The following is a 144,179-nucleotide window of genomic DNA, read 5'->3' as shown; positions in this document are numbered from 1 at the left end:
TATCACTCAATAATCTGTAGCACTTTCTGGGAGTTTTGTCTTTAATATAGACAATAGTATGAACAAATTTAGAACAAAAATATTTTGGAATATTCTTTTCAACCACCATCAATGCCCATGTAACTTCTATAGTATGCTTATCTTTCTTTTTGCGATCCCATTTTGTTGTGGGATTCCATTGAAATGGCCTATGAGCTAGCATGAGCATGAAGGATGGCTAGTACTTGCAAGAGGAGAGCATGTTGTTGCACTAGAACGCTTGTGTGAGATTCCTATGTAGAGTAAAGCTCTAAGCCATCAAGTTAGGGTAGGAAATCTTGGCACAATTATATGAGATCAAAGAGGCCAAAAAATTATTATTCATAATTTTCTCCACTCATTTGATACATAAACATATGCAATACAACCAAACACTTTCAAATGTGACACATCGGGTTTCTTGCATGTCAATCATTCTTTAAGGGTTATCCCATGAATTGCAATTGTGGGAGTTCTGTCCATAATATAGACAATACTATGAATAACTTTAGAACAAAAATGTTTTGGCATATTCTTTTCAACCATTAATGCCCATGCAACTTTTGCAGTATGCTTACCTTTTCTTTTTGAGATCCCATTTTATTATGGGATATACTTGCAAGCAAACTATCTCTTTATCCCATGAGACCTCAAGAAGTCACTGATCTCATTAGAGAGATATTCTCCCCCTCCATTTGGCCTCAAGAACTTTTCAAGCTTGTTTCTATTTTAACATCCTTGAAAGTTTTGAAGTGGTCAAATACATCACTCTTTTTCTTCATGAAATACACATAGAGCTTTCTTGAATAATCATTAATAAACATGACAAAATATTTGCATACTAAGAGATATGTTTTTTGTAGGCTCCCAAACATCTCTATGCACAACATCAAGTATATTCTTATTCACATGTCTGTCATGTGAAAAAGGTTGTCTTGCTTGCTTACCAAACTAACATGCTCCACACACTTTATGAAATTATGTAACTCTAAAAGTAGACAACCTTGTAACTAACCCTTTGGATTGCATTAATTTCAGCCTCTAAACATTTGTATGTCCAATTTGTTTGTGCCATATTTCAATGTTTACAACAACTACTCCCTTTTTTTTAGCATACATACAACATTCATAGCAAGAATTCCAAAATCTAAAGTGAACATGTGGTCAACTCTGGTTCCTTTTGCGACCAACCTACACTTATCATAAAACACTTCCACAAGTAGCCTTTTACATTAAATTAAACCTACAGCCCTTGCTTTACCATTTGGCCAACATACACTAAATTCTTTGTAATTGATGGAGATGTAATACATTTGATAGACTCTTTGTTTGACCATCATGCAAGGACGAGGAAACTTGTCTAATGTGTGAAATTGGGTGGCATGAATCATCACCCATCTGCACATAACTTAGACTTTGTATATAGTGCATTTCTCCAAACCATTGAGCATGGCTAGTCATATGATTAGATGTGCTTGAATCAACATATCATACATAATCATGTGTCCCCTTTCTTATAACAACATTCACCATATGCTGGATAACACACAAATGCTCATTTTATCTTCATTCTATCATGAAGACAATGCATAATCTCATTGCTATAATTTACCACTATGGATATCTTCCTTCTTAGCATAACATTGGGCTACAATATGACATGTTTTGCCACAATAATAACAAAAAATACCAGAATGGCTAGAATCTGTGTTCTGCCATCTACCTCTTTCTCTAGAGCTCCCCTTGTCTCTAAAATTTCCATGGCATCCTGAAACTTGCATTTCATCGAATTGCTGATTTAACCTATTTTACTGGTTATCACCAGCATGTTCCATACCATGGCCTCTTGAAAAGGATTTGCCATGTACCCTTCCTGAACTTGAGTAAAATACTTGGACTTGTTTACCTTCTTCTTTCATATGATTCACCCTATATTTAGTCTCTTTAGTGATCATGAGAGATAATAACTCATCAAAAATTGAAAATAACTTTTGTACATATACAAAAGTGACAAATGATTTTCAAGCCTTCTCATCATTGAGACCACCCAAAGTAGATGAAACCAAATCATCATCATTGGGCATTGCATCAATAGCTGCTAAGGTATATACAATGCTTCTCACTTTTAAAACATGCTTATTATAGATATCTTTAATTTCTTCAAAGTATTCGACTCTTGCTTGAGTTGAATCTTTCGTGCCTTTGTGTTTCTTAAAAACATATTCTCAAAGATTGTCTACGCTACATGTGAAATTTTTGAATTTTTGATATGTCCCAGCATAGTATTATCAATGACTGCATATATCCAATACATCACCTTTTTGTCTTTTGCATTCCATTCTTTCTACATCTTTAAATATTTTACAATCATATGATTACTTAGTTTGGCTCCTTTTCTTCACATGAAACAAACTCATATATGTATTTTTCAATAACAAAGTTCATTACATGGAACTTCCATGAAAGATAGTTGTTTTTGTCAAACTTCCCAATGATGGGGTTTCCATTGTTCTCTACCATTATCACAAATTGATACAAAACTGCAAGCAAATCTTCTACAACCTTTCATAACAAGTGCACACAAATATACCAAACATCATTTTTCACAAACTGCTCAATAAAACATATAATCTACAACTTCTTTGTAGAGATAGAACTTCGATTTGCTTCCTAGCAAATACATGAGAACTTACAAATTCCAAACCTGTAACATGTGCATCCACATTCAATCAACACACCAAAATTGGAATATAGTTTGAAACTAATGTCGCAACTTTGCTAGTCTAAAATGGAACCCAAAATGGTATTAGATGGCCAAAAAAGCATATAAGGCCTAAAGAGCTTATCTGCAAAACATATAGTGCTCTGTTTGCACACAAAATCTCACAACAATCTGAGATTTTCACTCTACCTTGCTTTCAATGCCTCCATAGACACTATCCAAGAGAAAGAGCGGAAGAATGGAAGAGCTTCTTACCCATTACTTCCTTGCTCAAATCCTTACTTCTTCTCCTTCACTTTAACCTTCAAAACTAGCCTTTCTAAGTGGCATAGCTCTGATATCATGTCAAGAATCGTGTGGTGGAAGGACTTGCTTGAGATGCTACACCAAAAATACACCATGCACACAAGAGGACAAACATAAGAAGAGCGATGGAGGCCAAAACACTTTTCTTTTTCTTCTTCTTTCTCACACAATACAATGTATACAAAGTATAGATAAGATATAACATAAAGGAAAGTGGCCTATTAAGTCAAACAATACATAACCTACTATATAATCGAGTACACTAGAACTACAAACTCATGACTGTTATTACTCTATATAGAGAGCAATACAACAACATACTTGGATTTCTAAATTCATTCCAAATGTTTGTGGTCAAATCACCTCCCTAAGTATGTTGGTAGAAACAACGAATTAAGTAAGTGGCTAGGAGGATAGAATATGTGTAAACACACTTTAAGAAGGATGTAATGTGAGATGCTTGCTAGACATGAGCATGAAATCAGCAAAAAGAGTGTGCCATGTTCTTGAAATGCTCAAGGATATCACATCTAGATCAATCCACCTCATCACAATCCATTTGCACCATTACAATCTATTTGCACCATTAATGTAAGATCTCCAAGGCTCACATTCTCTCTCACAGAATACAGAATTCATAGTCTTTTGCCTAAACCAAAAGATTTATATAGAAAGAGAAAAGAGAGAGGCTTCTCTTGTCATTGATTTTAGCTTAAAATGAATTCTATTTTGAGTTCAGTTTCCTCAAGCACGTCTTCTCCCAAAAAAACCAATTGTTCTTAACTCCTCTATTTTCACCCAAAAGCTTAATTCAAATCTTGTTGTTCACTTCCAATTTCTTTTCCCTTCTCCCATTATTTCATTACATCAAATGCAGTTTTCTTCTCCATTCCTTGCGAGGTAAGCCTACTCCACCCCTAGGGTTGAATTAATGTGCCTAGAATTGTAAAGTGATTGATTTTTAATGTGAATATAGTTGAGCAACTAGTTTTCCTCGATTTCAATGTTAGGATTTTTTAAAAAAAATGTGTAAGTTGTTTTGTATATCAATTGTAGGAACTAAATTTGATTAATTATATTTGCATTTAACATGTAAATGTCAAAATGTGCTAATAATTCACACTTCATCATCGAGAATACTTATTTAATATCTTTCACACATGTATTTAGTTATTTTGAAAGTATCATTATTCATGTCAACTACACAATGGAACCATGCATCCTTCATAAGAGAATTTGAGATATCCTCATCTCAAGAGAAAAAATGGATATTACTTCAGAAAAGATGCCTTGACTCTCCAAATGGCATCTTCTTTAGGATAATCATTTTATTTTACAAGGTATTTTCTAAGGATTGCGATTCCTCATTGTCTCAAAGATCCTTTTGGATGGTATTCCAAGAATTCTTGAGCAAACATTACTATTTGTTTATCATTAAGTACATGCTCAAGATTAGGTACGTAAGGCTTAAGTAGAGTTACGTGGAATAGATTGGCTACTTTGACATGGAACTATACTTTTAGTTTGTAGGGTTTTTAAATCTTCATAAGGTCTACAGTTCCTTAGACTAAGTTACTTGCATTTTCTTAAGGATGGTGAGCTCTTTTTAGGTCTCACCCTTAGGACAACCATATCACATTCCTCAAAAGTACATATTGTTTTATGGAAATTTGTGTAGGATTTCTACCAATCTTGGAGAGCTTTGATATTGTGTAAAATAGCTTGAATATATTGGTCCATGTCTTCTAGCATAGCTTTGGATACTTCCATCTTAAAAGTGGGATCTGAGAAGTTCAATGGTCCACGAAACTCTTGTCCATGTATTTCTTGAAGTGAGAACATTTTGATTGTCTACCACTACAAATAGGCCACCATCTTGGTTTGTGGCATGGTAAGATCTTAGAATGTCTTCAATTATTTGATCCACCCTCTCAATTTGGCCATTAGTTTGCAAGCGATAGGTAGCTTGAAGGACAATTGGATTCTAATGTCTTGGAATGAACAACTCCAAAATTTCAATGTGAACTTGGAGTCTCTATGACTAACTATAGTGTTTGGTAGGATTGTAAAGTCCAAATATCTCTTTGATAAAGAGTTTTATAATATCAAATGATTTATAACTTGCCTTGACTAGAATGAATCGAGTGACTTTGCTGAATCTATTTACCACTACCTTGATAGAGTCGTATCCTCTAGTAACTGTGGATAAGCTGACCACAATATCCATGCTTATAGATTCCCTCTTCATCTACAAAATATCCAAGGTTTGAAGTTCCCCTAACACCTTGATCCTTTCTAGCTTGACTCTTTGGTACCTTAATGCATTGGGTACATACCACAATATATCTCTTTTTAGTATTGGCTAGTGATAGCTCTTGGAAACTGTATTAAGAGTTTTTCTATATTCCAAATGTCCAATAATTGGGCTATCATAGGCTTCGCATAAGATGTTGGCCTTGACTTCTTGTCCTTTCAAAATGCAAAGGCCAGTTTTGGTAATAGAGACACCTATTACTTGTGTGGCAACCCTTTGCCTTGGCTCATTCATTGTTATAAGTTCTACATTGAAGTACCTTGATCCTTATGGAGAATGGATTAGTGTATAAACTCTAAGATAGGGTTATCCAATATGGAGGTAGTTCTTAAGCTTCACACATCTGCAATGCTATTAAGAAATGAAATTCAACTTGAGGCATCTACAATTTCATTATACTTTTCTAGTTGCTACGTGCTATAGCATAGTTGGACTCATAAGGTTTAAACTTTCCCCTCCATTCTTGTACAAATATTCCTCCAATTGCAAGTCCTTTTACATCAATGATAATCATGTTGGGAGGATGCATGAAGTCAAAAAGTTTTAGTAATGGGAAAATAGTTAGAGCCTTCTTGAGTTTTTCAAAGCTTTCTTGGTGTTCGAGTATTCATATGATTGGAATGTCTTTCTTCCAAATATTGGTCAAAGGTGTTGCAATGAAGGAGTGGTCCTTGATGAAGACTGAATACCCTCCTAGATTTCCTTGACTATCTTAAGCACTAGCCAATCTAGGAATTCCTCTACCACTTAATGTCTACCAATATTTTGTTTGCAAAGAAAATGTTTCCCAAATATTTAATCTTGTTCATAAAAAATATGCACTTTCTCTTCTTAGCATAGAGTTGGTTCTCACATAGGGTCTACAATGCACTCCATAGATTAGCTAGAAATTTGAAGTATACTAGTACATCATCGAAGAATACCAACTCAAAGTCATCTAGATATGGCTAAAGGCTGTCTTACATCGCTAAGCTAAATATACTAGAACATTGGTCAATTTGAAGGAATGATAAAAAATTTATAATGTCCATGTCTAGTATATGAAGACAATATTTGGAATATCTTAGTTCTTGAGTCAAAAACAATATTTGGAATATCTTATTCCTTGATTTAGATTTGGTAATATCCAAAATTTAAGTCTATCATTGAAAAGATTTTATCTCCATATAATCAATCTAGGAGCCTATTAATCTTGGGTATGGAATACTTATTCTTGAACCATAGTCCTCTCAAGTCAACACAAAGCTTGAGGGATCCATCTTTGATTTTTGGAAAAGGATAGGTGCATGCTAAGGTGAATTGCTTGAATGGATGAATCCTTTGCTCAATCAATTGCCTCAATTGTTCCTTAAGCTCAATGGTTTTAGGTATGAATAACTTGTGCATTCATTTGAATACTAGTTCAACTCTAGGAATCAATTCTATTATACAGTCAACATCTCAATTTGGTAAAAACTATGTTAATTATTTTGGAAATACATCTTTGAAGTCATTGATCCACAAAGATAATGTACATCCCTTGATCTTCACAACTTTGTTTAGCTAGATCACATAGAATGGTTGTTCCTTTCTCAACTTTTTTGGTTATCTAGGGTGAAGTTCTCCCAACTTTCCCATGGGTCTTTATGGTGTTCCATCATGGACTTAAGCTCCATGTAGTCGAGATCTAGGAGTCTATTGATATCGAGTATGGGATACTTATTATCGACCCATACTTAGTCCTCTCAAGTCAATACAAAGCTTGAGGGATCCATCTTTAATTTTTGAAAAAGGACAAGTGCATGCCAATGTGAATTGCTTGAATGGGTGAATCCTTTGCTCGATCGATTGCCTCAATTTTCCCTTAAGCTCAAAGGCTTTAGCTATGAATAACTTGTATAGTCATTTGAATACTAGTTCAAGTCTAGAAATCAATTCTATTTTATGGTCAACCTCTCAATTTGGTAAAACTTGTGTTGATTCTTTTGGAAAGATATCTTTGAAGTCATTGATCCATAAAGATTGAAAGGTGAGAAGGATCAAAGCTTGCACGCGAGCTATGGCGGGAGAGCAAGAGCAAGAAAGAGAGAGACAAGAAATGGGAACTCCAACAGTCACAATGTGTGACCGGGCCTTCCTTTATTCAAACTGTCACTAAAAGAATAAAGAATAAAGTGATGTGACGGGCGCCCGCCACCTGCAGTGTGCAGTGGCGGATACTGTCAGTGTAGTAATACACGGGGTGGCACGGCGGAGGCGCCTTTACCCCCAACAACCTCCCACTTAAAGGCAAATCTGCCCTAGTGAGAGAGAAAAGAAAAAAGAAAAGACAGTACAAATGTACATAGGTACAAGGGATGAGGAAAGGTGACATCTCATCCAACGCCCATCAAACTCCTGAGGAAGGCAAAGCGCTCAGTAGTGAGGCTCTTCGTGAGTAGATCTGCAGGATTCTCGTCAGTGGAGATCTTGACAAGGTCAACAGACTTGTCCTTCACGACACCACGTATGAAGTGATACCTCACCTCAATGTGTTTTGTCTTCGCATGGAAGACCAGATTCTTAGCCAACTGAATGGCACTCATAGAATCTGAATGCAGTGTAGGTGTAGCATCAATTCCAAGGTCAGCAACTAGACGGCCTAACCATATGGCCTCCTTGCAAGCCTCAGTGGCTGCAACATACTCAGCCTCAGTGGCAGACAAAGCCGTACACTTCTGAACCCTGGACATCCAAGAGACAGCCCCTCCAGCATAGGTGAATACATAGCCAGAAGTGGACTTCCTACTATCTGCATGTCCTGCATAATCGGAGTCAGTGTACCCCACGACCCCTGTATCCTGGCTGCTATAGCAAATACACATATCTGATGTGCCCTTCAGGTACCTCATGATACCCTTCACGGCATCCCAATGTCTGCTGCCAGGTGTAGCCATATAGCGTGCCACAACACCAACTGCATGCGCAATATCTGGACGAGTGGCTATCATGGCATACATCAAACTGCCCACGGCTGAAGCATAAGGGATCTTGGCCATCTCGGCCCTCTGCTCATCTGTCTGCGGACAATCGGCCTGTGATACCTTCACATAAGAAGGTAATGGACAGCCAATAGGCTTTACGTCCTGCATGCGGAAGCGCTCAAGGACTTTATGAATGTACTCCTGCTGTGAGAGATACAAAAGCCCCTGATGCCTATCGCGCTTAATGCGCATCCCAAGTATGTGTGAGACCTGTCCCAAATCCTTCATCTCAAAGCTCTTCTTCAGCTGAGATTTAAGAGCATCTAGCTCATCATGAGCTTTCCCTACTATCAGCATATCATCAACATAGAGTACCAAGATAAGCAAACTGCCATCACGGGCTTTCTTCGTGTAAAGACACGGATCCATAGCACTCCTGCTGTAGCCCTGTGATTGCATAAAGGCATCAAACTTATGATACCATTCCCTAGGCGCCTGCTTCAAGCCATACAAGCTCTTCTTCAACTTGCACACTAGGTGCTCCCTGAAAGGTTCTGCAAAGCCCTTAGGCTGATCCATATAGATCTCATCATGCAAGTCCCCATGTAGAAAAGCCGTCTTGACATCCATCTGATATAGATCTAAGTCAAGCTGTGCAACCAAAGCCAAGACTAAGCGCAGGGTGGTCATCTTAACCACAAGAGAGAAGACCTCATCAAAGTCCACACCATGTTCCTGCTTAAAACCCTTTGCTACCAATCTAGCCTTGTATGCCGGCTTGGGGTGTCCAGGGGTACTTTTCAGCTTGTACACCCACTTGAATGGCAAAGCCTTCTTGCCCTTAGGCAAGGCAACCAAATCCCAAGTCTCATTCTTATGCAGGGAGTCTATCTCAGACTGCATAGCCCTCTCCCAGGAGTGACTGTCACCCCTGCGCATAGCCTCATCATAAGTGAAAGGCTCTCCTGCATCTGTAACCAAAACATAATGCATAGAGGGTTGAAATCTGTCAGGTGGACGTCTGTCTCTAGCAGACCGTCTCACCGTAGGCTCTGCTGCTTGTCCAACTGCCTGCCCAACACCCTGGCCCTGTGGAGGAACTGCTGCAGGCTGTACTACTGGCTGTGCTGGAGCTCTAGGCTCCTCCTGAAAGATCACTCTGCGGATCTCAACCACCTTCTCAAGCTGCCTGTGCATCTTGTCTTCATGGAAGACGACATCATGGCTGCGTACTATTTTCCGCGCCTGCGGATCCCATAGGCGATAGCCCATCTCTCCTGACTCACCATAGCCAAGGAATATGCATTTAATGCTCTTTGGATCCAATTTACTCCTCTTGTCCTTGGGCACATGGCAGAATGCCTCACATCCAAAGACACGGAGATGCCCATAAGAGGGTGGCTTACCAGCCCAAACTTCCTCTGCAACCTGGAAATCCAATCCACTAGAAGGCGATCGGTTTATGACATGCACTGCCGTACTAACTGCCTCAGCCCAAAAACTCTGGGGTAGGCCTGCATGGCTAAGCATAGAGCGCACACGCTCCTGAATAGTCATGTTCATGCGCTCAGCCAAACCATTCTGGGGTGGGGTGTAAGGGGCGGTCAACTGACGCTTAATACCCCTGTCATCACAAAACTGCTCAAAAGCATGCGAGACATATTCTCCCCCATTATCTGTCCTAAGGCATTTCAGCCTATACCCAGTCTGGTTCTCAACAAGAGCAAGCCATCTCTGAAAAACTGCCAAGACATCGGACTTCTGCTTTATGGGATAAGCCCACACTTTCCTAGAAAAATCATCAATGAAGGTAACGAAGTACTTCGCGCTACCCATAGACATGCAAGGCATAGGCCCACAAACATCGGAATGCACCAATGCCAAGGGCTCACTCATGCGTGGCCTACCCAATTTCTTATGCGTAGACCTATTCTGCTTACCATAAAGACAATGATCACACGAGTCAAAACGTGCATAGTCCAAAGGCGGAAGATACTGCAAACCAGATAACATTTTCATTCCTTTCAAAGACATATGCCCCAAACAGGCATGCCAAAGTGATACATGTGGGATAGAGCCCACTGCCAAAACATGGTCTACAGAAGACCCAGATACAACAAGAGGATAGAGGCTGCCAGCCTTGGCGCCTCTAGCAAGCACAAGTCTGCCTTTGGTGATCTTCCAGGCAGAATCCCCAAAACAGACATGAAACCCTGCATCATCCAACTGTCCTGCAGACATAAGACTGCGCGTAAGCGCAGGTACATGACGTACATCCCTAAGCAAAAAATGAACTGCCAGTGGAAAACTGCAACTGAATATCACCCATGCCCACAATGTCAAGAGACCTGTCGTCTCCAAGTCTGACTGAACCAGATATAGTGCGGTAAGAGTGGAACCACTCACGGTAAGGCGTCACATGGAAGGACACACCTGAATCCAATAACCAGCATTGTGCATACATACTAGATGTCTCAGTCAAGTGTGAAGCATCAGAAGAACTAGCTGCAAGTATAAACTCGTCACCACCATCGGACTCCTCAGTCTGCGTGACATTAATTTCCTCAATCTTGACGCTGGACTTCGTAGATACTATGTTGCGATCAGAGGACTTCTCCTGCACTTTATCTTTCCCCTTATCCTTGCGCTTCTCATTGCGCAACTCATGACACTGCGGTCTGATATGGCCCTTTTTCCCACAATGATGACAAGTGACATTTGCATTGCGCCCACGCGACTTACTACGCGACTTGCCACGAGATTTAGACCGACCCTTCTGCAAGTCACGGCCTCGGCCATTACCACGGTCATACCTGTCATTCCTGCCTCTAACTGTCAAAGCATGACTACCACGAGAGGCATCCAAGTTTTCGCGATTCACCTCTTCCTGAAGAAGAGCACTCTCAACATCTGCCAATTTTAGAGTAGCACTAGAGGCACAAAGAGCAGTACGGAAAACATCCCATGACTCATTCAGAGTCCCAAGCAAGAAAAGAGGAGTTACTTCCTCTCCAAAGGTGATATCCTGCGAAGTCAGGTTCTTCAGTATAGCATGGAACTAGCTCAAGTGAGGAGACATAGTCGCATTATCCTTCATGCGCAGATCCATAAGCTGCTTCAACCAGTACATCTGACTCGCCAGACTTTTCTTATCATAAAGATTCTTGATCTTATTCCATAGATCCCATGCACTCTGTGCTTCCTCAAATACATTATAATGTACCTGTTCAGTGAGAGACAATACAATCGTGGACTTGCATAGCTCATCAAGTTCAAGCCAGTCGTCATTGTCCATAGTTTCAGGCTGCTCCCCACTCAACCGAAGTGGCTTAATCTGAGATTTCTGCACCAAGACCTGCCAAATTTGACTCTTCCAATAAGAGTAGTTGGTACCATCCAACTTTGTAATGTTAAAGATGGCACTATCATGCGAAGATGACGCCATTATGCAGGCTGGAAATGCCCAAACAGCCCAAAACTGCTTGCTATTTTACTACAGAAACTGCCCAAAAATGACCAAAACGGGGTCCAAAGGGCGAGCAAAGTATGCCAAAATTTGCTGCCCACTTAGTACTAGGTGCGGTACACCAAATCATGATATTTCAACATGAAAAGTACACCTCAGTCCACCAATAACTGCTTGCTGTAATAAATTGCAGGTATGCAGTCTAGAGAGCAAACTGTCCCAAAATAGGATCCAATGTCAAGCAAACAATGCTAGGTCCAAAGCTGGCATGAAACAGACATAAGCAAGGCCAATGACAGTGAAAAGAACATGAGCTCAACACCGAAGCATATCAAAATAACATCTGCCAGTGAAAGGAACACCCCCAGACGCTCTAGGCATAGTGTTCCTGTAACTGCCAAAACCTGACACAAATAGGTGTCTGCTAAAAAAGAAAGATCCAAATATGAGACTTAGCTCATAAGCATCCTGTGAACCAAGAGTACATCAATGCATATCCATAAAGATCGGAGTATGATCCCAAAGTCTCAATGCGTATGTAGCTGCTCAAGACATAAACTGCTCCAAATACATGTAAGTGCTCCAATAGCATGCAACTGTCAAAGGTCAAGCAAGCATGTAAAATGCTCCCACTGGCACAAAAGGCGTACAAAGCAAGCTCAGAAGCTCAAACAACCCAAGAGAAAGCACCAGTGATAAGTGACCCTGTCAATGCATCAAGCGCATCCAAGAGAGCATGACATACATGAAGCACCGGTCGTATTAACCATGAAGCAATACATAAGCCCAAATAAGCTCTCGGTCAACTCAATGACATCCAAATAGCAACCAAGATCAATGATCAAGTAAGCCGGGAATGCTCAAATACATCCAAATCCAAGCTCCAAATGTCGGTATGGCATACACGAACCAAATAGCATATGTCACGAACCAAAGCATGTAATGCAAAAGCCTAACTGTCAAGCAGAGACATGAGGCATAGGCAATCCACGAGCATGCCAAGTTGGTCCAAATGCCAGTGAAGACGGAGCTAATGCGAAGCTCAAAAGCATCCCATAATCTCATACATATGCTCCAAGCCGTCCCCAAATGTCAGAGACATCATGCCAAAGCTCAAAGCATACATCCGGTATTGGTAGGTAAGTGCCAAAGCATGTAAAGTACCTTCAGCCCACTGTTATTCCAGCATGTATTTACTGTTCTAAACAGTAGATTTCAGCCCCGAATTCAAGCCAAAATCATGGTCAAACCAAACGCATACATCCCCAATACATCCGGATAGGAAGTAGACCGCATACGGGCATCAAATAAGGTAACCAGAGTAGAGTATAAGCATCAAATGCCAATGCCAAGTGTGGCTGCCCTGTTTCCAGCACTGTATAATAGTAAATAACAGTCCCAAATCAGCCAATATTTCAGGCCAAAATCATGGCATAATCATGTGCATACATTCCCAAGGCACTAGGCATCATGTAGACCGCATACGGGCATCAAATAGCACAACCGGAATGGAGTATAAGCAACAAATGCTAATGCCCATGGTGCTGCCCTGTTTTCAGCCTGTTATGACAGTTTATAACAGTCCCAAATCTGAAGAGATCAGCCCCGAATGATCAAGACCAATGCCCAAAGCTTGAATGACATCAAACATGAAGTCTATAGCCCTCTTGATCAAGGTAGAGAGCAAGAAGCAATGGCCAAGTGTGGAGTTGAAGTAGATGAGTGCTCACAGCCTGGAAAAAAATGATGCAATCTGCCCTGTTGGTGCTGAACTTGCTGTTGCTCCACATGGGCGGAAAAGGGGGTAATGGGGGGCTCAAGAAGGGCCTATCAAAGGCCTATGACAAGCCTCTTTGAGCCTTGATAGGTGTAAGGCACAATATGAGGGGAATAAGCTTCAAGGGTTTGAAGCCATGGCTGCCCTTGCTGTTTGCAACCTGTAGACTGAAATAAAACCCTGAAAGAATGATCAAATACCTCAGTATCAATGCCTTGAAGGTGCCTCAATAGGCCGGGAAGGTGCTCGGGAAGCCAGGGAGTGACTGGAGCTCGGGGAGATCGGATATGGCTGTCGGGATGCAGATCCAATGCGTGAAGGGAGTTGATGCAAAGGTAGAGAAGCACCGAGTCGAGCTCGAGCAAGAGAATGCCAAGCTCTGATACCAGTTGAAAGGTGAGAAGGATCGAAGCTTGCACGCGAGCTATGGCGGGAGAGCAAGAGCAAGAAAGAGAGAGACAAGAAATGGGAACTCCAACAGTCACAATGTGTGACCGGGCCTTCCTTTATTCAAACTGTCACTAAAAGAATAAAGAATAAAGTGATGTGACGGGCGCCTGCCACCTGCAGTGTGCAGTGGCGGATACTGTCAGTGTAGTAATACACGGGGCGGCACGGCGGAGGTGCCTTTACCCCCAACAAAGATAATGTACCTTCCTTGATCTTCTCAACATGTTTTAGCTAGGTCATATAGAATGGTTGTTCCTTCTCAACTCTTTTCGAAGTTGACTTACCTTGGTTAGCTAGGCTCAAGTTTTCCCAACTTTCCCACGAGTCTTTATAGTGTTCGAAGTTCTAGAAGATAACTTCCTCTTTAGCATACACGATTTGAGCTTTATTCTTCTTGAGCTAGTCCATGCCTAAGATGCAATCATAGCAAACTAGTGATAAATTTCAAAATTTTGGCTTTAGAATTTAAGATGTCTAATTTGAATTAAACTTTTCTCATTATTTTAGTAGAGGTAATTTCCTTCTTAGTAGCCAACTCTATGATAATTTTTTTGTTTCCTTAGAATCTAGGTGCAACCTTTTAATACCTATCTTTCATACAAGAAAAGAATGCGTACTTCTAAAATCAATCAAGAATTTGAACAAAATACTCAAATAAAATGCTAGAATTTGGATAATCAAATATTGATAGCCCACTCTTTACCTCTCAACAATTGTAGGTGTGCCCAAAGACAATTCATGGTCAAGAATAGATCCACTAATCTTAGCTAGATAGTGTCCAATCTTGATAGTCCAATAATTATTAGGGATCATAGGGTCTCTCCTCTTCAAATGTAGTGCAATCATACTCTCAATTTTGGCATATGAAACTGCATAGCTACTAGGCCATGTTGGTCTTGAGCCTCATTTGTGTACAATCTACCACTAGCTTGCAGAACCATACTCCATGTAAAGATACTCAAGGTTAGTGTGATTATAGTGGAATATAGTGTTGCTCACTGACTTGAAATATCATATACATCCATGGCATAGGTATACCATACCTCTGGTGTACTAATGGGGTGGAATGCTCTTTCTCTTAAAGCATCTTCTTCTTGCTTTTGATGTCTTGTCCCAAAGAGAGCTCATGCAATCCTTTCTCAACCTTTCTAAATAGTTATACTCTTCTATATTAGGCACCATATGGGCTTCTTCGTCTGCTCATGTTGTGATGTGTAATTTCTTAGTGTAATTTGTTTTCCATGATGTGGAATCCATCACCAAACCAACTATTTTTGTGGAATTGAGTAGCATACAAACCCCTTCTAGCTAGGTTTCATGCATATAGGTTACCCCACATGATAGTTTATTATATTATACACGGCTCTATTGTTCCAAGAATTCTACAACCACTAAGATAGACCATTAGAATTAACTAATCCATGTGCACTACCCAAGATAAGGGTCTCCCATGCTCAATTCTCTCAGATATATGTATTTTCTCATATCATGCCCTAGGTGCCTATTTCAAACCATAGAGGGCCTTTTGCAATTGTCACATTCTTCCCTCTAAGCCTTTCTGAGTGAAGGCAAGAGGTTGATCACCATAAATCTCCTCACAAAGCTCACTACTCAAAAAATCTTACTTCACATCCAACTAATGCACATGCCAATTAATATGCACAACTAAAGCAAGTAACATTACAAATGATGATCATACATGAAGTAGGTGCAAATATCTGGTCATAGTCAATCCCATGCTATTGGGCATACCCTTTGGCAATAAGATGTGCTTTGTAGCAATCAAATCTACCATTAGATCTATGTTTTAGTTTATAACCCACTTTGTGGTTATGGCATGTTTGCTAGGATGCAGGCTACATAACTCCCATGTGCCATTTTTATATATAGAATCCAACTATGATTGCGACAAGAGCTTATGCAACAAGATGAGAGTTAGCATGTCTAGTGAATGTGCCCAAGTTTTATATTGTAAAGAAACATACTATTTATGGTACTATAAAGTATCTAACAACCATCTAAGAGCATGCTTTGCTTTTTGAATGGCAACCCTTTCATGATGAATAATATCATTAGCAATATCCTAATCAATGGATTGACTATTAGGCTATTGATTTTCAAGAAATAATGGTTGATTTTCCTAATGTATCTCCTCAACAAGTCGAAAATGACCATTTTTAGATGCATCATGTTGTAACAAAGGCGGTAAGGTATCAAACATGTCCATTGGTTCAGGCTGACTTTTGCAGTCAATGAAGGCTAACTTGCATTTTCAACAAATATCAAATCTCTACTTACAAAAACTTTGTTCATAGAGGGCTCATGCAAGTAATACCCTTTGATTTCTGCATTGTAACCAATGAAAATGCGTTTGATAACTTTATCATGAAGCTTATGTTTCCAATGGATGTGCTAGACAATCCAAGATACACATGTGAGTCACAACCGACTTACAACCATGCCAAGCCTTTATTGAGGTATAAGGCATAGTACACAATCGTAGAATGCCTCTTCCAACCATAAATGTATTGAATTCACGTGACATGTATCTACTAACAACAATTTAAGAACATGTTTTTCTTTCTGAATGGCAAACCTTTCATGGTGAACAATATGATTAGAAATATCCGGATCAATGGGTTGAATTTTAGGCTATTGATTTCCAAGAAATAATGGTTGATTTTCCTAATGTATCTCCTCAACAAGTCGCAAATGACCATTTTTAGTGTATCATGTTGAAACAACGGTGGTAAGGTATCAAATATGTCCATTGGTCCAAGCTAACTTTTGCAGTCAATGAAGGCTAACCTACATTTTCAACAAATTTACTTACAAAAACTTTGTTCACAGAGGGCTCATACAATTGATAGCCTTTGCTTTCTACATTGTAACCAATGAAAATGTGTTTGATAACTTTATCATGAAGCTTATGTTTCCAATGGATGTGCTAAACAATCCAAGATACACATGAGAGTCACAATCGACTTACAGCCATGCCAAGCCTCATAAGGTATGTAATCACTCAAAGCTTTTATGGGGTTATGATTTAGCATATATGATACACACATGACATCATCAATCCAAAGTTTTGGGGATAACTTATCGCATGTAAGCATACGTTGTGTGATTGTTTTATCTTTCAACCATTTAGTTTTATTGAGGTCTAAGACATAGTACACAAATGCAGAATGCTTCTTCCAACCATAAATGTATTGAATTCACATGACATGTATCTAACAACAATCTAAGAATATGTTTTGATTTCTAAATGGCAACCCTTTCATGATGAACAATATCATTAGCAATATCCTGATCAATGGGTTGAATTTTAGGCTATTGATTTTCAAGAAATAATGATTGATTCTCCCAATGTATCTTCTCAACAAGTTGCAAATGACCATTTTTGGGTGTATCATGTTGTAACAAAGGCGGTAAGGTATCAAATATGTCCATTGGTCTAGGCTGACTTTTGCAGTCAATGAAGGCTAACCTACCTTTTCAACAAATATCAAATCTCTACTTACAAAAACTTTGTTCATAGAGGGTATGCAAGTGATACCTTTTGCTTTCTGCATTGTAACCAATGAAGAAAATGTGTTTGATAACTTTATCATGAAGCTTATGTCTCAAATGGATGTGCTAGATAATCCAAGATACACGTGAGTCACAATCGACTTACAGCCATGCCAAGCCTCATAAGGTATACAATCACTCATGTGAGTCATCGGCTCACACCCATGCTAAGCCTCATAAGGTATGTAATCACTCAAAGCTTTTATGGGGCTACGATTTAGCATATATGGTACACACATGACAACATCAAGCCAAAGTTCTGGGGATAACTTATCCCATGTAAGCATATGTCATGTGATGTTCATAAGAGTCATGTTTTCTCTTTCAACCATTTAGTTTTATTGAGGTTTAAGACAGTACACTAACGTAGAATGCCTCTTCCAACCATAAATGTATTGAATTCATGTGACATGTATCCTCTCTCTCTCTCTCTCTCTCTCTCTCTCTCTCTCTCTCTCTCTCTCTGCTTGATCAATATAGAGAATACCAACTCAACCGCTATAATGTTTAGCCATGGCCAAGAAAGCTCTAAAGCAAGCAAATATCTATGATTTTTGCCTCAATACATAGACCCCAACAATGGCATGTCATGTCATCAGTGAATATCACAAAATATAAGTACAACTCGATGGATTTGACGTGCATGGGGTCCACAAACATCACTATGCACAAGCTGTAATTTCCCATCAGTATGCATAGATCCATTTTATGAGAATGAAACATGGTGCATTTTGCCAAGAATACAATTCTCACATACATTTTGAGTAGGTGCCTTTAGAAGAGAAGATGGAGCACCATATTTTTACTTCTCACACAAAGTAAACAACTATAGTTGAGATAATCAAATTGAGCATGCCACAACTCAATCTTGTCAATAATAGTGGTATCAACATGGTCCTGCACCCTCTAATGGTCTCCTCTCATATATATTAAGCTAACATAGATCATTATATGATGTGCCAGTGACAAAGACCTCCCCATCACCACAGTCATTAAGACTACATTAATCCATAGGGAATTTGACTACAAAATCAACACATGAAATGGCTAAAACTAAAAGCAAGTTCTTCTTTATGTAGATATATATAAGACTGAACATGTAGAGTAACATGTCTGTTGCATGAGTGCAATCAAAGCATGTGCTTGGGCATTTCTCCCATGCCAAATCAACTAATGTACAATGGGAGATGCAACAAGAGTTGCAACGAAATGTAATAATGGATGAATTGGATGAGCCTGCAACATTCTCTACAACAAGGCCTACACATCTAATGTTGGAACCAAATACAATATCCCAAAGTTGTTTTCTAACCAAACATGATTTATTATGTATGTCCACATTGGATAATTTGTCGTTCAATTTGTCTGATTAGCCACACATTTAGCAAGTCATTTAAAGCTAATGTTGTGTACATAACTAAATTTTTACAACAATGGGCCAATATATACTTGAAGAAACAACAATATAGAAAAGCAAGAAAAAGCTTGGGAAAGTTACAAATTTTCATATAAATGACATTGTGGAAGAAGAATTTACAACCAAATAGACTATAATGTCCCCAAATATTGATGAAGATAATAGAATTATCTTGATTTTAATGAATTAGGAAAAAAATTGTAAAGGCTCCAATTTTTTTGTTAAAATTCCATGAAAGTTGAGCTCAAATGTGAAAAGCCGAAATTTGCAATGTGAAATCGGACAATCTTCAACTTTGGGTGTAAAATCCCCAAAATGTCATAAAATATGATGGTTTTGCTGAGAAAGCCCCAAATTTTGGATCAATCCGAGAGTAAACTTTTTATACAATTTTTTAAACAGTATATCTTGCACAGACATCCAACAAGGGCTTATGTGACTCCAAGGCTAATTAATATCTATTAATAGTAGCTGTTTGTGTTGGCTACAAATCCATAAAGAGCTAGTATTATATTTTAAGAGAAATATGTATAGCTCCCTTCTAGGAATACAAAACAACATAAGTCTCTTAGACCATTAATTAGCAACCATAACGACTTAAAAGACTAGCAACTACCTTGAAGGAATGAATTCCTTTTAGGTTTCCCATCAAAATACTTACTTCCTTGACATAACCCTCAAACCATCTAGCAGATAAACCATAAGACATGAAAGTTCTTCCAAAGAGGGAATCATTCCTTGCCTTGCATATGGCTCTAAGAAACACAACTCTAAATACATTCCAAATTCTGACATGTTCCTCATTCAGTCTACCCTTGTCTTCGAAAAGGAAAGGACAATAGACATACTTGCCTTTTCTAGTTGGGATCTAAGATTGACCAGGCAAGCATCACCTCAATACGTTCCTAGAGCAAAAGTATGGATGTCTCCTCCTTTTGTTTGCAAAGCAAACACATGGGGGAGGAGTCCTTAAGCTTCATCAACCTTTATTTTAGCGATAAAATCCTAAAGAGAAATCTCCACAGTAGTAAATTCAATTTGGGACTAGGCATCCCCTTCCACACTATTGTCACTCTACTCTACTAGGTTTTCCTAGAGTTGTTTACAAAGGTGGAGCACCAGAGGCCGCCAACTTTTCAATCCACATCATGGGTTTAGACTAAAAACCTTCTCTCTTCTTGAGCTTAGTCAAAGGTTTCCCCTTCTTTAAGTGACAAAAGCAAAGGGGGTCCTCAGTGTTTTAACAACAAAGATTACTTTCTTCTACCTAATCTAATATCCATTAGATCATCACCGTCTCCTCCCCATTTAGTCTAAATATACTGGCCACTCCAATTGTTTTGAGGTTGAGCATTTCCTCCTTCCATAGATCAATCCATCTGCAAATCCCTTTTTTCCAACCAACATGCCTTGGCCATGTTTGGGCTAGTGTTCAAAGGACCTAACCCCTCCTTGAAAGCAAGAGGAGTTGGCCAAATTGTTAGGCATAAGGAGTCTCCTTTGGCACCCATCATTCCCCACACCCTCGTCTCCTCCCCATTTAGTTTGAATATTCTGGCCACTCCAATTGTTTCAAGGTTGAACACTTCCTCCTTCCATAGATCAATCCATCTGCAAATCCCTTTTTTCCAACATGCCTTGGCCATGTTTGGGCTAGCGTTCAAAGGACCAACCCCTCCTTGAAAGCAAGAGGAGTTAGTCAATTTGTTAGGCATAAGGAGTCTCCTTTGGCACTCATCCTTCCCCACACCGCCCCCTTGGACGACCAACTTTCAATCATTTACCAGTGCTTGTGCGGTTGAAGTAGTCGGTATTCTGATATTTCCTACAGTTAAAAATAGCTTCTCCCACCATGCAAGTCGACGCAATTGAGCAACATCCACAGGAGCAATCTTCATCCAATACTATAGAATCTGAGCCCACAATTGGCCCCCCTTCAATCTCACGAGACAGGAGTAATTCAGCCTACTTACTTTTTGATGAAGAGGTTTCAAGCGAAGACCTCCCTTCTCTTTCATGGTGGTAACTTGTAGCTAGGAGATTCCATGTCATGTCTCTTTAGAGAAATTCGAGGATGCAAGTCTCGTCTACATCTGCAAGGTACCTCCCAAAGAGGAGATTGCAAAGGCCCACTCTTCACAATCTAGCACTTCTTCTCCTACCTCCTTGGATTGTGGATAGTGAAGCCATACATTACTTGACCCCCATCTAGGGCATTTTTCTCACTTGATTCTCTATAGCTAGGCATGTTCGGTTTGGGAATAACTCCTTGGTCAAGACTTAGTCTCATTCGTGCCAATTTTGCTACTAATCGAGAACTAGATCTTGCTGCGCTGGACGATGTCTACTATGTCTCCTAGCTTGGGGTGAACTACTTGTCCATTTAATAACTTTGCCAACTAGGGTAAGCAGTCTTCTTTACAACAACCGAGCTTGCTCATACAAGACATTGGGAAGCTCAAGTGGGTGAAAAGTGAGGTCCACAAAGCCACATCAATTGTCACCTTCTTCATGATAAAAGTAGAGGTGCTTGCAATGTATCGTGAGCATAGCATACTCTAGTTGAAGAAGCCTTCTGCAACTTACTTTGCTTACAAACAGTGGTGTCCACTCTATGGAATGAGTGGGATAAGCATGAGACAAAGGACGCCATAATGAGGGGTCCACCATAGGTGTGTTGTTCACTTCTTTGAAACACATTGGTGGAGATACGTGCTTGCGTGACACTCACACACACAATTTGCACATATTCTAGAGATAGTAGAGAGGAGATGGTCATGGATACATAAGCCCATTCATGGTTTTGCAACATTGGTATATCCGACCTATAAGTTGCCGACGATCATGAATGATGGAGAGCTCCATTTGGACTAGCTTTCTTATTTGATACGTGTGGTCCCTGAGGATAACCAAAATGCAATGCTAGAGAAGCTAGGATACTATGCAAATCAAAGAGGACATGTGGTTTTGCTTCTCCCACTATTTGGAGGAGGGAGTCACTTGTGAAGCCTCTATTTTGGTGACAAACTTTGAATACACTCTAGAGACCCTTCAACCCTTAGCCATGAGAATCCTTGCTCAAGATTACTCTTCGAGTGCATGTGAGAGAAATTGAAATACTTATTCTCTCATTCACACAAAGATTCACAATCGGCTTAGCACACGACAGTTAGAGTAGTTATTCTATTGACGTACTAACTTACGCATGATGAGAGCTATAAGGAGCATGGGTAGTCCAAAGTAAGTAAACCATAAAATTGAAAATTTGTTGTTTTAAACTTTAAAGTTCATACTTTGCAATTTAGACTTTAGCATTTATAATCTTATGTGCATTGTGCAAGTTGATACATTCAAGTTGATGGGTGATACTCTTCAAAGTGTACATCAAGAGGTGGATGAGAAGGAGATAATCTTTGTAAAGCTCTATAGAGACCTTATAGCAACAAATAATCGTAACACTCACAATCAACGTCTCCTGGGCGACTTCGAGTAGGTGATAGTAAAGGCATAGTCATTTGATGCCCTCTGACATCAAGGAGGGGTGGTTCCAATGGCTTGCAAACATGTAAGACGGGGCTCTAATAGCTCACATCTCGTGCCTTGCGACATCCCCCTTGGCTACACAACTGACACCTAGGGAGCCATCATTTGATAATGATGGTAATCTTATCAGTGAGGATGAGTATAAGTGTCTCATCATCCAATGCCAAGGAGTCATCTTCATACTCTTGATGAGCACTCAAATGGTTTTGATGATAATGATAATGATGATGATAGTGATACCTCATCATAGATTCATAGGTCTCTCTCTTTTTTGTAACTACTATCATTGTATCTACATGCCACTATGATGCATCATCCATGGACCATGTATATACTAGACTCTTGTTGTATCATATATTGCATGCAATCCATGCAAACTTGATAACCATCCTCATGTATTCATCTTATTTTGTAATGATGTAGCTATTTCCACTTTAAATGTATTGAGTGTTCTATCATTTACTGATTTATATTAAATCATGTTAAAATGTTGTTTGGTACTAATATCATACCATACCTTATAAAATCATAAGGTACCATTTAGTATCGTATTTTATCATACCATACCGTATCGTACCTTTCGTATCCGACAACTATGAAGTTTTCAAAATGCTTATTTTGGCAAAAATTCCTCATCATACATATGTCCTAGGCAGCTCATTGCTTCCTCACTGAAATCATGCTGGGATTAGAGGCCAAACTCTAGAGCATTTGAAGAGATTGTATCCCAAACCTGAAGCTCATCCAACAATTCTTGTGCTTTTGCAAGTGCTCCACAATTTTGGCATACATTTGAACCAGGGAAGTGCCAATATAAATGTTGCTTTTAAGCAACTCTGTTTTCAAAGTCTTGGCATGCATCATGCTACCCCTATGCAGGTTCTTCTGTCTGCCACAAGCCTGTATCACAAGCATCCAATCTTTTTGCACCTTCCTTACATCACATAGCTCTCCAAATTTCATTCTCAAATGTACAAAATCCAAAGTGGATCCATCCATTAGAGCTGCCTTGCATGCTTGGGCCTAAAGTCCAGGGACCTAGATTGTCACACAATGTTTGAAAGTGCTCATCTCTAATGAATCAACGTTGTACAAAATTTGTGCAAAACTATAACACATTGTGCTTATATTCTTGTTGTTTTGATTGTCCCAGCATTTTTTTTTTGCAAGTAAAATGTGGCTGATTATATTACTCAAAAAATTGATTACAACAGAGTGCTCATGCTCAATAGACTAGCTGGAGCTGATGTAGAGTCATAAGTACATTATGTATACAAGCCTCTCAAGGTGGTTTGAGGAGGATGGAAGCAAAAAGCCATGGAGAAGGGTGGGGGGGGGAGGGGGGGGTATCGCCATCTGGGGTTGCTTGTCTGCATCACGAAAAACAGGTCCTAGCCGCCCCAAGTACGCATGAAGTGACAATGGAGCTCTTAACAAGCCTTGGACTCGCTCTGCACCAACTCCCAACAGTCGCGGAGGGAGTGGATGATGGAGGTCAAGAGCTCTGCTAAGGTCACATGTACTAGAAGTCCCCCTCCGCAAAAGCCTCCTGACATCGCGCCTTCCAAATATGCCATCTAGTAAGACTCCCTATGATCTCCCATAGCTCAGAGTGGTCTACTATGGGCTTGAGTACTTGGCGGATGGGTAGAGCCTTCAAATCGACCACTATGCATGATCTTGCCTCGATGATGAATATCGTGTCCTGCATCCCGGCCTCATATAGAAGGTGACGGCCTTGGCTGACTGCCTGCCAATAGAAAGCTTCCCATGAGATACATCCAAGGTTGGGCGCTATACAACGAAGGATGCGACACACTCCTCTCCACGCAAGCTGCGCCACCTCGCAAGACCAAAGGTAGTGCTTTGGGGTTTCCAGGGGCTGCTGTGTGCAACACTTACGATCTCACTCTTGCATCTGGGGACAAGCCAACTTCCCACCGCCAAGCCTCCATGTGCCACCAGCTATAAGAAATACAATACCCTCCTCAGCCTCTGGCTATCCCATAGGTGGTGCCAGAACGTCCGTCGGAACAACTCCATGATGCTGTGCTCCGTCCACTGCTTGTTATGTGACGGCGCCCAATCCATATCCTCCTGCATCAGTATGTGTTTGCCAATCCTGGTAGTGTACTCTAGGAACTGCAATGGCTTCTTGGCGACTGCAGTGACCGGCCATAGCCACTCTCTTAGATCCCACTCCAACTCATCAAGTGGCCTCCCCTCCCAGATCCAAAGGTGCCACTCCCTGAGCTCCTTCCAAAAAACATAGGGATCTAGTCACCATGTCTTCCCTTGAAGGCCCACCACCGAAATCCTCCTCCACAATAGGGCAGCTATCCCCTCATCTTGCTGCCCTCTGTCAAGGTCTAGACGCCCCCCCTCCTGAATGGCGAAGAAAGTCCCTTACGGGATGCCGCCCACTCTACCTGCCACCTGTAGGGAGATGCCTGTTGGTGAGAACCTAGCGGTCCAAACCTCCCCATGCTCTATCGACTCTCGTATTGGGGGAGCAAGCCACTCCAAAAGTATTGCTGCGTCTATCTCCCTTCTCAACTCCACTCCTCTCTGGCAGCCTGATACTCGTTGCAACACCTCCTCTTCCGCCATCCTGTACACCTCACGCCATATCCTGATGGTACGAGCTGCACTGGCCTCCCAACCAGCCCACTGGATGTGGGGACGCTCGCCAATCTGTGCCCCATCCCCATCTTTAACCTGGGGGTTCCAGATCACTAGCTGATGGTCTATCTCATCTTGGCATCCTGGGGGGCTCTGGATTAGGGCCTTAAGTAAGCCCTGGCACACGCGAAGTAAGTTGCGTAGGAAAGGTGATCTGGGAAAATTGATCTAGGCTGACGTGAAGGTCCATCTTAGGGATGGCCTCCACTCACCACCAAGCCTCAGTCTACAATCATGAAGACCCTCCTACAATCCAAGAGTAGTATGGCCAGTCTTTGCCCACTATGCTGAGCCCACTCTGTCGCCTTAAAGAAGGTGAATACATTGTCCAAGATGCTCCTATCCTGGACAAAGCCTGTCGGTGTGTCATGGATGATGTCTGGAAGGACGAGGCGTAGTCGCCTACCAATCATCTTTGCCAGTGCCTTATCCACTGACAAAAGTGTGATCGGTCTCTATTGGGAAAGCTCCAACCAATCTTCCCCTTTGGAAAAAAGATTGATAAGGCCTACCGAAAGACTCCATGGCATCTGTCCTGAAGTGAAAATCTCCTGGAAAGCCATCAATTGGGGGTCCTTCACCACTTCCTAGTAGGTAGCGAAGAAGGCCTTAGAGAGGCCATCCTCTCCCATGCATTCCTGCCCGTCCTGTGTATGGAAAGTCTCCTCTAGTTTCTTCTCTGTGAAGGGGGCTAGGAGAGAGCATTCCATCTCTAAGATGAGGAACAAGATGTGATCCCAGACCTATTGTGTACATCGTTGCCCTCAAGCTAAGGCTGTCTCCTACTGGAATAGACTGACTATAGTAGTCGGTGGCAATCTCCATCACCTTGTCTAGACTAGAACAAGTCCTTCCATACTGATCTCGAAGGCTACATATCTGCTCTCTTGAGGAGCGAGGATGGTGCACCTAGAAAAACTCCTTGCACATCGTATTTCCCTTCCGCGCCTAGAAAGTTGCTAAGATGCGGAAAGAGAACTCTGAGTGCTCGTTCTCTAGGCCAACAATGGCTACTCACGCACGCACCTCTTGTGCGTGGAGAGTGGGATCCCCTGGTGCCTCCTGTAATAATCTTTGTGTGGCTGCAAGGTCCCGCCGAAGTGCTCTCTCACCTTTCTCTCTAATAATGTGTGAAGTCCTTGAAAGTTAAATTCCTAATAAGAGAAACTCATTAGGAGAGAAATAGTTGAAAAAGGGGTGTAATGAAAAAGGTTACTTTTGTAACCCATAGAGCAATACAAAACCCAAACCCTCTCCATTTCTAGACTAACCACTAGCTAATCAAAGTGTTCTCCAAGAAAATTTGAATGATAAATGGAAGCTTTAGTTAGAAAAATTTCCCTTAAACTACTTATGAATCATGTTTAAAAGAAATTCTCCCCCTTAACGGTCCCTCTTGCCCCACTCCTTGGCCCAAACCTGCTCTATCAATCTCGTCACCTCCCCCCTCCTATAGATCGAGTCAAGGATCCAATAGGCTCGTGTGTCTAGGACAGAGACTGGAGGATCTAGTATCAGGAGAATTGAGCAATGATCGGACAACGTGGTGCCTACCAACTACCCAATTTGGTGTCCACGAGAGCCACCCCATTCTCCCACATAAAACCTGTCCAACCGCTCCGGTAGGACTCCACCTAGCCGCCTGTATCCCCAAGAGAATTCTAGCAACCTCTCCCTCCTGTGGAAGGCAAGGTCTCTCCAAGCATCACGTGCTCCTACTGCCAGTAGAAAGACCTCATGCCTCCTGCTCCTCCCCAGTCATGCTGCCTTGGCCCCGAAATGCGTACAATCTGTTGCTTGATGCCCAAAGTCGTGGCAGCGCAGGCATTGCCTTGGTTGCCTAGTCACAATGACCTGCTGCCTAAAGGAGTGACCCCTAGTCTCAATCTCCAAGAACTTCGGTATACTTTTTGTGTCAATCTCCAAGAACTTTGGTATACTTTTTGTGTCTTTCATGACCACTCGTATCTTTGGGACTCCTGTAGCTATCATTGTATCTGCGAAGGAAGCATAAAGAACTATGCCAAAGAACCAACCAAAGTCCACTGCCTTAGTTGCCTAGTCACAATGACCTGCTGCCTAAAGGAGTGACCCCCAGTCTCAATCTCCAAGAACTTTGGTATACTTTTTGTGTCTTTCATGACCACTCGTACCTTTGAGACTCCTGCAGCTATCACTGCATCCGCGAAGGAAGCATAAAGAACTATGCCAAAGAACCAACCAAAGTCCTCCACTAACTGGCAGTACTCTACTGCCAATCTGGGGAAAAGTGGGTGTCTAAGAAAACTATTGTGGAGCGCAAAAGACTCCACTGTGAAGCCGCTATACCAAGGAACCATGTAGATGACTCCCTTCGTGGAGGCATAGGGCGAGCTCTCCACTAACTCACGGGCTGCATCCGTAGAGCCGAGTCGAACCATGAAGATCCCTCGGCCCACGAGGACTACCTCCCTGATCTACGTTGTGCCAATGCGCAGCGTGGAGTGGAGCCAATCCCGCAACTGGGCCCTCGATGGGGAGTGTCCAATGACCTGACCAAAGATCGTTGTTTCTTTCAGCTCCAACTCTGTGGCCCGGACGGCCGAGAGCTATTCCTAAAAAAAGATGATGCACAAGGTGTTTGACTGGGGAGCACTCTTGGAGTGCAACGGCGTCTGACCAGAGGTTTTCATCGCGCGTCCCTGCTCAGGACCTACCACTCACTCTGTTGCCCTATCAAAGGTGGGGGGGATGCTGCTGCAGGGGAAGGGAGCAATAGGAGGGGAGGAGGGCCCGGGGGAGCTGGCAGAAGGTGGGAAAGCAGCGCTCCCCAAGGAGAGGGAGTCGGTGGGGGGAGCAGATTGAGTAGATGCGGGGGAGGAGGTGGTGGGCAATCAGTGCGGGGGAGTAGACGGGGCAAAGGCGGGGAGTAGACAGAGCAGAGGCGGCGGCCAGTCAGTACGGGGGAGAGAGCGGGGGAGTAGATGGGGCAAAGGCGGGGGACCACGAACAATAGGCGGGGGGGTGGGGGGGGGGGGGGTGGGGAGGGCAAGAACGATGGCAGGCGGAGCAGTAGCAGCATATGCGACGGCAGGAGCGTTCAATTGACCTGATTGTCCCAGCATTGCAAGGGATCTCTCTTAAGTGCTCCTTCCACAAGAAGTCTAGGTATCTGAAGTCTATATAATGCCATTCACGTGAATATATTCCAGAAAATTCAGGTAATAGAAGAGAAAAGCCAATGAATTAGTATGCTGGAGAAGGCTGGCTGCATCCTTCATCAACACTCTTTCTCTATTTTTCCCAATGCGTGTGGCCAATATTTATATTCCCTGGAATATCATTTGAGGCTAATGTAGAAATGCAGTTGGATATAAAGTGAAGTAGAGACTTCCTCTACCCAATACTTAATAGTCCATGTTGCAAGCATGCAACATGGCATTCCTCCAAACACCCTTCTCTCTGCTAAACTCTGCAAACTTTTTGTTGCAAAGCTTCTCACCTTCTTGATCCATTTTACTCTCAATCTCAACCAAAGGATGCCCACTCAACAAACTTTGCCTATTGTTTCCAGCTGTGAAATGAGAATATTAGAACATGTGTATTGGCAACCTCGGTAATGATGCAGTCACAGACGTCATGGGGACAGTTTAGTTTTGGAAAGGACATGAGATGTTGTTTAACACACAGATTGCAAGCTACAGCTATGGTGTCTAGCAGACCCTAAAAAGACACAGTTTATCGATAAAAAAATCAAACTTATTGCAATAGCCAGGCATACCTTCTTGTGTGCGAGATCGCTTAGGTCTGCAGGGAAGACAGTATTGTGGGATGTCAGGAGCTGACAGTAGACAAGGATCACGGGCCGTTTCCTCATTCTCTTGTCACTGTGTGATCCCACAAGGCTGGTGAGGAAGTTGACACATGATGTTGTGTTGCACTCCTTCCATGGTCATCAAGACAAGCATAGCATGCCCTCAAGTAATGTTTTGAACTAAAAGCATCCAACCACAGGTGAAATAAAAACAGGAAATAAAAAACAACCAAAAAAGAGAAAAAACTTGCACCACCAGTAGCTGATATTGATTAGGCATAAATTTTGCATTTCAAGAACCACCTGGAGCCCCCAACCGTCACCTAAGCATGCTCTAACTGGCAAGGCAGATGAACTTTCATAGGCTTAAAATCAAGTGCAAACTCTTGAATAGTTAGTGTAATCATTTTTTGTATCCTGGCAACAAGAACTTTTTATGCACAGGAGCCTCGTAAGCTTTAATTAAAGACCCATTTAAAAAGCTTGTATGATATAAATTAGATTCTTAAAAGTATGGGAAGTTCCAAGTTGGTGTGGCCTCGTAGAATTTTTCTCTAGTTCTATTTTACAGAAAAAATTTACAGATAATAGATGGATCATGGATTGCACAAAATCTGGTTAATTATCAAATACCTAAGGCTGGGAATCATGTCTTTAGAGAAGCTACACTCTCAATGTTTGGCGGCTTAATTGTGTTGCATGTACAGTATCGAAGCATAGACACGTTTTTCTACAAAAGTCTCCCTTGTCTCTTTAACATTGCATTACAATTTACAAGACCCTTCACTTGAACATGGATGAATACTGTTCAAATCACCACGTAACTGTTGATTTTACAGTTACAAATGTATCAGACTTGTATAGAGAGAATGATAAGGTGTAGGTTTTTTCCATCCCAAATATAATTGTGTCAAATTCCCTGAATATCTAGTACAAGGGCTAAACATGAGTTTCCTCTTTTTTTATTTCAGATCCGTCCCACAGACTGGTTATCAGCAAGGAGCTTGAAACCAGCATTTCATCAGCCTTGAACTATTTATTAGCCTTGATATATAGTCTCATATACATGGTGTATGCTTATTGGAGTATCTTTTGAAACAGGTCTCTCAGTTGACCAAAGCTCCAGATTACAACTACTTGGGCCCCAGCATATGAAGCACTGCTCCACTTCCTCCAATTTAAACCTATTGACTAATGATACGTTGTCGCACTCATCCACAAGCCTCCATTCACCTGACAAAAACATGTATAAGGAAAGCATTACATGGGAGAATAACCTACAAAATTCATGAATCTTGTACCACTTTCTCACATAATAATGCACAGCCTGATCTACTTAAGACTCTCTCTAGACTTGATTGGTCCCCAGAATTTAGGCAACAGACCAACAGAAAAAGTTGTAGGGACCATAAGATATGCTATTCTCCATGGTTTCAATGTTCCATTCCAAACCTACAACTTACATCTCTCATCATGGAATATAGTATATCTAGTCACACAGATTTAATTCGAAAATCATTTCTTTTGTCAGATATCTTTGACATAAGCATCACAGGAGACCAAGAAGCTCTATTTGTAATGGTTTGGCTCTGACAGAGTGTTGTCCTTATGGTTCATGTTTCATTCATCCTCCATTTGCAATATTGTAAAGGGCAAAGGTAGATGGATTGATTTTTTCTAACAAACTGATACAAAGGCTTTCAGCACAAATACGCCCACAAAATCCTACAAAGGTTTAGAGTTTATTGACGAAAAACAGATGGCATCAGTATCTCAGAGAGAAAGAAGAAAATTTGATGCCATCACTCACAGTACTAGATGGCATTTACTGTCAGTTAAGAATGTCTAACTGATTCGTGAAAGTTAAACTGAAATTGTTAAATGAGACAAACCTGAATTTGCAAGATAATTTTCATCCCAATGAGAAAGAGAACAAAGCAAATGACAAATAAACACATTGGTAAAAAAGTTTTCAATGTCAATAAGAAAAAAAGATATAGTGCCAAATCAATATACCATTTGGTCTTTTATCACCTCGGAGACACATTTCTGGGCACTCAGTGCTCAGCGAATGTACATTGCCATCCACAGATGTGAATCTAATGAAAGTCTCAGTTGGGTGCCGAAGCTGGAAGGTAGGATGGATGCGCAGACATGCCACCCTGGAATCATTTTCAGACAGGAAAACATAGTTCAAACCTGTAAATAGTCTTATAATAAAAACCAGTCTCAATCGTGAAATATACTTATGCATTAACTTCTAAAGACAATACACATCTGGCTTCCAGTATGCCTCTTCTGTCCAGAAATCTTATAACATTTTCAAATGGCAGAGCACTGGTTAGAGTATGACCTTGAAAAGCCTCCTGAACCTGCCAGATTTGACTTGGCTATAATAGTGGATTCTATTTGCAGAAGCTGTGGCTGTGTCTTGGAAATGACAACACTACGTTGTAAAGACAGTCCTCCACCAATGTTCCCATCCATTAAAAGCACTTCACTTTCTCCAATCTGAGGTATATCCTGTCTGTAATTTTGGTAAAAGTCAGCTCACACTTCAAACAATTCAATGTACATATGCATGTCTGTCAATTGAGTATGAATTTCATTGTCACAAAGATTTATTATTAAGTCACTCTTATCAGCTGATTTTAGCCTCATGAATATTAGCAGGAAGGAGGTCGCTTGCTTACTTTACAACATCATACTCCTCAGTACAGCCAGGAGACCTGTATTCTGTTGCACTATACTCTTCATAGCCTCCCTTCTCAACTCTGCTCCATAGCCACTCAATCCCTGAAAAAATACAACACATAAGGACAAGGAGCCAACAAATTAGAAGACATCAATCATAGGAATGACAGATACTTTTCTAATTTAGTTGGTAACAAAACGGATAGGAGCTATCTATCTTTCTTCAGGAACTATGTATATTAAATGATAGAACCATCACACTTTCTCAAATAGAAAAATCAAATGAAGTGAGAAATGATTTACCATTTTGCCCCAATCACATATGCTCTCTCTAAAACTTTGTTAGGTTAAACTGATGTTCATCAGAGCCACCCTCCAATCTAGGGCTGACGTGGATAATGTGGAATACACTTTAGACTCGCCATAACATATCACCTGGCATCAACCACCCAGTGTACTCTAGTAATAGGGGCTTCCCTATTTAAAGATGTTGTGTGACAATTTATCTAACACTTGATCATTAGAGATGTTCTACCACTAGCTGTATTAGGTACCTATATTGAGTACCTTTGATTGCATGGTCAAAGCAAGATTTTAAAAATTCATGTAACAGGCTTTTAGATATGTAGACATTCAGGATTCCCTCAAGACTTATATTAGTGAAAAAAATTTCTCCATGGTGATTTCCACCCCATAATCTTCTCTCAGAAAATGGGTGGCTAAATACTCTTAATCCCAACCTCTTGAGCCTTACCCATGAAAAGAAAGAGGAAAAAAACAAGCAATTGAAGAGCCCTATCTCACTGATATATCTTACTTCCCTGACTCCCTGGATCGAAACCTGACTATAAACAGCCTGGTAAAGGGCCAAGACCCTTGTAACACAATGTCTGTGAACCCCTATCTTCTCCAATAAGACTGTGAGAAACTTCAATAAACCTGTCAGGGACTTTCTCAGATCCTATAAGCAGCACTGCAAGATCCTCAGGCCTTAGTCATGCCAAGATTATACACTCCAACACCAGGAAAACATAATCAAATGAACTATACTACTGAATGGGGTTAGTTTGAGAGGTATTCCAAGCTATCTCAGCTGTCCTATGGGATGGATGAGGTGAATCAAGCTATATACAGGCTCAGATACTATTTTTGCAATAAAAAACTTGAAAGAAGGCTACAGGGATACCATCCTCTCTTAGAGGCTTCCCTTGAGAGATTGCTTCTTTTGAGGTGGCCTTTCGCCGCCCAATCTTTTGAGGTGGCCCCTGTAGCATACAATAAATAAGCAATCTGCCATCACGTCTCTGTAAAATTAATGCCCAACTAAACTCCAATTGCACGACCTGCAGGTATTGCTCTATCCAAGGGTTTGTTAGTAGAGCATCCTGAAGTCATTGAAGAGCTCTCTCTCTGAGAGACTCTAGGGTGGATCCTAGTCTCATCTCTGAGAAAACTGCTGATCTCTTGAAGACCCCCATTCAATTCTCAAGCTGCATGTTCCTCTCTAAAAAATTATGACAAATGCCCTGAATACTTTGTGATAATTCATGCCAGCAGTAAGCATTCTGATAGTGATTGTAACTCCGTACCCACATGGCAAGGGGGAGCCTTGACAGAATACCTGACGACCATCACAAACGTTAGGACAACTATTATCCATTTTTCTAGAGGATTGTTTTTATTGTCAGTTCAAATTGATTAGTTTTATCAGATGCGCCTGACTTGGCTGTGATATATGTTAGGATGAATCTCCGGCCCAAGCTGAGACACTATCATGTATATTTGTGTATGTGATCATTAGGATCGGCAGTTTGAGCACTAGCCCTCCTCTACACTTAGCCTTTGTCATGCATGCTACACTATCCCATTTATACATGAGCATGAATGGTCTAAAGCTTGTAGGAATGTGACGAAACAATCTTACTGTGAAACAGTGGGCCCAAAGTATGAGTATTAGTTGAATATCTATAAAGCAAGTTCTTACAACACAGCTTGTATGGGCTCACTCAACAGCGTGCAAATGAGAAATGAAACCTTGCTTCAGTTCTGGAACATCTCACTGATACTCAAGCAGCATTTTCTTATATAGTCTGTATTCATGATGACATGCCCAAGCTGGCTGTGTGTGAGATATAAAGGATTCAAAGTAAATAACTGATTCTCGATAGGTACTACTATGAGTTACAAGGATCTGCCTTAAGGAAATCCATTGAAAAATGTAGTACAAGCAGTAAACGTATAGAGATTTTATAATATCAAAGTGAAGCAATACGGAAGCAAATGACCAAGACAAAGAGTGAAGAGAGAGAGAGAAAGAGACAGTGAAAGGCAGAAAATCTGCAGTGAAGAATGCTGTATACAGATGCAGAAATATACACAGGTGCAAAGAGAAAGCCTGCATATGTCTCCACCTCGAAGATCTCAATCTGCATCAGCCTTGAGGGCAGTCTCCACGGTCTGCAGCCTGAAAACTGGGAGCACAACTGATCAAGACTGCAAAAACCAAGGCCAATAAAGCCAACCTACAATCTGCCCTTGCCTAACACATGGCACTCCTGCACCAATCGCTGCCTGGTGTACCTGTTGTACCTGCTGCCTGCCCAGGGAATGTCCAGCTCTAACACCCCCATAGTTGTCAAGTACGAAAAGTACGGTACAATACGGTACTAAATGGTACCTTAAGATTTTATAAGGTACGGTACGATATTAGTACGAAAAAAAATTAACTCCATTATTTTGAACTATAGATGATAGAACAGATGTTTAAAGTCTAAATAGCAATGCTAGTGGAGTATATAAAATGAATACTTGAGGGTAACACGCCAAAACCTCTATGGCATATTCCACATATGCAACATGCGCTACAACTTACAAGTACATACATAGAAGTGGATACATCATACATGAATGATCATACAAATAAGAGGCATGTATGCTTAAGAGAAAGAAGGTTGAGAGAGAGAGAGAGAGAGAGAGAGAGAGAGAGAGAGAGAGAAAGAGAGAGAGAGTATATTAACGTCTCTAAAAGGCCAATGTGCCTATGAGACCAAAGCAGTACATACAATGATGGTGTGTTTCTCATCTGGAATGAGAAAAAAGATGAAAAACATGCCTATAAGACTGAAAAAGAAATGAAGTAGTGTCCTATAAAAGGGGAAACATGTCAGTGATCTGAAAGTGAGAGTAGAGAAAGGAAAACTCTCCATCAATGATATGTCTGTTCTCTAGGGAGGTGTATCTCTGCATGGCTGAGGCGTCTCGGCATCTGTCTCCTGTGGCACTCAATGATGGCTTTAATTTGTCTATGGTGTGGATGTCTAGGCCTTCGTCCGGGTGGACGTGGGCACCTAGACCGGCTAAGTGCCACTGCTCTATCCAAAGGGACACCTACAGAGAATGAGGTCCAATGATGATGTACTCCTGTAGGCTGTGTGGCAGTAGTAGTGGTATCTGCCATACTCTGTCGTGTATCAGTGAAAAAGTCAGTGACTGCTCTCTGTTTATGTGAGCCGAGCTGTGGGGGCCTCCTACTCCGTAGAATTGTTGCTCTGCGCCTCTGGAGCTCCAAGAGGAAAAATCCCAAGCATCTCTGATCATCAAATTGCATGATCCGTCTCAGGGGTCCAAAACCCTCTCGAAACAGACAGTGGTATCTATCTCGTATGTCATAATATACAGTGCATCGGCAGATGTAGTGTTCCTCTGTCTCTGGCTCTCTGTCGCATAGTGGGCATATGCGTTCTTCTGTTTGTATACCCTCCCATCTGCCTATCTCAATCCTCAGGTGGTGGGATGAGGTGCGGATCTGACCAATAACTATGCGTAGTCCATGAGGCAGCTGTGTGTCCATGTAATTGGGTCGGGTGATGAAACCATTCTCAGATACCTGAAGGAAGTGATTCTGGTAGTGTGCCATCCTCGTGCCATGGGGGAAGGGGGTCGGATCCAGGTCTTCTCCGTATCTAACTTCAGTATGTCTGCTCTGATCACATGGTTTAGCTCTGATCGGCTTAGGTCAAGTGTAGGCCAATCCAAGCTATAGTCGAAGGGGGGTAGTCTGTCAATCTGCAGCCCATGTAGACTCATCCATGTACTCATCTGAGCATACCAACAGTGTTTGTCACCGTCTGCTGCTAGTTGTCTAGAAGAGGCCAGGGCTAGCCGTGGGTATCTGTCTTGGGGAAGCTCCCATAGTCTATGTATGAAAGTCATTGCCTGGACCAAGGCCTCAGCCACCATGGGTGATGCTCCCAACTCAGCTCTGATAATCTCATGTGGGGTTGAGCTCTTCGCTCATATCATGCGTGAGATCATCATGACCAGTGGTCTTTCCATATGCTCCCATCCGTCATAGTATTCCTTCTCTGGTCCATCCTAGTCCCCCAAAGGCTGTCTCCTCGTGTGAAAGAGACTCGGACCCCAAATAGCTGCCCCATATAGGAGTGTGGGTGTAACCAAGGTGTCAAAAAGCCACAGTTTGGTGCGCGGCTCATGAAATTGTATGTGAGCACATTGCCTCTCCAATGCACCTAAGGCTGCATATGCTTTTGCCAGACGAGCCTCTAATGTCTCTCTCCAAGAGAATTGTGGTCATTTCAATGTGACCCCCAAATAAACATACTGCCTAACCATCTCCACTGGCTCTCCGTCAAAAGTAAACTGGTGCTCAGCTCTTGTCACCCAAGTAGCTGAAGTGTTAAATACCATAACTTTAGTTTTCCCAAGGTTCACCTTAAGATCTCTATCTCTGCAAAAAGCTGATAATGCATCCAAGTGTCTATTTAGTCCCTCAGGTGAGTCAGATATAAGTACAATATCATCGGCATAAAGCAGTAATGGTATCAGCACTCCAGCTAGGCTGGCTCCGGCCCCACCAGTCCTATCCACATATTCTGAAATTTCATCTATATACAACCCAAAAAGTGTCGGTGAAAGTGGACAGCCTTGTTTCACCCCAAAGGTGCTATTGACTGTATTTGAGATGCCCTCAGGTGTTCATACTCTGCCTGTCACTGTCTCATACAGGGCATAGATACTCCACTGTATCTCTACGGGCACATCAATGTTTTGCATTCTTCTCATGAGTCTAGCACGTGGCACTGTGTCAAAGGCCTTGCGAAAGTCCACAAAACAGCAATAGATCTTTTTCTTGAATGCCTTGCCTTCTTCAATGATTGCCCTCAACGTAAAGATATGGTCTAGAGTTGTATATCCCCTCCTGAAGCCAGCTTGGCCTTTTGACCTCAGGCCATGCATCTCGGCCCATTCACTCAATGCTTGTTCCACGATAGAGCCATATATCTTGGCCACCATGTGTCCAATCATGATAATTCGGTAGTTACTAGGTAGCGCGGGGTCTCCACTCTTAAAGAGTGGCACAATAATATGGTTTGACCAACAGGTTGGAAATCCCTCACAAACTGCCCTATTAAAGATGTGAGCCAGCGTTGGTGCCAGAATATCACAGGCATGCGTGAAGTGTTCAGCCACTAAACCCTCATGGTCTTGGGCTCTTCCATTTTTCAGTTTCCATATGGCATTCCTCACTTTTTTTTCTGTGAAAAATCTGCGATTTGCTGGTCTTGAGGTTAAGGGGAGTGGCATAGGCTCTTGGCCAGGAATATCATAGAGTGTGCAAGCATATCCATGCCAATCATCCAGTCTAGTAATTTGTAGAGAGAGAGAGAGAGAGAGAGAGAGAGAGAGATGAAATGACATGAGATGCTTTATTAACGTCTACAAGAGGCCAAAATGACCTTTGAGACCAATAGTTACAAAACAAACCACCAAAGGTTTTGGTAAAAGATTTATGAATTTTGTTATGGTTTTGTTTGGCATTGCTAAGGCTAAAGTAGCTACCAATGGTACATTCACTAATTCGTGTACTCTCAAAAGGTACATTAGGCCAAGCTATCCTCTGGCCTAGTTTTATTAGCAATGTGTACTAATGCTTTGGGTTGGGTGGTGCAAAATGAGCTGTGAACAAAGGTAAAATCAATAGGATTAAGCTACTTGATGATTCTCAAATGGTACTGAATTTATTTATTGATGACACTAACATATTGTGAAAAATGATGAAACATCAATTAGAAACGTTTGAAACTGCTTGAATACCTTATGTATGGCCTTTGGCTCTAGGATAAGTCATAACAAAACATGTATGAGGAGTCTAATCAAGCTTCCACCCCCTTTCTTGGTTGATCGATCAAGGCTACAAAATCACCACCACCACCACAACAACAACAGTCAACAACACAAACCACCACCAACAACAACAACCACGCCCAAACCCCCCCCCCCCCCCCCCCCCCCCAAAAAAAAAAGAAAGCTTGTTTTTTGGTACGAATTCGTACGGTATGGTACGATACGAACCAATTCGTACTACGTATGAGTGCAACTATGAACACCCCCTCTTAGATCCTAGACACGGCAAAAGGCTAAGAGATCTGGAGTGCTATCGAAGTAAAGGCTGAGGAAGCACCTTAGTAAACAAGTCTGCAAGATTGTCCTCTGTCTTGCAATAGACCATGGAAATAGTCTCATCCAAAATCTTCTCTTGAATGAAATGGTACCGGATCTCAATATGCTTTGTCCGAGCATGAAAAACAGGGTTCTTGGCCAAGGCAATGCAACTCTCATTGTCGCACTAGAGAACAGTAGGACCGCGTTGTAGGCAACCAAGCTCCTCCAAAAGCCTGCGAAGCCACACTGTCACACATGCAGTAGAAGATGCCACCTGATACTCTACCTCAATCGAAGATAGGGCAACCGTGGGTTGCTTCTTGCTACTCCATGAAATAGCACCAGCACCCAAGATAAAGCAATAACTTGTTGTGGACCTCCGATAATCCACATCACTAGCCCAATCTGAATCACTCCATCCTGTAAGGACCAAGTCTGTAGCACCTGTACCAACAAGATAATAGATTCCAAGATCAAAAGTCCCATGTAGGAACCACAAAATCCTTTGAGCAGCCTGCCAATGCACCATTTTGGATTCACTCATGAACCCAGCCAGCACACCTATAGCATAGCATAAGTCAACATGAGTATTAAGAAGCCAGATCAAGTAGCCAACCAACCGCCTATAATGGGTAGCATCCGCCAAAGGAGAATTGGAATGAGCCAAAGCCTTCCAATTCCGATCCATAGGAGTCATAAGAGACTTGCATTCCTCTATCTCACACGTAGTCAAGAGCTCCTATACATACCATTGTCGGGAAATAAGGATGCCCTCGAAGTTTGATAGATCTCATGACCTAGAAAGAAATGAGGAAGTCTCATATCTATCATTGCAAATTTCTCATGAAAAGCTTGTTGAGATTTGCAATCACATCCATGCTGCCTCTTTGTAAGAGTATATGGATTGAGGACATGCACGCTACAAGAATCCCATATGCATAGAGAGAAAGATTGACACCTACCCATCTCTATATAACATTGTACTTGGTTGTTACTTTCATAGATGATGAATGCAATATCATGATGCTTTCCCATTTCAGTTAGTATCTTAGTCATTGTCAGCCTTATACACAAGATTGTGTTTATGAGTACAAGTCTCAATCTTGGAACCTTATTCACTTGTGTACCAGGTCAAGTCTTTGTTTATGTCATCATGATCTTAATCTTCATCTTCCATCCACCATACCATCTGCCATGCTCTAGATTCCGCATCTTTTGACATGGTATCAGAGCTCAGCTGCGCATGGCACTGCCTCTCCGGTCTCTTCTCACTTCTGATCATCTCTGCCTAGCTCACATCCAGCTCAGGACTTCATTTTTCAACTTCATCTTCAGTCAAGCTTGCGGCAGCCATAACCAGACAAAACCTGTTGTACTTGGAGCTTCTTGATCTCCTACAAGCCACATCCTAAGTCGATTTCTTCTAGGATATCTCCCCAGGTCAGGGCGTTCCTCCTCATCACCTAAGTAGTTGATATTAGCTTGCATATGGCTGGGCATTGTAAGAAAACCAGCTCGCAGACGAAAAACGGCACAGTCTGATTCATATGCCCTGCACAGTCCGTACGTGCCGTGATCTTGCCCAAGATCATAGGGTTTGGAAGCCCATTAACCAAGTTTCATTCTCATATAAAAATTTCTGGAAATGGTTGAGTGAACAATGCACACTAAGTAAAAAACCAAGTTGCTCTCTAAAACCCTAACAGAGTCCTCCATAGCCAAGAGTACTCGATTTTTCCTCTTCTTCATTTTCTCTCTCCTACCACTTGGATTAAGACATTGTCACTTTGGTTTGCTAACCCACTGAAGACTCCAGCAAGATTTATCCTCAAACCATTGAGGAGGGAAGATTTTGGAGATTTTTCTTGCAAATTTTCTGAAGCATAGCCCTTCATACGCTTTTTTTTTTCACCTTGTCACTCGAATCTACTATCAAACCAGACCAACACCAAATCAAGGAGGGGATTTGGAAGATTTGGAGTAGATTGAAGCAGATTTCTGAAGATTCTTGAAAACCTCAAGTCCAACAAGGCAAGCAATACTCAGTTTGCTATAACTAATATCTCTTGATACTACTCATCTAGTGTCTATTAACACTTATGCACACTCAAGATCACAACCTTTGAGCTAAAAACTGAGAAATTCTTGGATCTGATTTACTACTGCCTTTGCAACTTCAACATGGAAAAAGACTCTCCAACCATGAGGTTCAAAGGGGTCGGGTTTCATACATAGCAGACTCACATCAAGCTTATCCTAATGAAAAAGGGTCTCTGGGCCATCACAAGTGGCAAAGAAAAGAAGCCTCGTGATGCGGACTTGGCAGCCACTTGGTAAAAGAATGATGATAAGGCTCAAACCATTATCAAACTGGAGCTAGACTATAGCTATATCCACCATGTGGATAACTGTGATACTTCACATGATACATGGAAGAGACTTAACACCTTGTTTGGTGCACAGTCTAAGTCATCAAAGTATGGTCTCTTGATTGAATTTTTCAAGTTTGACATGAAGTCCAACACATCACTTGCCACACATGTAAATTACATGGAAGGATAGAAATCAATATTAAATTGGAAGAAGACATTTGTATTGGTGTTCTGCTTAAAAGTTTGCCTCCTGAATATAATAATGTATCAACAACCTTAATCAATATGCCAAATCCTAAGCTTGTTGATTTCCAAGCATCATTGTTAGAGGAGAAAAAGAAGCTAAAAACTAAGCAAGAACCAAGCACCTCTAGAGATGAACGAGTATTATATGTTGGCAACAGGTACAAAGGCAAGAAGGACCAGTTTTTTTGTGATTTTTGCAAAAGGACCGAACACATCGAGAAGTTCTGCCACGCCAAAAAAAGGTTCCAAAAGGCCTATCTTGTTACAGTTAAAGAAGAAGAAGAAGACCATGGAGCAAAGGAAGTAAAAGAAAAAGAAGACCACCAGGAGAAGGACAAGTCTTATCAGTCCTTCTATTCTGATAGACTTTTCTAGCCTTGTATTGCCTAGCCCTAATGCTTCGGACATAAGCTTGTAAGCTCCTTGTGTAGCCTTGTACTACCGCCTTTGTATACTTTATGAGGCCCCTATTACAGCCTCTGGATGTCTACCATATTTATGGTGCGTCCACACTTTGTAGGTGCTGCTTTTACTAAAGCCTCTACACACTTTGTACTTTCTGATTGTGATTGAGGAGGGGTATTGAGACTTGCAATCACATCTATGCTGCCTCTCTGTAAGAGCAGATGGGTTGAGGACATGCAGGCTGTAGGAATCCCATATGCATAGAGAGAAAGACTAGCACCTACCCATCTCTATATAACATTGTACTTGGTTGTCACTTTCATAGATGATGAATGCAATATCATGATGCTTTCCCATTTCAATTAGTGTCTTGGTTATTGTTAGTCTTATACACAAGATTGTGTTTATGAGTCCAAGTCTCAATCTTGGAACCCAATTCACTTGTGTAACAAGTCAAGTCTTTGTCTATGTCATCATGATCTTAATCTTCATCTTTCATCCACCATAGAATCTGCCATACTCTAGATCCCATATCTTTTGGCAAAGCTTTCTTCATCTGCTCGACCATCTAAGTATGGTCACTTGTCACAATCAAGTCGTCCACATAAAGGACGAACAACACATGACCTCCACTTGAGGCGCGAATATAAAGCTAGGGGTCGGCTTTGGAACACCAATACCCCAATTTCTCCTGAGGGAACGAGCCAATCTTCTCATTCCAAGCATAGGGAGCTTGCTTAAGTCCATAGAGAGCCTTCCACAACTTGTACACCTTACCATCAGAATAACTGAAGCCTAGAGGCTGCTCAACATAGATCTCCTTCAACTCCCCATTTAAGAAGAAAGACTTCACATCCAGTTGATAGACTAGCTATCTCCTATGGCTGGCCAAGGCAAGAACTGCACGAATAGTAGCCATCCGAGCTGTAAGGGCAAAAACATCATGGAAATCAATGCCTAGGCGTTGTGCAAAACCTTTAGCAACAAGGCGGGCCTCGTGCTTATCCAATGTGCCATCACTACAGTACTTGGTCTTGAAGACCCATTTGACACTGATAATATTCTTATGACGAGTCAAGTTACCAAATGCCATTTCTCTCAATTGACTCTAGCTTCTGCTCCTTGCTTTCCGCCAATGGTCATGCTATAAAGTCTCCTTCACGGAGGTGGGCTCCCGATCCTGCATGACACGAGTCATCAAACAATAATTAGTGTAAACGAGCTCAATGTGGTGTGCTTGGTTCCTCCGAGAACGCTGCGTGCCATCCTGCGGTTGCCACTTCTCAAGGACCCCCTCAATCCCGGCATCACAAAGAGTGTCATGAGCCCAATGAAGAGGCCGAATCTCGCCTCATTGCTCTCCATTGGCTGAAGTTTCTGGAAGGTCCACTGACGGTGAGAGAGTAATCGGAAAATCTAGTGAATGAGAATTGAGCTTCTCGTCCAAAGAAGAGTCCTCAAGAGACACAGCCTACAAGCTCCAGAGGAATAGCCGTTGATGCCCAACTATCACTAGGATCTCCAAGAACAGGGTGTTGCTCACCCCCCTCTAAGGCTGAAACTTCCACGAACCTAACATCACGGATCGTGTAGACATCTCGCTTAACGAGATCATACAATTGATAGTCTTGAGACTACGAGCTATAGCCCACAAACACTTGTCTTTTGGAAGTTGCTTCAAATTCGTCGTGCTATGTCTTTGGGATGTAAACATAGGCATCACACACAAAAGCCTTAAAATAAGAAACATCTGGCTTAGCCCCAAAGTACGCCTCATATAGAGCCATACCAACAACAGCAGAAGTAGAGGATTATGGATATGAACTACAGTAGCCACAGCCTCAATCCATAAACACTGAGCTATCTGACGATGCTCCATCATGGGATGGGCTATCTCAATCACACTATGATTCTTCCGTTCCAATTGGCAAACTCCTCGTGAATACCACAATTTGCACAAAAACAAGCAAGCTCATTAGAAACAAATTCTCTGCTCTTATCCGATCGTAAGGTCTTCAGCTTCCAGCCCGATGGGTTCTCCTCAAAGAGCAACCAACCCTTAAAGTTGGAGAAAGCCTCCGACTTCAGCTTCAAGAAATAAGCCCATATCATCCTATTGTAATCATCCACAATTAACATAAAATACAAGCTTCCTCTAAGGGACTCCGTCCTCCTCGGTCCACAAAGATCGGTAGAAACAAGCTCCAAGGGTGCTCAAGATCACCTCAAAGCCTTGCTAGGAACAGTATCACGAGTCAGCTTTCTATGGATGTTGAATATACAAGGCTACTGGCTCATCACAATATCCAACAAACCTCGAACAAGCTATAGTTTAAACATCTTCCGAAGATAATCATAGTTGAGGTGGCCAAACCGAGCATGCCAGAGCTCGGACTGAGTTTGTGAGGTAAGAAAAAGAGAAGTCGAGGCAGAAGAAGACCGCAACTTATAGACTCCATTATCCTCATATCCCGAAGAAAAAACCTGTCTCAATCCACGATCAAGAATCCGAAAAGAATTCACATCAGATTCAACCAAAGACCGAGGGCACAAATCTTATGCACCGAAAGTATATGGTAGCGCAAGGCTGACACATAAAGCACCTCAAATGTACGGGCACCACCTCGCCCATCTGAATAAGATGCATATCTCCCCATCCCTAAATAGGAATAGACGAATTATTACCAATGAGAATCTGGCCATGCGAAGGCCGCAAATGAGCGACACCTACTGAACGAGTCATGTGACATGAGGCACCGCTATCAACAATCCACTCCCAAGTGTATAGGGCTATTAACGTAGCATCAAAAGTCATCAGGGTCGAATTCTCAACTACCTCCAAGTGAAGGAAAGCAGGTGATAAGGGAGCCTTCTTCCTTCTCTAACAGCAAAAACCATCAGCAATTTCAGCAAATCTTCTCCTTTCTCACACACCCACATTCGCCTCAACCTTGTTCTGATGCATACCCCTCTTGCTTGCCTTTGAATACTGAAAATGCAACCTTGTGTCACACTGAAATCTCCTCTTCAAATAGGTCCACCCTAGTCCTTCAATGCTTTGATACCATGTGAGTGAAGCAATGCGAAAGCGAATGACCAAGACAAAGAATGAACAGAGAGAGAAGAGAGAGAGAAAGAGACAATGAAACACAGAAAATCTGCAGTGAAGAATGTTGTATAAGGTTGCAGAAATACACACGGGTGCAAAGAGAATGTCTACATATGTCTTCACCTCGAAGATCTCAATTTCCATCAGCCCCGAGGGCAGTCTCCACAGTCTGCAGCCTGAAAACTGGGAGCACAACTGATCAAGACTGGAAAAACAAGGCCAATAAATAGGCCAGCCAAAAATACCCAGAAATGGCAGGTCTGACTGGTCAGCAGAACTGGCTGACCAGCAGTCCGACCTGCAATCTTCCCTCATCTGACACGTGGCAGCTGCCACATGGCACTCCTGCACCAATCGCTGCCTGGTGTACCTGCTGTACCTGCTACCTGTCTAGGGAATGCCCAGCTCTAACAAACTCACAGTAATGAGCCTAGATAGGGATTCTGGCAAAACAAGCCATATTTGAGAGCATCATGTGTAAGAAGTCACTCATACAAGCCATCACCAATGGACATGGGCTTGAATTAAAGCCTCTTTGAATGCTAGGAGATAATCAATGGCCCATTATGAACTCCTGCTACAAGTTTACAGCAAACAACAGTTTAGAAAAACTCCACCGATAACATAAAATCCAAGCATTGAATCACATTATATCACTGAACTCTTCTATTGTATTTTACAGCATAGAGAAGTCTTTCTATGCATTCTGCATTATGATGGCAGAAACATGCCTGTTGGAGCATGAATCATGGATATAATCCGTCCACCAATCCAAGGCACTACTTTTAGCTTCCAATCACCATTGCTTAGCTCCATCACTGATCGTGGGGCCCCCAAACCTTTCAATGGATCTTGGGCTTCAATTTCATCCTGAATACTTCCTTCAGCAACTGCATGAGATAAAAGGGCTCATTTGGTTCATTTTATATGAAAATATCAAAGCTTTATAATTAATCACCTTTCATAATAGAACTTACACTTTCGCTTTTTCTCATGTTCAGCTATAATATTTCCAATTTCAGAATCAGCAGGTAGCCTGAGTTGGATATCCTCCCCATCAATTCCAGAGCATACAAGCTTCAAAAGATATTGAGAAACCATCAGCCCAACTGACCTAAAACAACCCAGTTAAGCAAAAGTTGCTTTGCAGGTTTCAGGGTACACACTTTCGCAGTGGCTCCAACCAGAAGGTGTACATTGAGAGTACGTTTGGGCCTTTTTAACAAGCCTTTGCATGAACTTATTTTAACAAGCAGCTCTCCATTGTCCAAACAAGCTGAATAAGATGTTAAAAGATATTCTTCTTTCTGGTACCCAAACCCATCCCCATCATCCTCATACAGCACCCCCTCCGCCTTTCCTGGAAAAGGCCATCCCAAAACTTGTTAACCATGCTACCTTCAAGTTATCCCTCTGTAAATTCTCTCTTTACATCAAATTTCCCGAGCAAAGAAAAAAAATTGATGCTACAAACTAATAGACAATAATACCAAATCAGGGACTCTAAAACTTTGGTTGTTTTGCAAGACACCTAATTAACATAGTTATATAGTTTATGCATGAACTTAGTAGCTACTTCAGGATGCACAAAAAAAGCACCATTTTTATCTAAGGCCATGAGGATAGTCAACTCATTTGACATATTAAAATCTCCAGTATGCTGAACAATGGGTCCAGTTGGAATTATGGATCCACCTTGCAGATATAATAATGGTAACTCCTGCCAGAGAATGAAAAGTTAGCGGGAATTTGAGCACCACAGAAAATTCTAAGTTTACTCAAGGATTTGCATGAATTCTATAGACTAGAGCATCACAATCACCATAATGTTTGGCATATGTGTTGGGAAAAAACCATGACAAACATGAATAAATTTAGCGCACATGATGGTCAGGATTTATAACATGGTGGGGTATGACCGAAACATTAAGTCTAGGATCACTTGTATTTTTGCACAAATTGCAATATATTATTACATCGTGGTCATCATCAAAGTTGAACTCCTGCCAGATACCAGAAGGAAGCACTGCTGCTTTAGCACTTGAACCCCTTCTTTTATCAGTACTGTCATGCAAACCATGTGCCAAAGAAGTATTAGAAATGTTGGCTCTTGCCATTTGAATTCAAAATTTGAAATATGTATTGCCATATTATCAATATCCAAATTTACCTTGCACACACAAGTACTGGACCCAAAAGAAAACTGTCTTCAACTTTCCGCAATTTTGGATCCCTTGAATCTGGATGCCAATTTCATAAGCAGATAAACATCCAACATCCTACATCTCATATTCTTGGAAAAGGTTAGAGCTTTCATACCAGAAAAAAACAGTGGAGTCATTACAGGCACGCCTGTTATATGACTCTTGTAAAAGAGGGAGTATAAATGTGGTAAAAGCCTGTATCTCCTCTCCAGAGCTAGCCGACATACCTTTTCACACTGCATTAATCAAATATTTTTTCAAATAATGAGACAGTTATTCCAAAGACCTCAAATAGCTGCAACCTCCAGCATTATCCAAAGATTCCTTAAGAATTTCTTGAAGAACCATCTACAATGTCCATAGTGTGACCTCTATCCAGAGCCATGACGATGAGGGGATACTACTGCCTATGAGATCCCAGTGCCCTTGCAAAGACATGATCTTCTTTCAATTAGAAGCATGTTCATGAATGTTTTTCAAAGGGAAATGTTGATGATGTCCCAAAATAGGATCCATGGAAGCCAACCAAGGGAGAGCCCCAATGCTAAGGGGATCCTAAAGAAAGGTAAAACCAGCCTTCCTTTTCAGTAGAATGGTGGTTGAACCCAAAAATGCACTGATTTACATTAATTTATAGCAAGCAATAAGTTCACAAAATAAGTAATGATTGAATATTCAACACTTTCACCATTTTGTGCTATACCACTTTGGGCTAGATTGCTCTCAAGGAATTTCTCATTTCTTTGTCAAATATTGTCAATTTTCTACATCAATGCTCATATCATAGAAAATCTTAGTTTGCCAATATGAGTTTTGAGGTCTTACATGACTTGGACAATGTGAAGTTATTCTATTTGCGGACCACAATGTTGCCACAATCAGTGCTTGTCAGTAACAAGGTAAATGGTTATGAATTTGGGTGTGCTTTGTGGTGCTAATCTTCTATGTCTGCCTGCTTTTATGGCAAGTTTCAGACAACCAGCATTTTTAGGAGTTGGGAAAATCCCATGTACTAAAAAAAAGAGTCATGATATCTTTCTTTTTGCAGCAAGGCTGTATTTGTTAGTTTAAACAAAAAGACAAACAACGATAGAACATATTGACAATGTAATAAAAATTTTAAATTTACTTGCTCAAGCCTACATAGTGCGTGTGAAGACACTGTCAATATGGTTGCACTCTAGTTGTAATGTTATTAGCACTATCCACAAATAGTGTCAAATGCTTTAACACATTGACCATGAGTCCATAAGTCACATGTTTTAACACATGAATCTTCAAACTTATACAGGGTGTGTAAGAGGCACATGCATTAGGAGAGAACGTTTTGTTGGAGCTATTTGAGATGAAATTTGTTAAGCCTTTGATGTACATGAATCAAGTCTCTATATATCTACTATGCTAAAAAATAATCAATTGAGAAATTAGTAACTCCACAGTCACATCATTGAATTCCATATTTTGCTATGTAGGCATCATGCATTTAAAATGTTGAGAAACATCTCCAAACAGCAAAGGACAAACACAAGTGAAAAGCCCGGTAGTTATAGAGAACAAGGGGGGCCATTTGCATATGTGTGCACCTCATCACCGAATGACCAAGGTTCATGGTCAATCGTTCCTTCCTCTGAGTGACCTCGAGAGAATGGGAGCAGTGCACCAATGCCCATCCAGCGTGCATAAAGTTTTGGTGTAGCATCCCCAGCAAATCCTCCAATATCAGGACCACAAAATGGTTGCCCACTAAGACCCTGTAGTTAAGCAGAACATGTACAAAAAACTTGTAGTCGGATCCAGAAACAATGCAAGGGATTAAAAAAAAACCATTTTTCCCAGCAAACAATATACATTTAGTACTTCAATGCACGACGAAAGCTTCAATGTGAGAAGACAGCCGTGTGGTATACTACCCAGAGTGAAAAACAACTTTAAGCTAGTTTATGTGGCTCAAGCTATTCGAAATCTATGATATCACAAGTGGACCGTGGTAAACACTTTTTTTCCTGTGATATACATGTTGCGATTGACCTAACATACAACATATGATGCTTGACAGAAGAGCAAGCACTGTGAAATGGAACTGTGACATGAGCTTCCCTATTCTAATCAATGATGCATGACACTCACACATAACCACAAAATGGTTGCCCACTAAGACCCTGTAGTTAAGCAGAACATGTACAAAAAACTTCTTGTTAGATCCAGAAATAATGCAAGGAAAAGAAAAACCTTTTTCCCACTAAACACGCTACATTTAGTACTTCAATGCACAAAGGAAGCTTCCATGTGAGAAGATGGCCATGTGATATACTATCAGGAGTCAAAAACAACGCTCAAGCTCTATGATATCACGAGTGGACTGTGGTATACACCTTTTTTTCTGTGATACATGTTGAAATGGAACTATGACATGAGCTTCCCTATTCTAATCAATGGCAAATAACACTCAAACATAACAAAAGAATTTTCACCATATTCAAGGCCATTGGAACACTCATGTGAAGGTGATCCCATGTTGAGAGGTTATCTCCTGTCCATGTAGCTGCATGTCTTTGACTGCCAATGAACCCAGCTCTTGTGAGTACAAATGGCCTCTTTGATGGATTACCAAGCAGCATACCTTCATAAGTTGATCTGGCCATCAACATGCCATAAACCTGCCTAATAAATTTTGTCAATTATGTATCATGGAGTCAATTATCAAGACTGAACTGAAAAATGTACATGTAGCGGGAACATGGGATTACATTATGATAATATGAATGGTTTTGTGAGCCTCCTATTTCAGAATCGCCACAATGAAAATTGTTGTCAGGCATTGTTTTTGTTACTGTCTGCAAAAAGCATATAAATATTAAAGTTTGAACAGAAGCTAGCAATTACTTCAATTTGTAGATTTGTGTTACAGGAGACATAGTTCCAGCCCAAGCCTAAACCTGAAGTGTCATACTGAAACTATTTTCATTTGAGCCCTAAACAGCACAATACCTTGAATACCGTAGGTTCATTCATGTCATTCCATATGCCATCAACACCATTGTTTATAAATTTGCTCACAAGATCAGCCCACCATTTGCGTGTTTTTTCTGATGTAAAATCAGGAAAGACACATGGCCCTGGCCACACTTCACCTGTTGACATCACAGTTAATCTTTATTACAAATTCTGAAGACAGTTAAGAAACATTTCCTAAAGATCATCATGATTATCTTGTAAAGTCTGGCTGAAGGCACTGAACACGTTTACCAACATAAGGTTTTTTCTCGGATGACAATACCCAAACGCTTTCAGAACTTCCACTCTCATAAATAGCATACCCAGCTTCTGATTTAATGCCAGGATCAAGCATCCACACAGCCTTGAAGCCATCTTCATGTAAGGCACTTGCCAATTTCTGTGGATCTGAAAACTTTTCCTGTTTCCGAATTCCCAAATTTTAGTATCTCAAATTTTTTTTCTATATTACAAGCATACGTAAAGCATAGACAAACTAAGACACACCGGATGAAAAGTAAAACATTGAAATCCATCCATGTAGTCAATGTCCATCCAGATGACATCACAAGGGACCTTTCTCTCTCGAAATGATTTAGCAATCTGTATGACATTAGCTGTGGTTTGGTAAAGAATCTGAAATGTTGTACAATAGATTTTGTATGCAGTTAAATTTATAGAGTTTTGCTCTTATTCATAAAGTTGAACCTCAATAATGTAGGGTCACTTTGACTAATCTAACCTCTAAGACTCTTGAATCAGGTTCATAACTCCATCTGCATTGATGGTATCCAAGACTCCACTTTGGAGGCATAGGGATTGTTCCTGATTTCATACATATCCACTTAAAGCCAGAAATACAAATCCAGCACAACCAATGGTGTAAATTAACAACAAATAAACTTTACAAGTTGTGAACCTTCATAGTATAGAGACAACCCATAGATAGACAATGACTGCATCTCAAAACAACACGGAGTATTCCAAGGAGTTGTGTATGAACAAGTATGAATGAGTCAGATCTTTATTTAGTAGATTAAATCTGCAAATTTCCCAGACCTGTCACCGTAGGCTTATGGTTCTCTCTCAAAGGTAGCTCTTGGTTCTCTTCCTCAGAAAACTATACCCAAGGTTATTCCACACATGATTTCCACCGTCTGGCTACCCACCACCATATATTTCTGGTAGTGCCCAAATTTTGCTACCTCAATGGAAAATCTTCTTTCTCCATTGGTATCTAGACAAAGTAACTGGGATTTCCATTTTCAAGTTCATCTATTATTCTTATTACTGGAATCCCCGCAACACAATAGTAAAGAAGTTTTGGCATGGCATTTAGTCCATATGTAAGGTTCAAAAGTGGCAATGTCAATACTTCGTGGTCTCTCGAGTCTAGTGGTCTTTAGAAAGGCATTTCTGTGATTTTCAGTTAGTTCAACCTTTGTTGACTCACAAGTCTAACTCTGGATGCTCTCTCTTACTTGACAAGGTCTAAGTTCATAAATCTTCATAGATCACTGATCTAACTTTGGATCAGGTCTTCATGATCTTCCTTCTAAAGAAAGTTGAAGAAACTCTTCTCAAGGCTCATGGTTGTCTCCCAAAGGTTGCTCCTGGGTCTTAGCTTCAGAAACTATTCCCAAGGCTAGCTCCATACAATTGTACATTTCTTGTAGTTCTTAAGTTTTGCCCACCTAGCTCTAATTGAACTCAATGAGATCTTTTTTCTTTCTCTCTTTGGCATCTAAAGCAAGTTCCTTTGGCTTGCCATTCTGCTCTTTCACTAGTACTCTCATTATAAAAAATCAAGCACCAGAATGGTACAAAGGTTTTGACAAATATGCATTTCTGAGGTTGGTGCAATTAAGACAACTGAGTTCATGTTCTGCAAGATCTTGTAGACTCAGGACATATCTGCTCTTCAGTTTGCTGCAAATTTGTGCACATCTATGGCATGTATGTGAGATTACATTTTGACAAATAGCCATTTCTGAGATTGGTGCAATTGAGAAGACTAGAGTTGATGTTCTACAAGATCTTGTAGACACAGAACATATCTGCTCTTCCAGTTGCTGCAAATTTGTGCACATCTATGGTGCACATGTGAGATTAAGTTGAAAGTGTTCACGGTGACAAGGCAATCCTAGCTTGGGCAGCAAGGGACATTGGAAAAAGTTGTTGTGGACACGTGCATGTGGGGTACCTAAGTCAAATCTTGGTCAGGGATATTTACATCAGTTACATTTGATGTGCAAGTGATGTATATTTGCAAGGGTTACTCAAAGATGTATATGATGCAAGTGATGCATGTGATGCATCTTCCCTATGAGGCACTATTTATGCTTGATCTATGCATTACTTTGCCTAGGTTGTCAAAACATTGTTGTTTTATGATTAATGGATGTATCCCTTATGATTCAACCAATAATTATGCTTCATATATGTGAATTATAGCTTACTTTTGCTTGCTGGAAATTCACCAAGCCATGGGTATCAATTGGGTCAAGCAACAAGTGCACATGTTGTTAGATTATGATGTTGCATGACTTGCAAGCGATTACACATATTTTTGCCACATTGCAAACCAGAGATACACAAAGGGGAGAGTACGCAATGGAGTGCGAGATCAAGGCGTGAGCTGCAGAGCAAAGCTGAGAGTAAGAGGGAGTGAACGCAGAGATAGGTGTACCAATTCGTGATGGTACACAAAGAATAAAAGAATGTATTTATACGTTAGGGTACAAGGTACAATAAGGGTGTGTTCACACCCGTAAGACTATTTACACGGAGACGAAGGGACTTTACACCCAACAACCTCCCACTTAAAGGCCCGAAGTGGTACCTTTAAGCTAACCAACTCCCCTAAACGAATGCAATGCTCATGCTGAGCCTTTGCAAGACACTTAGTGAGAACTTTTGTAGGGTTATCTTGGGTTTTGACCTTAGTCAATGTGGCAAGACCATCATCCAAGACATGTCGTATAAAGTGTACCGAACATCTATGTGTTTGGTACGTGCATGGAACATGGCATTCTTAGCCAAACATACTACACTCTGGCTATCACAACCAAGCACTGGAGTACGTGAAGAAAGACCAAAATCCTTGACCAAACGGCCAAGCCAAATAGCTTCCTTAGAAGCTTCTGTGGCTGAAATATACTCAACCTCTGTAGTAGTCTGCCACAATTTTCTACAATCTTGAACACCAAGAGATAGCTCCACCAACCAAAGTAAAAACATACCCACTGGTAGATTTTCTAGTGTCAAGATCTCCTACCATGTGTGAATCACAAAATCCCTACAACTCTAGTGTACCCTTTCCATAGCATATACACTTTTCTTGTGTACCTTTCAAGTATCTAAAGAAACATTTCACTGCTTCCCAATGTGGCGTGCTAGGGTTAGACATAAATCTACTAGCAACTCCCACTGCATGAGCAATGTCAAGGCGAGTTGCAACCATGGTATACATCAAAGATCCACAAGCTGATGCATAAGGTATACCCTTCATGGTACTAGCAGCTACATCATCCTTAGTGCAATCAGCTTTGTATGTGGTGGTAAAGGCACACCAAGAGGCTTAGCATCAGCCACATTAAACCTGTCAAGTACTTTGCTGATGTACTTGTCCTGTGAGAGAAACAACAAATACTTCCCTCTGTCTCTTTTAATGCGCATACCCAAAATGTGTTCACCTGCCCTCAAATCTTTCATGAAGAAGGCTGACCTCAGCTGCCCTTTAAGAGCATTCAAAGTACTCTTATGTTGTCTTGCAATCAGCATGTCATCCACATATAAAACCAGCACAAGAAGGCTTCCATCATCAGCCTTTTCAGTGTATAAGCAGTGATCTGCATGACTGCATTTAAATCCATGGTTGAGCATAAAGGTATCAAATTTTTTGTACCATTGTCTAGGGGCTTGTTTCAGCCTATATAAACTGTGTTTCAACTTGCAAACCAAATGCTCTTTTCCTGGAATAACAAATCCTTTTGGTTGCTTTATATACAGCTCTTCATCCAAGTCACCATGAAGAATAGCAGTCTTCACATCCATCTGATCCAACTCTAAATCCAAGGATGCAGTGAGAGCAAACAAAACACGGAGCGTAGTCATCTTTACCACTGGTGAAAAGACTTCTTGGAAGTCTATGCCTTCCTTCTATGTATAGCCCTTAGCAACAAGCCATGCCTTGTACTTGGGCTTCCCATCAATACATTTCACTTTGTAAACCCATTTATTAGGAATAGCTTTTCTATCCTTGGGCAAAGGTACAAGCTCCCATGTGTTTTTAGAATATAGAGACTTTATCTCTTCCTGCATAGCAAGCTCCCACTTTCTCTTGTTTTCACGTGACTATGCCTCTTTAAATGTCAGAGGCTCACCCTCATTAGTCAGCAGAATGTAATCCAAAGATGGCTGAAACCTTTGTAGCTGCCTTCTGACATGTGTAGATCTTCTTACCCAATGATCTGTATTATCAGGCAGTGGGCCTACATCCTGAGGAATGTGCACACCATCACCAGGTGGTTGATTTTCAGCATTTTCTTGCTGCTATAATCTGTTTTCAGCATGTTCTTCTTGCTGTCCTATTTCATCCTGTGCATCTATTTGCTGTCCATGATCTTCTAGCTGTAGCACAATAGGTTGCTACTCATTTTCAACATCAAACGGAACAGAATTTTCAGCTAATGGCTGCTGAATGGCTGGCTGTTCATGCTGAAATTTGACCTTCTTTTTGTCAAGATCATTATGTGTATCATTTTTCAGCAACTTTGTCTCATTAAATGCTACGTCTCGGCTGCGCACTATCGTCCTACCCTGAGGAAGCCAAACTCTATAACCCATCTCTCCCTAATCTCCATATCCCATGAAGATGCCCTTGATGGATTTCATGTCTAGTTTGGTCCTCCGTTCTACAGGTACATGCACAAAGGCATCACAACCAAAGACACGCAAATGGTCATATAAAGCAGGTTTGCCATACCAGACCTCTTCAGGAATGCCATTTTCCAATGCATGATTGGAAGAGCGATTGCATACATGAACTGCAATTTTAAGAGTCTCTCCCCAAAACTACTACGGGAGATTAGCTGTGGATAGCATGCATCTGACTCTCTCACAAAGTGTGCAGTTAAATCTTTCAGCCACACTATTTGATGCAGGATTTTAAGGGGCTGTCAACTCCCTCTTAATGCCATGCATCTCACAAAACTTGTTGAATTCATTTGAGACATACTCACCCCCATTATCTATTCTTATGGCTTTCAACTAAGCCCTTTTTGTGTGGTCACAAAAGCATGAAACTTCTTAAAAGCATCCAACACTTCCTTTTTTCTTTTAAGTACATGCACCCGTGACTTTCTACTGAAATCATCCATGAAAGTAACAAAGTAGCGTGCACCCCCATACAAATTAACATGCATAGTGCACACATCAGAGTGTACCAAGTCAAGAGTATTAGACTTCTTAATGACACCAAAGTACTAAGGAGACTTCACATGCTTTCTATCATGAGGACATGTATTTTTGAAACCTCACTTAACATGTGGATTAATTTTTAATCACATGATTAAGTAAATGTTGCACATGTGAGGTACCAGTTGTTGGCCTAGGTCATTCATTTGGCGATAAGTGTCAGTTGGTGACACTAGAGAAGTGGCATTTAATAGTACCTAACGCCAATTTGATAGTCAAAGATGACGCAGAGATACTCGAGAATGGAAGTTGCCTAGCCAATTTAATTATTGGCCAGTCATATTATTTTTCAAGGCACCGAAATAATTATTAGATTAATTTTTTATATTTAAAGGCTGATAATTAATATTTAATTATGAAAAATGCTACAAAAACAATTTGGGAAGTCTGCCACTTGTCAAAAAATGTCCATGCAAGACTGAAAACGTCTAATTATAGAGTTTTGTAAAAACAGTGACACTCCGTCTCGTCATGTCGCACTGTTGCCCCTTGCCCCAACTGTTTGTACCCACCCCCCAACTGATCACGCCAGCATGTCTACTCACCCCCCACACTGACACCCCCCCCCGCCCTATCTACCTACGCCCTACCCATTTGCCGTGCCCGCCCCCGACTGCTCGCCCCTAACTGCCTGCCCCCGACTGCTCGCACCCGCCTTGTCTACCCGCTGCCATCGTGCCCTCTCCCCCGCCCGTTGTCCTAGGACACACCGCCCCCTGCCATCCCCCTTCCCCGCGGCACTGCCATTTTTCCCGCGTTGCCCGCCCTTCGACACGGTCCTTTCCACGTCTTTCACAAACGTAACGATAGCTGCAAGAGTCCCAAAGGTACGGGTGGCAATTAAAGAGGTCAAGAATATCCCACAGTTCCCACACATTGAGGCATGCGGATACTCCTTTAGACAGTAGGTCATTGTGACTGGGCAGCCAAGGCAGTGGCTGCACTACTATGACTTTGGGAGCCGATACAGCCCGGGGAGGTATAGGCCGCTAGGTTTTCACCAACAGGCATCCCCCTCCAGGTGGCCGGTAGAGTGGGGGGCGCTCCACCTGGGACTTTCTTCACCGTATAAAAGGGGGGACATCTGGCTCTTGATAAGGGGCAACAGGACGAGGGGATTGCTTCCTTTCATGGAGGAGGATCCGAGTGATTGGCCTTCAGGGAAAGATATGGCGGTTAGACCCTTTTGTCTTTTGGGAGGAGTTCAAGGAGTGGCACCTTTGGATCTGGGAGGACAGGCCACTTGATGAGCTAAAGTGGGATCCAAGGGAGTGGCTATGGCCAACCACTGCAGTCGCTAAGAAGCCACTAGGGCTCCTGGAGTACACTACCAGGATTGGCAGACACGTACTAATACAGGAGGATATGGATTGGGCACCATCGCGTAGCAAGCACTGGGCAAAGCACGACATCACAGAGCCTTTCCGACGGACCTTCTAGCACCACCTATGGAATAGCTGGAGACCGAGGAGAGTACCGTATTTCTTATGGCTGGTGGCACATGGAAGCTTGGCGGTGGGAAGTTGGCTTGTCCAAATGCAAAAGGAGAGAGTTTGTAAGCGTTGCACACAGCAACTTCTGGAAACCCCAAAACACTGCCTTTGGCCGTGAGAGGTGGCATAGCTAGTGTGGAGAGGAGCATGCTGCAGCCTTCACCGCATGGCTCCTAGCCTTGGATGCATCTCTTGGGGGGCTTTCCACTAGTAGACAGTCAGCCAAGGCTATCACCTTCTGTATGAGGCCACGATGCAAGACACGAAATTCATTATCAAGACAAGGTCATGCGCAGTGGTCCGTTTGAAGGCTCTACCCATCCGCGAAGTATTGGAGTCCACAGTAAACCGCTCTGAAGTATGGGAGATCATAGGGAGTCTTACTGGATGGCATATCTGGAAGGCATGGTATTAGGAGGTTCTTCGCAAAGAGAGACTTTCAGTACAAGCGACCTTAGCAAAGCTCTGGACCTCCATCATCCACTTCCTCCACGAACGATGGGATCAAGTGCAAGGTGAGTCCAAGGCTCGTTAGGAGCTCCGTTGTCATTTCATGTGCATTTGGGGCGGCCAAGACCTATTTTTCGAGATGCAGGCAGGCAACCCCAAATGGCGCTACACCCCCCCTCCCTGGCTTCTTGCCCCCATTCCCCCTAGACCGCCCTGAGAAGCTTGTAAGTTTGATATATTTGCGACTCTGCATCAGCTCTAGTTAGTCTGTTGAGCATAAGCACTTCCTTATATTCAAAGGTTTTTTCCTGAAGTAATATAATTAGCCACTCTTTATTTGCAAAAAGACTGAAAAACGTCTTTAGAGATTGGAGAGAGACATTTTCATAAATTTAGTCTGCAAGAGAGAGGGAGGGGAGGCTGTTGGTCTGATTTGCAGCCATTGGAGGACCTTCTGAGGCTGCTAAGGGCAAGAGAAGACCAATCAACAACAGGAGACAGCATCTACAGGCTGTTGAGACAAGACAGCAACAGTAAATGACTGATTTTCTTCAGTTCTTTGTATCTACATGCTATTGTGGCAGGGTAGCAATTGCATTTGACTGACTTTCAGTCATTCTTCACGACAAAACTTTGAATTTTCTCTCTCTACAACTTTCCCTCTCATCCCCCTGCCATTTCACAACCTTGCTCCGAAGATCTCAGCATTTGGACCCTTAGAGGCTGAGAAATTTCAGATTTCTCTGCTATAAATCCTAACCTGCAGTAGAAATTAGCGTTTAGCAACAGCCTCAAGAAGCGTGCCAGAAATTAGAAGATCCAAGACTTGGATTCAACATGGCTGAAGCTGTTTTTTAGCCTATTCAAGTGGAGGAACCAGCAAATAATTGAATTTGGAGCATTTTCCATCTCCACCAAAGCAAGAAGGCCAATTGATTGCCCGAACCAAGGAACAAATCAGGTTAAAGACTTCTTGTGAATCATCACGACAAGGGGAGTTGAAATACCGAAAGGGATTGTAAATCAACTTCTTCTTCAATAAAGCTAAAGAATTACCGAAAGGGGCGTCAATTTCGGGGCCAATCGGGTGTACATTGTCCAAGATCAATAGGTAAATTTGTATTTTCAGATTTGCATTAACTGTTTGTTGCTGTAATTAAGTTGTAATCAGGGATTTACCACCCATCCACGGAAGAAGGCTGGTTACATGGTTCCGTTGCCGAGACACCACTCAATCCCTTGATTAGGTGGGCCCAAGGCACCTGATTGCAAGCCAAAGCTTTGTGCTAGAGTTGATTTTTACTCAGCTGAGAAATTACAGCAGTGTGTCTTCATACAGTGAGATGGACTCAAGCAGTGATGACGCCTCTCAATATAAACGTTCACATGGGAATGAAGGAAATGCAATGACTGACCTTGGACAAGGCTCAGATTATGGACGGCAAGCTGAAAATGTTGCTGTTGGGCAAGATGCACACCCTTCAGGGCATAAGGAGGTTGATGACCAGCAAAGTGAAGAGGAACTTTATAACCAGTTCAAGAATCGAATGAGGACAGCAGCAAATCTCTTTGCTGAATTGGCAAAGGATCCTCAATTTACCCGATTTTTGAATGCTCCAAAGAAGGACAGCAAAGGCAAGAAGAAGAAGACGTCTTCTACACCTTCGGGACAGCAAGATGCCCCAAAGATAATGCCAAACCCTTCATTTGAAGCTCCCAAAGATGCTAATGAAATAAAACACTTGATACCTACAGGGCAAGGAATGCAAATGCAAGGCCATCACGGAAGTGCCAATCCAATGGATTTTGGACAGCCAGGCGTGCATGCTATGATGGGGCAGCCATGACATTTTGGTGAAAGCACGATTTTTCATGCTATGGTTGGACAAGGAGCGCATACGGGAATGTATGGCACAAATCCCTATGGTATGCAGCAATCAATGCATGGAGTGCGAGGCCCAATGTATTCGGGTATGGCTGGAAATATACAAAACACTATGTATGGCAGCACAGGCTTGATGCCTGGGGCACAAAGTAGCATGTTAGGTACTGCATCTGCACCCCCGAATGCTTATGGGACCTCAAGGAATGAATGTTGGTCATGCAAATGCTCCGTTGGCATTGGTTTTGATGTAAATTCAGCAAATGCACCCTTTTTGCAGCAGCCACTGTATGGCAACTTGACACCCAAAGGGGTAGCAAAATACTATGATGAGAATGGCAAAAGTGTGAAGTTTGAGCCTTTCAATGGTACACAATATAGGCTGAAAGCACTTGTTTTTATCCAGCAGTTTGATGCAGCCTATTCTGGAGGCAACTTCACCGAGGCATCTAAGATATGCAAGGCAACCACATTTTTTAAGGGAAATGCATTGCAGTGGTGGTCTACACTTCTTATTCAAGGGAAGTCACCTACCACTTGGGACTAGTTCAATCTAATGTTTGCTTCAAATTGATTGACAAGTACCTTTTAAGTAGACATTATGACAACTTGGAATCAATTGAATTCCAAAGACTGCAAGAACTTGGATCAGTATAATAAGAAGTTTTGGGAACCTTCTTATTGCACAGTATCCCTCCATGAGTAAGTGGAGAAGTATATTTGTGGTTTGCCAAACGGTATTCACGATTTTTGCATTAAGTCCACTGTTTCCAACATGTCTGAGCTTATAGAAACTGCTACTACAACCGACGCATTGCTGCGTGGAAAGGATGCAAGATTCCACGATAATGATGCCAAGTCACATGTCAAAGAGTCGAAGGCTGAGAAAAAGGGTAAATCTGAAAATAAAGCTGAAAATCAAGGCAGATCTGATAATAGGGCTGGAAAGAGGAACAAATTGCAGAGAAAGAGTGGAAAAAGTGATGCAATGTCACGTAAACCTTAGTTGTCAACTGTCAATATGGTTTATCACACTGAGTTGGATGCCATGAAAGAGCAATATGTTGTTGATTCAAACTTTGCTAATGTTTATGATCGGCTTTGCAATGGCCAAAGGCATGGACACTTTGTGTAAGAGATGGATTTCTAATGATGCATGGACGACTATGTGTCACAAAGCAGTTAAGGCCTAAAGTTATCATTGAAAGTCATGCTCCTCCGTATGCAGGACATGGAGGTATTGATGCTACGGTCAAGGCAGTGGAGCATTTCTTTTATTGCCCAGCTTTGAGGTATGATGTAGAACAGTTTGTTAAGACATGCATCATATGCCAGAAGGTAAAGCATGATAGGCAAAAGATGTTGGGTTTGTTGCAGCCCTTGCCTATTCCAAATAGGCCTTGACAGAGCATTGCAATGGACTTTATTCTTGAGCTTTCTAAGACACCTACAGGGAATGATGGGATATGGACTATCATTTGCAGGTTTAGCAAATAAGCCCATTTCATTCCGATGAGGAAGAAAATAAAGGCTGATCATATGGCATGGTAGCACATCTTTAAGTATCATGGTATGCCAGAGTCGATCATTAGTGATCGAGACCCTCTGATAACCAGTTTATTTTGGAAGGGCTTGTTTGAGAATATGGGTACCACACTGAAATTTTCATCATTCTTCCATCAATAGACAGATGGTCAGTCTCAAGAATTGAATTCCACAGTGTTAGATCTTTTGAGATGCTATGTTTCAGAGTCCAGACCATCCTCAGTTGTTGCAACTTTACCTGGATGCCTTTGTAAATCAACTTCTTCAATAAAGCTAAAGAAATACCGAAAGAGGTGCTGATTTTGGAAGCAATCGGGTGTGCATTGTCCAAGATCAGTAGGTAAATTTGTATTTTCAGATTTGCATTAATTGTTTGCTGCTGTAATTAAGTTGTAATCAAGGATTTACCACCCATCCACGGCAGGAAGGCTGGTTACATTTTCCGTATAAGCAATCATTACAAAATTCGAGACCAGAGCCTTTGCATCAAATCTTCCTAAAGGGGAGAGAACCTGAAGGCCTTTCTAGCTCATATGACCAAGTCTTTTGTGCCAAAGCTCCATCTGTGTCAATGGACTTCAGCCACAGCTAAGAACTTGCCAGGTAATGCTTTACAATGCAAGTAATATAAAGTGTCCCTTTTGCTGCCTTTAACAATCAGCATAGAGCCCTTACGGACCTTCTAATATCCACCACCAAAGGTAGTAAAATACCCTTTAGCATCAAGCTACCCAACTAATAGTAGACTTTTCTTTATCCCCGATACAAATCTGACATCTTGCAAAATCAGCTCTTGGCCATTTTCAAGAGCCAAGTGAAATGTGCCAACACCCTCCATCTCACATGCATAGTTATTACCGAAGTAAACCTTGCATAGGCAACCTACAATGTATTCAAAAAATGACTCCAAAGAGGGGTTAACATGAAAAGAGACACCACTGTCCACTATCCGTGATTGTGACAGCCAATCATGAGCTAAAAGTAAGGCATCAATAACCTCTTTTTTGGTGATGTGTATATCACCAGTTGCTGCCATAATGTCTATATTATTACATGAGGCTACAACAAGTATCTCTTCAGTGTCAAAAAGTTCTTCAATCACCAGACTAGATGCAACATTTGCCTTTGCAACTTCTTTTGAGGAAGAGTTGTCATCATCTTTCTTATCATCCTTCTTTTTCTTACCCTGCTATTTCTTTCTTTCTTGCTCTTTCTTGAAGTACGGGCAATCGGGCTTTTTATGCCCTTTACGCCCACACTGATAGCATGTGACATCCTGCTGTTTGCCCTTGCTTTTGCTTCTGCTTTTCCCTTTACTGGCTGCATTACCCCTCTTTTCAGACCTACCTCTCACATGGTAAGCTGAGCCAGTGCTTTCACCACTAGACTTTCTTCTAATTTCTTCATTAAGGATTGAACCTCTTACACCATCAAAAGTCAAAGTAGGATTGTTGTTAAGTGACACAACCAAAGATTCCCAACTGTCACTCAAAGTTATCAATAAGAAAATAGCTTTCAATTTATCATCGAAAGCCGCCAAACCAGAGTCCTACACAACTGACTCAAAACCCCTATGAAAGCACTCAAATGCTTAAATGTTGCCTTATCATCCAACTCCATGTTCACAAGTTTACACATAAGATGTACTTGATTCACAAGAGTTGTATTTTCATAAGTGTCCTTAAGCTTTTTCCATATAGCATAACCTGTATCAAGATGCTTGATGTCTATAAATACATCATTAGATACTACCATCTTAATGTATGCAATGGCCTCCTTATTAAGTCTAGCCCAATCCACATCTGTCATAGCTGCAAGCTTAATCTCCAAGAGAGCATCTTCATAGTCCTTGAGAAACAAAATGCCTTGCATCCTATCCTTCCACAAGTCAAAGCTAGTGCCATCAAACCTCTTGATTTCAAAGAGGGATTTAGTGTCAATGCTACTAGAAGAATTTGCAGTCATTTTTCAGCAATAAACCAGAATTTCAATGCTGCAATTTATGACAGCAAAAATGAGCTGAATATTCAGCTGATTTCAGCCCAATTTTTTAGCAAATAATAGCAAGATTCAGTCCAAGTACATGTACAGCAGTAGAACAAATGACTTTCAGCAGTATGACTGCAATTTCAGCATACATTAAATGCATACATCAATGCCAGGTAACTCCCACTTCAACAATATCACCAAAAATACATCTGCACCAATCCCAGATCTGCAAATGATCACTAAGACTGCTGCAACATGAATAATCAACAATACATCAATTCAATGGGAGCTGTCCAACATGTGTACTACATAGGTATGTTCTTGTATCATCTTCTGATACCCAAAACACCAAGAAATCTCTGCAATTTCTCCAAAATCGCACAAGCGGGAGATAAAAATGCTCAAATCACTCTGCGTATAACCACAAGATTGCTTCAGCAATATTCCCAAAGTGCATTTCACACATTAACTTTCCCAAAATCCACAGATTTCAGAAAAAGCCCCAAATTTTCACTGACCAATCTGCCCCGATTGCATTAATACATATTCCCGAAAGCATTAAACGGGAAAAATTAGCAAAATTTCAAAAAAATTTGCAAAAGCCCCAAATTTCTCACGTCCAATTGTGCACCAATGTCAGCCAATCTAACTCAGCTGAACAAAATTTCACCAATACAGCAAAAGCCCCAATTTTTATGGGTCCAATGTTGAGAAATTTCACTCAAATTAGTAAAATTTTAGTAAATTTGGCAAAATCCCCAATTCAAATGCGCACAATGTCTGCAATTTCTGACGCAGATGCCTCAATTTTGCATGAGCAGCACTCAATCTAAAAAGCCCCAGATTTCTGGTCATAAATATGCACAAATCTGAATTTTGTGCTTATGCGCGCAAACCCGCATCAGGCCAAGGAGAAATTCAAGGAGAATTTTGAAGTGAAAAAAACTGAATTTGTGGTCTTTTTTGAAAAAATGACATGACGCAAGTCCGTTGACCTGCCAGTCACATGGTGTCCTTCGGCCCATCAGTTAGTCACGCAGGTTGCGCCCGTGGGTTGGCCCATTAGTCGTGCAGGTTGCAGGTTGCGCCCGTCGGCAATCACATGTCGTCTGCTGCCGTCCAGTAACCTATCGACTGTCGCAAAGCTGTCGACCAGCAGTCTCATCCAGTCCTTTGCCTGCGCTGGTTGTCAACTGCTCACTCGACTGGGAGCACCACAGTGCCCGTCTCCCTGGTCTTCGTCACGTGCAGTTCCTGTGCACTAGTCAGTTACACGTGGCGCCCGTCAGTCAGCAGTCCCATCGACTACCTGCCCCACGTCTGCCTTTGACCTCGAGAACCGTGCACTTTATGCTCTGATACTAGTTCGAAGGGGAGAGTGCGCAATGGAGTGCGCGATCAAGGCATGAGTTGCAGAGCAAAGCTGAGAGTTAAGAGGGACTGAATGCAGAGATAGGTGTACCAGTTCGTGATGGTACACACAGAATAAAAGAATGTATTTATATGTTAGGGTACAAGGTACAATAAGGGTGTGTTCACACCTGTAAGACTATTTCCACGGAGACGAAGGGACTTTACACCCAACAGTTACTTCCATGTTGGGCTCTTTCTTTCCCATTCAAGTGTGATTTTTGGGCTAGGCACGACTGGAGAGGGCTGTGCAGATCAGTTTTGGGACAATATCGGCAAGTGATGCACATTCTAGAGAAATTGACATCTGCTGAGCCTGATTTTGCAGAATTAGATAGCAGAAAAACCCTGTTGAAGAATTCTCTCTAATTTGCTGCTCATCTCTTCCTCCTCTATAAATCTAAAATTTCTCGGCCTTAATTTTGTTTCAGACCCGGCTATAGCAGTTATTAGGGTTATGGTTGACCTAGAATGTGTGTCAGTAAATCTCAACCATGCATGAAGGATTGTTGCTACAAATCTGAAGATTAACAGCATATTTGAAGAGATTTTATGATCTATAGCAAGGTGATGTTACATCCTTGGACATCCATATGGGCGCTAGTAGCATCGGTCATAGAGGTTATGAAATGAGTCAATTTAAATGTACTAAACTATGGAAGACTTAATTTGACTCCCCAAGCATTCTGAAACAACGGGCAAATTAAGCTGATTGCCACTATTTTAGGCTGGAAATTGATGCTTGTCACTATTTTAGGGCTGAAAATGCCGAATTTGGTGTGAAGTATTTCCAGGCTAAATGCAGAATTTGGTGTTAAGTATTTCCAGACCAAATACGCTTGGGATCCCCCTTCTACAATCCACAAATACTAGGATTCACTGATCAGAGCAGGAACTTGGCCTGTTAATAGTTGATCATATCTTGCTCATGAGCCCTACCCTAAATCAGCGAGGAATATCAGGAGCTCTGTCTAGTTTTGGTCATTGCTCATTCTTTTGTCTGCCAAGGCTGTTTTTTGACAATAGAATCTAGTCTAGGTCACTAAGTCACCTATGCCAACACTTCAGTATCAATATGGCCACATATTGTTGCACATTTTTTGCCATCTATCCTTCAGATTTTCTCACCTAAACCCTCTCAACAGCACACACTGTACCTAGAATAGGGACTCCATTGTATTCAGCCATATTAATTGCTTTGCTAATTAGTCGTATCCTTTATTATCATCAAGTTGACAGCATTCATTTCACTTCATAATTGGCTTCGACATGCATTTTTGACATGGTATCACTGCCAAAACTTGCATTTTGATTGCTCATTAATGTGTTTTCACTCAGCCATTGTTGCATTATGCCAGTTTGGAGTACTTTGTAGCCATTTGGACAGACCTGCAATCCTGTGCTTTTGCACCTAGATTTGTGCTTCTGTGAAAAGGATTGTTATCAGCTAGGCGACTGCTTTCTACATTCAAAGCATCGGACATCCAAGTTTTGGCATGGGAGGTGCAGTCTGGATTTGCGTTTTTGGCAGACAGCTAGCTAGAAGCAGCCTGGTTCACCTTTATGGGGGCCCATCCACCTATCACAGCATGAATATAGAGAGCTTTTCTCATCTCCATCCCCAAGCACCTAGAATGCAAATTCAGATTTCTCCCAGAAGTTGGATGGCACCAACTGTTCTCTTTGAAAGCTGAAGGCCTCTCAGGACCTACAACTTTTGGGAGTTCAAAAAGAAAACTCTCAAAAAACCCAACATTCTGCCAAGACAAAATCTTCTAGAAGAACCTACCAAGACAAAATCTTCTGGAAGAAGCTAACTTGGAGAAAACTTGTGTAAGAAATTACCTTGGAGAAAACTTGTGGATGAGTTCCATGAATGAAAGTTATTTTTAAGACCTTTTTGTGACAAATTGATCAATTTTCTTTCTTTCTTTTTTCCTCTGGGTAGTAGTTGCCAACAAACTAAAATACTTAATATTTACTTGCAAAGCTAAACTAGTAAACAAAACCCTCACCAAATATCATTTGAATTATTCATCCACTTCATAATCATGTTCTTGTTTCGTACCAATAGCAAGAGAAAGAGATGTCATTACTGTTGCTGGTGCAGCAAATGGCCCAAATGTAATCACTGGATATGATGCTGGTGCAATGAATCTGATTGTTGACTCCTTCCGTAAATCAATCTGCCATTTAAAACAATGTTGAAGTCAAATTTGGATAAGTGCTTCCATAAGATGGCACCACATGAAAGAACTATTGTCAAACCTGAGTTAGATAAGGGTTATCAGCTATATGTACAAAGACATGTACATAACAAAAGCAATAGCCAAATATCACATACTTTTTGCCAATCAAAAATCCCAGTCTCCCCACAGCAGACAGAGATGAGTTTAATGTCCATTTCCTAATGGTTGCTTCATCATGAGTATGGCTTCCATATGGTTGCTTCGTCATGGATATGTCATGTGCAGGTAGGATACTACACAGATGTTTCATTGATATCAGATCATTAACCTACTCTCTAATGCAAGACTGAATGGCATGCACAATACCAACATTTGCTCACATGACCATTTGTGTGGCGAAAAATCAAACCCCAATAGCCAAGGCCAGATGCAAAAGCAAAAGCTGAAAGTCTTTACCCAAGAATACCAAGAAAGAAAAACATGCACAATACCAACATTTGCTCACATGACCATTTGTGTGGCGAAAAATCAAACCCCAATAGCCAAGGCCAGATGCAAAAGCAAAAGCTGAAAGTCTTTACCCAAGAATACCAAGAAAGAAAAACTATATCTAGGACAAATGAGACTTTAGGAGTGCAAACTTGTCGGTTTTTTCATCCTTATGCTTTCTTTTTGTGAATTAGAATAATCATAACAAAAAGCAACGTACGCATGATGCTAGAGATATTATTGAGCTAAGAAATGCATTCCATGCTGATTAGCCTCTTGGACAACCCCAAAACATGCATATTTAATGGAAAACGCAAAATTGGCTCATGGTTCAAGAGAGTTTCTATGAAACCCTAATTTGGAAGGGTCCATCCACATCTATAAATAGACAGGCTGTCCCCCATTCAATCTTCATCCCTTTCATGCAAGTTTTTTGCGTTCACGTGAAGATCTTCGCCATCAGCCTTCCTCCACATGGCTGTCCAACCTTTGTGACTACTGCCACCACTCCCTCTGCTACTCTATCCCCTGGCGTCTGCTGTCTGGCATTTCTTCCACTGCTGCATTTGGCCCCACACAGCCATCACCAACCCCAATTCGCACCTCTTTTGCTGCATTTGGCAGTTTCAGCCATCACTAGCATCCTCATGCATCTCCACTACTATCCCCAAGCATCCTACTGCTTCCAATGATCTACGCTTTGGTCTTCTACACCCTCTGACACACTTCAGCTAGTTGTTACAGTATGATCTACCTCTTCGGTGTACGTTGTGAATAAATGCTCTAAACACAAAAAACGCAAAACCAATCATACAACAAAACACGGACTAATAAACACAGAACATGGTTAGCATTAGGGTAACTAAGAGTTCACAATGAATAATGATGTGAATGAATACTGAATATACAATGCTCATGTAGCAAATACGCTATGCAATGAACACTAGACCTTGAACTCTCATATCTCTAGAATCAAGGCAAAGGGTTATGAGTTGGAGAGTGTGTCGTACTCCAAATGGATCCCGAAACGCAACAAGGCAACCTACGTGTGTTGAACACCAACAAACACAACCAGAGAAGACTGAATTTGATACAGGCAATAGCGCAAGAGAGAGAAAGACTAAAAACGCAAGTACTTGAGAATAGAGAAAACTAGGCGATAACTGAAGCAACAGAGGACTATGTAGAAGATGCAAGCAACAACTCAAGGAGAGAGAAACTCAGCAAACACAGACTGTAGATAATGGCAATAATGTTTAGCGGTGGCAATGGGTCCACCTAATGGCAACAATAGTAAATGCAAGGATTCGACAGTAAGCAACAGTTCCAAGGTATCAAGTGACAGTTGTAGGATACCAAGCAATAACTACAAGATGTGGGTGAAGGCTAGAATCAAGAGCCAGATGGTAGCAGATGGTTGAGGGAAGCTCTCGCCACGATGTCCTCAAACAAGGTGTGGGCAATAAAGATACGGCTCCTAAAACCTGCAAAAACAAGATTGAGGGAGAGTGGTGGGCTGCATACCTATTTATAGAAAGTTTGGGGCACCCAAATTAGGGTTTGGCATGTGCAACACAATAACTCTATAGGATCACGTTTCTTTTTTTCAAATAATAAGGTTTCTTCATTAATTAAGCTTGTTTTGGGGCTATTTAAGTCAGGCTAATGCATTTTTAACTCAACAAACATCACACTCCAATACTCACTACTTTGCCCTTAAGCATTTTGTACACTCTTACATTCATTTACTGCATTGATTCATTCACTTCAAAGTTCTCCTTCTCTCTCCATTTGTGTTTGTTTTTTTGCGTTTTTGAGTTTTTCCTTAAGGGTTTGAGTTTTGCATATCATTGTCTATGTCTTTGTGTTTCTGTCGCAGTCATACAAGTGTTTTCCTCACTGCAAACCCAAGCAGTTTCATCACGCGGTATTAGAGGCAATGCTCTTGTAAAGAGTATCCTGCAGATATTGTGAAGTACTAGGTTTTCTGTCAGACACACAAACGACTCCTAACCGAATCACAATATCTCAGCCACCTTCTTCTCATGACCCCATGATGTCTTATAAGGCTTCTCCATCGCTCAAGGCCCTAGGGAGGAATTATGAACTCGGTGAGGAAGACAAGACCCCACCTTCACCTTCACCTTCTTTGTTTTCTCCTATTTCAAATTTCAATCACATGACACAAGAGGGGTTTGAAGAGTACTTGCATATCACGTATAGTCAATCTTACACCCCTCCTAGCAATGTTGCTACACCATCCAAACCAGTTAGTGAAACTAGCCACCTCTCCGATCATGGAGAACATATGACATTTGGAACAACTGGCAACTCATCTTCTTCATTTCAACCAGGCCCAATGTCAAGTTTGTACAACCCCTTTGAGTTGTACGAATCAAAACCCTCTCCTTTTTCTTCTTTTGTTGTGCAGGATCCAAATGATTTTCTATATGTAAGTATCCATAGTGGGGGCTCACGAAGCATGCATCCTTCATCAAGTATATCTACATCTTTTGTTTCATCAGAGCATGTAAGCCACTCTTCTCAAAACCCTCCCATCCCACCCACCTCTTCTAGCCCACACCTCAATTTCCTCACTTCTTCCTTCCAAACCCTTGGATTGTACTCCACATCCACATCCTCTACACTAGGAGTTGGAACCTCTATTTCTGCTCCTAGCACATTCTCATTCTCCATTCCATACTCATTCTTTCCTAGCCCTTCACATCACAATACATTGTTAGGGGGAATGCCACCCTTTAACACTGCACCCTCCACTTACCGTCGAGTCTTTTTGCACCATTGGGCCTTCTGTCTGTGAGTACATCAATTCCCACTAGGACAACTGTGATGGGCATCCTCCTCGCTACTCCCAGTCACCCACCTCATTTAACCTTTTATATGCAAGGATTTCCATCATCTGCCTATGATGTGTCATCTCACATCCCTTGGGTCACTCCTACACAGGGATTTCCATCCTCTCCTCCACATGTCCCTATCCCTCCACCATGGACTCTTCATGCAGCAACCATGCCCATACCCACATTTGGATCCATTGTGCACACTTCGCATATGCATATAGACACTCTAGGATTACTTCCCAAGTGTACTCCACTCCCCCACCCTATCCCCCCTATCCAACATAACCCCATTATCCATCTTATCCATCTCCTAGCACTACCACTCTTGTTGCAACGGCCATGAATGCCTTCACATAAAAGACTCGTATTAAAAGGTCAATTTTCACCACTTCATCAAACTTCATGCAACAAGTGCTTGAATCTCATGGACTTTGAGACCTCATTGTTGGTTTAGAGCCTATGCCGAACCCTCGATTAGCTCACTTTGATCTCATCCATCAATGAAGAGCCTACAATGCCACAACCAATGTTGAGTTAATGCAAGGGTTGCTTCTTGAGTTTCACTGTCAGTTACAACATCTTCCCCTTACATTTGAGTGTTGGACTCATCTCATTGACCACTCTACAATGTGAGATCACACTCGACATGTCAATCTTGATTTTGGCTTCAAGAGTTTTTTTATTAAGAAAGGGGATGATCCGAAAGTCAAGTCGGCCAAATATCGATGGTTACTCACTAAGTTTGCCACTACTAGCTCCCCAATGTCAAACGACGATCAAGTCAAGTTCTTCTTGAACAAGTTGCCCAATAAATACTTCCATTTTATCCAACACATTATCTCACTACCTAGATTGCCGACCTTCTACGAGTTTGCGTATCAATTTTTGCATTATACATGGCTACACAATCAAGTCCACAAGAAAGCCTCCACACAACCTTACTCTAAGCAAAGGGGGTTGATTGCCTCTTCTTTGGGAGGAAAAACCAACATTGGCAAGAACTCGCAAGATGCGAAGGCAAGCCCATCAAAGGATGCCGCCTCTTCCTCAAACGAAACCAAAGAAACAAAACCCATCTTGCAACAACTCTCTAAGAAAAATAGATTTTGCACACACTGCCAGTGATTGGGCCATGTGGACAAGGAGAGTTGTACCAAGGCCTAGGGTCTTCCACCTAGAAAACTACAACAGATGATATGACTACCTCCACTCTAGATGGCTAATCCAATGAGGCTATGCCTCCCGTTGCTACACCATTTTCCCTATCTACCCCAGTGGCTGCTGGACATATGGCACATGGACAACTCAACAATAGTACAGATCTCATTACACTTTACACATCCACTTCACATTCACCTCCATCTAGGACTACCTCACCACCTCGTCAAGCGTTTCATTGGCAAAGCCCTACCAATGGGCATACGCGATACTGGCCACATTCTTAAAATCGCTCCATCTTCACACTCTTAGATTTATAGACTATTGAGTCAGACCCATAGGATTTTGTCTTGAGATTTTCATTCTTAAGTCTCCCTACATTTACTCACACATATATACACATTTGCATCATTGCATTGTTCATTCCTTTAGCTTTTCCTTTCAGTTTTGTTTTGTTTTTTGGAGCATCACACTACTGACCTTTGTACTTGCAAATCTTCGTCTCTTTTGTAAGGTTTTGTTTTCAGTATATATAGGGCTAGCGTACAAGTTTGCACTAGTCCTACTTGAACTAGAGACTTGAAATGCGCGTGGTTTCATTCATGGCTTCCTCATTCTAGGAGTTTTGCTCTTCTTCTAGCATGCAGGCTTCACCTCCTGAGGCGGATCGTGCAATATTTCTCTTGGTGCTATCATGGTGGTGACTTCTATCTTGTTCTGCCAATTGGGATGCTTCCTCACATCATGGTGCTCGATACCACACAACAACCGATATCCGGCTTCTCTTCCTCCTTCGGCATTGATATCCACGGTTGAGAGGGGGTTGCTACCCTTCTTGGTATTCTCTAAGTTTTCCCACCTGTCTTTGACATCCCCCCCCCCCTTATTGTACCTTCTCCTTTGTATTGCATAGTTTCATCATCTTTGTAAAGGGCACTTGGGTAAGTGAACAATTTTTCCATGAGCCACACTGTCCAAGTGGCACCTACTACATAAGCGTTCTCAACATGTAGCATCCTTTGCATCTCATTGCATACATCACCCCTAAGCACATCTTGAGTTGTCTTCACCAGAGATTCTTATAGCACACTCACTTCATCACCCCCTTCTCTCGTCCTTGACGCCCTCGAGTGGATGGGCAGGTTGCCTATTTTGTTATGGGTTGGATCTACCCATCCCTTCTCATTTATCCATATCCTATAGTTACTTAATTGACCGCCAAGCATTTGTCCAATAGCCTCTCTTTTTTAACCACACTTCATTGTGGTTCTATCCGCCTACATACAACTTCGTAGGCCAATGTGGGCAGCTGACAAGCACCCTTAGTCCTATGCCTTGTTCTCTTTCAAGTGACTATCTAGACTCCCTTGGTAAGATATAAATCACCCCTGTCTTGATAGACCACTGGGCAACCACCATGCACCCTTTGTATGAGGCACTGGCTACTTTTGAGTGGGACACCTTGGGTAAACCTAGGTTGGCCTTGTGCCTTGTTTTGGGTCTGACAGGGGGTGTTGAGCTAAGAAGTCCATTCCATGCTGATTCGCCTCTTAAACAGCCCCAAAACATGCTTATTTAATGAAAAATGTAAAATCATAGTTCTAGAGGATTCTATGAAACCCTAATTTATAGGCAAGCTGCCCCCATTCAATCTTCATCCCTTCTATGCAAGCTTTTCGCATTCACGTGAAGATCTTTGCCATCAGCCTTTCTCCACATGGCTATCCAACCTTTCTGATTGTTGCCACCACTCCGTCTACTGCTCCAACCCTAGGCAATTACCCCTTCCAACTATTGCCAGCTGCCCTAGCGCTTCTTCCACCGCTGGATTGGGCCCCACATAGCCATTGCCAGCCCTAGTTGATACCTCTTCTGTTGCATGTTGTTTCAGCCATCAAACCTTTGTGATTGTTGCCACCACTCCGTCTACTGCTCCAGCCCTAGGCAACTACCCTTCCAACTATTGTCAGCTGCCTAGCGCTTCTTCCACTACTAGATTGGGCCCCACATAGCCATTGCTAGCCCTAGTTGACACCTCTTCTACTGCATTAGGCAGCTTCAGTCATCATCAACATCCTTGCGCATCTTTACTACTATCGCTAGGCATCCTACTACTTCCAACGATCTGTCTTTTGGTCTTCTGCACTCCCCAACACACTTCGACTAGTGGTTACAACACTCAAAATCCGCCTCTTTAAAGGACATCACACTCCGATATTCACCGCTCTCCCCTTGAGCATTATGTACACTCTTGCATTCATTTACTACATTGATTCATTCACTTCAAAGTTCTTCTCTTTGTGTTTGTGTTTGTGTTTTTGATTTTTGTGTTTAGGATTTGAGTTTTGCACGTCACTATGTATGCCTGTGTTTCTCTCGTGGTCGTACATTGTGTTTTCCTCGGTGCAAACCCTAGGAGTTTCTTCACAAATACACCCAAAAAGCAACTCGTGTTGTAGTACTAGGGTTGATACCATGAAGGTAGTATGGATGGACAGCATGAAGCCAAGGAAGCCTTTAAGAGCATATGAAAGCAAGTGATTGGTTGTGAGCTGTAATCATGAGAAGGTATGTTATTAATCGAGCTGATCGTTTTGCAAAAACCTGAAAGTTGGAACTTGCAAGCTGAGGTTGAGTCCATCTCCCCTCTTGCAAAGCTTCTATGCTTTTATGTGTCATTGAGGCAATTGAGGTGCCTCCCAATTGATTCGTCTCTTAATTCAGCCCATCAATGGTAGCTCTTGGAATTCGTGCAAAAAACAACATTTTGTAACTATACCACCAAGTGCTTTTAATTTGATTGGATATCTCTATTAAGCTAAAAGAGATGCGTTATACATCAAATCTTTCATTAGTTCACTAAACCAGCCCCAAAACTGCAAACACCCAAACTTTGGGAGGATCCACATCTATATATAGAGGGCTGCCCACTCCACTCAGGTTACCCTAGTTCTTCCCAGCCTGCATCCATCAAGCACCTCATTCAACCTGTTACCATGGTCATCCCCAACCATCTCCCTTTAGTTTAGCGACTCTTATAGGTTGTGTTTTGCCCCAGCTTGCTAACGCCATCATCATCTACATCAAGTCACTTTTTCATTTTCAGCACTTTCGTTCATCAGCCTCCGCTTTGACTAGTGGTTAGAGCACTCAGAATCCGCCTCCATTGGACAATGCACATCAAAACCTCCCTCAAACCTGCTCCCACGAGAGCAACTAACTATTGGACAGCTCTTCCCTTGAGCATCTCGTACACTCTTTCCTTCATTCACAGAATTCATTCATTTACTTCAAAGTTCTCCTTCTTCTCTAATTGTGTCTTTGTGTTCTTACGTTTTGCATTCTATGTTTTGCATTCTTTGTTCCTTTGCAAACCTTAGCAAATCTCCACAATTTCAACTTCTATAGTCTATAAGTCCTTTGCTTTTCATGGATGGGTACTATTGTATCTCAAGGTTAAGGCGTCATCTTTGCACTCTCATGTTCCAAGAATGGCCAGCATACTGCATGTTTTCAGGATGGACTTTTTCAACTTGTTTTGTCCTATTGAGTCGTTCATCTCCTGGTATTCATGATTGGAAGGAGGGACTTGAGAAATTTCAGGCTTCATTAACCTGGAAGATGGGTGGATTTCAACAATAGCAGGTCTGTAACAATGTACAGCAACAGCAACACTTAACAATTAATTCCTTTTAAAGTTTAAATCTGACTGGCAGTATACAATGTTGAGCTAAAAATGCATTATCGCTTAATTAGCTCTTAATAACAGTGATCAGAGGCCAGGACCCATGGTTTACAGCAGAGTTTGGCAGGTCCACAAGATTACTCCAGTTCTCCAAGACAAACAAGGCAATGGGAGCCAAGACTCTCTCTAGGATTGACCAATTTTATGTGGACGATTGGGCCTGCAACAAGGGTGGGCTAACAGGCATCATACCTAGCACGACCCTCTCAAACCACTCACCTATTCAGCTACTTCTCTTTGAGAGAGCCGGAGGATCCCACTCTAGTGTCGAGATTCCAGAGCACTTGTTCTATAAGGACAATCGTTAGAGAGTCAATCACACTGATATGGAGATCTAGACCCTTCTCAGTTGGATGAGCAGCTAGCGACTTGGATGAGAGCTTACAAGAGATTAGTTCCTTCTTCAAAGAGGAGGCCATGAGGAGGAGAGAGGGCCTTTTAGAGAAGGAGAGATCTACCAAAGCATCATTGGCTCCCTTACAGAGGGAGAGGAGAGACATCACCAAAGCAAAGATCAATGCTATGAAGGAAGCCAGATCAGATGACAGGTTTCACACGAGAGCCAAATGGTTTCTCATATTGTCCCTCAAATGGTTTGGCATCACTTCAGTCTCCTAACAGATTATGTGGAGTGTTTTTGGCCCTGTGCCGCAAAAAAAAAATCTCTATTAACCTTGTCACTAGACTGAGTCTAGATTGAAGCTCTCGTGACCAGTCTCCAATATTGTCCCTCAAATGGTTTGGCATCACTTCAGTGACCAGTCTCCAATATGTCCTATGCTGAGAACCAAGCAGGAGTGGGCTTCACAACTTTCCCAGCGAGGTTCCGACACTAGTGGAGAGACTTTTAACTGTCATGGAGTCTATAGACCGTATGACATCTCATGGGCCAAGTATGATTTCATTCTCATTCATTGATCCCATCAAGCCATTGAAGGTAAACATGACCTTTTTCCTTTAGATGTTTCACATAAATATGAAGATATTGCAGGATCGTTGAAGCCTCCATTAGGGATGGGCCCCCCTTTTGGAGAAAGAGATCCAAAGTATGTTCCATTCTTCCAACCTAATACATCCACTCCAGTGCAATGTACACAAGTTTCTACTTCTAACCCTTCTTCTTTTGCTTCTACATCCATACAAGATTCTAGAACAGTTATGAGGAAGATAGATTTCAGTTTGTTGACTATGGAATAAGACCTAAAGAGGACCGATTTCTGCATGTCAACACAAGAAGAGGTGTATATAAGAAAAATGCAAATTTTCATTCTTCAAGTTTTCCTTCAAGTTTTGTTTCTCAAAGTTAGAATGAAGTCAATGCATCATCATTTCAAACATCTTCATCTAATTTTTAATTTCCCAAAAATGAATTTCCATTCACTTCTATTCTATTTGCACCACAATTTCAATTTCCCAATCCCACCCTTCTCTACTACACCCACATCTACATTTACATCATTACTCACCATTCCACATATACAACTACGCACCCACTGGGGGGGAATCTTCAAACATAGGCACATCCTATGCCTTCAGGTCGTCTACTTTGCCCCACTATTCTCCCATCCCACATGAGGCCATGCAATTTGCCAACAAGTTAGTCACCTCCTTTAGTGGGCCATCCTACACCTTTTTGGCATGTGAACCATCCACAAGTCAATCACCTCTTTTAGGGCACACATCTAGAGTCATTGTGCTAGGCACATCAATGCCTCACGTAGCACCTAGTTATCCACCTTTCTACCCTATGCCACCGACCTATCCTCCTCAAGCCATCCATCTATCCGCATCTGCCAAGCATGAATTTATGGATAAGACTTGCTTTAACGGTCTAGTTTATTACTTGGTCAAATTTGACACTACATGTCTTGAATTCCCAAAGCTTGTGGGAACTTGTTTAGGGGGTAGGAGCACTAGCCTACAAACCCCTACTAGTTCTCGTATGAGGTAGTTCACTCTTGGAAGAGCAAAAATACCATATCCATAGTCTAGTTGAGATCTAGGGTCTTATGCTCAAATTTCACTCTCAACTCCAACACTTTGACCTTACATCTAAGTGTTGGGTACATCTAGTAGACTGATATGCAGCTCATGATCACAATCAACCTTGATCATGAACTCCAAGAGTTCAAAATCACTCAGAGGGATGATTTGGCTATCAAGTTGGCTCAATATCAACAACTACTCCCAAACTAAATTTGCCAACACTGGCTTGCCCAAGTAAGCTGATGATCAAGTTTTCATGAACAAATTACCACAAAGATATCCAATCTCATCCAACAAGTTATCTCACCACCCCAATTACCTACCTTTTATGAGTTTAAGAGTCAACTATTGCATTATGTTCAACTATTTGATCAATTTCATATGATATCTCACTATTCAAAGGGGACCTTGACTTCCCAAAAGGTTAAGCAAGGTGGTGGAATGGACAACACAAAGACAGAGTCACGTAGTGAGAAGCAAAGTAACTCCCCTTCGAGATTGAAACCAAGCTGACAAAATGTCCCAAAAAGAATAGTCCGGCCGAGATGATGAGTGTCACTCAAAGCCTAAGGGCAATCCACCCAAGTTTGGACCCTCTTCGCTACCTAGGGACTCGAGCACATCATGCAAGGACACCACCACAATTGAGAGGGATCATTCTCCTCCACAAGATAGATACATTGCTCACATGGCAGCAAGACTATCTACCCCCCTCTTCACTCAAGAGGTTATCTGAGTGGTCCACCAATGCCACTACTTTCAACTTCAATCCTCAAACACTCCTTGTCTCCCTTGTGGATAGACTTGATGATCCGCTTTGCTTTCTCAATTGCCCTTTGCATTGAGTATGTAGCCAAAAGCAATTGAGCCCACTTTTCTTAGAGATCCTTCAATCGAACGGATTGTGCAGACTTCATCAATTCAGATGTCAACAACACTAAACATAGACCTACCACACTTTCCACCTATATATTAGTTGAGTCTTGCAAGGACACTCTAGCCTAGCTTCTCTCTTCTGTTGCACATTCCTACTCTTACCTATCTACATCTTTAGCGTATTTCTACTCTTACCTATCTACATCTTTAGCGTACCTACCCTTCGGTAGTGGGACCACCTCAAAACCCAACACATTGCACTCATAAGCACTTTTCATTAAAGTTGAGGTATGCGTGGTTTATGGTTTTATGTAGTATTTTTGCTTCTAACTTGTTTTTTTTAAGTTGGCGCAAACCCTTACAAAACCAATTGGTTGATCAAAGCAAAGACTTGGATTGCTCAACACTTCTTGGTTGCCCTTTTCTTGATGGGGTTCACACTGGACCAGCAAGGAGTCTTTTCCTCCCAAAGCGGAGTTCTTGCCTTACTCGAGATGCTCTTTGAGGCCATCCACTTCATAAGTGTTCAAATGGACAACCAATTCACTCTTCTTCCTTGGGTGCTTCTCCTTTCCCCCCATCAACGACAACATCTTGGGGAGGGAGGAGGTGCTTACTTCTCCTTCCACCATCCCAACAATGAGAGGGAGCAGCCTTCCACTCTTGGTGTCTCTAGGATTTTGATTACTTCAAAGATATTACCTTTGCACTTTGAATTATTATTTGTATCATCAAGATGACCATGATAAAAGGAAGCTTGGACAAGTGAACCATTTCCCTACAAGGGTACTATCCAAGTGACACCATTGCATAGCATTTTGCATGAGCATGACATCTTGCATTGCCCTTTGCATTAGCCCATGAATTGCTATTCTATTCTTATAAACCTATATCTATGCACATTTATCCCTTTTCAGTCTTCATAGAATGGTCGGCTCTAGATCTACCATATTCACAGCAACTACCATGGCAATCTCTTTTATTTTCTTCATCTACCACATGCTCCCATGGCTTTCTCATCATCGATACCCATGGGTGGTCAGGATAGCTTGCTCATTTTGTGATACGTTGGGTCTAACCATCTCTTTTGTTCTCTCCTTAGGTGATAGGATGAAAACCATGATTTAAACACTCTTTTTTTTTTAAAAACACCCCTCCCTCTCCGCCCAAAAGAGAGAAAAGTTCAATATGGTTTCATCCGCCTTTGCAAGTCTCCGTAGACCAGTGGGCAGCCAATGAGCACCCTTTGTTGGATGCCTCAACTTCTCTCAAGTGATCACTTGGGCTCCCTTGGTAAGATAGCCATCGCCTCTCTAGTCTTGGTAGGTCATTGGGCAACCAACAAGCACCCTTTGCATGATACGTTGGTTGCTACCATATAATTGAAGTGAAGACTTAGATTGTTCAACACTTCTTGGTTGGTCTTTTCTTCATGGGTTTTACACTCTAGACTAGAAAGGAGTCTTTTTCAATTGAGGCCAAGTTCTCGCATTACTTGAGGCGCCCTTTAAGGCAATTCACTTCACAAGTTCTCAAATGGACATGCAATTTACTCTTCTTCCTTGGGTGCTTCTCCTTTCTATTGAGCTAAAAATGCATTAGCATTATTAAAACAGCCACTCAATTAATTAATGAACTAAACCTTTTATTTAAAAAGAAATGCATTTCTAGAGAGTGTTTGTTCCCCATAAGAGCAAACCCTGATTGGGAGAACCCAAACTTCTATAAATGGGCATGCAACCCTCCACTCAGACATAATCTCGTTTTTTTAGCTTGTAAGTGCTCACTCTCTACTATGCACACCCTATTTGCAGAGGATATCTCAGACGGAGCTGTCCATCAATGCTACCTACCATCTGGCGCCTGCTGTCTAGCCCCTATTGCTGTTTTCGAAGGAGTTTCAGCCTGTCCAACCCCTACACCAGCTAGCAACTGCTGCTAGAGGGTCTACCAGCCTGCGTTCAACAGTCTACAGCCTTTAGAACTGCTATTGACCTGCTACAAATGTTAGCAAACTGTTGCATTTTTACAAGCCTGCAACTACCCTTGTTGAGCTAAAATTCATTACCCCTTGATTAGCTCTTTACAAAAGCCCTAGACCCGTAAATTACCAAAACTTTTATTAAATGGGAAATGGTTCTACAAAGTTTTTGTGTCCTACATGCAAAACCCTAATTTGGGAGGATCCTTTTGCATATATAAATACAGAGGCTGCCCACCATTCAGGCCTAATCCTTGCCTTGCAAATTTCAACCATCAACCCTCTTCCACTAACTGTCCAGCCCCCAGCAACCACTAGCTACCATCATCTTCATCAGGTCATTTTTGTGCTTTCTGCACTTTTCTTCATTAGCCTCTGCTATGACTAGTGGTTATTGCATTCTGGATCTATCTCCTTGTCTTGCAAGTTTCAGCCATCAACCCTCTTGCACTAGCTATCCAACCCCCAATTGCTACTATTACATGGTCTACATCATCACCTCACCGCCCAGTGTTGTTGGTAATCAGTTGCCATCATCTTCATCATGTCCTTTTCGTGTTTTCTACACTTTTCTTCATTAGCCTATGCTCCGACTCATGGTTACTACACTCCGAATTTGCCTCCAGTGGACAATACACATTGACACCTCCCTCAACCCGCTCCCACGAGAGTCACTAGTTGTTGGATATCTCCGCCCTTGAGCATACTGTATATTCTCTCATTTATTTACAGCATTGATTCATTTACTTCAAAGTCCTCTTTCTTCTCTATTTGTATTTGTGTTTTTGCATTTCGAGTTTTGTATTTTGTGTTTTGCGTTTTGAGTTTTGCATTTAGGGTTTGAATTTTGCACGTCACTATTTGAGTCTTTGTGTCTTGGTCATGGTCGTACATTCTGTGTTTCCTTAGTGCAAACCTAGCATACCTTCACATGGTATCAAAGCCGGTGCTCTTGCAAAGAGTATCTTGCGGATAATGTGCAAGCTTGGTTTTGTGCGAGGTACATGAGCGGTGTGTAACTGATTCATAATGTTTGAGACACCTTCTTCTCAAGATCCCACAATGTTTTATCAAGCTTCTCTATCATTGGAGGCCCTAAGGAGGTATTATGGACTCAGCTTCTCTATCCTCCATCCTTCTTCTAAGGTGGATAAAGCTTCTCTATCATTGGAGGCCCTAAGGAGGTATCATTGCACTCCCACTTCCACATCCAACACACTAGGAGTCAAATCCTCCATCTCCACTCCTAGCACTTTATCTTTCTCCACATCTTATTCTACCTAGCCTCACTTTACTACCTCTTTACACCAGGATATATCATTAAGGGGAATGCCACCCTTTAACATTGTGCCTTCCACATACCCACAAGTAAGCACTTCTTTTCACCCTAGGATGGCTATAATGGGCATCCCCCTCACTACTCCCTTTCACTCACCTCCCCACTTATCAACCTTCCAAGCGCAAGGATTCCCATCCTCTGCTTATGGTGCGTTATTACACACTCCATGGAGTCACTTCTATGCAAGGATTTCCATCTTCTGCTCCACATCTCCCCCTCTCCTCCATGGGCTACTCGTACAGTCACCATGCCAATGTCTAGTTAGTTCATTCCCACTTTTGCATCCACAATGCACACTTCACGTATGCATGGTGTGTAGCCTAGGATTTCACCACTTAGTCAAACTTCATGCAACAAGTGCTTGAATCGCAAGGCCTTTGAGATGTCATCATTGGTCTAGAGCCTATGTCGATTGCCTCACCCTACTCACATTTGTCAATGGAGAGTCCGCAATGTCATAGCCCATGTAGAGTTAATGCAAGGGTTGCTTCCAAGGTTCCACTCTCATTTACAAAATCCCCCCCTCACATCTTATCGTTGAAGTCATCTCATTGATCGCTTGAGAGTTGAGTACGCTCAGCAAGATCATCAAAATGAACATCATTCAACTATATATAGCTCACACATGGGTCACACCGGCCAATAGGACCGAAGACAGCTTCCTATCAAGAGCATCTTTTTCAATTATCCTTGTATTGTTTTGTTGGCCACTTGAGACACATGGGACACCCACCTTTTCCATGATGTTAGAAATGCTATCAACTAGATTTGCACATCTATACGCCAGTCCAAGATAGAGATTGGCCAATACAAAGTTGCCCCCCTTGCCCCTAAGCACATTGAATAATTCACATTAGCAACCCCATAAAGGCTTTATTTCTATTCATGGCTTCTATCTTACATGATAAGATAAATATGCCAAAATCCCCTTTAAAAGGGCATATTGTGCGTATTCATCCATACCCACTCTCACTCCTCATTCTCATTCTACACTCCATCTCTATCTCTATAAAGAAACGGTAGGGTTAGCCAAAAGAAACACAAAATGTGTACAGCAAACACTATGACACAGAACTCAAAAACATAGAGAGTGGATGAAATTATATTTAATGTAATGATGATATGATGGAGACTCCAGATTCCATCCTCTAGGATTGGTGTTGGATTAAGCAAGTTCAAGTTGATAACACTGATCAAAGCTCAAAGATGACTACACTATCCTAGTTGATCAAGCACCAACACTGAAATCAACCTTCCTTCTCGGATAGGGCAATAAATTACCTCATTAACCACTTATTATAGCAAGCATAAAATTCACTTAAAATGAAAATGTACAGTTTACCACTTCAATCTTCGACATTGGACACCCTATTGGCCCCAAAACTAGCGTTCCTTGCAGTATTTCTATATTTTATATTGCAAATGGAAGGAGTATAACTGAGATCCTCTGATCTTCTCCACTAATCCAAGTGCCTCTTACTATTAAAACTAACCAACAAGCTTGCAAACTAACTTGCTCCTTGGTTTGCTTCGGGATTAGCCTTCACCCTCCTCCTTGCAAGGCAAATTCATCCCCAAATCTGATATTGACTGACTCGCATCTTCAATCTCCTTGAAATTCCTCAATTTTAGTTGCTGGAATTCAAGTCATAAGCCCTCAATTTTGAGCACGCATCCCAAGGTGGCAATCAAAACCCTAATTTTTGCTGTAAATTAGGGTTTACAATAGAGATTGACTAAAATCTCTTCCTCTAATAGCTCAAATTGCTAGAAAATACTAAGATAACTTGAGAGATGGCTAGGGGATGAGAGAGAATGTTGTAGATAGATATTTCAAAGTTTTATCACGAGAAAAGCTAAGAAACTACTACTGCCCTACTCAAACAACCATGGCAACTGTCACCTACAGCTTAGGACTACCAGAAAGACTGTTGCCCCCTCCTGTATGTTATCACTGCACCAGAACGACTTTGGGCTGTTGTCACCTACTCTTGGAGGACTCCAAACTATTGTCACATGCCATACCACTGATCCTTGGTGGCTGCAAATCGCATCAAAAACTTATCCTTGCTCTTTAACAGTCTCCCTCTCTCTTACAATGCTAGAATAGACTTCCACCATCCCCTCGAAGGTGTCTCCCTGCTATCCCATGCCTGTTGAGGCCCCCAGATGGCTGTCTTTTGCAGAAAATTCATGTTCTCTAATCAGAAAATGAACCAACAACCCCCTCTCTCTCTCTTCAAGGCTGTAAACTAACTGAATGGCTGAGACCCAATCTCCCAAAAGCGTTTTCTTAGTTTGGATGGGCATTTTTGCTGAGTGGCAGCCTTCTAAACCCATTTTTCAACATTATCCAACTACTTGATTAATTTTTAAATTTAAATAATCCTCAAAAGTAATTTCATCCCTTCTGACCCTACCCAAAATTAGATGTACCGACCCATAATTAAATTGGCTGGGCCATTTGCAACCTAGGGTGGTTCCCAACCTCTATTGACCCTTAAATTGGCATTAATTAATCAATTAGTGTCACCACTAACATTTATTGGCCAAACAACTATCCTAGGATTAAAATTAACACCAACTAACCCCCAAAACCCAACTGGCATAACTTATTATAACTTTTGCCTTTGATACTAGCTGCATTCTCGAGATTCTTGGCCTGTTACCATGACATAACTACCATGTGCATCACATGTGCTAAACAACCTTGCACATTTGATTAATAACTTAATCAAATGTTATCGACAACATTAAAGCATCCTAAAATTTCACATCCCCATGATAAACACCTTTGGATGAGGATGTTGTCGGAAGAAAGGGAACAAAGTCCTCCGCTCAAAGGGATGTCAAAGAAGACACTGGGTGATGAAAGGCAACAATACAGGGTGCAGGTGTTGTAGATGATTATGAGAAGATGCTTTGACAAAGTAGGCAGCAATGAAGAGTGGCCGATAGCATAAACATAGATCTTGCAATGACAAGATAATATCAAGACTTTGGGCAATGACTACAGGCTGTGTAGCTGCTAGAAAGGGCTATTAAGAACAAAACATAAAGATGGCTAAGAGAAGAATGATCTATCAAAAGTGGGTGCAACAATGGAAGCAAGAGAATCTACTATAATAGACTACACAACACAAGAAAGAAGAAAGATTGTGTACATATACACGCATACACACAAAAGAAAAAAGACTACAAAAGAAAAGAACATTGCAAAGAAGAATTCAAAAGAATGCTTAGGAAATGGAAACCATATTCCAAGACATGAGACAATCAAATACAATAGTGAGTTACTTGCTCTGTATGCACTAGCACCGGCTACCTCTCTCCAACAAGACTTGCTCAAGAAGTCTACAAGTAATAAATCACTATAAGAAAGAGCTCAAGCCAATAAATACACTACCAATCAAGAAAAGTCAATGAGCAAATAATGAAACTACAAAAGTTAGTCACCCAGCCAAAAATGACCAAAACCTCATAAATCAAGCACCAAAAGAATGTACAAACGTTTCCAATCCAATAAACCACACATAAACTCACATATGAATTGACTAATCTATTACATTCTCTCTCAAATCATGAGTGATTTGGTACAAAAGAATAATATAATAACTCATCCTAATGCATACAACAATGACCAGCAACATAGAACTATGGATACCCAAGCAATGGGAGATCAAGCCATCAACGAGTTGAGCTAACATAAACATTACATGCTGAATTAGACACTTAAACAACCCCAAAAATGCTTAATCAATCAAAAGCCTTAAATGGTGCATAGTTCAAGAGAGTTTTAAAATAGTGTGCAGTATGAGGTCTCAAAACTTTCTATAAATAGACAGGCTACCCTCCGTTGAGCCTTAATCTCGTTTTTGTAGGTTTCACGAGCTGTATCTTTGTTGCCCACACCCTGTTCACAAAGGACATATCAATCAAAGCTTCCCCTTGGTGTCTGCTATCATTTCGTGCCTGATTCTAGGCTCTGTCTCCATCATCTAGCTATCACCATCATAAGCAGTTGTCACCTATATCACCAATGCTTACATTTGCTATTGTCATCATCATCTAGAGTTGTCAACATATTCCCCACACTATTGAAGTGAGTGATACGCAGTGGCGATGCAATGTCCTGCGATGAAAATGTCAAGTAGAGAGCAAAATGTGAGCAAGAGTAGAGGGTCAGAGTCAGAGAGAGAGATGCACAATATTCTTGGGTATAATCTTTTTGTGTATATACCTCTTTAGGTTTTAGATAGATATATATGAAAGTACAAATGTACTAAGGGTGTGTTCACACCCATGCACATATAAAAGGCACGATGGCCCTTTATTCCCAACAACCTTCCACCTAAAGGCAAAGCTGAAATACATATACCAATCCAACTCCCATCATCTGTCAGCAATAAGCAAACCGCTCTACTGGAAGACCCTTTGTGAGAAGATCTGCAAGATTATCATCTGTATGCACTTTGACAAGCTCAAAGCTCTTGCTGTCAAGTACATCTATAATGAAGTAATACTTCACCTGTATGTTCTTCGTCTTTGCATGAAAGATGGGATTCCGTGCTAGCATGATAGCACTCTCACTATCACAATGGAGAACAAGTAACTCTGTAATGCCAAGCTCTCCCACCAGACGTGAAAGCCATAAAGCCTCCTTGCATGCCTCAGTGGCAGCCACACACTCTACCTCTGTAATAGACAATGCAACACACTTTTGTAGCCTGGAGATCCAAGAGACTGCTCCTCCTATGAAGATAAACACATACCCAGAAGTGGACTTTCTGCAGTCCACATGACCACCATAGTCTACATCTGTAAAGACAACGACAGATACCTTCTGCTTTCCAAAGCAAATGCACAAATCCTTTGTGCCTTTGAGGTATCTCATAATACATTTCACTGCTTCCCAATGCTTTTTACTAGGGTTTGCCATGAATCTACTAACCACTCCCACTGCAAAGGTAATGTCAAGGGACATGTAGCAACCATAGCATACATCAAACTGCCAATAACTGAAGCATATGGTATCTTGGCCATTTTAGCATTCTCATCATCAGATGCAGGGTTGTCTTCTGCACTACTGAGTTTCACATATGGAGGCAATGGAACCCCAATTGTTTTCCCCCCCCTTCATATTGAAACGCTACAAAACCTTGGAGATATTCTCTTGCTGAGATAGATAGAGTAATCCTTTTAACCTATCTCTGAGTATCCGCATACTAAGAATGTGATTTGCATCACCAAGATCCTTCATGTCAAAGCTGTCATGAAGACTTTACTTTAGTGAGTCCAAAGCATGAGTATCCCTGCCAGCAATCAGCATGTCATCAACATACAAAACCAAGATAATCAAGCTGCCATGTGATGCCTTCTTGGTGTACAAGCAGTGATCCACTTGACTTCTATGAAAACCTTGAGACTACATAAATGTATCAAACTTATGATACCATTCTCTTGGTGCTTGTTTCATCCCATACAAGTTCCTTTTGAGTTAACATACCATCTTCTCTTTCCCTTTTGCTACAAACCCTTCAAGCTGCTACATATATATATCTTCATGCAGATCACCATGTAAAAATGCAATCTTTACATCCATCTGTACGAGCTCCATATCTTCAGCTGCAGCCAAGCCCAAAATGGTTCTCAATGTAGTCATCTTGACTACAAGAGAGAAGATCTAATCAAAGTCAACTCCATGTTCCTGCTTGTACCCCTTCATAACCAATCTTGCTTTGTATTTTGGCGAGGAATCAAAAGTAACATTCATCTTGTAAACCCATTTGCATGGAAGGGTTTTCTGCCCTTTAGGCAACTGCACCAAGTCCCAAGTGCCATTTTTCTCAAGACACTCCATCTCTGACAACATGGCTTTATACCAATTTCTTGTTGTCATGTTTGTCCATTACTTCCTTAAAGCAAGACGGTTCATCATAGTCTGTCAACATGACATGATCAGCCACATTGTTTGCATCACGAACGAATCTATCAGGTTGTCTAGTAGCCCTAGATGATCTCCTAACCCAATGATCATTGTTTGCTAGCTATTGAGCCTAAAAATTTCCATTATCAGCTTGTTGTCTTGGAATTTCCTGCAACTCAGCATTAACAACTTGCTGTCTTGGCTGTTCTTGCACATCTAGTGGCTCATCATTATGGGCAATGGCTAGATGATCATTTCCAACATTATTTTCTGCATTTGCAAGTTCATTTACAGCAGGCATTTGCTACTGTATAGCGGGCACATTTTGCTGTCCAAAAGGTATTTCTTCCGAGAATACAACCCTACGGACCTCCTCAATCTTTTTGGGATGTTTATGCATGCGATCTTCCAAGAAGATAACATCATTGCTGTGTACTATTTTCCTTTTCTCGGGATCCCATAATCTATACCCCATTTCACCCTCCTCACCATATCCTAGGAAAATGCATTTACAAGACTTTGGCTCAAGTTTGTTACGTTATTCTTTACGAATGTGCACAAAAACCTCGCAGCCAAACACTTTCAAGTGAGCATATGAAAGTGGCTTGCCCGACCACGCTTCCTGAGGGATCCCCCTCTCCCCAAAGACCTGTTCGGTGATCAATTAATCAAGTGAACAACTATTATAACAGCCTCTGTCCAAAAGCCACGAGATAATGCAGCATGAGACAGTATAGTAGAGATTTTATCATGTATGGTTCGATTCATACGCTCTCCAACTCCATTTTGGGGTGGATTATGAGGGGCAGTGAGCTCCCTCTTTATCCCTTTGCTGTCACAAAATGCCTGAAAGGCCTTGGACACATATTCCCCACCATTGTTAGAGCGAAGACACTTAAGTGTCTTATCAGTCTAATTTTCAACCAATGCCAAGAATTTTTTAAACTTGCCAAGCACTTCATCCTTGCTACGAATAGGGTAAACCCATACCTTCCGTGTAGCATCATCAAAAAAGGTGACAAAGTATTTCTTTGCCCCTAAAGGTAACCTTGGCATCTGACATACATCAGAATGTACTAACTCTAGAAGGGAAGATTTCAATGAAAGAGACTTCTTATGAGACGTCTATGCATGTTTACCATGAACACAATGCTCAAAATCAACATAACGAAGACAAGGCAAGTAACCCAAACGAGAAAGCACTTTCATTCCAGTTTGACTCATGTGTCCCAACCGGCCATGCCACAAAGAAACACTTGAATGCTCGGTCACGGCAATAACATGGTCACGCACACTAGATACATAATACAAGATAGCACTTTTACAACCTCTTACAATCACTCTAGATCCCTTACAAATCTTCCATTTCCCATCACCAAAGGTGGTATGAAATCCATCGTCATCTAGCTACCCTGTGCTAATCAAGCTCTTCTTGAGCTAAGGTACATGCCGTACATGCTGCAGTGTGAAGACAGAACCATGTTAAAACTGCACTGCACATTGCCAATACCTGCAATGTCACATGCATAGTTGTCCCCAAGATAGACAACACCATGTCGACCCCCTGTATAGTCAAAAAACCACTCATGCTGAGGGGTGACATGAAAGAAAGCACCTGAATCTAGAATCCAAGTGTGCATGTCATCATCCATATCTGCAAGTAAAACATGTGTACTAAAGTGTGAAGAGACAAAGAGTACGTCATTCCCACTGTCACTGTCATGAGTGACTACATTCACCTCTTTAATTTTGACACTGCTCTTCTTAGGCTAACTCTCTTTCTTCCCTTCCTTGCTATCATCTGTCTTCTTGCCCTTTCCTTTCTCTTTCTTCGATTTGTAACACTCACGTTTAAAGTGACCCTTCTTGTCACAATGATGACATTCAACATCTTTACCACATGATTTATTGCATCTCTTGCTATCAGATTTTCCTCTCTACTGTGATCTACCCCTAGTATGCAAAGCACTGGAAGACTTACTAGATGCATTGTTCTGCCAATTCATTTCTTCCATGAGTAGAGCACTCTCTACATCAGCATACAAAAGCATCACATTAGAATTGCTCATAGCAATTCTGAATGTATCCCAACTCTCTGGCAGAGTGCAAAGCAAAAACGTAGCCTTAAATTCTTCATCAATCTTGAACTTCAAGGCAATCAGCTGGCTGAAAATGGAGTTAAACTCACTCAACTGAGTAAACATTGTTGTACCCTCTTTCATACGCAAATCCATAAGCTTTTTCAGCCAGTAAACTTAGCTTGTGGCACTCTTCTAGGCATACAGTTCTTCCAGTCGAGTCCAAATAGCATAGGCAAAATCCAAACCTTCAATGTTAAACAGCGAGGCATCAAAAATCAATAGCTCGATGGTTGAGCGTGTAAGCTCATTTAACTCATCCCAGTCTTCCTATTCCATATATGCCGGCTTTACCCCTTTGGTCTTAATCAACCTTGCGTGCTTCTCCTGCAATAGGATATTATAGCATTGTTTTTGCCAGACTACGAAGTTATGTGCTCCTTCAAGCTTCTTAATGTGCATGAGACGACTGTTGTCTACCAACCATGATTTTCAGCCCAAATGTGACCAAAAAATTCAGTAAATGCAGGCCCAAACTGTCACACAAGTGACCAAGGTATAAGCGAGTACCAACCACCAATAAATAACCACGTAAAAGCAGAAATTTCAAATCTACAAATAAATTTTCAAAAGCACTAAACCTTGTGCTACAGCACTCAGCTGATTACAGCTGTTCCAAGGACAAATACATCACATTACATGAGAAGCCCCAAATTTTAGATGCAATTTCTGTTGTACATGCGCCCACGGGCACAAAATTTGACACGCACGGTCAAAAGCCCCAAAATTTTTGTGCTCAAAGCATCAACCATACATCTCTACTATCTCTGACATGCATAGAATAGGCCAATTTTGCCAAAATAGAGCAATTTCAATAAACCCCCAAATTTTTCCAAGTGTTAGATGTCCAAATTGCATGGAATTAATCCCGCATGTACATAAAATGACCAAATGGTGCACAAATTTCACCCAAACAGCAAAAGTCCCAAATTGCACGGGGTCCAATGTGCATCAACGTCGAGAAATTGGGTAAATTCAGCCCAATTCTTGCACGTACATGAAAAGCCCCAAATGTTGGAGGCAAAATGTCACAAATTCCTGCAATTTCTGAGACAAATATCACTCTTCTGTCTTGCTCGCATCAAATCTAGACAAATCCCCAAATTTTTGGCACACATCTGCCCAAAATTCTGAATTGTGCTTACACGCGCGAACGCCCGTTAGTGAGCAAAGGGCTTGCTTGTAGGGAACCTTTGAAAAAAGTAAAAAATTGTGCAAAAGAAAAGTGACAAATCTGCCCCATTTACAGCCACCAGCCCATCGCCTACTCGCGTGACCTGCTCATGACCTGAAAAACGACTTTTTGACCTGCGCTTGAAGTACGTGACCTGCGCGTGATTGCATCTAACCAAGAAATGACAATTTTGACCTACATGCAATTAGCCGTAGCTCTGATACCAATTTGAAGTGAGTGATGCGCAGTGGCGATACAATGTCTTGCGATGAAAATGTCAAGTAGAGAGCAAAACGTGAGCAAGAGTAGAGAGTGAGAGTCAGAGAGAGAGACGCATGATGTTCTTGGGCACAATCTTTTTGTGTGTGTACCTCTTTAGGTTTTAGATAGTTATATATGAAAGTACAAATGTGTTAAGGGTGTGTTCACACCCGTTCACATATAAAAGGCATGATGGCCCTTTATTCCCAACAACTATCGCCATCAGCCCACACTTTGTGTTTATTGAGTTCCTCTCTCCTCCAACTGTCGTGATCACCTCCTACATGACTGCCTTCAATCTCCACCTATCGCCTTACCCAATCAACTTGCATTTGCACCTTCCACAATGTCGCTAGGTATTACCCCATTTGCATTTGCTATTTCTGCATTGTCTTCATTGCCTATCTGCATCAAATCCAGCTTCCATAGCTGCATTTGTTGGTGTTCAACACTCAAAGGCTACCTTTGTTGCATTTCGAGACCTGTCAAGAGTACAACACACTCTCCCACTCAGCACCTCTGCCTTAGTCCTCGAGACACAAGAGTAGGGGGTACAGTCTTCATTTCTCCATGGATTGTTTGCTACATGAGCATTGTATATTTGGTATTCAGTCGTTCATTTAGATTCCACTGTGTTCATTGTCCCTGAATTACCCTAACCCTAATTGTGTTCTCTTGAGTTTATGCTTTGTCATACACTTTCATTTATGTTTCTCCATTAGGGTATTTCTTCACATGGTATCAAAGCAAGATTCTCTCCCATGAAACCTCGGCCTTTGATCTGGAAGCCCTTCGCAAGAAGCAAGAACAACAAGAGGGCAAGATGACTTTGAACACATCCTCACCACATCATCATGATGCTCCTAGGCATGTCCTTGACTCCCATAACCTATGGGATCTTGTGTACTCCCATAACCTATGGGATCTTGTGTAAGGGTTCGAACCCCAACCTAATCCCGCAATTGTTCCATACGAGCTTGTCTACTCATGGAAGGCTATAAACGCCTCCATTATTGTTGAGCTAATGCAATGTCTATTACCTAAATTTCATTCACAACTTCAACATTTTGACTTAGCATCTGAGCGTTGGGCACACTTGACTGACCGCTATGTGGCTCAAGATAGAACACATTGCATCAATTTGGATCATTAACTCCGAAATTTTAAAATCACTAACTGGGATGACTTGAAAGTCAAGTTGGCTGGGTATCAATGCCTTCTTGTGGAGTTCTCTACCATGGGGGCTTCTAAGTCCTCGGACAATCAAGTCACATTGTTTCTAAACAAGCTGCCTAGAAAATACTTCCATTTTGTGCAACAAGTGAACTCACAGTCCACCATGCCCACATTTTAAGAATTTGACTACTCAACTATTGTGTGATGATCGACTATTCAATTAGTTTCATAGTTTTAACTTTGACCTCTACAAAGGAAACTCTAGTTGCTTTCTCTCAAAAGGGATACCAAGGGAAGGATAAACTAAATTAAAACTCAAACCAAAATCAAAAACACACTCAAAATCAAAATCCAAATCAAACTAGTGAGACTCAAGGAAACTCCCAATCATCTCTAAAACCTTGGTGGCAAAATGAACTTAAGAAAATCAATATTATCAATATTGTCAAAAGACTGGCCATTCTGACAACAAGTGTCAATCAAAGGCAAGAGACACAACACCAAAAGATAAGACTCAAACCCCCACCCCTCAATTAGGCAACTTCCAACAAGGGAGATAGGGTGGTGGCAACTCTCAGCAAGGGGTAGTGTCCAAGCCAAAGCCACACTACCACAAGTCAACCATCACAATTGCTCTCAATGCCAAAGGGCTTGTCTAACTGATCTACAAAGGTCCACATCACCTCCGTAGAGACATTCAAGGATGTGAGTCTCACCCACATCTACAAGTTGCCTCCTGACGAGGTGATTACAGAGACCCACTCATCACAACCGAGTACTTCTACTACTACTTGGATTGTGGACAGTGCAGCTACCCATCATATGATCCCCATCACAGACATTTTCCTTTCCCAAGCCCCTGTAGTTAAGCACTTCAAAGTTGAAAACAACTCCTCAATCACGCATCAAGCTCACACCTATGTCAATTTTACCACTAACCAAGGCCTAGATCACGCTACACTAGATGATGTATACTATGTTCTGCAACTAGAGGTTGTTCTCCATTCAATAGCTTTGCTAGTTGGGTCAAGCAATCTTCTTTACAACGACCACAATCGAGGTCCTTGACTCTCAAACTAGTTTAGTAATTGCTCGTGGAGTGAGGCACAACCTAATGGCCTCTACCACATGATACAATCTCTTCTCAAGCCAACCATCTAGGGCTATGAGTTCCATAGCTTCCAAGCTTTTTCCACTACAAAAGAGCCTATGAGCACCGAGCATCTTTGGCATTTTCGCTTAGAATGTCTCAAATACAACTCTCTTTATGAGTTGTTGCATCAACAAATGGTTGATAGCCTTTCCCACCTGAAGCTGTCACGAGATGTCTGTAAAGCTTGTCCACTCCAAAAACAACACCATACCCCATTTCCTCAATAGTCTACAAATAGAGCTGAGCCCCCTCTTAGATGTTCATTCGTGTTGATCTTTGTGGACCGAGATCCACTACCACCTTGAACAATGTAGGATACATGAGGAGTGATAATGAGGGCGAGTTCACCTCCCATAAGTTTTTGAGTTTCTACAAGAGCATGGTATTTCACGCCAACTTACCTCTACAGACTCCCCTTCACAGAATAGAGTTGTAGAACGTAAAAACCAAACCATCATGAACATGGTACGCTCTATACTATTCATAGTAGAGCTCCCTGAGCGCCTTTGGATCCAAGGCTGTTAACACTTTGATACACATTCTCAAACAATGCCTAACTCCAGCTATTCCTTAGAAGACTCCATATGAGGCATTCTTTGACTCTCGGCTTGTAGTTTCCCACTTTAGAGTCTTTGGAAGTCATGCTTACACGCACACCCCCAATCACAAAATAGGTAAGCTCGCTCCCTAAGCTAATCCCTTGATTGTTATACCTCCTTTGAAGTGAAAGTCTGTCGTTTGTTCGATCCTGAGACAAACAAGGTGATCGTTTGGAGAGATGTAGTGTTTGATAAGAGGGACATTGTGCAGTCTTCCATACCAAATTTTGTGCCCTTTCCTCACATTCTTCCTTTTGAAATAGTATCTTCTGAGTCAGATCTACTATCCACTCCAAACCCACCAGTAGATTCTTCACCTCCCAAGCCCCCTTTGCGAGACCCATTACCTTGTTGGTATCGACAAACCATGCAGGATGCAAGCATCCTTCCATCAAATTCCACTCTAGAAGGGCCTAGAAGATCTATCCAACTTCCACCTCATGCCTCATTTGCGTCACTATTTACAACTAATTATATGGCACATTCTAAGTCAAATAGTTGACAGGAGGCTCTTCAACACCTCCAATGGTGAGAGGCCATGGAAAAGGAGCTAGAAAGTATTGATCAAAATGAGACTTAGACCTTGGTGGATCGTTCGAGCCATGAGAAAGTCATCAAAACAAATAGGATTTTTAAGACTAAGCTAAAAGCTTATGGAACTTTAGACAAGTACAAGGCTCACCTTCTGGTGTAAGGGTTTCGACAGAAATTAGGTATTGACTATGAAGAGACCTTTGCTCCTATTGCATAGTTGACATCATTTCATCTATTGGTTGCAGTCATCGCTTACCACGATTGGCCAATTTATCGGACGGACGTAAAAAGTTGCCTTCTGAACGGTTATTTGGAGGAGGAAGTCTATGTGGAAACAAATCTTGGATTTTCTTCTACTAATTGGAAAGATAATATATTTCCCTTGCGGAAAGCTCTTTACGAGCTAAAGCAAGCATGGCGATCTTGGTTCTAGAGAATGGATGAGTTCCTAAGCTATCACGGATACCATTCTACCCTTATGACTCAAAATTACATGCCCGTACTACTTCGGGGGGGTCAGCTATATCTTGATGTATGTAGATGATTTACTTATCAATGGCTCTAATTCTATTGCCATAGCAAAAATAAAGACACTACTTTTGAGATGCCCTCTATTGTCTTATTTTTTGGGAATGGAGGTAGTTTAATTTGGGAATACTATTTTTGTCTCACAATAGAAATACACTCTTCAGGAAGTGGACCAATATTGCACGAATCAAACACGACCCGTGACTATTCCTCTTAACCCCACTATCCATCTTTCTAACGATAACCTAGGTCAACCCTTCGACAAGCACACCTATAGATTTGTGGAAGGAAAGCTTCTTCGGTTGATTCACACTAGCCCAAATTCAGCTTACTTAATTAGTTTGCTTAGTCAATATTTCATTGCAGCTAGCATGTCACATTGGATTACATGTTTTCGTGTTTTGAGATCTTTGCAATGTATCTATTTTTATGGCCTAACTTATTGATCTGGTTTATGTTTGCAAAGGTACATTGACTTTAACCGAGTAAGCAACCTAATACCCAACGTTCCCATGGCGGCTACTTCTTTACCTTGGGCACGACACCCATCTCTTAGGCCAACTATAAGCACGAGACGGTGGTGGCTTTCACGGCTAAGGCTGAATATCATGCCTGTTTTATGGGACCACGGAGGCTATCTACATGAGGAGCTTACTAGCAACATTATACTTTCCATGCAACTCTTCCACCGTTGTCTACTATGACAACCAAAGTGCCATTGCCCTTGCGGGCAATCCGATCATTACACCACAAACACAGCATATAAAGATATGCTTCCACTTCACCAAAGAGTAAGTTGAGCTAGGCACCATACACCTAGAGTTTATGCCTTCCTCCAATAACTATGCAAACGTATTGACCAAGGCAGTCAATTGGCCGGTATTGCAATATATTTTACATAGGATCGGCTTAGGTACACCCTCCCCTACTTCAAATTTATGCAAGGTAACCGCGAAACATTTCACCCATAAAACGTTTCATCCTTGAAACATTGTGTTTCACCCCAAAACATTTCACCTTTGGACAAGTCCCAAGTGAAATGCCAAGTGCAACGATTGAACAATATATATGATATGGTTTTCTTTATAAATAATGAGTTGTAACTTACGCATTTATACCATGCAAACCCTTTCATATCAATAAATGATGTCTATCATATATGCACTGTGTTTGAAAACTCTCAAACAAACACAAAAACACTTGTTTTCATTTTAAAATCTTGTTTTGGTCAACCTTTTTACTTTGGACGTTTCGCCTTTCAGTAACAACGAAACGCATTTCGCAATTACCATGGATTTACAGAGAGAGGATGCTTTGCTCTAGCTTTCCCTTCTGATTTGAGAGGCGGCAAATTTCTTCTCTTTACAGTGACAAGATGTTGTTTACAATTTCTTTTTCAAACATTATTATATATCATACTTTGTATCTTCATCCGTGTCATCCAAATGACATGATTGTAAAAGACGCTTGGACAAGTGAACAATTCCCCTATAAGGGCACTATCCAAGTGGCACCGTTGCATAGCATTTTGCATGAGCATGATCACACCTACATTGCCTCTTGCATAACTCCAATGCATTGGCATTCTGTCCTGTAAACATGCACATATGTGTATTTACCCCTTTTCGGTCTTTCTGAGTGTTCAACTCTGGATCCACCATGATCACATATGTGTATTTACCCCTTTTCGGTCTTTCTGAGTGTTCAACTCTGGATCCACCATGATCACAACATTGCACATGGCAATCTCCCTCGCTTGCTTAGCCTTGCTAGCTTGCTTTCCACATATCTTTTTTGTCTCTCCACATACCTCCCATATTTGCTACACACTCCACAAGCCTATTTCTTTGTCATCAACATCTAGTAGTGGTAGGGATAGCCTATTTATTTTTGTGACAGCCTTTGGATGTGGCTACTCGTCTCCCATCTAATGCTTAATCGACCACCACGTCCCCCTTTTAGAAACAATCGTCATCAAATCCAAAAAAAAAAGTTCATTGTGGTTCCATCTGCCTTTGCAGGACTTGGTAGGCCACTCAACGGCCAATGTGTACCCTTTGTTTCATATCATGGCCTCTCTGGGGTGACCACTCGGACTCCCTTGGTAGGATAACCATCAACTCTGTAGTTTTTGTTTTGTTTTTTGAGCCGGGTGCCTAAACAGACTCAAAGGCGGAACCCTGTGCCACTAGCTTATGATTTTGCTACTTCCTTCAGAACCAAGGTCCTTGGAAGACGACTCCATCAACTCTGTAGTCTTGGTAGGCCACTAGGCAACCATCGTGAACCATTTGTCTAATACCCTGGTTGCTTTGGGGTGAGACGCCTTGGAATAAAAACCCATAAAAACCAAAACACACCAAAAAAAAAGTTGGCCTTTCTTTCTAGCTCAATTTTTGGGCATGAGAGGAGGTGTTGAGATAACTTGGGTATTACATGTTGAATTAGCCACTTAAACAGCCCCAAAAATGCTTAATTAATCAAACCCCTTAGATGGTGCATGGTTCGAGAGTTTTAAAACAATGCACACTACCAAGTCTCTTTCCATGAATAGGCAAGCTACCCTCCATTCAGCCTTAATCTCATTTTTGCAAGTTTCAAGAGTTGTATCTCTGCCACCCACACCTTGTTCGCAAAGGACATCTCGATCAAAGCTTCCCCTTGCTGTCTACTATTATCTTGCGCCTGATTCTAGCCTCCATCTCCATCATCTAGCCGTCGCCATCATCAAGAGCTATCATCTACATCATTGGTGCTTGCATTTGCTACTATCATCATCATCTGGAGCTATCGCCATCTTTCCCACACACTCACTATCAGTCCACACTTTGCATTTGCTGAGTTTCTCTCTCCTCCAGCTATCGCCATTACCTCTTGCATAGTCACCTTTAGTCTCCACCTGTCGCCTTGCCCAATCAGCTTACATTTGCACCTTCCACACTATCGTCAAGTATTGCTCCATTTGGGTTTGCTATTTCTACACCACCTTCATTGTTTGTCTACATTAGATCTAGCTTCGACTCTCGAAGGCTGTTTTATAAGGTTTCGGGATCCGTCAAGGGTACAACACACTCTCCCACTCAGCATCTTTATCTCGGTCCTCCAAAACATCAGAGTTCGAGGTATATTTTTTATTCCTGCACGGTTGGTTTGTTGCATAAGCATTGTATATTCGGTATTCGATCATTCATTCAGATTCCATTGTGTTAATTGTCTCTGAGCTACCCTAACCTTAACTGTGTTCTTTTGATTTTCTGCTTTGTCATACACTTTCATTTATGTTTCTACGTTAGGGTATTTCTTCACACAAGGTGCCTCAGGGAGAACCTGAGGTGAATGTTGATCATACCCACACTTGAAAATAGAGAAGAATCATAGCAGCTCTCTATATCCATTAACAATACCTCATAGAAGCATAAGGCCATCCTGTCACCAATGCCACTAATCATACATGACCATGGAATCCCCTTATGTGAGATCAGACTAGGAGCTAGTTTTTTCTCTACCAAGAAACAGCTCGTGATAAACCTAGACATCAATCCCAGCTCTAGGATTTCAAAACTTGCCAAACTTCAAACAATGTGTCAAGGAATGTCCTCTCCAGATCTTGTGCACATATATACCAATATGGATGAGACTTACATGTCCCATCTCATTACCCTCTCTCTCCCTCTCTGACACTTGAGAGTCGTGAGAAATGACTGCATTACCAACAGTGGAAAGCAGCAAAAGGAGAGACAGCTAAGCCCTTCCCTCAAAAGATAAGCCCTTCCATGTCAAAAGTGGTGCAACAATGGAAGCATAGACACGTGCTGAAATAAACTGTTGAATGCAAGATAGAAGAGAGAAAACAAAAGAACACTAAAAAAGAAAGAAGCTCAGAGATGTGCTTGGGAAATGGAATCCATATATCAAATACGAGAATGACACATACAACAGTGTCTCGGGCTCCTAGGCAGTAGCATTGGCTTCTTCTCTCCACAAAACCTGTAGGTGATAATGTGTCTGAATAAGGAGGGAGGCAAGTATATAAAGAAGAAAATAATGCCAAAATAGGAGCACGTTGGCCCACATTTAATGCTGGTCGACCAACATAAAATGCCTAAATAACCTAGCCATGCCTAACTCACACGAGTTGTTTGAGTTACTAACACCCTCTCTTAGATCATGGGTGAACTGATATAATACAATGATACAATGATAATGACTCATCATAGTCCATACAACATAGAATCACCAAAGTAAAACCATGGATACCGAAGAAGTGGGTGATCAAGCCACCACCAAGGTGCCTCAAAGAGAACCTGATATCGATGTTGATTGTACCAACTCCTAAAAATAGAGAAGAGTCATAACAAACCTCTATGTCTGTCAACAATGTCTTGCAATAGCACACAAGACCATCCTGTTAAAAATGCCTCTGAACACATGTGACCATAGATTCCCCGCCTTTGGCCAAGACCACCAAGTGACCAAAGGGTTCCCTCATGTGAGCTCAAACGAGGAGCCAATCCCACTCTCTATCAAAGAAACAAGCCATCATGAACCTGGATGTCAATGCCAAACTTCGGTCGATGCGTCAAGGATGTCTCTTGTTGGAACCTGTGCACTTGTATAAATGAGGCTCGGGTGCCTCATCTCACCACCCTCTCACACTCCCTCTCTTGCACTAGAGAGTTATGAGGGATGACTGCATCACCTAAACTAGAAAGCAACAAAGAAAGGGACAATCAAGCCCTTCCCTTGGTTTGAAGAAGTGGATCGCTTTCACACCTTGGACTACGCCTTGGCTGAAGGATCGGAGTCGGAGTCTAAGGAAGAGATGACTCATCATAGGAGTCCGCATCCTGCATCTTCTTCTACTTCTTCCGTGAGGCTGCTAACTCCTTGCACTCCTTCCACAAGTGTCCCTTCTTACCACACTGACAACATTACTTCTCATTTGTGATAGAGTATTATTATGCATCGATTAATTATTTCATTCTCATTCATTTTTCATTAAATTAATCGCACAATTACTCCATGCCTAGGCAATAGTGGTATCAAAACTACTTTCCTTCATCATCCTCGCCATCGCTCGCCATTATTTTCCACTTGTTGTTGCTATTGAGTCCCTTACTCGGCCAGTTGCCCCACGAGCCATTGCCACCACACCAACTTAGGCCTTATGCCTACAAAGGTTGGCAACAAAGTTGCAGGTCCCTGATCTAGACACTTGCATCATCCTACCGCTCGTCCAATGCCTACAAAGGTTGCCAACAAAGTTGCAAGTCCCTGACCTAGACATTCACAGGATCCTGCGACTCTTTCTATCGTCTCACTTTGTCACCGCCTAGTGGTCTCCAACAGTTGTCACCTCATCCTTGCCTGGAGCCGGGCATGTTGGCATGCTACCCTATCACACCAAAAACGTTGCCTGCTAGTCCATCATGTCGATGACTTGCATGTCACCCCACAAAAGTCATCCACCCTGCCGACACAGACCTGTCACAACTCTGTTGCCTGATGTGGCACCTATCCATCATGTCGTTGACCAACTGACACACACCAATCTCCCATCTATGTCAATTGCCACATCAACGCATTACCTCTACCACCACATGCCTCAATAGTCACTAGTTCCAACAACATCGACATTCATTAAAATTGTTTTTAATAAAAATATCATAGCAATAAGCCCTTGTTTTTGCATAAGTCTCCCTTCCAAGCACAAATTTGGCCAAACTTGGCAGTTTCTACCAAACTTACCCAATTCGGCTCAACTTTCAACAAAATTCAGGCATTCTCCATCAATTTCATGAGATTCTTCGTTGAATCAAAGAAATTAAGAAGTAGTCAAAGAAATTCAAAAGTATCGTCAACAAATTTGGGGCTTTTCACCAAATTGGTCAAAAATTTTGGGTTTTTTCAAGAATTCGACATTCTGCATTGATATTGAGGCAGAATTCATCACTAGGCGTGACATTCGACATCATTTGGGTAAAAATTGTACAAAAATTATCAAAGTTCTATTCAATTTTCTGAGAAAATTTGGGACTTTCCATCACTCCAACCCAATTTCACCCTAATTTCTTCAAAAAATCTGGGGCTTTTCTTTAATTCATCAATATTGAGGCTTAATTCACCTTGTAGAATGGAATTTGACAATATTTGGGTACAAATTTTATCCTTTTTTTTTTCATTTTTCTTCATTTTTGGGGTAAAATTTGGGGCTTTTGCCTCATTACACCACTGAGGTGCCCAAAATTTGGGGCTTTTGCCTCAATTTATCTTCTTGGCCCTTGGTGTGCTCCAAAATTATAATAATCTTTCCCGACATTGAAGACAAATTTAATTATTTTGGTGTATTATTGGGCAAATTTTCAGTATATTCTACTACTGTCCACATTATTGGAGCATTTCCAACCATTAAACTCTGATTTCTGCATATTGCTGATCACCGCCTTGATAGGGTTATGTTTCTTTCTGAAAATAATTATTTTTTCATATTTTTCTCTCTCTTCAGTAAAAAAACAGCAAGAGAATTTATTATTCTCCATATTATTCGACTTCATTGAGGCAGACAACAATTCTTCTATCGATCACTTATTATTATTTGGGCATCTATTTTCTCTCTCCACTTGGAAAATATTATTTTATTGTTGATAATCACTCTTGGCCTGCAATAATAATGATTTGTTGGGCATGCTTGGTGCCAATGACAAGCTCTACAACACCAATTACCCAATGTGGGCTTACATGATGGAACAAGTTCTTGTCGCGAAGAATCTATGGCATATAGCCAACGGCACCGAGCAAAGGCTAGCTTCTCCAACACCGGTACTACCTCCCACTTCCACATCATGCAGTAGCTCTCATGATGTTGAATCGTATTCTTCTTTGACAACGCCTCCCACTCACGATCAGATTGGATGGGATGGCTGTGATACCCAAGCACATGCCCTAATCGCTTAATCCGTGAAGAGAGCCATTATTCCACACATCCAAACATGCAAGACATCCAAGGAAGCATGTGATAATCTTGCATCATTATATCAAGTGCGCAATGAAGCATGCGTTGCTTACCTACGTAAGCAACTGGAAGATGTTCGCATAAGCCACATTAGTTGTTTCCAACTAACTATTTTAAAAAGGAATGTTAACTATTATTCATGTGTGCATACCTAAAGAATGTTGAATAAACCTTGAGTTTTGAGGTATTTAAAGAGGTTACTTTTATATATACACACAACATGGTAGGATGACTAGAGATGTCAGGTGTTTTGGGTGAAAAGTAGGTGAATGGTGGTCGCAATGACCCTATCGCTAGGATGGGTAAACCAGATCACTCATTCTGTGTGATTATTGAGGGCTATATCTAATCAATTGTGACTACTTTAATGGTAGGCTAGAACCTAATCCAACATTTTTTTGGGGGATAGGTGTGAGGTTTACTAGTCCTTGAGGCCATGGAGGATAAAAAAACTACTATACTCTCTATGAACCGAGTGCAATGTTGGTTACTCGTCCTTTAGAGAATAGAAAGTGGTCTTTTTAGGATAGGTGTCAAATTGCTATTTAGGAAGATAATAAGAGTATAATAACCTTTAGGTTAACCATTTTGGGTTGACACCTTGACATTTCATTGTGAACTAGACACAAAGGCCACTCAAATGACTCAGTGCATTTATCTTATAAGATCTCAACAATGGTGCTCATGGAAATGTATCCCAACGACTACTAAATGTTGCCTATCTCACCGGCATCAAAGAAATTATTGAGAAATTATTAAATATTGATAAAGAGGTTCCTAATAACTAGCTTGTTTCCATCACTCTTAATGGTCTACCACACTCATATCAAGGTTTTGCTACCATCTTGTGGTTGGTAGCTATGGGTAACCAAGTAACCTACAATTTTGACCAACTTGTGTCCCTTTTGTTACAAGAAGAACAAAGCCATCTCAACTACAATGCTACCATGGCAATCGAACAAGCCTTTTCCACCCACCCTTGTGGAAAAACCAAACCCAAGCTAAAAAACAAGGCCGCTGGTCCAAAAACAGCAAACTTTCATGCTGGTCATCCTTCTTCCTCCACTCCTACATCAAAAATACCTTTCCATGTAGGTCCATCCTCTACCAATCCTTCCAAGGGTCTAGTCAACAAAGCTAAGAGGTGTAATTATTGCCAGAAGAGAGGGCACAACATCACCGAGTGTCATAAGCACATTGCATCAAAGAAGAAGAAAAAGGAGTCCAGTCTTGCTCTTACATGCATGGGAGGAACTCCCTTGATAATGTGATGGTTGAGCCAAGTGGATCTTGATGAGGAGTATATACATCCAAATCTTGTTGTTGATGTCTTATAGTCACAACTACAAATTGTACCTCATGTGGTGCACCCTAAGGTGGTAAATGAGGATAACACAAAAAGGAAAGATGATATGAGTATGTTCTAGGGTGAGAATATATTGAAGAAGACATGGGTAGTTTCTTGTTATGATTGCCCTCCTATACCCTTGTTACACTTCTTCCCTATGCCAATGTCCATGGCCTAAGGGATGATGTTGCAGAACTAAAGATAGCCTTTGGGAAGGAGGATTATAAGAGCTTCACGGACCATCACTCCTTATGAGACATGGACTAGCTCCAAGCCTTCTCTCTCTCATATGAGGACTTTCGAATCATTGGCGTATGCTCATGTGCCTTCTCAAAAAAGGCATAAGCTAGATGATAAGGCTATACACTGGATATTTATCAGATATAGTCCTCAAAGCAAAGGGTACCATCTTTATCATGAAAGTGATTCTCACCCCTTGCTGGACTGTCAAAAATAGCTTAGTATTGATGCTTCAGACATCTTTGACAACCTACTACCGCTTTTCCATAATGATTCCATGGTTGATCCTTCTTTTCAACCTTCATTTCCACTATCTACAAATACATTACAGCAGTCTATCCAACCTGATTTACAGCCACAACAGCATCATGATACCTTGTCTGAAGAGTAGCCCCCTATTCTAGATCAATTGGAGCATACAAAGGCTGATATTCACTTTGAGGAGACTTTTGCCCCTACCTCTCGCATTACTACCATCATGAGTATTATTGCCCTTGCTGCCCACTTTCATTGGAAGGTGCATCAGTTGAAAATCAAGATGGCATTTCTCCATATATCTCACTGAAGAGGTATATGTTTCTTAGCCTCCAGGATTTGCAATTAAAGGTTCTGAGCACAAAGTCTATCGTCTCAAGAAGGCTTTGTATGGTTTAAAACGAGCTCCACAAGCTTGGTATGCTCGCATACATTCTCATCTATTGCATCTTGGATTTCAAAATAGCCCTATCGAGGCTACTCTTTACATTCAACATCAAGGATCTGATTTTATTCTTCTTGTGTTTTATGTTGATGACATGCTTGTCATTGGGATCAATGCTAGTCAAATTGCAGCATTTAAGTCTGATTTACAGCAAACATTTCCCATGACAGATCTTGGTCTACTTCACTATTATTTGGATATCCAATTTGCCACCATTGAGGGGGACATCATTATGACACAATCCAAGTATATTGGACAGCTTCTTCAACGTTTTCAATTTCAGGATTGTAACCCCATTTTTACTCCCTTGGAGCCTAGCTTTAGATTCACTTCTAATGATGGTAGTAGATCCTTTGATACTACTTTACATCTGCAAGCTGTTGGATGCTTGATTTATCTATGTCACATGAGGCCTGATCTTCAATTTGTTGTGTCCCTGTTGAGTAGATACATGCACATCCCTTTAGTACTTCATTGGCAAGCAATGAAGTGTGTCTTTCGGTATCTTAAAGGCACCCAGGATCTTGGTCTTTTCTACAAGGCTGATTCTTCACTCTCTTTGCATGGATATTTGAAAGTGGATGTTCAGATTCTCATTATCTCTTGTAGTGGCAATTGCTTCTTCTTGAATACATCTCTTGTTTCCTAGTTCAGCAAGAAACAAACTATAGTTGCTGCTTTTAGTTGTGAAGCTGAGTACACAGCAGCGTTCACAGCCACAATAGATTGTGTTTGGCTCTACAAGTTACTTGCAGATTTTCATGTGCACAAGATGGCTCCGACACTTATCTACACTAATTGCCAAAGTGCTTTGGCCATTGCACACAACCCAATGTTCCATGCCCACACAAAGCATATAGAAATTCATTATCATTATGTTCGTGAGTAGATGTCAGCTAGAGAAATAGAGTTGTCTTATGTACCCACTGAAGACAACTTGGTAGATCTTTTCATGAAGGCTCTTCCTTGACTAAAGTTCCAGGCTTTTCAACAAGCCTTGAACTTGATTCCATTTGTTCCATGACCTCTCGTACTCTATATTGTCATAGGTTGTTATATCCACTTGGATGAACTTGTGCAACCATGACCTCATGTTTCTTTTAATTTTCTAGGATTCTATCATTTTTCCTAGATCAATCTGCCCACTTCATGGAGGGGAGTTTGTGAGCCATCTCATGGGCTACATGTTGATGCCCTTTGATCCATGATCCAAGCTCTCTAGGCATTTAAATGGTCATTAAATGCAATTGTTGCCCCTAGATTTTAGGGTTTCCTATGACAATTACGCCATTAGGGTTTCATATTTTACTATTTAAAGACACTTCATACCTCATTTTGCACAAGTGTGCGGAATTCTTTAGTATGCGTGATCGCCTAGAGTGTTATACTCTCTCTCTCTCATTAATTTATTACTTCTCGTTTGTAATTGAGTATTATTCTACATCGATTAATTCTTTCATTCATTTTCCATTAAATTAATCGCACAATTACTCCATGCTTAGGCCAATAAACTGCCTCCACTTTGACTGGCTAGTCCAATGAGGCTACACCCCCCGCTATTGCACCATCTACTCCATCTATCCCAACAGCTACTAGCTATGTGGCACACGTACAGCCTCAACAGCTTATCTCCTTCACTACTCCTAAAGGATTGGTTGATTGGTCTACTAGTGGCTCACCTATTGCACTTTGCATATCCATTTCTAGGGCATCCACTACACCTTCTAGGACCACTTCTCCACCTCGCCGTATGTGATGGTGGCCACACACTTGGCCTTTCCCTTTTTAGACTTCTGTTGTATACATACATACTCACTGCATTGCACATAGCATTGTTTCTTTTATTTTCAATTTTGTTTTTTGGAGCATCTCACTGCTCACCTCTGTGCTTGCAAATTTTGATCTCTTTTGCAAGGTTTTGTATTTCAATGTAGAGCTAATGTACAAGCTTGCACCAGTTCTTCCTAAGCTGGAGACAAGAGATATGTGACGTTCCTTTCATGGTTCCATCTACTTGGAGCTTTGCTCTTCTACCAACATGGAGACTTCCCCTCCTGCAACAGATCAGGCAACATCTCTCTTGATGATATCATGGCGGTGACTTCTATCCTTGCTCTTCCAATAGGGATGCTTTATCATCTTCATCCACATGGTTCTCAGCACCACATGAAGACCGACATCTTCAGGCTCCTCTTCCTTCTCCAACATCGACATCCAGGTTGAGATGAAGTTCCTACCCTTCTTGGTATTCTATAGGTTTCAGCACTTGTCTTCGAGATCGGCCTTTCCCTCCCTATTGTACCTTCCCCTATGCATTGCATGACTTCATTATCTTTGTAGTAGGGCGCTTGGGCAAGTGAACAATTTTTCCATGAGGGACACTGTCCAAGTGGAACCTGCTGTATGATCATTCTTCAACATATAGCATACTATGCATCCCATGTCAGAAGTGGCACAGCAATGGAAGCATAGACAAGTGCTAAAATAAACTATTGAACACAAGACAAAAGAGAAAGAAAACAGAAGAACAAAAAAATACTACAAAGAAAGAGAACTCAGAGATTTGCTCGGGAAATGGAATCCATATACTAAACACGAGAATGATGCATACATCAGTGAGTCATTGGCTATGCAAGCACCCGCTCCAACTCCTCTCTCCAATAGGAAGACTTCTTGAACAATGATGATCACTGAATGAGAAGAGGAGGAGCCACTGAATAAATAGGCCCAAATCATGGTAAATATGGCAACTGGTCGGCCAACAATAAATGCCTAAATAATGACTAATATGACCACTATAGAATGCCTAAATTACCCAGTAATGTCAAGCATAGCCAAACTCACACATGACCTAACTAGACTGCTAACACCCTCTCTCAAATCATGGGTGATCTAATACAATACAATGATACAAGGATAATCATATACAAGAAATAACCACCAAAGTAGAACCATGGATACCCAAGTAGTGGGTGATCAAGCCACCACCAAGGTGCCTCGAAGAGAACCTGAGGGCAATATCAATCGTACCAACTCTTGAAAATAGAGAAGAGTAATAATAGATCTCAGTGTCTATCAACAATGTCTCGCGGTAGCATACAAGACTATCATGTCAAAAATGCCTTTCAAAATATGTGGCCATGGATACCCCGCCTTTGGCCATGGATTTCCTCTCATCGAATAGTATCTCTCCGCACAATCACCTTGTTTGTGCCAGGATCAAAACAAACGATAGGATTTCACTTTGGAGTATCCTACAAAAATCAAGAGATCAGCTTGGGGAATGAGCTTGCCTATTTTTTCATTAGGGATATGTGTCAGAGTGCAGCGATGTGGAAGCATAGGACAAAGATTGAGAGAGAGTGAACACAAAGAGAAGAGAGAGAGAGAGAGAGAGAAAAGGAGACTGTGTAAACGCAAAAAATCTATGGTGTAGTATGCCATATAAGAGTGCAAAAATACACAAGGGGACAGAGGAAATATCTACGTATGTCTCCGACTTGATGACCTCGATCTCCGTCAGCCCGAGCACAGTCTATCTCAGCCAACAGTTCTTCAAGATCAAAATCTGAATGATGAATGCTGGAGTGTGCCACGAACTGGCTATAAATAGCCAAAAATAGGAAATCCCCAGCACCAGGTCAGCTGCATTAAATGCAGCCGACTGCAGTAAATCTGGCTGACTATGTAGTAAATCTGACCGACTGTTCCAGTGCCACATGGCATCCTGCCATACTGCTGACATGGAACCTGCTATACTCTGCTGTCCACCAATTGTCCATGAAATGTTTGTCTAACACCCCCTCTCAGATCCTGGACGGGTCAAAAGACTAAGGGATATGGAATGCTGCCGAAGAAGAGCTTGGGGAAGCGCCTTCATAAACAAATCTGCAAGATTATCCTCCATCTTGCAATACTCCACATCAATGGTTCAATCCAGAAGCTTCTCCCGAATAAAGTGATACTAGATCTCAATGTGCTTTGTCCGAGCATGGAATACTAGATTCCGTACAAAGGCAATGCAACTCTCATTGTCGCACCGCAAAGGAATAGGATGAGTCTGGGGGCAACCAAGCTCCTCCAACAATCTCCGAAGCCACACTACCTCACATGTGGTGGAAGACGCAGCCCGATACTCCGCCTCAGTAGAAGAAAGGGCTACCGTGGGTTGCTTCTTGCTACTCCAAGAGATAACACTTGTACCCAAGATAAAACAATAGCCTATAGTAGACCATCGATGGTCCACATCACCACCCCAATCCGAGTTACTCCAACCTACAAGAACCAGATCGGAAGCATCTGTACCTGCGGGATAAGAAATCCCTTAGTCAGAGGTCCCCCTCAAATACCGAAGAATCCTTAGGGCAGCCTGTCAATGCACCTATTTGGGTTCCGTTATGAACCTTGCCAAAAGACCCACAGCAAAACAAAGATCAACACGAGTGTTGAGAAGCCAAATCAAGGATCCAATCAACTGACGGTAGCGTGAAGCATACATCACGGGAGAATCTGAGTGTGACGTGGCCTTCCAATTCGGATCCATAGGAGTAGTAATGGGCCAATATTTCTCCATCTCAAAAGTCACCAAGAGCTCCTGAATGTACCTCTACTGAGAGATGAAAATCCCCCTCTAAGACTGATAAATCTCGTGACCCAAGAAGAAATGAAGAAGCCCCAAATCCATCATCTCGAATGCCTGATGTAAGGCTGTCTTGGTCTCTCGGACCTTTTGTACATGATCCCTGTCAAAATCAAATCATCAACATATAACACAAACAACACACAACCAACCTCGGAAGTGTACACATAAAGCTGCGGATCGGCCTTGAAGCACCGATATTCCAACTTCGACTGAAGAAACGAGTCAATCTTCTCGTTCCATGCACGCGGAGCCTACTTGAGGCCATACAAGGGCTTCTTCAACCTGTACACTTTCCCATCTGAGGATCCAAAGCCAAGAGGCTGCTCAACATAGATCTCCTCCTGCAAGTCACCATTCAGAAAGGCCGACTTCACATCCAACTGATAAACAGGCCATCTCCTATGGCCAGCCAAGGCAAGAATAGCTCGAATAGTCGCCATACGAGTAGTGGGGGCAAAAGTATCATGGAAATCAATGCCTAGTGCTGAGCAAAACCTTTAGCAACAAGGCGAGCCTTGTGCTTGTCCAAAGAACCATCGCTAAGGTACTTGGTCTTAAAGACCCACTTGACACCAATCACCTTCTTGTGAGAGGGACGAGGCACAAGAGACCAAGTGCCATTCCTCTCAATAGCCTCCAACTTGGCTTCCATAGCCTTCCGCCAATGATCAAACTGCAAAGCCTCCTTAACTAAAGTGGGCTCTTGATCCTGCATAACACGGGTCAGCAAACAAAGCAAACAAGCTCCAAAGAATATGCCTGGTTTCTCCGTGACCTCCGTGGTCCATCCTCCGGTTCCCACTCCTCAAGGACCCCTTCGATCCCTGAATCTCAGAGGGTGACATGGACCCAACGAGGAGGAGGACGAACCTCTCCCCGTCGCTCTCCATCTACTGAAGACTCAAGAGCATCCACCGACGGAGGCTTCTTGGGGGTGGCCGGTGGAAGAGAAGACTCTGAATCCGAAGAAGAATCTCCATCAAGAGGCTCTGGCTCCAAAGAAACTATCTCGAGAGCCCAACTCTCCCCTAGATCTCCAAGGACGAGGTGCTCCTCACTCCCCTCTATGCCCAATACTTCCACAAATCGCACATCTCAACTCGTGTAGACATCCCGCTTAATGGGATCAAACAAACGATAACCTTGGGATGGGGAGTTATAGCCAACAATAACCTATCGTCGGGAAGCCGCCTCGAACTTATCACGCTGCATCTTCAGAATGTGCACATAAGCGTCACACCCAAAGATCCTGAAATAAGAGACATCAATCTTAGTCCTGAAGTAAGCCTCAAAAGGTGTCATCCTGTCAATGGCCGAAGTGGGAGATCGATTAAGAATGTGAATTGCGGTAGCCACTACCTCGGCCCACAAAAACCGAGGCGTCTTGCGGTGCTCCATCATGGAGCGTGCCATCGCGATCACACTTCGGTTCTTCTGCTCCAAAATGCCATTCTTTTGGGGAGTATTGATGTTAGCAAACTCCTGGTGAATGCCCTTATCTGCGCAAAAACGAGTAAACTCATTAGACATAAATTCACCTCCCTTGTCTGAACGCAAGGTCTTCAATCACCGGCCAAAACGGTTCTCCTCAAAAAAAAAAAGCCAATCCTTGAAATGAGAGAAAGCCTCCGACTTCAAAGTCAAGAAATAGGCCCAAGTCATCTTGTTGTAGTCATCTACGATCAACATGAAGTACAAGCTCCCCTTCAAGGACTCGGTCCTCATCGGGCCACAAAGATCCGTAGATACAAGCTCCATGGGTGAAATAGACCGCCTAGAAGCTTTGTGGGGAATTGCATCCCAATGCAGTTTCCCACGAATGCAGGAGACACATGGCTGATGGCTCACCACTATGTCTGGCAAGCCTCGGACAAATGACCCTCGCGACGCCTTCCGAAGGTACTCGTAGTTCAGGTAGCCAACCGAGCATACCATAGCTCGGACTGTATCTGAGAAGTAAGAAAAAGAGAAGTAAGAGCTGAAGAAGACTTCAATTTGTAGACTCCATTCTCCTCATACCCTCCAAAGAGAACCTTCCTCGATCCATAATCAAGGACTCGAATAGTATCACTGTCAAACTCCACCAAGAGACCAAGAGCACAAATCTTATGAACCGAAAGTAAATGATACCCCAATCCTGGCACATGCAACACCTCAGAGGTGTGGGTACCACCACGTCCATCTGGAATAAGCTGCATCTCACCCCGCGCAGCAATAGACGCAGAAGAGCTATCTCCAATGAGAATCTGCCCATGCGAAGGTCGCAAATAGTAACACCAACGGAAGGAGTCATGTGCCGTGAGGCGCCACTGTCCACAATCCACTCTCGAGCCTGGGGAGCTGTCATCGCAACATCAGAAGTTGTCAGTGTAGAGTTCTCAATGACTGCTAAGCGTAGAAAAGCAGCTGATGAGGGTGCAGTCACCGCTCCAAAGTCCTTCGTGTCCTTCTTCTTTGTATCCTTCTTGTCTTTGTCGGGGCAATCCTTCTTCCAATGACCGGTCTTACCACAAATATGGCAATTTGATTCCTTCTCCTTGTCCTTCTTGGATTTGTTGTCCTCCTTCTTCTTCTTTTGGTCCTTCCCCTTCTTCTGAGAGACTTGACCAACCAATGCCTCCGATTTGGAAGCATTATATCCCTTCAATTGTTCCTCCTGGTCCAAGACCATAGAAACCAACTCTTCCCATCGAAAAGTCAACTCCTGCCCTGAAGCAATAATAGCAGAATAAAAAGTACCGAATCGTGGCAACAAATGGGATAGTAAAGTGATCGCCATGTCTTCGAAGGAAATAGGCTTCCCCGCATTTTGAACCTACATCTGAAGCTACTGAAGCTTGTTGATGTGTTCCCGAAGCGAAGAAGACTTATTCACGAACAAAGTCCGCATCTGCACCTCCAAAGAAACCCTCTTCATCAGGGTCATCCGATTGTACATCTAGTCGAGCTCCAACCATATCTCACGAGCCACCGTCAAGTGCTCGATGTGACCTATCACAGCTGTGGTGCAAGACAGAAACAGAAAAGATCAAATCCTGGCATTCAGTTTGTCCCAATGAGACTAGACCTTAGTCAACTCCGCACGAGCATTGGAAGAGAGTTTGGACTCATCCCTCACCGAGGGCCTGTTAATCTTCTCCATCACCAATTCTGCCAAATCATAAGACTCTAAAATTGCCAACATCATCACCCGCCAGATGCGATAATTGTCACCATCAAGCTTTTAATCCGTTGGAAGAGCTGGTAGGACAAGCATCTTCCTGTCCATGATCGCCTGGAACTCCAAATCAATCTCTGTAGACATGTTAATCTGCAATACCTGCACAAACGCAAAAGCAGCCCCCTCTGACTGTCAAAACGCAGTCTTTTAAGACTAATTCCTTCGCTGCCCAAACCTTCTTCACCTGCCGAAGGCGATGAAAAGGTAAAATCTCCAATGGAAGGCCTCAAATGCAACCGTCCTCCCCTTCGAACAGCAAGAACCTGCACCAAATTCACCGATTAGACTCCTTTCCCGCACGCCCACGCTCGCTTCAGCCTTGATCCGATATGCAGCCCTCTCGCTCGCCCTCGAAACCTGGAAACGCAGCCTTGTGTCGCGCTGAAATCTCCTCTTCATATAGGTTCAGCCCTCAGTCAGTCCATCTTCACCGCTCTAATACCATGTCAGAGTGTAGCGATGCGGAAGCATAGGACAAAGACTGAGAGAGAGTGAACACAGAGAGGAGAGAGAGAGAGAGAGAGAGAAAAGGAGAGTGTAAACACAGAAAAACTGCGGTGTAGTATGTTGTATAAGAGTGCGAAAATACACAAGGGGGCAGAGGAAATATCTGCGTATGTCTCCAACTTGATGACCTCGATTTCCGTCAGACCGAGCACAGTCTGTCTCAGCCAACAGATCTTCAAGATCAGAATCTGAATGATGAATGCTGGAGTGTGCCACGAACTGGCTATAAATAGCAAAAAATAGGAAATCCCTAGCACCAAGTCGGCTGCATTAAATGCAGTAGACTGCGGTAAATCTGGTCAACCGTGCAACAAATCTGACCGACTGTACCAGTGCCACGTGGCATCCTGCCGCACTGCTGACGTGTCCTTCCATACTACTGACGTGGAACTTGTTGTACTCTGCTATCCACCAACTGTCCAAGAAATGATTGTCTAACAATATGCATATAAGCACGACTCCCAAAGACTCTAAAGTGGAAAACTATACGCGCAAAGTCAAAGAATGCCTTATATGGAGTCCTCTGAGAAATGGCTCTACTACAAAAGGCGTGCCACGTTCATAATGGTCCCATTTCTATGCTCCACAACTTCATTCTGTGAAGGGGAGTTGGTAGAGCTAAGCTAGTGTGAAATACCATACTCTTATAGAAACTCGAAAAACTCGTGGGAGGTGAACTCACCCCCATTGTAATTCCTCATGCATCCTATATGACGACCAGTTTGGTTATGCACCAGCAGCACCCAAGCAAGAAAAATATATGACGGCATCGATAGCTATTGGCTTAAAAAGAAACTGTGTCCTGTGGTACAAGCCACTAGGCTATGCCTTGCCGCAAGCAATCACTAAACCCATCTGAGAGTCAAAGACCTCCACTATGGTCGCTATGAAGAAGACTACTCGATCCAACCAACAAAGCTACTAAACGGATAACAAGTTTACCCCTAGCTGGGGGACACAGTATACATTATCCAATGTAGCGTAATCAAAGCCCTAATCAGTGGCAAAACTGATGGGACTATGAGCTTGATACTCAACTATGAGGATTGGGCCTTTGCACTCACCTCGTCAAGAGGCAACTCACAAATGTGGGTAAGACTCGCATCCTCAAATTTCTCTACGAAGACAATGTGAGCCTCTACAAACCAATCAAACAAGCCCTCTGGCATTAAGAATGTTATCAATTGTGATGGCTGACCAGTGGCAGCATGGGTTTGGCCTCACCACTGCCCCTGCTATGGATTGCTACCACCCTACCTCCCTTATTGGGGGTTACCGGCCGGAGGGGCGGGGGTCTGAGTCTTAGCTTTTAGTGATGTGCCTCTTGCCTTTGATCTATACTCATTGTCAAAGACCAACCTTCTTACAACATTAACAATACCGATTTTTCTTCAAAGCATTCTATCACCCAGGTTTTAGAGATAACTGGGAGTTTCCCTAGGTCCCACTAGTTTAGTTTGGGTTTGAATTTTAAGTTGTTTTTTTTATTTTGATTGGAATTTTGATTTTGATTACCCTTCCTTTATTGCCCCTCTTGAGAAGAAGCAACAAAAACCCTCTCTGTAGAGATCAAACTATGAAACTGATCGAACAACCAAGCATAACAAAATAGCTGACACTCAAATTCATAGAATGTGGACATGGTGGGCTATGAGATCACATGTTGCACAAAATGGAAGTATTTCCGCAACAACTTGTTTAGAAACAATGTGACCTAATCATCCAAGGAATTAGGAGCCCCTATGGTAGAGAACTCCACAAGAAGGTGCCGATACTCAATCAACTTGACTTTCAAGTCATCTCGATCAATGATTTTAAAGTTTTGGAGCTCATGATCCAAATTGATGCAATGGATCCTAGCCCAAGCCATATAATGATCAATCAAGTGTGTCTAATGCTTGGATACTAAGTCAAAATCTTGAAGTTGTAAATGAAGTTCAGGTAACAAACCTTGCATCAACTCAACAATAGAGGAGACAATAAACAACCTCATATGGAATAAGTGTGGCAAGATCGAGTTGGGATTCCAACCCTTGCACAAGGTCCCATAGATTCTTGGAGCCAAGGACATGTCTCATCAAGTTTGACCAAGTAGTGAGGTTTGACTCATTAAAACGAGTCTTATCATTAAAGGCATGTTTGGCTGATGAGGAGCAAGAACCACAAGCTATCAAATAAGTGGAATAGAAAGAAGGTAGTGGAGGGGAATAAGTAGGGGAGAGCTGGATAGGCAAAAATAGGTTGGTAGTATCCAATGGATACCGATTGATACGAAGAACATGAATGTTTCCATAAAGTACAAGTGAAGGTGGAGGCACTAGGACGCGTAAGCCATGTCCAATGGTTGGCTAGGGCACAACAAAATGACTAGAAGAGCCACTAGGTAATACCATGGAGGCAAATTGTGATACCAACTAATCCACACTCGGGGTGGCATTTCCAAGCCATAAAAAACCCGAAAGTATGGGAATGAGAGGATGAATCTCCATCATGGAGACACCATCTGGCTCAAGGAAAAACAAGGTTCTAAAAGGAGTGCTTATGCACGAAGGATCCCTCCCCCCCCCCCCCCCCCGATGTAATGTGAGAAACATATATGGTACACTTAATGGAGGCTAGGTAGTGGAACTAGTGGGTGGGATGGATGGGAGATTAAATGGATTTATCATTAATGTTATTTTGAAAAATGTGTTAGATTCCTTTTGTCCATTAAATGCAAATGAAGAAATAGATAAATCACCAAAATCATATTGACATAAGATATAAAAGCAGAAGGAAAAAATGAAGAAGAAACACTAACTGTAGATTCTTGCAACTTTTGCTTACCTTTTCAGAGTTCAAAAACGAAAAATCTATCTTCTTTAGGGCTTATAAACTAATACTTCGTATAACAGTTCCTTCATCCTGAGCATCACCAATATCTTGTGGAAAAGAGGAAGTAAACTCAAAAGATTGATAAGTAATAGCATGCATGCCTCACATAGGAGTGAATGAAGGTAAAGAAGTATGTGGAAAAGATGAAAGAGGTAGTGATGGAGATGATTGTGATAGAGAGGGAAATAGTGGAGAAGTGTGTGGAAAAGACGAAAGAGGTAATGATAGAGATGATTATGATAGAGGGAGAAATAGTTTATACTCAATGCTAGTTTCCATATTAGGGTGATCAGTCCTTTATGGAGCTTCCATCCTTCTTGCAAAATCGTTAGACTAATGTACCGAATCTAAAGGGAAAAACTCAAATTTACCTTCAATCTGCTGTTCAGCTCAATATATGAGGATGAGATTGTATTCAGCCCATAAGATCTCATATAGTCTGTGGACTCCATGGTAGTCCAAAGACTTTTCAATCATGTCGAATGGAGGAGCAAGCTGTGGAGTCCACTCCATCATATATCTCAAAGTGCTAAGCTAGGGAGTATCATGATGATGTGGTGAAGATGTATTCTAAGTCATATTGCGCTTCTATTGTTATTGCTTCTTGCAAAGGGCTTTCAAATCAAAGATCGAGGTTTCGTGGAAAAGAACCTTGCTCTGATACCATATGAAGAAATACTCCAACGTAGAAACATGAATACAAGCGTACGACAAAGCATAACTCAAAAGAATACAGTTAGGGTTAGAATAACTCACAAATAATAAACACAATGAAATCTGAATGAATAATTGAATACTAAACATACAATGCTCATGCAACAAACAAAGCATGCAAGAATCAAAAATGTACCCCAAACTCGTGTCTCAAGGACCTAGAGGCAAAGCGAGAAAGTGTATCCTACTCCTGACAGCAAATTCTCAGATGCAGCAAAGGCAGCCTCTAAGAATAGAACACTAGCAAACACAGTTGTGGAAGCTAGATCTAATGTATACAGGTAGTGAGGAGAGAGAATATGCAGCAAATGCAAATGTCTAGAGGTGGAGATCAGCTTGGGCAGCAGCAGAAGGAAGCAAATGCAAACTCCAAGTGTCAATGGGAAAACAGGTGGCAATAGAAAGTGCAAATACAACTAGGAACAAGGTCTCCTACATCAAGGTGAGCCTCTAGGATGTCAACTGCAGTCACAAGGATATCACCAAGCTGAGAGAGAAGGTCGCTAGGCTAAGAATGGTGTCGCAAAGTTGAGGATGATGTCGCCAATCAGCAAATGCAGTCTTGAAGACAGACTGGATTAGTTGGTGACTGCACAACAAGGTGGAGGCAACAAAATAGGCACTAGTGGATGGGCATGAAGTTTTTGTAGCTTTGTCTAATATATCCTTCGCAAACAGGGTGTGGGCAACAAAGCTCTAGCACTAGCAAACTGCAAAAACGAGATTGGGTCGAATGGAGGGCAACCTATGTATTCATAGAAAGTTTTGAGACCTTATACCACGAATCATTTTAAACTCTCTCGAACCACATATCAATTAGAAATTTGATTAATTAAGTATTTTTGAGGCTGTTTAAGTGGCTAATTCAGCATGTAATGCATATGTTAGCTCCACATGATATTGTCCTAGAGGAAGTGACCGCTGATAGAATCTTGTTAGAAATGCATCAAAGAAAAGCGGAATATGCATGAGCATCATGTATATCCCATGTCAGCACAACTTCCTCATAGTTGTCACAGTCCCAATCGTTTGGAAGAGGAGTTGGAGTCCAAGGCTGCACAATACCTCTTCAAACCAAGTACTATAATCGCTTCTGCACACACCATGCTTTCATAGTAGCACTCTAGGTTAGGTAATCAAGGCCATAAAGTTTATCATCAATAAAATAGCAAGTGGGGTGCCACGTGGAGAGGATAGGATGCAAAGATAAAGGAAAGAAGAGAGACACAAAGAAAGCACAGCCAAATACATCATTGATTGCACTAATCACAAGTTCACATGTAGTGGATAGACAACTCATCATAAAAATGATTGTTCCAAGAAGGCAAAATCTGATCAAACACAAGCAACAAAGGATATGAAAGGAAAAATATAGCCAAAATTCACTGACAAAAGCCTAAGAATACTATCGCCCAACCTGCTTAATGCCAGAAACAGGAAAAATGCAGGTAGCTGTAGTAAAAATGCAAGCAGTCCAAGCATTGAATTCAGCCACACAGTGGAATCCATATACCAAGACATCAGAAAATTGAATGCAGTAGTGAGTCACCAGCTTTGTGGGTACTGGCACTAGCTCCCTCTCTCAAACACAACCTGCTCAAAATTTCTGCAAAAGTGATGAATATGACTGGAGGAGAGAGGCCAAGCCAATAAATAGACCACCAATAGGAAAAGTTGGCTAGCAAATAATAAAATAATAAAAGCTGGTCGACCAGCCAAATATAAACCAAAATCTCATAAATCGGACACCAAAAAATGTACAAATAAAATATTGTGACCAGCCCAGTAAACCACGTACACACGCACACACACATGACCTAATGAATCTGCTAACATGATCTCAGCACCTCTAAATGATGACCAACAATCTAACAATGAGCAAGGCAACCAGTCTACTGATGTCAACACTTTGGGCAATGGCTGGAAGCTGTGTGGCTGTTGGAAAGGGCTACTAGAACAAAATGTAAAGATGGCTAACACAAGAATGATCTCAACACCTCCAAATGATGACCAACAATCTAAGAATGAGCAAGGCAGCCAGTCCAACAATCAAACCGCCCATAAGAGATGTCATCTACTAGAACAAGTCCTCCGTTCAGTAAAATGTAGCTCATGGATATCAGGGTGCCACCAAAACGCGACACAGGAACAGTCGCAAGAGGCAAGATGAGAACCACCAAAATAGGTCGCAATTAGCTGCACTATTTTTGCCACACTATAGGACAGGTCGCCAACTGAGGGAGATGGTTGCTAGGCTGATGGAGATGGTCAACAGGCTAAAAGAGCACTTGAAGGGGCTCCACAAACTGTGATGTTCTCCATGTCAAGGTGTGGACAGCAGTGAAGTGTTGAGGAAGAATGTCTAGTGAAGAATGAATGGGAGGAGGTATATAGAATGCCCACAACATGTCCTATTTATAGGGGATTTTGGAGCATTTGTTGTACCATGTGCAATAAGAGAATATAAATACACACGTATGTTTAGTACATCTAGAGGTTCTAGCCAGCTAGATGACATCAACTTGCTACTGGCAATTGCATCTCTTGCACTTCTTGTGCTGTGTTTTGCAGATTTGGCATATCCACCAGCAGCTACTATCTTTGAATGCTGCATTTTGCAGCATAGAGTTCTTCTACAGCTTCATCATCAACATTTACTGCATTTTAGGTCTCCTACAGTAGGTATCTTCATTCAGCCATCATTGGCTGCCTATTGGAGCCCATCTTCATCAGCATTCTTACATTTTCTAATCATCCACAATATGCATCTTCTTCTACAACGATTACCTACATACTTGAGATCTTCATCACCAGCTTTCATCTTCATCATTGACACTCCTTTGCCCAAAGGACTGATTTTTCTCCCTTCAAAGTGTAGGTCAGTTATCAGGAAAGTACAGCCATCTCAGAGAACTCATCTCTACTCACCTTGCTACCAATCTACTAGACATGGAACCCTGAGAGTCTGTTGCACCATCCTTGTTCATGAGTCATCAATTTCATTCCCCAAGTTTTTGAATTCATTTTCTCTGTATTTTCCATACACATTGTGTTCCTCCTCACAAACCCTACCATTCCTCCAAGGCCCACAATACCTCCATCTATCGAAAGCTTATCTAGTAGACTCAACAAGGGATGAGTAATAAGGCAAACATTAAAGGGATGAGAGGGCACCCTTGCCTCAAACAACAAGAAAGTGCAATCTCTTTAAAGACCCCTCCATTAAGTACAATTCACGTAGCCCCACAAACTGAATTTTTTCATGACATTAGTCATGCCAAGGCCACATCCCATAGCAACCATCGGTTCTTATAGAAAAGACCAATTAACATGATCATAAGATTTTATTATATCAAGTTCAGTCATTACCACTTCCTGTCCAGCATGACAATTCCTGATTCAACATTAAGGATATTATGCAAAATATTCACCCTTAATAAATCCGTGTTGTCAAGGATAAATCAATATAGTGACCACATCACAAAAACTTACCTCTATAGCATAAACTCCATTAGTATAGGCACTTTGAATAATGAACAAAGAAATACCAACTTCTACTAAAAAGGTGTCACACTAGCCCTTCCCAGACCTCTTGATACATCAAAGTGAAGCTTCAAAAACTCCATTTGACGAGCCATCCTAAACTTGACCTTTGTAACAAGTGGGATATACGAGAAAATAAGGGGAAAATACCAGCTGCCCTGATGATATTTAAGGTGTAAGAGGGTTAGGTCAGTTATCATGCATTAATCATGAAACTCTCTCTTCACCTTCACAACTTCCATGGCTTCCATCCTCTTCCTTCTCTCTTTCTCTCTCTCTCTTTGTCTTTATCTCTTCTTCTAGTCTTTCTCTCTCCTCGTCACTCTCTCTCTTTTGCACTCTTTCTTCTCTCTCTTAGGTCCTATTAAGTTCCCTTCATTACAATTGGTATCAGAGCTTAGATATTTGGACCTTTCTTCTTTCTCTTTCTATTTTACAAAAAAAAAAAAAAAAAATCAAACAAGTACAGCAAGGATAGGAGCTGTAAGAAGCTTTAATGGAGTACCACAAGGTGTTGGCAGCCTTTCTTGGAAATCTCACAAGAGCCATGGCCAAGTTAGAGGCTCACAAGACTTGGAGAGAGTTCTGACTACTGTTACTTTTTGAAGGAAAGCTTTCTTCTTCTCTCCCCCACCCCTCTGTGCACTACACAGGCCTCTATAGCCTTTGCACAAGCCTCTTTCCTACCTCTTTTTCTTCTTCGTTTTCCTCTTTTTCTTCTTCTTGCCTCCTCCTCTCTCTTCTCTCCACGGTGAAAACGGATGTGAGTAGCTTTCCTGATGCTGAGGATGATACTAATAAAAAGGCTTTCGAGGTATTGCCAACACCAAGAATAGTGGGATCTGAGATAGAAGCTATGATGCTAGAAGTAGCTGTCACCAGGTGGTGATACTTTTTGCAATTGCTTTCTTTATTTACTTATATAAATATTTTATTTTTATTTTCTTTAGTTGGTGTTGCTTTTTACCCCCAAAGTTCTCTTGAATTAAGCCAGGATCTTTGCATGGCCAGAAGAGGCAGCCATTGGGACAAATTGGACTAATGGTTTGTCTGAGCCTTAGGACAAGTTCCATATTGAATGGGCACTAAAGAATAAAATGCCTGTGGTTTGGGACTGTGTGCTTAACCACTGGAGATGGTACAAGACAATGAACCTGGGCAAGACAAAAGATGCACATGTGAGAATGCTCACGGAATAAAAGTCACTATAACTGAGCCACATTACACTTTTTGATGTGGTTGCAATGATAAAAATTGCTCATAACAACTTGAGGAATGCAAGGGTCACCATCCCTAAAATTTAGGGAGTTACTATTTTTGGACCCCAGAATCTATTCGCGTCATTATCTTTGTTTTTGCATAAGGATTAATTATTTGGTCTATGCCAAGGTCTAATTTTGCACCGATCATGGAGAATTTTAGACCGGAAGGTTTAAACGGGAAATTTGTTACATGTATGCCATGTGGCACAAATTCCCAAAAGAGAGAGAGAGTATTTTAAAAAAATGTTAGATACTTTCTCACACATGCTAAATTGTCAAAGAAACACATGTTGGGCAAAATTTCCTATCTATGTTTCATTTCAAATAGTGCATGTGGAAGGCAAGAAGAATGTAGTTGCAGATGCTTTATCTCACAAACCACAGGTGTCAGCTATTTCAATTTCTTATCACCATGAATTGGATGATATGAAAGAGCAGTATGCTAATGACGAAGATTTCTTTGAAATCTATAAACAGTTGATCAATGGCCAACATCATGATCATTATGTGTTCAAAGGCGACTTTATCATGATGCATGGAAGACTATGCGTTACAAAACAGCTAAGGCCAAAAGTTTTATTAGAAAATCATGCTCCACCGTATGCAAGACATCTTGGTATTGATGATACAATCAAAGCGGTAGAGACTTTCTTCTATTTGCTAGCCTTGAGATCTAATGTTCATGCATATGTCTTGCCTTGTATGCCAAAAGGTCAAATTTGATAAACAGAAGGCACTAGGGTTATAACTTATTGCAAACACTGCCTATTCCAAAAAGGCCATGGGAAAGTATTGCCATGGATTTTATTTTTGATCTTCCAAGAACTTCTTCAAGGAATGATGGAATCTGGACTATCATTTCCAGATTCAACCAACAAGCACATTTCATTCCTGTAAGGAAAAAGGTTAAGTCAAAACACATAGTAAAGATATTTATGCATAATATCTTCAAGTACCATGGAATGCCACGGTCAATTGTCAGTGAAAGGGACCCAAGAATGACTAGCTTGTTTTGGAAAGCATTGTTTGAAAACATAGGCACTATGCTGAAATTTTCATCTTCTTTTCATCCACAAACTAATGGACAGTCCGAAGAAGCAAATTCGACTATTTTTAGATCTACTGAAGTGTTATGTTTTAGATCACAAGACTTCTTGGGAACACTACTTGCCATCGGTTGAGTATACATACAATAATACGGTGCACTCATCTACCGGCAAAGCACCTTTTGAGATTATGGAAGGTGGAAAGAAACTACCTCCCATTTTGCAGACAAAAGATAACATTTTTTAAGTAGATTGTTATGTAAAAGATTGGGAAGAAACGTATAAAAATGTCAAGTATGCCTTAGAAAAGTCACAAGCTAAACAAAAAAGAGTTGTTGATAGTCATCGTTGGGAACTCTTGTCAAAAAGGATGATTGGGTCTTATTGCATTTTGAAAAGGCACATTTGAGAAAACAGAAGGGCAAGGAACGTTTGCTTCCAAAGTTGAGTATGTGTTACTATGGCCCTTTTCAAGTCTCAAAGAAGATCAATGACATGGCATATAGGCTGAAATTGCCAGAGAATCGGAAAGTTCATAATGCATTCCATGTGAGCCTATTGAGGCCTTTTATTAATGAAGTGCCAGAAGATATGGTTCAAGAGGAACAGCCTGAAGTAGAGGAATTAGATGGGATTCTAGTTCCTAAGCAGATCCTAGCACATAAGGAAAGGAAAGTAAAAGGTAGAGTTATAAGAAGATTTTTGGTGAAGTTCAAGAACTATTCACCAGCAAATGCCAAATGGATGGAAGAGGCTAAATTGGTAGATTCGCCTCAGTTATTGCAACTTTACTAAGAAGCTTTCTTACATGAATGCCTTTTGAAGCAATGTGCATTCTCTATTGTACAGATGAATACTGCATCTCATTGAATAATGCACAATGCATGGTTTACACTTAGCATTGGCATGTGTATCATTGAATGAAATCTCAGTGCTTTGAAGTTGTATTTGTTACACTTCAGTTGAATGAATATATATGTTGTGACACTAATAGTTCGAGGATACGTGCTATCGCCGTGTTGCATCCGAAAACATGTATATTAGAAAGGCTCCCAGTAATCATAGTTGGATACAGGGTGCAATCCTCCACCTATGTGAGACTTGAACTTGCAATGACACAAATGGTAGTGGGAAAACTCCTACTATCGTCCCGTGTCATCTATTAGCAAGTGATACATATGATGGCACTAATAACAAGGAGAATATTGTTATCGTCCTGTGTCATCCGTTAGCATGTGTGGCATGCGATTCAGGTCGCTTACTCCTTTCAAGAGGAGGGTATGTCACTAGGTGGTGATACTTTTTGCAATTGCTTTCCTTATTTACTTATATAAATATTTTATTTTTCTTTTCTTTAGTTGTTGCTGCTTTTTACCCCAAAAGTTCTCTAGGATTAAGCCGAGATCTTTGCATAGACAAAAAAGACTGCCATTGGGACAAATTGGACTAATGGTTTGTCTAAGCCTTAGGACCGGTTCCATATTGAATGGGCACTGAAGAATAGAATGCATGTGGTTTGAGACTGTGTGCTTAGCCACTGGAGATAGTGCAGGGCAATGAGCCTAGCCAAGACAAAAGATGCACACGTGACAATGCTCGCGGAATAAAAGTCACCGTAACTAAGCCACATTACACCTTTTGATGTGGTTGCAATGATAAAAGTTGCTCAAAACAACTTGAGGAATGCAGGGGTCACCATCCCTAAAATTTAGGGAGTTACTATTTTTGGAACCCAAAATCTATTCATATCCTTATCTTCATTTTTACACGAGGATTAATTCTCTAGCCTGTGCCGAGGTCAAATTTTACACCAATCACGGAGAATTTTAGACCAGAAGGTTTAAATGGGAAAATTATTACATGTATGCCACGTGGCACAAATTCCCAAAAGAGAGAGAGAGACAGAGCATTTAAAAAAAACGTAATAGGCATGAGAGTAGATCTGAGAATGAAGTTTGGAGGAGCTGAGAGCAAATTGCTGCAAGTTTATCAGCTATGGAGAGTACTTCTTCGTCTCTGACTCATGTACGGAGGTAGAGCTTGCTTCCTCTGGTCAACTCTCTCTCTATTCTCAAAGGAAATGCTCTGCATGATGGGCCAATTCCATTGAAGGGTTTTTCAGCTCTGATTTAGTGTTGTTTGTGGGACTGTTTTACTGCTGGAATGATGCTAGAGTAAAAGGGATGTTGTTCTGGATATGTTGGATAGTGAGAACAGTAAATATAGAGTTCTGCAGACTACAATTATGCACATGAATCATTGAGTTATTGGCACAAAAAATGCTTTCCTAGAAGGGATGTTGTTTTGGATATGTTGGACAGTAAGAACAGTAAATACAGAATTCTGTAGACTGCAATTCTGCACATGAATGATTGAGTTATGGTCACAGAAAATGCTTTCCTAAAAGGGATGTTGTTCTTGTCATGCTGTACTATCCTTATGTAGCTAGGATTTACTCAGAAAAGATGAAAACCAACTGTTCACAGGTTATGTATTTTGGAAGATTTCATTTTTGTAACTTTCCATCTTTTAATGGATAAAGAAATACCAAGAGGGGCGCAATCTTCGGGGTCAATCTGGTGTTGAGCGAGGGAGTGAGGTCTCTATTTGTGTGTGTATGTGTGAAAAGACCAAGTGTTAATTGAAGGAACTACTACTTTAGACCACTTACAGTAGCCATTGATGATGACATGGACGGGGATGGTGCAAATGGTGATAATGTGGTTGGTGGGGTACTACCTCTTCCAACTTGCTTGCGGGCAGGTGATGACCCTCTTCTTGTTGCTCAGGTGGCATTTAGGGTTTTGGGACTGTGTCCACTGTGCAAGGGGGACAACTAGGTCTTTCATCCATATGTGAAACATTGTGTGTGGGGCGCAGCTCGTCACTCACTGATAATGGATGCAAATGAGCTCTCCATAGGTGGGCCAAAAATGGCTATGGGTAGCCTTCCCAATGATGAGGATGATGACAATGAGGCTTTTGAGGTACCCCAAACCAAGAGTAGTGGAATTTTCCAAGAGAATATTTGCGATGCTAGAAGTAGCCAGTGATGGTGACAACCTGGTTGGGGGAGTAGCTTTAACCTCTTCCACCTTGTCTGCAAGCAAGTGATGACTCTTTTGTTGCTAAAGTGGTGTTTTGAGTGTTAGAACTGCTTCTGTTGTTGGATAAGGAGAACGGCCAAGTCTTTCTTCCATCTTTGAAACATTGTCAAAGTTGGTCGATGGCATGAATTTCATCTCTTCCACCTTCCTGGCAAGTAAGTTGTAGCTCACGTCCTACTGCTCATTGTTGAGAGGTGGTGTTTGAGGTGTTGAAGATGAGGTGACATTGTTGATTGTATACAAGGGCATCATTGTGGCTAGGAGTGTTGAGGCTATCTAATGATGTCAATGCTCTATTTTGATCATAAAAAAGAAAGTCAAACATTACATTTGATTTGATGGTCACAATGTGCATGATTCATGGAGAAATTCCAATAAAAATCTCGGTCACCAGACGTGTATAATTTTATTGTTATTACAAGGCTGCTGCTTCCAATCATATTACTTGTCTATTAGCAATGGAATTATCATGTTGTCTTCTTCCTCATACCAAGCATATCTTACCCTTGCTATTAAGTCTGACTACTAAGGACTGCAACTATGGCAATTGCTTGTGATCTTGGGGTTGTTACACTACTAATCAAAACCAATGCCCATCTTGTTTGATACTCCAATCAAAGAAGCATCAATTGATGATGGTCATGATGCAAAAAGAAGCCAAGGCCATTTTAACCAAAATCGGTCTTTGATTATGGAGGTAGTAGAGAAGTCTAGTTATTTCTAGTTGGAAGTAGATCTGAGCAATATATTTCAAGGGCAGGCTGAGTTTAAGAGGGCTAAACTGCTAGAAGAGCAACATTGCAGATTGGAAAATGTTGCCACAAGGTCAAGTATGCTAGATGACTATAGTTTGGAGCTCACACTACAAGAAAGGGATCAAGCTTTGAAAGCTATGGGGTCTATGGAAGAGAGTGATAATATTCTCGGTTTTGGTGCTGAGTTTGATCTTCAGTGATAGGTATACCAACCACAGAGGCATCCATGTTTTATGGAAAAGACAAAAGCGCCAATAATTTTTATAAAAAAAGATGGAAGCACTGTGGAAAAGTGCCTATTTCATGTTGAGCCATTGTATGGAGACATTCCTTTCTGCGTTGTCATTAAAGAACGGGAATATTCTTACATGAAGGGTCTCAAATGCATACTTGAAAGGGGTATTCTACATGGGTACTTAAAGAGATATAGATATCGCCGATAGTGGAATTGGCAATTTGTGAGCATTTTCCATCTTGTTCTTGATTGTGCAATGCTTTGATACCGGTTGCTACCAAATTTGGGATTAGTGGGAGAGACACGAAGGGACACTTAATAAGAAACACTAGATTAAAGATTAGGTATACATGATTCAAAACATCACACAAAGAAAGCATAAGAGGCAACTTCCCACAACCCACAATGATTTACAGGACAACTCCCAGCTCATAATAGGCTTATATATGCTGTTGTAGACTTCTACAGGCATTTGCAAAGGTATTTGTGGTTTGGGGAAGTATTTGCAAGTCCCCCAAGGTGCTCACAGATCTCCTAAAGGTCCTCATTCAGTTTGATAACTTGGTTAGACCCTACAGGGTACCTATTGTTCAAAACAGACCTCTCACAATTGCAAACAGGGTGCTGGACTGCACAGTTCAGCCACACATTTCTTATTATAGAATTTTCTGTATAAGACCTGTTATTACATGCCTATCCTCCTTAAGTATAGGGGATCGATACCTTCGAACAGAGTCAAAAAGCTCTCCAATCAGAGCTCCCGTTGGACACTTACAGCCACTTTTGTGTGTAGTGGTCTTGTGGAACAAGCTGCAGTCCCCTTTTGAATAGCCACAAAAAGTTGTTCATAGCCAATTCTGAAGATTTTTTGTCATAAAACTTTTTGCATAGGCTCATACAAAACACTCTCCTCTCTGTTTTGAATCAAAAAGTTCCTCAATTGGAGCTCCCTAGCCAAAGTTATCTCAGATTTTGTGACTAGGGGTTTGTGTGGACTGAACCTTCAATGGCAGGGGACAAGGGTAAAAGAAAAATTAGTGACCAAGAACGTAGAGCCTTCATCCACACTTTATGGTGGCTTAATGCAAGGGATGCAAAAAGGTGTAAGGACTTGATGGATAAAATGTAGCAAGCATGCTCTACCCTTGATCAGCTTGTTGCTAATGCTGATATCTTGAATGGAAGTATACTACTAAAGCAAGGGCTGGATTATCATGGCCATGGGCAATGGCATGATCCATATAATCATCAATATGCTTATGGTTATGCTTCATATACCTTGGATCAATATCAAGTTGATATATATCAAGGGCAACATGGCCACACTGGGTACAATGCATATGATGGATACAATGGCTCAAACTGGCAGCATGCTTACGGCTGTGGTTGAGGGTGCATATAGCTTGGACCAACATCAAGTTGATGGATGCGCTTGTTCTTATGGGCAGCCCTCTTTGGATATAGATCATTCTTCTTTCTTGGAGCCACATCCACGAGTTTGGGCAGCACACTCCGTTTTGATTGCTGCAAGTGTAGACAACAAAGATGCGGAAGAGCAAGAAGATGAGAAAGACAAACAAGAGATTGACATAATAGATCTTGATGATCTTGAAGAGCATGCTATAGATCAAGATGCAGAATCACATGGATCTCTTCAAGCTGAAAGAGAATATATTGAGGATGAGTTTAGTGGTTATTTCCAGCAACCATACCATGACCATATGAATGGTATGCATCATTCCATACCCAGCCAAGGCTTACAAAGAGAGGAGCTTAATGGCTATGCATATGATGTGGATACAAATGAAGAAGATGATGATGACATCACGGTTCCTTATGACCCGAGAGATTATGGAACTCACCATGAAAATGATTATCCATTTGATCCAAGTGGCTGGGAGTATACGGCTGACGATAGTTTGCCCATGCCATTATGTTGGGATGCCTTTCAATCCAAGGGAGGATGGCACTCCCTTTGATCCAAGTGGGTACTATGGGTAGTCAGGATGTCGCAAAGCAAGGCAGCAGCTTGCCCATTTTGACCCTGTTTGGACTGCAGACTGCCTTTTGGACAGCAAGCTATTTTGAATCAGTTTTGGTCTTGAAATTTTTCCAGCCCCACCTCACCTACAGGGGCTGAAAGTACGCTTCACAAGCTCCATGTTGACACCTCAATCATCCCACTTGGAGCTTCCCATCCAAAATTATGGCCATTTTCTACCATAGTCCTGTTTGGGACAGCATGTTGTCTCCTTCATCCAGAGCCCTAGTTTTCATGAAACGGTGGACCATCTCTTATGTGGGTCCCCCCCGTTATGATACCCATAGTACCTATGCCTCTAGAAGCCCCATTTCACATGTTACTCAGTCCCCCCCTCCTCTCCTTATTTCCCTTGTATTACTGCACAAAGTAGGACTCTGCTGCCTCTTCCACTCCCCCCCAATTCTTCTTTTGTTTTTGGGTACAAAAACTCTCTAAGTGGAGGTGGATTGTAATGAGCAGGATATACGGGAAAATAAGGGAAAAATACCAATCACCTTGACGGTATTTAAGGTGTTAGAGGATTAGGTCAATTATCATGCATTAATCAAGAAACTCTCTTCACCTTCACAACTTCCATGGCTTCCCTCCTCTTCCTTCTCTCTTTCTGTCTTTCTCTCTCCTTGTCACTCTCTTTCTCTCTATTCTGCACTCTTTCTTCTCTCTCTTAGGTCTTGTTAGGTATCTTTCATTACACCCTTCCTATGAGGGAGATGCAACAAAACATACTTCACTTCATCCTCTAAAATGTTTGCATCTAAAGTAGCTACCCACTTGACTATGGACCAAGTCTAATGCATACCTTCGGAAGACAGTGGCAAAATCCAAAACAATCTCCACTAAGCCCAAAAGACATCAATAATAATCCATGTCCACTTTAACAATTGTTTCTGGATGTGCAACCATTACATCCTAAGAATCTAGCAAGCATAATATTCTCTCACATATATTCTTTATGCAATTTGCAAAAGAAATCATGTGACTACCAATTATTCTCTCTCAAAGCATCCACGAGAGTCAACAACTTCTATTTTCCATATTGTTATTCATGCATAAAGGCCACTTGACATGTCAACCACTACAAACAAGGGTCCAAATCAAAACAAGATGGTGCAGCTTGCACCAATTCTTAAGATGCTACCAACAAACCCTGCAAGTGCTGCAAATGAGCTCTATTTTCTGAAGCATGTTGCGCCCTATTCTCATGAGCCAGCTTTTGAACATTCTAATAGAAAATTGCCCAAGCATTTAAGCCCTCTGTATGCAGACAATTGCAGATTTAAAGAACCAACTGCCACATACAACTAAAGAACAAATCTTGCTAGAATATTATGCTTGCTAGATTCTTAGGATGTAATGGTTGCACATCCACGAGAGTCAACAACTTCTATTTACCATATTGTTATTCATGCATAGAGGCCAATTGACATGTCAACCACTACAAACAAGTGTCCAAATCAAAACAAGATGGTGCAGCTTGCACCAATTCTTGAGATGCTACCAACAAACCCTGCAAGTGCTGCAAATGAGTTCTATTTTGCTGAAGCATGTTACGCCCTTTTCCAAAATTCTAATAGAAAATTGGCCAAGCATTCAAGCCGTCTCTATGCAGACAATTGCAGAATTAAAGAACCAACCGCGACATACAACCAAAGAACAAATCTTGCTGCAAACACTTTGATTGAAGCACAATGGTAAACAATCCCTATCTATCTATCTATCCATCCATGTGTGTGTGTGTGCGTGTGTGTGTGTGTGTGTGTGTGTGTGTGTGTGTGTGTGTGAATCAATCACAAAATACTTAAACAAAGCTTTTACTTCTTTTGCTTGCGTCCCTCATATATATTACATTAAGATCCTTTTGAAGCACCTCTTGATGCTCCAAGAATCACAACATTTTCTCATTGCTCCACTCTGCAGGGAAGTAAAGTAACAACCTCACATTTTTGTGTTGTGTCAGCAAGTACGCCAAAAGCTCGTCCATCAGGTAGAACAGCCAACACCCAAGGATGTGATTGGTAAAGAGACGTTGTACTTGGCCCATAGCCCCAAGCATCACTGTTCCAAGCAAAAACCTGTACAAATAGTATTAACCCCTTGACACAAAAGAGTTGGCAAATACTAGAAAGTCCCAACACATGCTAAGATCTAACATTAAGATAACTATGGACCACTAGATCATAGAAATATTGTAGCATCTTAACACGCTTCTTGTTTGTGTTATGCATAGAGACCACAAAGACTATATATTACTTTCTTTAAAACCAGAATGAAGACACTGCTTGATCATCCAACTATAAGACAAGAGTTCCCCAAAGATGACTTGGGACATCAGATCACGTTTTAACCCTGAGCACTGTGCATGTATTCGACAAACTTGGAAGACGCTAATGAACTGTACAAAGCACATCTCATGTTTATGATTGATTGTCTTACTCTTTTTCCTGTTCGCTCAAGCGGTCCACTTACTTCACCAGTGCCATAAAAAGACGTGCCAAGAGGAAGCTGCACAATTTAGACAGAAAGAGGCAAACTTACTTGAATATACGGACGTGTCGGTGAAAGTAGCAGAGACTAAAAATCCAACTGAAATTGCTAGTTACCTCAATGACCATTGTCTGTTGCCCATTTGCAGAGCTGCTGTATGGTAGATATTCAGGTGTACTGATCGAATTGTCAGAAAGCGGCTGGGGCATTTCTCGCAGATTTGGATCCGAAAAAGACAGTGAGGGCAGTGCCTCGTCCCTAGTCTTCTCGGTAGCATCAAACCGAAAAATCCCATCTTGGATTATTCTCATCCATACAGTACTCTTTAAAGTGGCCATTTTCTCTGTACTAGCCTCTTTGAAGCTGCTGTAAGGCACAGTATGCTTGCTCTTATTCTGAGAGGTCAGACTCTTGTGATAGTCCTTCCCTGCATTTTGTTAAGTCCGGCTTGAGACAAAGTAACAACAAATCAACATTACAACATGAGCAAGCAAATCATCTCATAACATCATTCTTGAAGTGCTATGATGGTATGTTGGTTAAGGGAAAAATCAGATGTGTCCTTCAGCTGGCTTCATGTAAGATTTACAGATTATTAACATGTGTTTGTGAATGCACATGATCGAGTGGACATTTGGCAGGTCAAAAAAGATTGCATTTATACTATCATCAGGCTGAGCACTGCTGCCATATTAGCAGTCTCGAAGATTATATATCCAGATCTACAATTGTTAACATATTAGCAGAAACCTCTATTTTTGCTAATCTAATCTAATAAATGTATTTTTTTAAATTAAAACCTATAGTAATCGTTTGACAAACTGGGTGCAAAAATACTCCCAATGACCAGGCTACATTAATTAAATGCTTTTTAAATTAGAATCGAGAATAAATAAATGCTTTTGAGAGAGAGAAAAAAAGTTCGCAAAATACGCTTCTACGAGCTGAAAATGCTTCTTTTTTTCTTTAAAAAAAGGTCACATTTATATTGGTGATGAGAGAGAAAATGGAGCTGAGGCGCCACCTATAGAGCTGCAAGAAGGGTGCAAATGATCCCCGGTTCTGGTCTGATGGGAGGTGGCATGAAAGGCGAGCTCATGTAAGAAAAGGGCTGAGGAGGAAGAAAGGAAGCGAAAGCGAAAGCGAAAACAAGTAAGAGATGGAGGAGGAGGAGGAGGAGGAGGAGGAGACGGGAAGGACAGGAAGGGAAGGGCGGGGCTCTTGCAGCGATGGAGCATAACGCAGAGATCGAGGACAGATTATATAAATTACTCAGTAAAAGCCTGCAGGACACTGACGTTATTGGGGTGGGTTTTTTGTTTTTTAATTGCCGGGGGAGCAGGGGGGGCATGGGAGGCGGAAGGGGGCGGGGGACAGAGTCCAGACACACCGAGAGAGAGAGAGAGAGGCGTACACACCCAGAGGAATGATCACGTTTTTCTCTTGCGGATCCCCAGCCACCCTTGCGCATTTACCCACGTATAAATCCCCATTTTCTCAAACTTCCTAAGTTCCCATGCACCACCACATCAGGTACCCTCTAGATACCTAGCTTCTTACGCTAGAGAGCAAGGATCACAAGAGCTGGTGGGCTCTTGTTAGGGAGCTTGGCCCTCATCAAGCATCTTGCAATTGGGGAAAAGGATTGTAGCAAGGGAACTACCCTATATCTAACATATTGTAGGAATCCTTTTAGGGAGCTACCCCCTTGTTGCAATGGAGGAAGACTCTAAGGGCCAAACCTCCTATTAGGGAACTCCCCCTTATCTAGCCTAGTTGCAAAGTCCTCGTCCTTGCAAACCTCCTATTAGGGAACTACCCCTTATCTAGCCTATTTGCAAAGTCCCCACCAATGAGGATTGTAAGGGCAAACCCCTTCTTAGGGAGCCATACCATATCTGGCATGTTTTGTAAGGTCCTAGTAGCCCATATGGGTAGCTCCCTTACATGAGCTCATGATGTTGACATTATTTCGTGGGAATCACAAAGTTTTCCAAAAATGACTGAGGCAATTAAGATCGACATATCGAGGTGAGGGAGCCAACATTCATGACAACCACCAAGTTTTGTTATACGATTAGCCACAAACATATCAATTTTTTTAGCAACACCCTCTTACATGATAGGACAAGAGCACTGATAAAACTTTGAGAGCTCATGATGAGAACTAATATGTTGTGTGGCTCCTACGAAACAAGCAAAAAGTGTTAGATAGGTTTCATCGAGCTTTATGAAGTATGAAAGGGTGTTAGATATGTAGTCTTTGATCATGCAAAGCAAATCTGAGGGTGCTAGTGGATCACAAGTAGGCTTATCAAGGTTGAAGTAGATATAGTATGTGCAAAGACAAAGTTATAGCTCTAATTAAACAGTTTGGAGTCATCTTTGCTCATTCATACAATTGTTGATGTAAAACATAACATTCCCTCAAAAGTGAAGCACACCCATAGTAAAAGAGTTACATAGCATACTCTCTTGATAGTATAAGGATAGGAACCATTATAGGTGTACAAGCATACCACTCCCTCAAAGGTGAAGTACAATCACAACTCTTATTGAATTGTTTGTGAACTTATTTTGGTTGTTGTGTAAGGATCGAACAAGAGTGACATTGAAGAGATGCAACCGCATGACTAGTTTTTTTAGCCAAATATATATTCCTTGAATAAGGTTCTCATTGAAGACTTTTAGGGAGTTTGTCTCTTTATCAAGTAAGAATAACAAAGCAATATGATTGGAGATGTACAAGCATTCCATTTTATTTGGTTAAAAGTGCCAAAACTACCAAAGGAAAGGTTGTTTCAAGTGAACCCAATGTATGGAGCCAATGGTAAAGGGAGAACCAAAAAAGCTAATCAAGCTAAGGTTCATTTACAAGATCGACTATGTTGATTGGGGTTCCCTAATTATTAAGCTTAAGAAGCTTAGTCAATCATTACAAATCAATTTTGGGACACCATATGTAAAGAATTGCTCTATAGTCAGTTTCATCGCGAACGGTCGATACCAGCGTGTTCCTGGCTGTAAGAAGCTGAGAATAAGGAATTAGTGTAAATAATATTGATATTATACCATGTCACACTGACATTAGTATAAAAGGAGAGGACATGTAATTTTACACGTCTTTTTGACATAATAATACAATTACAGACTTTCTCTCCCTTCTTGCTCACAGCTTCTATGGCTTCCCCTTCTTTCCTGTCTTTCTCTCTCTAAATCTAGTCTTTCTCTCTCCTTGTCACTCTTCTTCTCTCTCTTCCTGCAATCTTTCTCTCTCTTCTACAGTCTTCTCTCTCCTCTTTCTCTCTCCCTAGTTCTCTCTCTGACAAGTGGTATCAGAGCTTGAGTCTTTAATCCATTCTTTTCTTCCATTTTCAGTCCCATTTTCCTATTTCAAAATCAATTTCAGACAAAAATGGTACAAGACAGTGACTAGTGGAGTGCTGCAGATCATCTACAGTTAGTAAGAGACTACATCTGGAGATATCCAAGGCCAGATATAGTGGATAATGGCTTAAATGGCAGGACGTCATCAAACTTCATGCAAACATGGAGGTAACTAGGGTAAAGGATGGTTAACCAGGCTTAGTTTGGGGTTCAATTGTGGTTACTTTTCAAAAGAGGTCTTCCTTTCCTCTTTCTCCAAGCTTTTGCCAAGCTTTCATGGAGTTGCAGCAGAGATCTTCTCCTAGCTTTCAGTCATGAGGTTTTTACAGGCATTTCATGCTGGAAACTTTCTTTACTCTTCATTCTTAACAAGTGGAGCACCATTATTGAAGGCTTTGAAGAGGCTTTAGGGAGTAAACGTTTCTTCTTCTTCTTCTTCAAGATTTCTTTCTATGGTGTTTTCAGCAACCTCTCCTCACAAGTATATTGTTCTTCTTCAAACCCTAAAGACAGGCAACACTGAAGATTTCTTCTAAAAGCTGGAGGCAAAATGGAAGAAAATCTTGGACAGCTCTTCCTCCACTTTCAGAAGGGTATTTGTGGATAAGCTGTTGAAGACACATGGAGAATCTTCCTCAGATGGGAGCTAAGCGAAGCAGCAAAAGCAACAATGGGAGAAAAAAATACTTCTAGCAGTAGATCTCGGCTACCTAGGTTGTTTCTTCTTTCAGGAGTTTCTAAATGTACATTCCAGGGACACACAGAAGATATACTGGATCCGGCTACCAAGGTTGTTTCTTCTTTCAGGAGTTTCTAAATGTACATTCCAGGGACACACAGAAGATATACTGGATTCGGCTACCAAGGTTTTTTCTTCTTTTAGGAGTTTCTAAATGTACATTCCAGGGACACACAGAAGATATACTGGATCTATCTTGGTCACCTTCTCAGTCACTACTATCATCTTCCATGGATAAAACAGTGCGGCTCTAGAATGTTTCAAGTAGAGAATGCTTAAGGGTCTTCGCACACAATGATTATGTGACATGCATTCAGTTCAATCCTATCGATGATGGGTACTTCAAGTGGCTGAACCAGACTTCCTTTCAGACTTTTCTATTGAAGCCTCCTTGTCATCACTGCCACTCTCATGATAGCTTCGACTCCCTTTATCACGGGACCCTTGTGCTCCACAAAGAGAAGTTGCCAGGTACTCATCGAGATGCTGGAGACCGGCAGATGAGGGATGTGGAGCTATTGATTCCTTCCTCTTCAGTAGCCTGGTGTTGATCACACGTAGGCAGATTTATGTGGGCTACCATCACCGGTGTATGCTCTTTTCAAGATGGGAGAGATGTCCATTATGACTGAACAGCAGCAATTTGAGTGATATGCATAATACTTGGCAGCTGCCGCTACTTCCAACAGTGAACGTGGAGGAGGAAATGCATCTCATCCTCATCAATCTTGATAGCCATTTCTCTCTGATGAGCAACCATCGTTGCAAGCTGCGTAAAAATGTTGCCCAATTCTGTGATCGTAGATTCGACATTTTGCAGAGCTTCCGCCCTACTTTGCATATAACTATCTTGTAGTGGAACCATCTGCTATTGTGCAACTTGTTGCGGAGTAAAAGCCATTGTACTCTCCTCATGATTACCAAGCCTTGAAGTTGGAACCTGTGAACCAGTTGTTAAACCATTGGCCCAAGCTGTGAGATCTTGAATCTCCACTGAAGGATCAGCAAACATAGACCTCTGTTGAATAGTTGACGGCCCAGGCTTCTGTTTCTCTCTAGTACTCGAAAGTCTCCATGACAAGCTCGAATCCTTCTCACAAGTTCTTGAAATGCAACAGTAGGAACTGCAGACTTGAGATATGGCATCTCAAAACCACCTTCTTCCCTTCCAGAATCTGTCTCACTTGATAGGCCACTAAAGCACAAGTATGCACAATAGAGGGACACAACAGAAGTAGGTAAGAGGCTTCCACTAACCTTTGGATGAAGAGAGATGACAGTGAATGCGCAGACGAGGAAAAGGGTGACAGTAATAAAGTAAGTGTTCAACTGGCAATCATACTCAAATGGGGTGAACCAGTGGAAAAGAAGTCCTGACAAGGTGAAAGTTGGTACATAACAGAAAATAGAGGCAATGAGCAATGCAATGTACAAACAATCAATTGCATAATCCATGTTGGCATTAGCAACTACTGTAATGACATCAGCATCACTGGCTAGCAAGAATTGTATGTTAGCATCCTCATTACAGATAGTGCCTTTTCTTCTGGTGGACCCAAAAACTGCAAGTTTGGTATGACCTTTGCTCTTTATGACATCCCGCTTGCAAACACTAAAGAACTATGCATCTTTCAGGGAACCAAGTGCTGCTACTTGTCAAGTTCCAGAATACTATTTCAGAGGCCTAGGCAAGCTCCAGAAGCGTCCGGAACACTTTTTGAAAGTTGCCTGAAGGCACTCTTGCTTGCAAAGGAAAGTTAGTGACTTTCCATTTAATAATGGAAGAGAAATGGTGTAGCCACTAAGAGCTTCTGCAAAGTGATATTTTCTGAATCACTATCATGACTTCAATGCTTCTCTCTGTGCCCACAACAACACTACTAGTTGAATTCCATCTAGTTGAGTTTCCTGCAATTCCAGAGTTCCCACTTGCTTCATGAACAACCATTGCACTGTGTCCTTCAAGCCAATAGGATTGCAAGGATTGTATGGACTCGGTGACTATATGGTGGGAGACAATGTTTTTTTTGTTTCAAAGACCAGCGATTAGGAGTAGGGCAGTTAGAGATTTTTCTTTTGGTCTGCATGTGTTGAATCTTAGGGTAGGGTACAGTTGAATATATCTGCTGGTCCTGATTTGAGGACTGTGTATTTTGGGAGTATGCATGTCAGATGAATGAAACCAGAATTTTAAGGCAAAGACAGGAACAACATATCTCTTCAACTTGACTGCAATGGCAGGTGAGACTAATAGCTCCAGCTCTAGTGAACAAGGTTGGCTTCAAACACAGGCTAAAATTGAAAAACTTGGAGTTTTAACTGATCAGTGTATTGCTCTTATGAAGGTGGTAATGGAAAAAACAGCAAGACCTGAATCAAATGCTTCTACTTATGGCCAACATGTATATGCTGATGAGTATCATTCCATTGAGCCTTGGCAGCAGAATGGCTATTATGGTCAACATGCTTATGCTTATGAGCATCCACCTCTTCAGCAACATAGTTATGATTATACTTGTGAGGCTCTCTTGGTTGAGCAGCCCACTTCTTATGGATGTGACAGAAATCGTTATGCTTATCAGTACCCTTCTAGCTTTGATAAGCAACAAGCAAGTGATTATGATCGACATCATGCCAATACCTATGCTCATGGACTTGCCAATCATCATACTTATGGACAGCCGACAGCCTAGGATGCAAGGACATCATTGTAATCATGTTGGACAGTTATCATGCAATCTTGGGCAGCATGTTTATGGCCAACAATATGACCAAAGTTTTGGTAGTAGGCAACAGCAAATAGATGTATTTGGACAGCAGCATGAACATTTTTGTGACATGTATTCTCATAGAGATTATAGACAGCATGACCAATGCTGTGGGATCAATGATCAAAGGCAGCATGCTTATGTACATGAGCAGCAAACATCAGTGGAAGCAAATGCATATGCTCAACCAAACTGTCCCTCTGATGCGCAGCAGGGCTATTATCACCATATGCAATATGGACAGCATGAGCATTATGGTCATGAGCATGGATGGCCATTTGTTGTACATGAGCAGCAAGATGACTGTGAGCAGCATGTCAAAACTATTATAGAGCTGACCAATGGTGATGAGCAGGTGTGTAAATTGCTATCTAAGGCTAAACGCGTTAGACACCTTACTAGTGATATGATACGGGAACTGCATGCTGCGGGCTTATGCTATCGATGTGCTAAGCCACTATCTTGTAATCACCAAGCCACATGCAGGGCAAAGTTTGCCAAAATATTATTGGTATTTGAATATTATGATGCAAAGGATGGAGAAGATCTTGTTGAAGACCATTTTGGTATGGATCCACAACAAGAACCTCAGTTCAAGAAAGCAAATCATGGACAGCATGTGGATTTGGATGATCATCATGCAATGGTGACTTCAGCCTCATATGCTTCAGTCATATAGAACATGGTGATGCCTGAGAGGCTTATGAAAGAGTTAGTGAATACCATCATGATGATCAAGCTTCCAGTTATACTTTACTATGACCTTATGAAAGTTGATCCAATGCATGGCAGCGATACCACTTTCCCTTTTAATCTGGGTGGCTACAGGCTGATTTTGACCCTCTGTATAGATTAGTACTACTATTGAATATTAGGTTATCTCTTCTTTTACCACTTGTAATGCTGTACAGAGTAGTACTCTGCAGCCCACTATTTGGCTATACCAATAAGTTCGATATTTGTTTTTGAGGATAAAAACTTCATTTTTGAGTGGGGATGGATTGTAAGAAGCTGAGAATAAGGAATTAGTGTAAATAATATTGATATTATGCCATGTCACACTGACATTGGTATAAAAGGAGAGGACATGTAATTTTACACATCTTTTTGACACAATAATACAATTACAGACTTTCTCTCCCTTCTTGATCACAACTTTTATGGCTTCCCCTTCTTTCCTGTCTTTCTCTCTCTAAATCTAGTCTTTCTCTCTCCTCGTCACTCTTCTTCTCTCTCTTCCTGCAATCTTTCTCTCTCTTACTGCAGTCTCCTCTCTCCTCTTTCTCTCTCCCTAGTTCTCTCTCTAACACTGGCAGACAAGAACCCCCTTCTGCACTCTCTGATCGCGAGAGACCAGCTTCTGTAGGTGAAGGACCGGCGGGCCAAGCTCCTTCATCAAGTCGTCTTCATACAAATAAGAAAAAACTTAACTTCATAGCTCAAAGCTTTCAAAGCTTTAACACGAAGCTTATTAAGCTTAATAATAAGCTTATTTAAAAGCTTCTCCAATAGAAATTTTCCGCCTGCGGCGTCAATATAAACTGAAGGCCGCCGATTTCGCCGAGAACATACTGACGTCCACGAAAATCAAATTGAGTTACTTAAGCTTTGAACTCTAAGCTTTCTTAGTTCTCCAAGTCAACAAAGTCACTAAAGTTATCTTCAATCATTACCATGGCAGCAGTTCATACGCAGAAGTACATGAATCAATCTATTGCTCTCTGGAAGTCCCTGTTCCCACTTGCAGACTTGCAGAACCAGTTTCAGCAAACGTAGGAGTTCATACGCAGACTATACGCAGTTTCTATGCAACACTATTCTTTTGGAAAACGGTTGTGACAATGAATACCGTGATTGTAAAGGAGAAAGACTACAAAAGCCGACAAAATATACAAGCCTTGTAAACCCGCCTTTGAGCTACGCTCATCCCGCTAATAAGATTTCGAGAGTGTGAGGTATTTTGAAATTTTGCAGGAGGAACAACAAAACATGGACGACCTTAGGCTGAAGGTGATTTACCCGAGCAAAAGTTGGATTTGATTATGATGTAGCTTGAAGAAGAATGAAGAGCCCGACAAGCTTTGCAAGTTCAATTGGCCAATTTGCAACGATCTACCACCGACCAAGATGGATCGCAACTCGAAGATCTTATACAACATACCATCGACGCAACGCTTGAAGCCCAATCCATTCGCAAAGAAACAAAGATAAGTAAAAGAAACTTCAAATTTCGCACTTTCAATGGATCACGCGATGGAAAGACTGTACTTGCTTTTATAAATCAATTTGATGATTACTTCCATGAAGAAACATAAGCTGAGAAAGACAAAATTAAATGTGTTACTAACCATTTAGTTGATCGAGCATCTTTATGGTGGACTGTGGTCCGTAAGAGCGTTGATTGTCCCACTACATGGGAGACTTTCCAAAATAAATTTTTGTAGAATTTCCTTCCTCCTCAATTCCATGAAAAAGCCATCAAGCAATGGGATCTTCTACAACATAGAGATTGCGAACCTATTTTCCAATATATTGAACGTTTCTGGAATGCTCTACTACAACTACGAATGCTCAAAGATGTACCTGAAGCAACTCATAAACGCAAGTTTATGTCTGGCCTACTTGGACATTTCTATGCGGAAGTCAATATGTTCAAGCCAACAACTCTTGAAGATGCGATTTCCTTAGCTCATGACACTGAAGACAAGATTCGCGGAAGAGACAAGCGACCACAACAATTTTCAACTAATGGTAATTTTGGTTCCAAACAATTCAATTCAAATTTTTGAAGATTCAATCAAAGTTGTTTTCTTCCATCTTCATTCCGTAAATCTTGGACACGACCACCTGGCTTGCCATCAAACACCAATCCAAATCCTAAGCCATCCCCACAGTTAAATCACAACATTCCTAAACTTCCTGCCATTACCAATAATGTATCCAAAGCAAAACCCATAGTTTGTTACAAATGCCATAAACCTGGACATCTAGCAGCCAAATGTCAATCCAAAAAGCCATTTGTCCATATTAATTATCTGGGAGCCATAGAAGAAGAAGAACGTGAGGAAATGCCGGACTTTACGGAAGGTGATGACGACATTGGTACTACTTCGGATACTTTGCCAGGTATGCCAATTCCCCATTCTTTGTTAACAATGAAATGTTTTGTGCATGGTAAAGAAAATATTATTTTACATGATGATGGGAGCACACATGACTTTATTTCTGTAAAATTAGTCAAAGAATTGAATTTACAAACTGTTTGTACAAATTATCGCATCAAGGCTACATTCTTAGGAATGAGATATAATGGAACACAAGAGGCGCATAATTTAGAAATTAAAATTGGTGAATATACTGAACGAATAAATTTCTGAGTTGTACCTTTGCAGTCTAGTGACATTATCTTAGGAATGCCTTGGCATCATCAATACAATCCTGACATAGATTATTCTACGCATTCAATTAAAATTTATTTTCAAGGAAAAAAAATCACATTGCATGGCATGCACGCTTCTAATAATTTTCCACTACTTACTCATACTCAGGCTAAATGTGCATTATGTAAAAGTAACAAATCTTATTTAATATGGGTGAATGAAATTCAAACTAAAGAAAAACAAATGCATCCTAGGCATACACAATTTCTTGCCCAATTCAAGATTGTTTTGCTCTGTTGATTTACCACCTGGATTACCACCTTCACATCCCGAAGATCATAAGATAGATTGAATTCCTGGAACACAACCACCATGTAAAGCACCATATAGACATAATCAAATTGAACAGAAAGAAATTCAAAACTAAGTAGAAGAATTGCTTAACAGAGGATTAATTCGACCTAGTAGTTCTCCATTTCGTGCACTGTCTTATTAGTGAAAAAGAAAAATAATACTTATCGCATGTGCATTGATTATCGTGCTCTAAATAAAATTACTGTAAAGAATAGATATCTGATTCCTAGGGTAGATGATCTTATGGATAAGCTACAAGGATCTGCCATATTCAGTAAGATAGATCTTAAATCTAGATATTATCAAGTAAGATTGGATAAATCTAATATATTCAAAACTGCATTTAGAACACAATTTGGACACTATGAATTTCTAGTTATGCCTTTCGGTTTAACTAATGCACCAGCCACATTTAGTCATATGATGAATCACATATTTTTGAAACATCAGTATTGTGTCATAGTTTTCTTTGACGACATATTAATATTCAGTAAAATGAGAATGAGCATTATGAACATTTGTCTTTAGTTTTTAAGTTGTTAAAAGACAAACAATTATATACTAATCCAGAAAAGAGTGAATTCTTCCAAACAGAAATTGAATATCTAGGACATATTATTTCATCAGAAGGTATTAAAGTTGACCCCAAAAAGATAAAAGCAATTTTAAATTAGCCCATATCCAAAAATGTGCATGAGTTACGTTCTTTTCTAGGTCTTGCTAGTTTTTATAGAAAGTTTGTGAGGAATTTCTCATTACTTGCATTACCTTTGACAAAACTTCTAAAGAAGGGTATTGTGTATAACTGGTTTGACAATCAACAAAAGTTCTTTGATTTGTTGAAACATGCTTTAACTCATGCTCCTGTATTACAACTACCTGACTTCAATAGACCATTCTTCTTAGTAGTTACTGACGCTAGTGGATCTCGAATAGGAGCAGTCCTTATGCAAGATTCTCATCCCATAGCCTACTCTAGCTGTAAACTCAAACCATCTGAACTTAAATATTCTACCTATGACAAAGAATTGTTAGCCATAGTACAAGCCTTACGTCAATGGAAACATTATTTAATGGGATTTGAATTTATGATCAAAACTGACCAACAAAGCATTAGACATCTCCTTAGTCAACCACAAATATATGACCGATACATTAAATGGGCAGCTTTTATTCAAAGTTTTCATCCTCTTATACAATATCAACCAGGAAAAGAGAATGTTGTAGCTGATGCTTTGCGTAGAAGATCGACAATTCATAATATTTCTGTGATATCATTTGATTCCCTTATCCCTATGAAAGATACATATCATCACGATCCTACTTTTCAAGCTGATTGGAATAAACTAGTTGCAAATAATTGAATTCCTATTGATTCACTGTCTTATACTAATGGATTCATATTTTATGAAAAAAGATTATGTGTGACAGTTCTATTTCTATCATTTGTTTTGCATGAAATTCATTGTTCTCCATATCAGGGTCATAGAGGAATTATATCTACTTTGCGCACATTGATTGAAGATTTTTATTGGCCATATATGGACACTGACGTATCTAACTTTGTATCTGAATTTTTAGTTTGTCAACGAGTTAAAAGACACCATGGCAGACAATATGGTTTGCTAATGGTATTATCTATTCCATCACGACCATGGGAACATATTTCAATGGATTTTATCACTGGTTTACCTAACACTAAAGCTAACCATGATATGATTTGGACTGTTGTAGACAAGTTTAGCAAACAAGCATATTTTATTCCATGCAAGAAAACTTTAACTGCATCTCACGCTACTCAATTGTTTTTGAAAACTGTGTTTACTAACCATGGTTTACCAAAAGTTATTATTTCTGATCGTGACTCTAGATTTTGTAATAATTTTTGGATTACTTTGTTTGCTAACTTAGGAACAAAGATTGATTTTTCATCTGCATTTCATCCTGAAACAAACGGTCAAACAGAAGCTACTAATAGTACTATTTTAGATCTTTTGTGTGCTTACACCATTTCAAAACCACACACATGGGATACACATCTACATTTACTTCGGTTTGCATATAATAATACACCACATACAGCTACAAAGAAAGCACCATTTCAAGTTATTTACGGATATCGATTGCCTACACCTGTTGCATCATTATCAAACAAAATTCAAACTCTTGATGATATTGCTAACATGCATGCCACTATTTTTTATGAAGTTAAAGATATGATTGCCAAAGCCCAGCAATCATATACAAAACAAGAAAATAAGAAAAGACATGCTATGAATTTTAAAGTTGATGATTATGTTTGGTTACGAATAGAAAAATGAAGATTACAAAGTGTAGATAAACACCCAGTTGTGAAATTAGCACCTAGATTTTATGGACCATTCAAGATCATACACAAAATCAATGACAATGCATTTAAACTAGAACTACCACAACATTGGAAAATCCACAACACCTTCCATATCAGTTTATTACGACATTTTAGAGGCCAATTACCTGTACACCCTGTTTATGAAAACCCTCATTTGCTAGATGATGAAACTGAAATCCTTGAGCCTGAAACTATTATAGATACTGACTTTATGACCACTAGAACTGGCCGTAGATATTCTAGATATTTGGTCAAGTTTAAAAATCATCCTATTGAAGAGGGCTAATGGATGCATGCTAGAGACCTAAATGCTTTCCCCACTCTATTAGCTCCACATTGAGCTAATAGCAATTGAGGACAATTGCTATCCCACCCCGGGGGTATGATGCCAGGAGGCATATTCCATGGTGGATTCTGTGAGGTTTTGCGGTGGATTCCGTAAAATTTTATTATTACCAGGGCTCATACACAAAGTGGATTCTTTATGTGAGAAGTCGATGGGGACGCCTATCCTTTTCGGACATTTTGTTAATTTTATGTGTACATGGGTGATTCCATAGTGGGTCATTCCACAAAATATATATTTAAATTAATAAACGTTTATGAGTTTAGAGTGCTCACTCGTAATAAATTAAGGTTAGGATTGATTTCTAACCAATTTATTTATATAGTTGAAGACTGCTAGGTATTCACTTTTGTCGGGTTAATTGTATTATTTTTCTAACAATTGTGAATGCTTTAGTTGATGTGTAGAGCGAGCAACGGTGGCATTGGAAAGCATTGGAGGATAGTGTGTATTCAAATTATAATCAATTTTTGATGGGTGCGTATCTTAGGCATGGCGCCTATATTTTGTCGCGCTTATTTATCAAAGCGCTTGATATTTATTTATTATTTTTGAATGCGCATGGCGCATGATTTAAATACTTGTATTGGACATTGTATTTGGGTACCGCCTGACTTCTTGGGTGCCCATTAGCTTTAATTCTTTATTGGCACAAAAGCAAACTCAAAAGCTAAAGCATGCTATTTTGTAAATTGGGCTATTATTTGAACTTGAAGATGAATAATATATTAAATACATGCTTTGTGGAGCGCTCACACAAGGCATGGGGGGAGATTGCACCCAATTGGTCTCTTGTTCATGTCGTGCAAGCTTTCTTCATTGGTTTTTGTGTAAAAAGTAGAGTTATTTTGTTCTTGGGGACCTTCTGACACTCACTACGCGTGCATACGGTGATCGATATGTGCACCAAAATCATATTATGATTAGCTTGGGTGTTAGGCAAACCATTAATAAAATCCATTGAAATATGTTCCCATGGTTATTTAAGAATTGGTAAAGGCATTAATAAACCATATTGCTTACCATGGTGTCGTTTAACTCTTTGACCAACTAAACACTTAGATACAAAGTTAGAAACATCAGATTCCATCCGTGGCCAATAAAAATCTTCAGCCAATGTACGTAAAGTAGAAATAATACCTCTATGGCCTTGGTATGGGGGACAATGAATTTTGTGCAACACAAATGATCGAAATGGAACAGCTACAACCTTTTCTCATAAAACATAAATCAGTCAGAATAAGACAATGAA

General features: G+C 41.3%; 1 protein-coding gene across 4 annotated transcripts; it reads right to left on the bottom strand.

Moving 5' to 3' along the window:
* Window positions 1-29,728: 29,728 nt before the first annotated feature.
* On the bottom strand, window positions 29,729-131,126 carry HGL1 (heteroglycan glucosidase 1). 4 transcript variants are annotated; one of them, XM_087689910.1, is made up of 23 exons: window positions 131,001-131,126; window positions 129,699-130,009; window positions 129,532-129,600; window positions 129,033-129,170; window positions 65,805-65,922; window positions 50,232-50,314; window positions 49,997-50,125; window positions 49,742-49,910; window positions 49,484-49,626; window positions 49,243-49,329; window positions 48,967-49,152; window positions 48,079-48,246; window positions 46,611-46,731; window positions 46,462-46,531; window positions 46,268-46,355; window positions 45,891-46,011; window positions 45,458-45,651; window positions 45,269-45,368; window positions 45,023-45,181; window positions 31,697-31,799; window positions 31,357-31,530; window positions 31,020-31,165; window positions 29,729-30,236 (listed from the first exon to the last, which is right to left on the bottom strand). In XM_087689910.1, the coding sequence occupies exons 2-23, from the start codon at window positions 129,918-129,920 to the stop codon at window positions 30,043-30,045; spliced, it is 2,982 nt and encodes a 993-aa protein (XP_087546036.1). In that variant the 5' UTR covers window positions 129,921-130,009; window positions 131,001-131,126; the 3' UTR covers window positions 29,729-30,042. The 4 variants fall into 4 exon arrangements, with proteins under 4 accessions (XP_087546036.1, XP_087546033.1, XP_087546034.1 ...); XM_087689907.1 differs by lacking the exon at window positions 131,001-131,126 and adding an exon at window positions 130,607-130,938; XM_087689908.1 differs by lacking the exon at window positions 131,001-131,126 and adding an exon at window positions 130,607-130,936 and having other exon boundaries at window positions 49,997-50,092.
* Window positions 131,127-144,179: the final 13,053 nt, after the last annotated feature.

This window comes from Lygodium microphyllum, chromosome 12 (genome assembly GCF_053477565.2).
Source record: "Lygodium microphyllum isolate KBCC chromosome 12, Lygodium_microphyllum_v1.1.10, whole genome shotgun sequence".
Taxonomy (NCBI): domain Eukaryota; kingdom Viridiplantae; phylum Streptophyta; class Polypodiopsida; order Schizaeales; family Lygodiaceae; genus Lygodium; species Lygodium microphyllum.
This window is presented reverse-complemented; position numbering and strand designations above follow the sequence as displayed.

Bases quoted from the DNA above. Each gene is read 5' to 3' on its own strand.
- HGL1 (XM_087689907.1), bottom strand. From the start codon at position 130,820: ATGCTCCATCGCTGCAAGAGCCCCGCCCTTCCCTTCCTGTCCTTCCCG. The intron at 46,532-46,610 runs GTATGAAAGCTC...ATTGGCATCCAG, and splicing joins GACTCCACTGTTTTTTTCTG to ATTCAAGGGATCCAAAATTG. The intron at 45,182-45,268 runs GTAAGTTCTATT...TATCTCATGCAG, and splicing joins ACATGAGAAAAAGCGAAAGT to TTGCTGAAGGAAGTATTCAG.